At 41.4% G+C, this 124,046-nt stretch overlaps 3 protein-coding genes and 1 long non-coding RNA gene across 5 annotated transcripts; 3 read left to right on the top strand and 1 right to left on the bottom strand.

Moving 5' to 3' along the window:
* The first annotated feature begins 16,505 nt into the window (after nt 1-16,505).
* Nucleotides 16,506-52,059, top strand: LOC119891506 (protein mono-ADP-ribosyltransferase PARP14-like). 2 transcript variants are annotated; one of them, XM_038703209.1, is made up of 23 exons: nt 16,506-17,148; nt 19,355-19,437; nt 21,878-21,905; nt 23,341-23,406; nt 23,961-24,152; nt 24,387-24,512; nt 24,898-24,999; nt 27,183-29,361; nt 30,677-30,916; nt 32,094-32,169; nt 33,844-34,080; nt 36,257-36,478; nt 36,724-36,832; nt 37,889-38,038; nt 38,898-38,960; nt 41,293-41,478; nt 41,902-42,105; nt 42,772-42,893; nt 44,864-45,099; nt 45,187-45,458; nt 45,698-45,840; nt 48,761-48,935; nt 50,598-52,059. In XM_038703209.1, exons 1-23 carry the CDS (start codon nt 16,965-16,967, stop codon nt 50,882-50,884), a joined length of 5,682 nt encoding a protein of 1,893 aa, XP_038559137.1. In that variant the 5' UTR covers nt 16,506-16,964; the 3' UTR covers nt 50,885-52,059. The 2 variants fall into 2 exon arrangements, with proteins under 2 accessions (XP_038559137.1, XP_038559138.1); XM_038703210.1 differs by having other exon boundaries at nt 50,601-52,059.
* Nucleotides 52,060-54,577: 2,518 nt separating this feature from the next.
* LOC119891505 (protein mono-ADP-ribosyltransferase PARP14-like) lies at nt 54,578-91,008 on the top strand. The gene is made up of 24 exons (XM_038703208.1): nt 54,578-54,845; nt 56,539-56,621; nt 59,845-59,895; nt 63,031-63,058; nt 64,096-64,209; nt 64,706-64,897; nt 66,290-66,415; nt 66,977-67,078; nt 69,063-71,244; nt 71,924-72,112; nt 73,004-73,079; nt 74,174-74,410; nt 75,173-75,394; nt 75,640-75,748; nt 76,160-76,309; nt 77,167-77,229; nt 77,779-77,964; nt 78,755-78,958; nt 84,262-84,383; nt 84,833-85,068; nt 85,156-85,427; nt 85,668-85,810; nt 86,953-87,127; nt 89,710-91,008. Exons 1-24 carry the CDS (start codon nt 54,662-54,664, stop codon nt 89,994-89,996), a joined length of 5,733 nt encoding a protein of 1,910 aa, XP_038559136.1. The 5' UTR covers nt 54,578-54,661; the 3' UTR covers nt 89,997-91,008.
* Nucleotides 91,009-93,453: 2,445 nt separating this feature from the next.
* On the top strand, nt 93,454-118,858 carry LOC119891507 (protein mono-ADP-ribosyltransferase PARP14-like). The gene is made up of 23 exons (XM_038703211.1): nt 93,454-93,815; nt 95,026-95,108; nt 97,057-97,084; nt 98,098-98,157; nt 98,759-98,935; nt 99,169-99,294; nt 99,864-99,965; nt 101,557-103,732; nt 104,389-104,583; nt 104,930-105,005; nt 106,355-106,591; nt 107,012-107,233; nt 107,479-107,587; nt 108,063-108,212; nt 109,527-109,589; nt 110,404-110,589; nt 111,595-111,798; nt 111,979-112,103; nt 115,749-115,984; nt 116,072-116,343; nt 116,591-116,733; nt 117,426-117,600; nt 117,711-118,858. The coding sequence occupies exons 1-23, from the start codon at nt 93,632-93,634 to the stop codon at nt 117,995-117,997; spliced, it is 5,616 nt and encodes a 1,871-aa protein (XP_038559139.1). The 5' UTR covers nt 93,454-93,631; the 3' UTR covers nt 117,998-118,858.
* Nucleotides 115,522-116,713, bottom strand: LOC119891621. The gene is made up of 2 exons (XR_005442463.1): nt 116,575-116,713; nt 115,522-116,216 (listed from the first exon to the last, which is right to left on the bottom strand). It is a non-coding gene; the product is annotated as an uncharacterized LOC119891621 (long non-coding RNA).
* Nucleotides 118,859-124,046: the final 5,188 nt, after the last annotated feature.

The raw sequence follows: 124,046 nt of genomic DNA on the forward strand, positions 1-124,046 counted from the left end.
AATAGCACAACTTTTCATATCATGCCTTTAGAAGGCACAGCACAAATTTGAGGTGTCGTCGGACCTAAATCCCTAGGAGTTCGTTAAAGTACGAAGTTGTAATCATCCAAATTTGACGTAAAATTCAAAATGGCCGACTTCCTGTTGATTTTAGGGCATCGCTCCAAGAGGCTTTTTGTGCGTCTGGACAGATACACGTACCACAGAAAATTCGTGCACGTAGGTAAACGTGCGGCGGGGGCTGCTTCGTTAAAAGTCACTTCCTGTTGCCAGCAGTGGCGCTATGACTGTCTGGGAATGTCAGCATTACATGTGTTCAGGGCGGACTCTCATCCTACATGTACAGTTTGGTCCAGATGTGAGCATGTACACTGAAGTTACGACAACTTCCGTGTCTCGAAGAGCTGATCTTTGACGCCACGCCACGGACACGCCCATTGACGAAAACTTGCAAATAGCACAACTTTTCATCTTCAATGCCTTTAGAAGGCACAGCACAAATTTGAGGTCGGTCGGACTAAATCCCTAGGAGGAGTTCGTTAAAGTACGAAGTGTGTAAATCATCCAAAATTTGACGTAAAATTCAAAATGGCCGACTTCCTGTTGATTTTAGGCTATGGCTCCAAGAGGCTTTTTTGTGCGTCTGGACAAGATACACGTACCACAGAAATTCGTGCACGTAGGTGAAACGTGCGGCGGGGCTGCTTCGTTAAAGGTCACTTCTGTTGCCAGCAGGTGGCGCTATGACTGTGGGTGAATGTCGGCATGTACATGTGTTCAGGGCGGGACTCTCATCCTACATGTACAGTTTGGTCCAGATGTGAGCATGTACACTGAAGTTACAACCTTCCTGTTTCATTGCGAATCATCGACGCCACGGACACGCCCATTGACGAAAACTCGCGCAAATAGCACAACTTTTCATCGTCAATGCCTTTAGAAGGCACAGCAGAAATTTGACGTCGATCCGACTAAATCCCTAGGAGGAGTTCGTTAAAGTACGAAGTGTGTAAATCATCCAAAATGGCCATAAAATTCAAAATGGCCGACTTCCTGTTGACTTTAGGCTATGGGTTCTTGAGCTTTTTTGTGCGTCTTGATACGATACATGTCCCCAGAAAATTTCGTACATGTAGGTTGAACGTGAACGAGGGCTAATCATTTCCAATTTTCAGGTGGCGCTAGCGAGTCATTTTGCCACGCCCATGTGCGAAACTTGTAGAATACGAAATTTTTCACCGGTTCTGACATGTTTGCAAATTTTGGTGAGTTTTCGAGTATGTTTAGGCCATGTCATTGGGCCTACTTTGCAGAAAAAAAAAAAAAAAAAAAAAAAAAAATTAAAGCTGCAAGCAGCGTTGGGCGGGCCCTCGCACTTGTAAGCGCGTCCGCGCGTGAGCCCCGAGTTCACATTCTGGAGCTCTGCCGGTGCGGCTGTGAATTTCCTACGCGGTTCCGACGCCGCATGAATGTGCTATATGTCACTTCCTGTGTCCCCTATGTGGAGCTACATAGCACTTGCCGCTATGAATATAAATCGGTATTGACGTGTAGATGTCTGCGGGGTGGGAGTTATCAAGCACGTAAAGTTTGTTTCAGATGTGACATGTACACTGAACAATAATGTACCCAAACAATAAAATAAATTCCTTTTATATTTCCCTGCCTTGTTGTTTATGTGTACATACAGAGGAAGAATGTGAGAACAGCACACATTTCATCGTTACTGTGTGTTAGAGCATGGGAGAACAGTGGATACTTTTAATACAGCCCACACCCCTAATACTGTGTAACTATAACAAGTAGAGAACAGAAGAAAAAGATGTTCTTTCTTTACAACTGTCTGCATAGCTTATTCATATTGTGTAATGAATGAAAATAAATAGGCCTACTAGGCTCCTCTCTACTTTGACATTTAAGATTAGCTTGTTTGATCCACCTTCATACACATGTGACATTACTGTACAACTTGAGAAAGGTGAGTTGTTTTCTGCTCCAGCCTGCCTAAAAGAAAAGCGTTTTGGGATTAAATGGACTTTATTAGCTGCTGCAGTGCAGGATGAACTCAGAATAGACCCATTTCTCACCTTATTATTCTAAATCATGCAACGAAGAAGAAGAAATGCATAGAAATCCTGGGACAAAATCTGTCCACAAATACTGTACAGCATGTAGTCTGATGACAAGACTTGTGTTATAGCTGACTTGGGCAGTGAAATGTTTTTTTAATTCATGTGGTCATAGTTGTCCACAACTCAAATCAGAATATAAGAAGAAATGTTTTATACCACCTCAAGAAGGCTTCCTATCAGAAAGGTAGGAAGGTATTTCAAATGTACAACTGCAGTACTTAAATCTAAGTAAAGTAATTTCCCTGACATTTTTGTGTTACTTTACTTTTAATAGACCCATGTAAGAGGTTTTATACTTCCTGTGAGTATAATCCAATCAATCTTATTTTCATACTGTATATCCGTTGTGTAATTTGATAAATTGTGTTGTATGTCGTGCTCGCATCTCGAGAAGACTCTGACTGCAACATGCGTCTTTGTAAAGAGAGAAACGACAGAAAAAGTCTCTAACTCTGCCTGTCAGCTCGCTCTGCTCCGTTAAAACTGAATTTACCATACAGAATTGAATACGAGTGCACTCCAGATTTAGCTGCAGCCAGCTGACCGTGTGCTTCTCCCTATACCGCAGTTCTGTGTCCATGCATGCAGCAAACTGAAAGCACTGTCTGTCGGCGTCTACGTGAAAAGAGAAGGAAGACATTGCTGGTAGTATTGTCTTCAGAGTTGTTAAACACCTCAGCGCACTGAAGGAAGCCATCTGACTGTGTGAGGGGCAAGATCGTTGATGTCTGCAGGCAGAGTAGGAGCTCTCCTGTCTGACTGGTCCACCATAGCAGAGAAGATGACCCCTTGAGACACAGCCCCTCCTCATTTGCATAATGAGGCAGAAATGCATACAAAAATTTAAAAAGACAGGCAGAAATAAATACCATGGGTGAAAATAAATAAGGTAAATAAATACAAAGGAAGAATAAAACAGACAAAAATATTAAACACACACATAATAAATACATTAAAAAAATTAGTAATAAATAAGTTGAATAAACAAATAAGGTAATTATAACAAAGGTGAATAAGTAAAGGCACTAATTAAAATATATACATTTATGTCTCCTTGTATAATTTAATTACTACCTACATTTATTTATTTACTTTATTTTTTTGTGTATTTAATTGGATGCTTATTTATTTATTGAGCATTTATTTATTTCTGTATTTATTTCTGACTGTGTCAGGATCGGTCCTCCATAGCGGGGTGGGAGAGTTATCAAGCACGTAAAGTTTGGTTCAGATGTGAGCATGTACACTGAAGTTACAACAACTTCCTGTGTCATGGCGAAGACTTGATCTCTGACGCCACGCCACGGACACACCCATTGACGAAAACTCGCAAATAGCACAACTTTTCATCTTCAATGCCTTTAGAAGGCACAGCACAAATTTGAAGTCGGTCGGACTAAATCCCTAGGAGGAGTTCGTTAAAGTACGAAGTGTGTAAATCATCCAAAATTTGACGTAAAATTCAAAATGGCCGACTTCCTGTTGATTTTAGGGCATCGCTCCAAGAGGCTTTTTTGTGCGTCTGGACAAGATACACGTACCACAGAAAATTCGTGCACGTAGGTAAACGTGCGGCGGGGGCTGCTTCGTTAAAAGTCACTTCCTGTTGCCAGCAGGTGGCGCTATGACTGTCTGTGAATGTCAGCATGTACATGTGTTCAGGGCGGGACTCTCATCCTACATGTACAGTTTGGTCCAGATGTGAGCATGTACACTGAAGTTACGACAACTTCCGTGTCATGGCGAAGAGCTGATCTTTGACGCCACGCCACGGACCCCCATTGACGAAAACTTGCAAATAGCACAACTTTTCATCTTCAATGCCTTTAGAAGGCACAGCAAAATTTGAGGTCGGTCGGACTAAATCCCTAGGAGGAGTTCGTTAAAGTACGAAGTGTGTAAATCATCCAAAATTTGACGTAAAATTCAAAATGGCCGACTTCCTGTTGATTTTAGGCATCGCTCCAAGAGGCTTTTTTGTGCGTCTGGACAAGATACACGTACCACAGAAAATTCGTGCACGTAGGTAAACGTGCGGCGGGGCTGCTTCGTTAAAAGTCACTTCCTGTTGCCAGCAGGTGGCGCTATGACTGTCTGTGAATGTCAGCATGTACATGTGTTCAGGGCGGGACTCTCATCCTACATGTACAGTTTGGTCCAGATGTGAGCATGTACACTGAAGTTACGACAACTTCCGTGTCATGGCAAGAGCTGATCTTCTGACGCCACGCCACGGACACGCCCATTGACGAAAACTTGCAAATAGCACAACTTTTCATCTTCAATGCCTTTAGAAGGCACAGCACAAATTTGAGGTCGGTCGGACTAAATCCCTAGGAGGAGTTCGTTAAAGTACGAAGTGTGTAAATCATCCAAAATTTGACGTAAAATTCAAAATGGCCGACTTCCTGTTGGTTTAGGCTATGGCTCCAAGAGACTTTTTTGTGCGTCTGGACAGATACACGTACCACAGAAAATTCGTGCACGTAGGTGAAACGTGCGGCGGGGGCTGCTTCGTTAAAGGTCACTTTCTGTTGCCAGCAGGTGGCGCTATGACTGTGGGTGAATGTCGGCATGTACATGTGTTCAGGGCGGGACTCTCATCCTACATGTACAGTTTGGTCCAGATGTGAGCATGTACACTGAAGTTACAACAACTTCCTGTTTCATTGCGAATCGACGCCACGGACACGCCCATTGACGAAAACTCGCAAATAGCACAACTTTTCATCGTCAATGCCTTTAGAAGGCACAGCAGAAATTTGACGTCGATCCGACTAAATCCCTAGGAGTTCGTTAAAGTACGAAGTGTGTAAATCATCCAAAATGGCCAAAATTCAAAATGGCCGACTTCCTGTTGACTTTAGGCTATGGGTTCTTGAGGCTTTTTTGTGCGTCTTGATACGATACATGTCCCCAGAAAATTTCGTACATGTAGGTTGAACGTGAACGAGGGGCTAATTTTCCAATTTTCTAGGTGGCGCTAGCGAGTCATTTTGCCACGCCCATGTGCGAAACTTGTAGAATACGAAATTTTTCACCGGTTCTGACATGTTTGCAAATTTTGGTGAGTTTTCGAGTATGTTTAGGCCATGTCATTTGGCCTACTTTGCAGAAAAAAAAAAAAAAAAAAAAAAAAAAAAAAAAAAATATCGCAAATTCAATAGGGACACACGGTCGTGCTCGGGCCCTAATAAAAATAGGGACCTCGCACGTCGGCTCTAATAAAGCTGCAAGCAGCGTTGGGCGGGCCCTCGCACTTATAAGCGCGTCCGCGTGTGAGCCGGCCGAGTTGCATATTCTGGAGCTCTGCCGGTGCGGCTGTGAATTTGCTACGCGGTTATGACGCCGCATGAAGGTGTTATATGTCACTTCCTGTGTCCCCTATGTGGAGCTACATAGCACTTGCCGCTATGAATATAATCGGTGTTGGCGTGTAGATGTCTGCGGGTGGGAGAGTTATCAAGCACGTAAAGTTTGTTTCAGATGTGAGCATGTACACTGAACAATAATGTACCCAAACAATAAATAAATTCCTTTTATATTTCCCTGCCTTGTTGTTTATGTGTACATACAGAGGAAAGTGAGAACAGCACACATTTCATCGTTACTGTGTGCTGTACCGCAGTTCTGTGTCCATGCATGCAGCAAACTGAAAGCACCGTCTGTCGGAGCGTCTACGTGAAAAGAGAAGGAAGACATTGCTGGTAGTATTGTCTTCAGAGTTGTTAAACACCTCAGCGCACTGAAGGAAGCCATCTGACTGTGTGAGGGGCAAGATCGTTGATGTCTGCAGGCAGAGTAGGAGCTCTCCTGTCTGACTGGTCCACCAATAGCAGAGAAGATGACCCCTTGAGACACAGCCCCTCCTCATTTGCATAATGAGGCAGAAATGCATACAAAATTTAAAAAGACAGGCAGAAATAAATACCATGGGTGAAAATAAATAAGGTAATAAATACAAAGGAAAATAAAACAGACAAAAATATTAAAACACACACATTAAATACATTAAAAAATTTGTAATAAATAAAGTTGAATAAACAAATAAGGTAATTATAACAAAGGTGAATAGTAAAGGCACTAATTAAAATATATACATTTATGTCTCCTTGTATAATTTAATTACTACCTACATTTATTTATTTACTTTATTTTTTGTGTATTTAATTGGATGCTTATTTATTTATTGAGCATTTATTTATTTCTGTATTTATTTCTGACTGTGTCAGGATCGGTCCTCCATAACGGGTGGGAGAGTTATCAAGCACGTAAAGTTTGGTTCAGATGTGAGCATGTACACTGAAGTTACAACAACTTCCTGTGTCATGGCGAAGACTTGATCTCTGACGCCACGCCACGGACACACCCATTGACGAAAACTCGCAAATAGCACAACTTTTCATCTTCAATGCCTTTAGAAGGCACAGCACAAATTTGAAGTCGGTCGGACTAAATCCCTAGGAGGAGTTCGTTAAAGTACGAAGTGTGTAAATCATCCAAAATTTGACGTAAAATTCAAAATGGCCTACTTCCTGTTGATTTTAGGGCATCGCTCCAAGAGGCTTTTTTGTGCGTCTGGACAAGATACACGTACCACAGAAAATTCGTGCACGTAGGTAAACGTGCGGCGGGGGCTGCTTCGTTAAAAGTCACTTCCTGTTGCCAGCAGGTGGCGCTATGACTGTCTGTGAATGTCAGCATGTACATGTGTTCAGGGCGGGACTCTCATCCTACATGTACAGTTTGGTCCAGATGTGAGCATGTACACTGAAGTTACGACAACTTCCGTGTCATGGCGAAGAGTTGATCTTTGACGCCACGCCACGGACACGCCCATTGACGAAACTTGCAAATAGCACAACTTTTCATCTTCAATGCCTTTAGAAGGCACAGCACAAATTTGAGGTCGGTCGGACTAAATCCCTAGGAGGAGTTCGTTAAAGTACGAAGTGTGTAAATCATCCAAAATTTGACGTAAAATTCAAAATGGCCGACTTCCTGTTGGTTTTAGGCTATGGCTCCAAGAGACTTTTTTGTGCGTCTGGACAAGATACACGTACCACAGAAAATTCGTGCACGTAGGTAAAACGTGCGGCGGGGGCTGCTTCGTTAAAAGTCACTTCCTGTTGCCAGCAGTGGCGCTATGACTGTGGGTGAATGTCAGCATGTACATGTGTTCAGGGCGGGACTCTCATCCTACATGTACAGTTTGGTCCAGATGTGAGCATGTACACTGAAGTTACGACAACTTCCGTGTCATGGCGAAGAGCTGATCTTTGACGCCACGCCACGGACACGCCCATTGACGAAAACTTGCAAATAGCACAACTTTTCATCTTCAATGCCTTTAGAAGGCACAGCACAAATTTGAGGTCGGTCGGACTAAATCCCTAGGAGGAGTTCGTTAAAGTACGAAGTGTGTAAATCATCCAAAATTTGACGTAAAATTCAAAATGGCCGACTTCCTGTTGGGTTTAGGCTATGGCTCCAAGAGACTTTTTTGTGCGTCTGGACAAGATACACGTACCACAGAAAATTCGTGCACGTAGGTGAAACGTGCGGCGGGGGCTGCTTCGTTAAAGGTCACTTTCTGTTGCCAGCAGGTGGCGCTATGACTGTGGGTGAATGTCGGCATGTACATGTGTTCAGGGCGGGACTCTCATCCTACATGTACAGTTTGGTCCGATGTGAGCATGTACACTGAAGTTACAACAACTTCCTGTTTCATTGCGAATCATCGACGCCACGGACACGCCCATTGACGAAAACGCGCAAATAGCACAACTTTTCATCGTCAATGCCTTTAGAAGGCACAGCAAAATTTGACGTCGATCCGACTAAATCCCTAGGAGGAGTTCGTTAAAGTACGAAGTATGTAAATCATCCAAAAATGGCCATAAAATTCAAAATGGCCGACTTCCTGTTGACTTTAGGCTATGGGTTCTTGAGGCTTTTTTTGTGCGTCTTGATACGATACATGTCCCCAGAAAATTTCGTACATGTAGGTTGAACGTGAACGAGGGGCTAATCATTTCCAATTTTCTAGGTGGCGCTAGCGAGTCATTTTGCCACGCCCATGTGCGAAACTTGTAGAATACGAAATTTTTCACCGGTTCTGACATGTTTGCAAATTTTGGTGAGTTTTCGAGTATGTTTAGGCCATGTCATTTGGGCCTACTTTGCAGAAAAAAAAAAAAAAAAAAAAAAAAAAATAATAATATCCGAGCAATTCAATAGGGACCTCGCACGGTCGTGCTCGGGCCCTAAAATAATAAAGCTGCAAGCAGCGTTGGGCGGGCCCTCGCACTTGTAAGCGCGTCCGCGCGTGAGCCGGCCGAGTTGCACATTCTGGAGCTCTGCCGGTGCGGCTGTGAATTTCCTACGCGGTTCCGACGCCGCATGAAGGTGCTATATGTCACTTCCTGTGTCCCCTATGTGGAGCTACATAGCACTTGCCGCTATGAATATAAATCGGTATTGACGTGTAGATGTCTGCGGGGTGAGAGTTATCAAGCACGTAAAGTTTGTTTCAGATGTGACCATGTACACTGAACAATAATGTACCCAAACAATAAAATAAATTCCTTTATATTTCCCTGCCTTGTTGTTTATGTGTACATACAGAGGAAGAATGTGAGAACAGCACACATTTCATCGTTACTGTGTTTCTGCTCCAGCCTGCCTAAAAGAAAAGCGTTTTTGGGATTAAATGGACTTTTTAGCTGCTGCAGTGCAGGATGAACTCAGAATAGACCCATTTCTCACCTTATTATTCTAAACCATGCAACGAAGAAGAAGAAATGCATAATAAATCCTGGGACAAAATCTGTCCACAAATACTGTACAGCATGTAGTCTAATGAACAAGACTTGTGTTATAGCTGACTTGGGCAGTGAAATGTTTAATTTTTTAATTCATGTGGTCATAGTTGTCCACAACTCAAATCAGAATATAAGAAGAAATGTTTTATACCACCTCAAGAAGGCTTCCTATCAGAAAGGTAGGAAGGTATTTCAAATGTACAACTGCAGTACTTAAATCTAAGTAAAGTAATTTCCCTGACATTTTTGTGTTACTTTACTTTTAATAGACCCATGTAAGAGGTTTTATACTTCCTGTGAGTATAATCCAATCAATCTTATTTTCATACTGTATATCCGTTGTGTAATTTGATAAATTGTGTTGTATGTCGTGCTCGCATCTCAGAGAAGACTCTGACTGCAACATGCGTCTTTGTAAAGAGAGAAACAGACAGAAAAAGTCTCTAACTCTGCCTGTCAGCTCGCTCTGCTCCGTTAAAACTGAATTTACCATACAGAATTGAATACGAGTGCACTCCAGATTTAGCTGCAGCCAGCTGACCGTGTGCTTCTCCCTATACCGCAGTTCTGTGTCCATGCATGCAGCAAACTGAAAGCACTGTCTGTCGGAGCATCTACGTGAAAAGAGAAGGAAGACATTGCTGGTAGTATTGTCTTCAGAGTTGTTAAACACCTCAGCGCACTGAAGGAAGCCATCTGACTGTGTGAGGGGCAAGATCGTTGATGTCTGCAGGCAGAGTAGGAGCTCTCCTGTCTGACTGGTCCACCAATAGCAGAGAAGATGACCCCTTGAGATACAGCCCCTCCTCATTTGCATAATGAGGCAGAAATGCATACAAAAATTTAAGACAGGCAGAAATAAATACCATGGGTGAAAATAAATAAGGTAAATAAATACAAAGGAAGAATAAAACAGACAAAAATATTAAAACACACACATAAATAAATACATTAAAAAAATTAGTAATAAATAAAGTTGAATAAACAAATAAGGTAATTATAACAAAGGTGAATAAGTAAAGGCACTAATTAAAATATATACATTTATGTCTCCTTGTATAATTTAATTACTACCTACATTTATTTATTTACTTAATTTTTTTGTGTATTTAATTGGATGCTTATTTATTTATTGAGCATTTATTTATTTCTGTATTTATTTCTGACTGTGTCAGGATCGGTCCTCCATAGCGGGGTGGGAGAGTTATCAAGCACGTAAAGTTTGGTTCAGATGTGAGCATGTACACTGAAGTTACAACAACTTCCTGTGTCATGGCGAAGACTTGATCTCTGACGCCACGCCACGGACACACCCATTGACGAAAACTCGCAAATAGCACAACTTTTCATCTTCAATGCCTTTAGAAGGCACAGCACAAATTTGAAGTCGGTCGGACTAAATCCCTAGGAGGAGTTCGTTAAAGTACGAAGTGTGTAAATCATCCAAAATTTGACGTAAAATTCAAAATGGCCGACTTCCTGTTGATTTTAGGGCATCGCTCCAAGAGGCTTTTTTGTGCGTCTGGACAAGATACACGTACCACAGAAAATTCGTGCACGTAGGTAAAACGTGCGGCGGGGGCTGCTTCGTTAAAAGTCACTTCCTGTTGCCAGCAGGTGGCGCTATGACTGTCTGTGAATGTCAGCATGTACATGTGTTCAGGGCGGGACTCTCATCCTACATGTACAGTTTGGTCCAGATGTGAGCATGTACACTGAAGTTACGAAAACTTCCGTGTCATGGCGAAGAGCTGATCTTTGACGCCACGCCACGGACACGCCCATTGACGAAAACTTGCAAATAGCACAACTTTTCATCTTCAATGCCTTTAGAAGGCACAGCACAAATTTGAGGTCGGTCGGACTAAATCCCTAGGAGGAGTTCGTTAAAGTACGAAGTGTGTAAATCATCCAAAATTTGACGTAAAATTCAAAATGGCCGACTTCCTGTTGATTTTAGGGCATCGCTCCAAGAGGCTTTTTTGTGCGTCTGGACAAGATACACGTACCACAGAAAATTCGTGCACGTAGGTAAACGTGCGGCGGGGGCTGCTTCGTTAAAAGTCACTTCCTGTTGCCAGCAGGTGGCGCTATGACTGTCTGTGAATGTCAGCATGTACATGTGTTCAGGGCGGGACTCTCATCCTACATGTACAGTTTGGTCCAGATGTGAGCATGTACACTGAAGTTACGACAACTTCCGTGTCATGGCGAAGAGCTGATCTTTGACGCCACGCCACGGACACGCCCATTGACGAAAACTTGCAAATAGCACAACTTTTCATCTTCAATGCCTTTAGAAGGCACAGCACAAATTTGAGGTCGGTCGGACTAAATCCCTAGGAGGAGTTCGTTAAAGTACGAAGTGTGTAAATCATCCAAAATTTGACGTAAAATTCAAAATGGCCGACTTCCTGTTGATTTTAGGCTATGGCTCCAAGAGGCTTTTTTGTGCGTCTGGACAAGATACACGTACCACAGAAAATTCGTGCACATAGGTGAAACGTGCGGCGGGGGCTGCTTCGTTAAAGGTCACTTTCTGTTGCCAGCAGGTGGCGCTATGACTGTGGGTGAATGTCGGCATGTACATGTGTTCAGGGCGGGACTCTCATCCTACATGTACAGTTTGGTCCAGATGTGAGCATGTACACTGAAGTTACGACAACTTCCTGTTTCATAGCGAATCATCGACGCCACGGACACGCCCATTGACGAAAACTCGCAAATAGCACAACTTTTCATCGTCAATGCCTTTAGAAGGCACAGCAGAAATTTGACGTCGATCCGACTAAATCCCTAGGAGGAGTTCGTTAAAGTACGAAGTATGTAAATCATCCAAAAATGGCCATAAAATTCAAAATGGCCGACTTCCTGTTGACTTTAGGCTATGGGTTCTTGAGGCTTTTTTGTGCGTCTTGACATGATACATGTCCCCAGAAAATTTCGTAGATGTAGGTTGAACGTGAACGAGGGGCTAATTTTTTCCAATTTTCTAGGTGGCGCTAGCGAGTCATTTTGCAACGCCCATGTGCGAAATTGTAGAATACGAAATTTTTCACCGGTTCTGACATGTTTGCAAATTTTGGTGAGTTTTCGAGAATGTTTAGGCCATGTCAGTTGAGCCTACTTTGCAGAAAAAAGAAAAAAAAAAAAAAAAAAAAAAAAAAAAATAATAATCCGAGCAAATTCAATAGGGACCTCACACGGTCGTGCTCGGGCCCTAATAATCCGAGCAATTTCAATAGGGACCTCGCACGGTCGTGCTCGGGCCCTAACTAGCATCCTCTCTCATCCTGGTCAGAATCCATTTCTGCTGTTTACCAAACTTAATATTTCACAGTTTATACTGTTTGTAATGTACTTTTGACATCACCATTGATTCCTTTCTAATCTAATTCAGGCAAACACAACTGTCAACACACCAAGGAGAGGGCGGCCATCTTCAGCCAGTGGGAACCATCCTCAGGGAATGGGGGTCCACCAAACGGGGTCCCAGCCAAGAAGTCATGTGACCCAGCAGTGGAGACAAAGTTTTCATTCTGTTTTGTCAATAATATTTTATCCATTTGTTTAAATTTTAATAAATTCTGATTCATGGAAATATGACTATTGGGTGGTTATTAGTCATGATATTTACTGTTTTAGTGCAATGTAAGCAAACCACACTGCAAATAAGCCCTTAGTTGTTCTATATATTTGTTCAGTGTGAGTGCAAATGCTGAAGTTCTGCTCCCAACAAGGCCCAACGTTGCAATATTGTCCCTAAAAACTTCCTAAAACATAAAGAAATCTAAAATCCTTCATTATCTGCATCAGAGGCCTCCTACAGCAACATCTGGCAGCGGAAACAATTGTACGGGGTTCAGCTATTTAAGCCTCATCAGGGTGGAATGAGGTTGATTCAGGTTTCTTTTTATACAATCAGTTAATCAGTCACGTGACTTTACAAACGGTTATTTTAATTCAGTTAGTTTGGCTGTCCATAAATGTTGAGGTTTAAAGAGTTTCACTGAGGAATTCCTTGTTTGGAATATATGGAATACCCCCAACAGGAGGGGGTGAAAGGTTTTCTACATGAAACACTTCTCATTTCCTCTCTGAGCGCTGTTTGGGAAGTTTCAACCATGAAACCCACCATCTCAGGTGAAGCTGAGATAACGGACTCTACTAAATATTAACCTCGTCCAGAGACTAGCCTCACCCTGAACCAGGCCGTCAAGACCTCTGTGGACAGAGGCCATAAACTGAATCTGCAACACACACACAGCCACAGATCAAACGGGAAGGGTCCCCATTTGTTTACTCTTCACACATGAGCGTGGCCCCGCGACCCTGCAGGATAGGAAGTTGACAATGGACGGATGGACGGACATGAGTGTGGAAATGAGATGGCTACAGCTGCAGGTCATACTATGCTAGAGGACTTTGTGATTCTGAAGAGATACCCAATCCGTCCCTTTACAGGCACAATCTGTGCATCAAAGGGACGAATGTGAAAACAGAGAAATGATCTGGTACAGAAATATTATCCTGTGTTACACAATTCATTTTGTATCTGTGAAACTGACTGGTTAACTCTCTCTGTTGGTTTGTGGCTGGCTGGCTGGTTTATTTCTGATCTGCTGCTCTCTTCTGAAGCATCCGGACCCCTCAGGTGGTCTGGGATCAGGTTTAGTTGGGATCAAACTGAACCTGGAGAAGCAGCGTTGAGTTGTAACTGCAGCTCTGCTCCGACTCTCAGTTCTTTTAAATCAGGGCTGAAAACTTCCCTGTTTTCCTGCATTTTAATAAATTAAAATTGGAATTATTTATTTAATAATCTACTATTTTATCTATTGCATTTGATTTTAATCTTCCATTTTACTTTGTTTTAATATTTTAATCATCAGCTTTATTTGTCTCATACAATTATCCACAGCACAACTCATACTAAATTAGTTCTCTGCATTTAATCCATCCTAAACCAGACCAGTGCTCAGTTATTGTGCAGCACTTGGGGAACAGTTAGGGGTTCGGGGCCTTGCCAAGGGGCCCTTCGACCTTTGGTCCATGCTGGACTTCTCAACAAAGTCTCCACGTCCTATTTCTTTCTTTTTGTATCATCTTGTGTTTATTCTCCTAAAGCCTTTCTGTCTTAAAACACTTTGAATCACCTTGTCGTACAAATAAACTTTCTTCCTCTGTCCAAATTAAACTCTTTAAACTCAGCGCCCCCTGGTGGCAAAGTTCAGAACAATAATATTTATATTGTATTTGTTATTTACTTGTCCTGGATATAAAGATCCTGACTCTGGTCCCTGGTTCTGTTTCTCTGCAGGTAAAGAAAAACCAGCCGGTGAAGCCTGACGTTTTAAAAACTGTATTGTTCATCACTGTGGAACAGAACAGCATGAAGATGTTGTCCCGTCACACCTGTTTGTTCTTCACTGTCAAACAAACTTAGAAGCTTCAGCCGGGTTCAGAGAGGAGGCCCGAGTGTTTGGATTCATGTATCTGAATGTGTAAAAGATATTTGGGCTTATTTACTCAAGAAGGATTTTAAGTCTGTGAAATAAAAGTTTTCCTTCAATAACGTTTTGTGAAATAAACAGTTTATTACTCTGCATCTTCAGCAGCTGCTCTGAAGAGACTTCTACCAGATCACATGGTCTTCATCAGCAGACGGAGTTTGTTGTGTGGGAGATGAAGGATGTTCAAGTTTCTATATTTTTGTCTGAGCGTATTATGGACTTCTGATGAACGTTATACAAATTGTTTATTTTATTTTAATGCACATGTGAAGTAATAAATAATGATTCTGGTGTTTTGCAGTGAGCACCAACCTAAAGTTTAACGTTGATTTGTCGTTGAAACCTGATATCACCTCATGTACAAACGCTGCCTTATGCACAAAAAGATTACGTACGCTGGTTTTCACGCTTTCACGCACACGTGTGATCTATAACAATGAGCGTGATGTGAGCAAACTTTAGTCTGGCTCTGTCAGTAAACTCACAAAACTCACCAAATGTTTTAAAATAAAGTTTCTAATCCAGTTTTAAATTTGACTTTACATCACAGGTTATCGCTTTATCACTTAAACAGTCAGACCATCAGTTTTATTTGTGGCGCGACTTTAACTCTGCTCCCTGATGGAATTATCATCGTAACATAAAATAGTATATGCTCATTATATCACTGGCCTACTGTGAACCAATCAGATTGCTTGTTTTATAAGAAAGCGCCAGTTAGTTTAAACAGATCGGCCTTCTCACCTCGACTCACCGGACACAGCTTCACCACCTGCACACATGGACTGTACATCTACATTTATTCATTTAGCTGAGGCTTTAATCCAAAGCGATTTACAATTGCTATACCTGTCATGCTGGGATTGGCTCCAACCCCCCCGCGACCCTGTACACAGGAAAAGCGGTTGACGATGGATGGATTAATGTTTTCTATAAATTCAACAGTCTCTCCGATGGGTGGCGCTGTTGGTCTGTCCATCTGGGATCTTTAATACTTACTGTTTATGTTGAGCCTAAACTGCAAAAGACACCTTGAATTGAATAATTGATTAATTGATTAATCATTATTCCAATGCTTTGCATAGATCAGTAGTTTGTAAACACAGCAGTAAACTACAGGTTAACTTGTTTACTCCATTAGTCAGTTAAATTAATGAATCTGAAGGCATTTTAATAATTGATTCCTCTTCATTTCATTTTCCAGCTTCTCAAATGTTCATATCACAGTAAACTGAAAACCTTTGGGACATTTAAACTCATCACCTTGGTTTTTAGGAACCTGCCATGAGAATGTTTCACTATTTTCTGACTATTTATTGACTAAACCAAAAATCATCAAATTAATCAATAATGTAAGCATCTTCATTAATTGCAGTCTGACAGAAAACAGGCTCATAACTTTCAATTATGTAACATAAAATTGAGATTGTTCATGTAAAAGTGTTGTTGTTGCTGAAAAGGGTCTTTCTCTGCATGTTTTTAAGTTAAAAAGTAATTTAATCCATATTTATACAGTTAATATCCTCCATGAAAGTTAACATTTGATTATGAATCACCATTTAAAGATGAAGCAGTAGGCTAACACTCAGTCTTCTATCAAATAACTTAAACGTGTTAGTGAATTTACATAAGCCTACAGATATTTACATATGAAAGCTATATCGAAAGGGAGAGATAAAAACAATATAGCCTACTACAAGTAAAAGTTCTGTATTCAAGTAAGGTTAGGCTATTGTTAACAAATCACAATAGGCTAAAGCCTACACTACAAGTTTTATTGGGTAGTGCTATGCTCTTTAAAAACAACTTTATTGATGTGAATAAAACAGTGTTTTAATATTTAATTAATGGATGTTCGAGCTACTCCTTGTTTTGTAATTTAATTTAATAATTAAATGTTAATTTATTTTGTTGCTGTTTTGCCTTCAAAAGACGATGGATGGATGGAGTAGTAGCCTATAGGCTAATTTCGGGCTTTTGTTTTGAAGGCACTGGGCAGCTCGGGCAGTGAATCTTCATACAGAGGTAGTCACGTTTAGCACAGGTAGGCACCAGGAAGGATGTTTTTCTTTTTTACCAGGGCAAGAGAGGAAGCAGACGCCATTTTATTTGTTTACCTGCTTAAATGGAAATAATCCGCATAAACTCTACGCTTGCCTGGACATTGGACTTATTTTTCCCTGCGTAAGATTATTTCCGGAGGTGCCTCAGTGGCCATTTGATTTTTATTTTGTTTTATTTTTAGTTCTTTTTTGTTTGATTTAAATTGAGGACAAATCGTCAGTACAATAAATAATCAGGCTATTACGGTAACTTCTTGCAGGTAAAGTTCTTAAAGTATCTGAAGCCTCCTTATTCTTCAGTGAGTCAGCTCTGTTGATCTCGGTTCCATTTTCCCGTCATTCAGTGAAGAATCGAAAGTGAAAGCAGCCTGCAGTCTGCGGAGCTCCGCCGCTTCTTACTTCAGTCTGTCGGTGTGTTTTGTACCGGACGGCAGGATGGCTGACACCGGGTGTCCGCCGCTGATCGTGGAGGGGGACTGGAGTCCGGCTCAGAACAAAACCATGAAGAACAAACTGCAGCTGTACTTCCAGAGCAAGAAGAAGTCCGGCGGAGGAGACTGCCGCGTGGAGGCGGAGGACGGAGCTCCGAGGGCTGAAGTGTACTTCATATCAGAGGAGGGTGAGTCTCTGGATCAGGATCAGGCTGCAGAACAAGTTACTGCTCAGCTCTCTGAAGGGAACTCACATTATATTCGTTTATTTACTGGATTAAAGTTTCAAACTGAAACACAAAGTGAGTTTAAAAACGTTTCTGCGAGTCATTCTGATGAAGAACAGAAACAAACAGTTTCACTGCGACATGAACAACATGTAAACTGTAGAAACTCATTATAATATTATACAATAACATTTAGGAAACTTATTAACTAAAACGCTAAAAGAGTCGTTCCTCAGGCCTATCTGGTGTGAACACTAAGGATCCTGATCAGATAGAAAGCGTTTTGTTTGAGAGGTGAATCCTTTCCGGTTGAATTTGGAAAATGTTGCTAGGCAACCACAAAATCAGCTGTCCTGTCAGTCAGCGATCTGCAGGCTCGTCTTTGGTTTGCTGCTAAGTCGCCTAATAACTGTCTTATTAGCAGAAACTTGATCACTTCTCAACCTTTATCTTGTCAGAAGTTAGTTGGACATTCACCCAGGATCCGGTGACGGCTTCTTACTCAGATCTCCCAGTGTCGGAAGTATAAATGCGGTTCCCTTTTAACCACCGGGGGTCAGCTTAGGGACCGTCAATAAATTACTTTTGTTAAAATAGTGTTATGGGAAAATCATCATTTATTTCAATAGCTTCCATGTCATGTGATCCAAAGACATCAAACCAATGCCGAACTGTAGAGCTACACTGTGCAAATCAGACACACCTCTTCCTTTTAGATTTGAGTTCATATTTTATTTTATATGAATATTTATTAATATTTTATGGGAAAAAATTACCCTTTTTTTCCCAATAGCTTCCATTTCATGTGATTCATGGACTCCAAACCAATTTTCTCCAATAAAATATTTACAAATATTAATATAAAATAAAACAAATCTAAAATAAAGAGGTGTGTCTGATTTGCATAGTGTAGTAGGCCTACTACAATTCGGCATTGGTTTGGAGTCGATAGGTCACATGACATGGAAGCTATTGGAAAAAAAGCATTATTTTCCATAAATTATTAATAAATATTCATATACAATAAAACAAGGACTCAAATCTAAAAGGAAGAGGAGTGTCTCACTTGCCTAGTGAAGTACTACGGTTCGGCATTGGTTTGGAGTTGGTAGGTCACATGACGTGTAAAGGAGTCATTTCGCTCGGGTTGCGACGGTCAAATATATTGATTCATTGTGTTACAGCCGCCGTTGTGGCCGCTAGTAAAAGTTACTTCAAAGCGCGGGGTACTTCCGGTCGGCTCGGAGGCATTGCGAGGCTAACCAATCACAGAGCTTACGGTCCACATTGACTCTAGGTGTAGTTACATTTTTGAGGAGGTGCACGTCAGGCGGCCGAAACGCGAGGCACCCAGGGCGCACAAGCAGACCACAGAACGCTCACTGACAATAGAAAACAATTTTAAAAAGACGCCTCTCACTGCAGAAAACGCGTTCCGTCTGACTGGGGCCGAATGAATCCTGGTGAACTTTCCAGTTTTGTGATGACAGGCTATTTTGAAACTGATCTCAGCTCAGATTAAAGTTGGTAAATAAACTCTCTGAGCATGTCAGCTGATTTCCCAGCATACAATAAGATGCAGGTGTGGCAGCCACTGCAGCTGACACATCATCACCTGAAGGTAACACATCCGCCTGCCAGCTCCTCTAAAGCTCAGTTTGTTGTTTTATCTGATGCACTACTTCTTGGCTCTGAATGGCTGCCAAGCACAAACAGGGGCTCCATGAAATGACTGTTTGTGGGCCAACAAATGAAATAGTCCGGCACCTTGTTTCCCCCTGTTTCCAGTCTTTATGCTAAGCTAAGCTAACAGGCTGCTGGCTGGCAGCTTGCACAAATAAATGTTCACTAACTGAGGTTTATTTGCACAATAACATGTGATGCACTTTAAATATAGAAGAAACAAATGTGCATTGTCCAAAAAAATGCTGATTACTGCATTACATTCTGTTATATTTTTATATATGCCAGCTGAATGTTTTTGTATAAAGACATTTCCACCATGAATTGGAGCAGAAAATGTCTCCAGAATGCAGGAAGTTAAGTGTTTAATGCTCCAACTTTCAATAGTAAGAGTTAACTTAAGAGTTCCTGTTTTGAGAGAACTCTGCAGGATTGGTACTTGTTGGGAAACTGATGATGACTCGTGTGTGTCATGTGATTCCAGTGAGAGAGCAAGTCCTCGCCAGGACAAACCACGAGATCGTCCTGGAGAACCAAACTGTCAAGTTACGTCTGATCTCTGCGTCGGTAAGTACAGAAGATGTTCAGGCTGTCGACATGTTACAGTGACATTAAAGAACGTGACGTCCTCTGACTCCTTCCTGCCATATTTGTAGTTCTAGTGTTTTTTTTAAAGACTACATTTCCCCTCAACTGCATAAAATGTACTTATATTCTTGCTCCTCGGAGGAAAAAGCCTTGGTTACACCTTTACCTCACCTTCAGGACAAACTTAACATTGTTAGCTCCACAGTTGATAAAACTAAGAACAGATAAATCATCTGGACTTTTTAAATAGAACTTTTTAAGTAGAAAAAAAGCAGAACTTTATTCTTTAATTGTGTCGCAGCAGATAAAAGTAGCTGTGGGTTAATTGTTGACTATTTCTGTTTTCCAGGTTTAGTGTGAAGGTCATTCTTGACTTTGGGAACATTATTTTGATAACTTAATCTTAACTCAAGGTTCTCTTACTAGTTTCTTGACCTTTCAACCTCATGTCATAGTCTTCATCAGCGAGTTTTCTCACTTGAGTCAGTTGTTCAGTTCAACACTTGAGCCAAGACAATAAAACTTTTAGGACATATGGCCTTACGACTTTCAGACCTCTGTAGATCATCGTTAAATGTAGAGAATCCTTACATGTCTGCTTTGAATCATATTGAGTGATTTACATCCATCCATTGTCTTTAACCGCGGCTGGAGCCAATCCCAGCTGACACTGGGCAAGATGAACACCCTGGACAGGTTTATAGTGATTTAAAATATAATTTAATATAAAAGAAGAGGTCAACCAATCACTTCCCGTCTAACACACAGTGTGACCGCATTGGAGGGGCAAAAGTAACGTAAAGTGTTTGAATCGTCCTGTCAATGACTCCTGACTGTTAAACTTGACTCGCTTCTATTCGTTAAAAACAACATGGCAAACTCCAGGATTTGTGAAAGTATTAAATAATTGGTCACATGATCGTGACAATGAAGAACAGAGAGAACCCTGGTTGTCCCGGGCCTTTCTGTGTGGAGTTTGCATGTCATCATGGTTTTCCTGTCAGTGCCATTTGACCAGGGCACTGGCTTCGATCTGGGTCATTGTACAGTGGCTGCCCAGTCCCGATACTTTTCATATTCAGATCACCTGCAGTGGAAACATCCTGCCATAAGAAGATGATTAGGATGAGGGAGGGACGGGGAGGGAGAGCAGTTTATGTTGGAGGCTGTTCCTGCTTTCATGCCAGATTTAAACTTTTTTATTCATTCCGGGGAAGTCAATTTGTTTTTGTAAAGGGGAAAGTGTTAAAAAAAGAGTACGGCTGTATTTCTACTATTTTGTTGTGTTGCTTTCCTTCAGTCAGTATGACGGGTTTAAAGTCAGTCACCTGCTCCTTTTATAACATCATAGCTTTCTTCTTTTGTAAATAAATTCCTGGGTGTGACGGCAGCAAGATGTTTAACACTTCTGTTCTTCTGTTGTTGCTGTTCATGGGTGGTGGACTCTGACACTTTACAGGGTGTGTTTCATTATGACCTGACTGACTGACTCAGCAGCCGGCTGCTAATAGACTCAAGATGATCTAATGATGAAGAAATGTTTCAGTCTGTGTCTTTAAAAGACAATAAAAACACCAGAGAGGAAACGTGTTGAAGGAGCAGTTCTTCTTATTTAACGTTCCTACATGTTTTTCCCCTAAAATTTCCCCTTGGTTCCATTAAAGGAACAGTTAAAGTTCTACACTGTCTCATAATGTCACAAATGATGCAGTGTATGATCTTGTTTCACATCTTGATTGAAGCTTTACAGCAAGTAAAATAATCAAACTCTTGACTTCATGTATTTTACGGCTGCAGAATTCATTTGAATAAAAGTCGACGTCTTTTTTAAATCAGTGAAGAGCTGAAACATACTCCCCAGTCAAACAAACTGTGTCAGAGCTTAATAGATTTATAGAGCCAGATTAAACATTTACACACTGAGCAGCTGTAAAACCTCTTATATTTCAGACATGCTGACGTTTAAACATCAGATATCAGACAGTTATTCTTCTTGCAGATAAACAATAATGCAGAACCCATTTTATGTTTCTTTGCACATTTTCTTTGATTAATTTATTTGTACAAATGTGAATTCATTCTCAGCTTTGTTTAGCTTTTTTAGCCCATTAAAGAGCAAAAGTTTAGGGTTTCAGCTTGTGTAAATTATAAAGAGCGACATGAAATAAAACATGAAAGAAAAAGTGTAAATATATGTACAATAACTATTTACTGTAGATTTAGTTATTATAAATAAAGTTAACAAATAAGTTTGTTCACATGCATCTTGGAAGTATGTGAAGTTGTGCCAGAAAGCTCTGCTCTGCTTTAAATGACTCAAGCAGTTTACAGTCTGCTTGTAAAATATTTGTTAGATGTATGTTTTCTCCGTCGTTTCATTCTGTGTGATTAAAGTTTTGCTTCTGTTTTCACTCCTCAGAGCCTGAAGGACAGCGACGACGCCTCAGGTAAAACTGTCTGCTGTCTGATTTAAATCATCTGTTCTTTGATGTTTTTATTCTTATTGTCAAGATTCAAACCAGCAGCGTGTTACTCTGTTTATCAACGCTGTCTCACTTCCTGTCTGTGGCTCTCAGCTCTGAGCCCATTGGTTCCTACTGAAGACATAAATCAAACAAACATTTGTTGACTCTAGTGAGTATTTGGGGCAGCAGGACGGTGTATGTGGGACCGAGTCAGAATAAACTACAGTGTGTTCATGGTGATGAAGGAACATGTGACCCAGAGCAGCAGAGAGGCTCACTGATGGGTTCAATGGTTTCTATGGCTCAGAGGAAGAAGAGACTTCAGGCTGTGAGACACACAGGACTCATTAGGAGATACGTTCACCGCTGGTTCGAGTCTGAACATGAGATTTGATGATGAGAATTAAACAAAAAACACAGACCAAACTATGTAACACAGTTTTCCTTCCTGGGCGTGTGTTAAGTGTTATTTCCTAATTGCTTATGTCTCAAAAGTGTAATAAATTGCCACTGTTCCCCCACAGACTTTGCTTTTGTGACCAGGACAGGGGTATATTATAAATTACATATTTTCAGAAAACAGATTGTGTCATTTTATTCACATGAAGTCAGAAAAAAGCAACCTATGAATCTAAATGTAACTGTATAAATATAATGTATAAATATATAACTGTTAACACGTATTTATACATCTGCTTTGATCAATTTGGTCTTGACGGTACTTTAAGGCTGCCGACTGCTTCTCGCTCTGACAAATATTTTCATGAGGCCCAACTTGAAGTGCTGTGGTGGCTCCCACTTGACGTTGTCAAGAGAACGTGATCCGCTATGGCCTGTCCCGCCTGCCGTAGTGCGCCTTAGTGTCCCTGCTGCCCCAAAGGCAAAAATAGCAGGAGAACTTAGTTAAACCGCCTTGAAGACCCATCAGGAATGCCACTGTTTGGAAGTCTCCTTTGACCTCCCAGCCGTACTCATCAAAGTTCAAGGTGCCCAGCAAGGTCTTGGTGCTGTTGTAATCCTCTTTGAGGTGCACTGAGTGAGCCAGGGGGAAGAGACGGGTACTTGTTACCATTATGTAGCAGCACGGCTTTGAGGCAGGTGGACCTTTGAAAGTGGCCCTATGAAACAATTAGTCAGACCATTGAGGCATAAGCAATTAGGAAATACCACAGAACTACCCAGGAAGGGGAAAAAAATAAATTTGTTACAGGGTGCTGTCACCAGACTTCATTTAAGTTTTAAATGTTTTGTATTATGTATGTGAATATGTTGGACAAAAGGCTTTATGTTTTGTTACAAAGTGTCATGGGTCACTGAAGATTTATTTCTGCATCCTTAAACACTCTGGACTTTGGTTTACTGAGTTCCTGTGAGCATTAAATTAATCTGAACTGAACAAACCTGATTGTCTCGACAGATTCAAAGACAAAGACAAAGTCAGAAGTTAAGCCTGGAGGTGGAGCTTCAGCAGAGAGCAAAGAGGGTAAAAACAAGTTAAACTACAGGAGGCCTGTGTCTGTGAAATCAGCTGTCCTGGAGATAGTTCAGTCTTTAACCATTAATTCAACTAAACTTCAAGCACATTTTCTGGAAATTAGTTTGTAATTTCATTTAGTATTTTATCATTTAGTTATCAAATCTTTTGCTTATTTTCAATAATTACTGCATCTTTGCATTAAAGGACAAATAAAGTTATTATTAATATCATCAATATGGCTCTATTGTACATAAGACAGTTGGTTCTCAGCTATTGAGACTTTTAGTCAGTTTACAGCAGGTCGGCTGAAAATTCAAAAACGTGCAATGGAGAAGTTTTTCAGTAATTAATGAATCAAAATCTACTTTGGTTTAAATAAAACAGTATTTTTAAGGAAATTCTTTTAGAAATGAACAGCTGCTTTTAAACTCAATAAAACTGACTGAACTCTAATAACTGTTTCTGTCCTATGATTAGTGTCTTTCTTTAGATTCTTTTAGGAAATAACAGACCTGGGAAATAAACCTGTCCAATGTTTCTAACATTCAAAACAAATACAGATAAAGATACCAAGGTGGAGAAGGTAACGTCCGTTCAGAGCGTCGCTGTGGTGTTGGAAAACGTGGACAGCATGTCCAGAGATCTGCTGTCCATGCTGGTGGAGAACATCTCAGGTTTGGAGGACAGCGCCTACAGCCTGGAGATCATCTGGGAGACCAACAGAGCCGTGATCACCTTTAACAGCCCTGCAGGTAGGAAAGAACACAAGACGTCTTTCACCACGTCAAGACCAGGTCCCAGGTGGGTCAGTCTAAAGCAAACAGACTCATTTTTAAAAGCAGGATCACACAGACAAAAACATCTGTGCTGCCATATTGTTGGCATAGACCTCATTTATTCCTAACGACAGGTGTAACTGCCGTTTGTGTAGTAAAACTCTTCTAGCCTGTCTCAGTCTTTAAGGAGTAATCTGGAGTATTTTGCAGATGTGGAGAAGTTCCTCACTGTGAGTCAGTCCAGCCAGAAGCTGCAGAAATACGGACTGACCGCTCGGCCGCTGGAGGCTGCAAAGAGCGTCCGACTGGAGAGTCTTCCTCCGACTGTGACCAAAGGTACACAAACTGTTTAACACAAGCTGGTCTGGGTGTAGAGGAGGTTCTGTGGCTTCAACAGGGACATAAAGACCGGAGCTGCTCACATGATACTCAGATAAATGAGCTTCATGTCTTTCTTTTTATGTTTTGAGAGATTTGTTGCATGAAACCACACCTTTCTGTCACATTTTCTTCCACTGAAGTTGTTTCACCTCATTGTTGGTTTGCAGTGAATCCCAACAAGATGATGACATCTGTGCTTTTCATGACATTATACTGCACACCTCCATATAGTAATCCACATTTTGGAAAGAATTAAAAGTGTTCTTGAACTCTTCTTACTCTCTTTTAATGTTCTCTTTCTGCAAAATGTGTCCTTTATTTATTTCTGATTCCTTTCCAGATGTGTTTGAGCTGTATTCTGAGAAGAGCTGGTCTCTGCCGGACAATATTGTCATGATCCCGAGTGAACAGGCTGCCATTGTCACTTTCAGTGACCCTAAAGGTTTTTCATTTACACTTGTGATCTTTTACCAACTGTTATTTGTGTGTTCTTCTTTACAAACACCTGAAAGTCTGCACCTAGGTCTGAACCAAAGTTTATTTTTTGATACATGTTTATGTTTAGTTTTGGTTTGATTTCCCACTGCAATTCTGCTGAGCGCACTAAAGAACAGACAGTGCTTCCTTTCATCATCATCTGTTTGAGCTGCGTCGCCCTGTACTTGACACTGATTGGATTTGCAAAAGGTTTTGCGGGGAGCTTTAACTAGAATGAATGAAGAAATGCATATCGTTGCCACTATATTGTTATTGTAATGGAATTAGACTACTACCTCCTGCACCAACTTAACTCGAGACTAGTTCAAATTTCACCAAATGAACGTCCTCGTTGGGCGAACATTATATCCTTGCCAGCAGTAAAGGGGGAGACCAAAGAGGTCCTTTCATAGGGGACGTTTCAAAAGATGCGCTGAGATTTATAATTGTGTCCATTTTCAATGCATTTCATTTGATTGTTTCCAGTTTATATGGGAACCATGGGAGCTTCCTGTAAATAATCTGAAAGTGCGAACCATCCAAAAAAGGCTTTCTCACTAGAAATGAACCGAACCATGGTTCAGTTTGATCCAGACAGAGACTACCTCTTTTTGTCGGACCAAATATTGTCTGTTTGGTCGGGAACGTGGTCCAGGGATGTTTCACACCTTTAGTTTTGTTTGGGATCAAACTAAAAGTCTGAAAGCCTGGACCAAACGAGGTAGGTGTGAAAGCCCCCTAAAAGATGCTGGCAAGCTCAGAGACATTTTTAAGACCAAACAACAAGAAATACACTTGTTGGTCAAAAGTATGCAGGCACCTGAACATTTCACGCACGTTTCATTGTGTAACATGCAATTCCAAATCCATAGACTACTGCCCATAACAGCTTCCACTTCTGGTTGCAGACTTTCCACCTGCGTTAATTTTAGTGAGGTCAGTCATTAATGTTATGTTACAAGTGGCAATTCATAAGGAAATCTCATAGCATTTTTCATTTAGGGCAGGTACAGACTGTACCCTTTGAATTAATATTTACTGAGAACTTTCTATTTCTGTCATGAGCAAGCACTTCGCCACAGTGACAAGGAAAACGTCCTTTTAACAGGTCAAAACCTCAAGCTGAAACACCTGCAGAAAGTGACAAAAGCAGAAAGACAAGAAAGCACAAAACTATGGGAGAGGCAAGAAGCCCAGTTAGTAACATGCATTAATGAGATAAGAATGCATACAGATGAAGAGCGATAGGATGAGAGAAGAGCTCAGTGCATCATGGGAAGTCTCCCGGCAGTCTAAGGCTATAGCAGCATAACTGGTTCAGGACTCACCTGAGCCAGCCCTAACTATAAACTTTATCAAAGAGCAAAATCCTAAGCCTTCTCTTAAATGTGGAGATGGTGTCTGCCTCCTGAACCCAAACTGGAACCTGGTTCCACAGGAGAGGAGCTTGATAGCTGAACGCTCTGGCTCCCAGTCTACTTTTGGAGACTCTAGGAACCACAAGTAACCCTGCATTCTGGGAGCGCAATGATCTAGTAAGCTGGAGAGTCTTAAGGGACTTAGTCGAACAGCCTGATAATAAGGAATTGCAGTAATCCATCCTAGAAGTAAAAAATGCATGGACTAGTTTTTCTCCATGTCCTTGAAAGTACAATAACTTCAGCTTTTTTTTGTTAACATCTGAACATTGCAGGTCATAATTAATAGATAATTAGGTATCATCTGGATAACAATGAATGTTTATGAATCATTTCTTAATAATATTGCCTAAAGAAAGCATATATAGTCTGAATATGATTGGTCCAAGCACAGAACCTTTGTTTTGGTGATGTTCCAGTCCATCCCAATGGGGTTAAATGAAGCTGAGGTCAGGACTCAAGTTCAAGTCAAGTTCTTCCACACCAAACTTGGAAAACCAGTTCTTTATGGAGTTGCTTTATGTAGAGGGACAGAGACAAACACAAACTGTTGACACAAAGTTAGAAGAACGCTGTTCAGTAAAATATCATTGCAGCATTAAGATTCATTTTCATTGGAACTACTAGTGTATCTTATAACCTGGTAAGAAATTCAGTATTATTTATATGTAGCTACAAATAGAACAACCACTTACGAGAGCTTTCTGTTTTCTTCTCTTTGTTGCTGCAGTTGTGGAAAGCATTTGCACAAAAGACAACTATGTGATTTGCTCCACTACTGTCAAGGTGTATCCATACTACGAGTCCCTGGGCACCGCCTTGTACGGCAAAGAACGACCTACATGGAAGCTGCCAGAGCCCTTCACGGAGAGGGTTCATCCTGCTGTCTGGAAATTCCTCCAGATGAAGAAACAATTAAAAATCATCAACGATCAGATGAGTCTGCACTTCTGCAGTGTGGACTTGGATAACCCTGAGGTGAAACTCAGCCCTCTGCCGAGCTTTTTAAGGCAGAAAGGTCTGACTGCCAAACATTTAGATATGTGGATGAGTACCGCCCAAGAGGCCTTCCGTCAGCAAATGTCTCAGTACACTGCCTTTGAATGTCCAGTGGACACACCTGCATGGAAAGCTGCAGAGAAAGATGTCCGTTCGGTTATCAGGAAAGATGCCGTTCTGGTGATGGATGCATCCAGGGGGGTTTTGGTTGTGGCTGGCCGAGCTGATGATATAAAACAATTCAGGGCTCCTGTGGAGAACATTGTTCTCAATGCCATGAGTCAAATTAAACGGCAGACAGATGGTGTCTCTGAGAAAATGGATGTGTCCCCTGCAATGTTGTACATCCTACAGCAGGAAGGGTTGCAGAAAGCTGCACTGAACATTTCCCCTGACATGAACCTCTCCTATGATGGAGGAACCCAGAAGTTAACCATTACAGGACTTCCTGCAGAGGTTTTCCAGACTAAGGCGTGGATCTTGCAGAGGAACATGGGTATGTGTAAAAAACCAATGAATGTCCCTCCATGTCTTTTAGACTTTCTCAAGACTGTGGATCCCATGGAGATGTCGCAGGACTTGTTCACATCCCAAGGCATCAGTGCCATCTACAGCATTGAGGACAAAGGGGTTATGCTGTTAGGGAGTTCAGAGAATGCCCTTGCTGATGCAGAGAGTAAGATGAAGACGGTTTTTGCCGTGCAGACTCTGGATGTGGAAGACAAGAATGTTCTGAAACTTCACAACTGGGTGAGCCTGAATCAACAGCTGTTGGACACCTTCAACTCATTAAGGAAGAAAACAGTGACCATTCAGATCCATCCAGAGAGAAGAGACAAAATAACGGTGGCCGGCTTCCAGAATCCAGTGAAAGAGGTCAGCTGCACTCTGAAGGAATTCATTGTGAACTACTCACGAGTTCAAGAAATCTTTCAGGTAGAGTCCTGCGCTGTTGTTCAGTTTATTGACAAGAAAAAAACACAAGATTGGTGCAGTATTGCCAAAGCTAATGATGTGACAGTCCGTTTTGATGAAGAGAGGCCAAAAATCATCATCACTGGGGCTCGTCTTCACGTCCAGAAAGCCAGATTCTGCTTTCAGGAACTGACTGGCAGTCTCTTCAGCGACAGCCTTATCATTGACAAGCCTGGAGCCAAGAAGTACTTCCAGTCTCAAGGAAGTCTGTTTCTGTCTACAATAATAATGTCAGACTTCAACTGTGTGGTGGTGCTTCGCCCAGAGAATCAAGAGGAAGAGGAGGAAGAGAACTATGAAGAAGGAAATTGTTATTGCAAAGTTCAGACCAGCAGTGGAGTTCTGGTTTCGGTTAGCAAGGCAGACATCTGTATGTTCAGAGTTGATGCGGTGGTCAATGCAGCTAATGAAGACTTACAGCACATTGGCGGTCTGGCTTTGGCGTTGCTTAACGCTGCAGGACCTCAGCTGCAGAAAATCAGCAACGACTACATTTCCACAAATGGAAAACTACGTGCAGGTGACGCCATCGTTACAGGTGCGTGCAACCTGCCTTGCAAGTACGTCGTACATGCAGTCGGTCCCCGGTTCTCTGACTATGACATGAAGACATCAGTGTGGCGTCTGAAGCTTGCAGTTAAAGAAAGTCTGTCTCAAGCAGAGAAGGTCCACTGCTCCACCATTGCGCTACCTGCAATCAGCTCAGGTGTGTTTGGTTTTCCGGTTGACCTCTGTGCTGACACCATAGCTCAGGCAGTGCGAGAGTACTGCGAGAGTCCAGGAAGTCTGAGATCGTTGACTGAGATTCACCTGGTGGACAATAATGATAACACAGTGAGAGTCCTGGCTGCAGCAGTCAACAGAGAGTTCGGTGACCTTGGACCTACGATGACCGTTCCACAGTGGGCAGAAAGAAAAGGCACCGGAGCTTCAGGGTAAATTGAAGAGACGTTTTTATGATAATGAACTTGATTAGATGATTAGAACATACTACAAGGTAAGACGAGGAGATTGATACCAGTGGAATAATAAACGATAAATACACTGAACAAAATTATAGATGCAACACTTTTGTTTTTGTCCCCATTCATCATGAGCTGAACTCAAAGATCTAAGACTTTCTCTATGTACACAAAAGGCCTCAAGTATTGTTCAGAAATCTGTCAAAATCTGTGTCAGTGAACACTTCTCCTTTGCAGAGATAATCCATCCACCTCACAGGTGTGGCATATCAAGATGCTGATCAGACAAAGTGGGTATTTTTTTACAGGTGTGCTTTAGGCTGGCCACAATAAAAGGCCACTCAAAAATGATGTCGCAAGTTTTGAGGGAGCGTGCAGTTGGCATGCTGACATGCAGGAATGTCCACCAGAGCAGTTGCCCATGAATTGAATGTTCCTTTCTCTACCGTAAGCCATCTCCAAAGGCGTTTCAAAGAATTTGGCCCAATACAGTGAAACTGCATTTTCGAGTGGCCTTTTATTGTGGCCAGCCTAGGGCACACCTCATCAGCATCTTGATATGCCACACCTGTGAGGTGGATGGATTATCTCAGCAAAGGAGAAGTGCTCACTAACACAGATTTTGACAGATCTGTAAACAATATCTGAGAGAAATAGGCCTTTTGTGTACATGGAGAAAGTCTTAGATCTTTGAGTTCAGCTCATAATGAATGGGGGAAAAAACAAAAGTGTTGCATTTATAATTTTGTTCAGTATATGAATCTGCAGCCGGTTAGTTTAGCTTAGCTTAGCATATAGTCTGGAAACAGCTAGCCTGAATCTGTCCAAATGTAACAATATCCACCTACAAATAAAAACTATTTAAGTGTTAAATTAATTGTCTGTTTTTAGGTGAGTTTTATGCCATACTGTTCATTGGCTCTGAGTAGCTGCCAATCAATCAGCAGACACTCCATCAAATCATCCAATGGGACTATTTTACTCAGGACAGTGGTGTTTGACCGACCAGCCTTGCCATTGCTAGAGCCATATTAGCTGCTAGTCACCAATCATTCCAATTGCGTTTAGTTGTCAGTAGAGTTAGGAGAGGCTGTCAACATAACTACAGGTGACTAGAGATGCTGCCTTCAGTCAGAGCCCATAAATCCATCACAACATGCTGCTTAAACCACAATATCTCCATCTTACAATTCAGTTTCTACCTGTTAAATAAATAACATTCGTAAATCAGACAGACTTGGTGTTGGTGGTTTTTGTGTGTGTTTGAACTGTATTTTTCATTTCCCAGCAGATATCAGCGGGGTCGAGGTAGAGGTCAGAACCAGTCGCCCAGGGGCCAACAGTTTGGTGAAAGAGGACGAGGAAGAGGAGGAAGAGGAGGAAGAGGAGGAGGAAGAGGAGGAAGAGGAAGACGAGAAGGAGAGGCTGGGGGAACAGGAGCTGGATCTCGGGGAGGTTGGCAAAGTAAACGGGGAGGTCAGAGCTTCAGGGGACACACCAGGCCTGGAGGGCATGGATGGCATGGAGGGTAAGCTTCTTCCTCTTCTTTTTCTCATTGTTCTTTTCTGTTGTCTGTGTTTTCTTCTTCTGTCTTCTTAATTTCAGTTTTGCTCTTCAGTCAAGGTTTTAAGACATCATTGGAGTCTGAGATATTTATTATACCCGGTCCATCATAGGGTCAGAAACATTTCAAAACCGTTTCAAATTCTACAAAAGAAAAACACCAAAAGGAATAGAGAGAGCCGGAGACTACTATAGTGAGTGATTTCAGAAATCATGCAAAGGTGGGTAAAAGTACTGAAAGTAATTGTGTAGGGAATCAGTAGTGGAGGGAGGCTTCGGCAGGATGCAGCGTGTGGGAGACGTAAGACGGCGCTCCACGAGTAAACGGCAGGCGCTCTATGTATAGTAACCATGGCAACGTCTACACAGCTGTAGCCTATTTAACATAGTGTTAAAAATATAGGCCACATAACTTTACCTTATAGGCCTACATCTAGTTTTGTGGGGATGCTCTGCCATGTGAATTCCCTCCTGTTGATGTCCTATTTAGTTAAACAGTAATAGATTCTGGAAACTCAGAGACAGCGAGGTTCAGTCTGTCTTCCAATGATTTGTGCTGTGCATTGCGTACAAAAAGTTCAAGACAATTCAACTTTTTGCGTGAGGTGAGCACCCTCACGAACGCACGCACCCTTGTTGCTACACCTTGTGCTCGACCACTTCACCTCACTCTAACAGGGGACACTTGTTGTTACTGTCAGACTCTTTCTGCAGCTCCTTGATAAAAGAAAAATGTTTCTGCTGATACCTGATAAAACAAGAAAACTGGACTCTGATGGTAACTTGTTTTAACAAGCTAGATAAAAGGTAATTCCCAGATAGCTTTGGTTTAATATTTGATTTGACTACATTAATGTTAAGAGATTGGTGAGATTTACAAGAAATATTTTACTGCTGGTAAAAAACACCATATTTGTTTAAAGTGTTTGCAAACCACGTTATTGCAATTTTGTGTATATAGCAGTACATTTAAATTAAAAGTGCGCAATACACTACTTTAGAATTCATTATTCAGTTTTGCGTATATCAGTGCAATTAATCGCAAGAAAATCATGCGATTAATCGCGAAACAGAAATTTTAATCGTTGCCCAGCACTAGTATTCACTGTGATGACATCATCCTGTTCTTTGATTGGCTGTAGACCCGGGAGGATGGAGCAGACCACAGCTGGAGGCCTGAAGATTGCTCTCTGCAAGGGAAACATTCAGGACCAGACTGTGAGTACTGACCCTGTGATGCCTTTTAAAAGCATAATTTGAAGAACAGTTAAAACCACAGTATAGAATAGATGAACTGTTGATGCATGATTCTGACATGAAAGTGTGATGGTTTATATAAAAATTTCCACTAGATGGCATAATGGTGTATTATGCCTAACCCTGGTTTAAAGGATAGTTCCAGTGTTAAACTTGGATCTTATTTTTGTAGTTTTGTCTATTAATGCTATTAATTATGATAACATTATACTCATCAAAGTTTAAGATCTGTGAACACAGACATCACTAAAAAGAAGGCTGACGGGGGAAGAAACGAGCAGTCAGATGATCAGACACGAAACCAGACACCTGAAATGTCACTTATAAAAACTGTGTGACCAGAACTACGGTGAGTCCAGGAGGTCAGATGAGAAGCAGGAAGTCTGTTAACTGTGATGGTCAATTTGGGTTTAATCATTTAGTTGTTCACTTTCATTTTCAAATAAGTTTGTCTAACCATTTGGTTTGTTTCCTGTCCGATGGTCTGACTGCTGCTCTTCTTGACACTTCAGACTTTTTTTTTTAATATCTCAGTAATTGACTTTGTGAGTTCAACGTTATTACAGCTGGACATTCAAATAAGACCTAACCATAAGACCAGTTCAGGGGGGTCTTTCTTACAAGTAATTGGAAATATCACAATATATTTCCCATACTCATGCCTTGTATTTAAGAATCTTGAAATATGATTTCAGACACCCCTAAAATGGACCGTACCATTTCTCAACATTGACGTTAGTTGAACGTCTTGTCCGTCTGCAATCACTCGCTAATGGAGACGCTGCAGCTTAATGTCATTAGTTAGCCATCTAGCTGCTTTAATACACTTATCTTTCCTACCTTCAGAGTTTCATAATTAGCATTTCTTTTACTTAAAAAGAGCTATCAGATGTTAGCTGAGAGCCCGCTCTGTCATTTCCTTATCATTATGTAATTTCATATTTTATGTACACTGGTGCTTAGGCAGGAGCAGTGAAATTGGGGATTAGTTATTGTAGAGAAACATTTTTACATCAATATACAGTAGATTGGGAATTGAAGTCTTTTGTGAGTCCTTTCACATTAAACATGGCATTTGTTTTAACTCTGGAATTCCCAAAAATTCCCAGTTCCCCAACTGCTTTATTGGACGCAGATTACATCATTCACAGTCAACATGAGCAAGAGGAAAAGAGATATTTGCTAAAAAAGAGCAAGTTAAAACTTTGAATTTGATGAGAATTATAAGAATTTGGAATTGGAGATAATAATGCAGACTGTGTTTTATGATAGTGTCTTTGGTTCTGGTTCAGCATTGTATGGGTCTGTTTTGAGCGGTCATGAGGGTCTACCGTTGTGTGTCTGACTTGCTGCCAGTTTTTCTCTAGAAAACTTGGTGACCCCTAACTACAGAAGTTGTTGTGTGGTATGGGGCACCCATGAACTGTTGTAATGAATTTGATTTATTGTCATCTACTGACTGCAGACATTAGTTAAATAAGCAAGGATATTATAAGCATTGTAAGATTTTAGTTCACTGAAGCACGCGCCTGCGCTGTGCTGGTTTTCCTTTTTTGACCTGGAAAAAAGTTGCCCCCCCTGGTTGTTACTGTATAATTCGCACCCTTTGTACAGTGCTGCCATTTTGTTCCACAGACTTTCGTCATAGTCAACACCATATCCGAGAACATGGACCTGAACCGGGGAGCGGTTTCCAAAGCGATCCTGGAGGCGGCCGGATCCGGTCTGCAGTCAGCTGTTCGGTCTGAAGCCAGGGTGGCAACGCTGCAGCGTACTGACGTCGTCATCACAGACGGCTTCAACCTCAGGTGTCAGAAGGTCTTTCACGCTGTTTGCCCTTTTTGGGACAATGGAAGCGGCAAGGCAGAGGAGGTGATTAAAAACAAAGCTGTTCATGTTTTGTTCTGATGATTCACCAGGATATTTTCGTCTACTAGAGATTTGAAGAGAGAGAACTGCCATGGACTTCAGGAACCCTGAATGTCCCTGAAATAACTCCCTCTGCTTTACACCTCTGTTGGTAGAACAATGCCTCTTCAGTAACACCTAGTGGCAGCATTTGTAACTACACCCACATTAGCAAACGTGTGATCCTCCATGCGTGTGACGGAGGAAGTATTCTGATTCTTTACTTAAAGGTTCAGTGTGTGAGATTTAGTGGCATCTAGTGGTGAGGGTTGTGAATTGCAACCATCTATCTAGTCTACCACTGCCCCCTGACCTTTCAAAGAGCGCAGGACAGCAACGGTGGCTGACACAGTACAAAAGGTGTCTCTTCTGAGACAGCAGAGAGTGGCCAGTCAAGAAATGAGGTTTCTTTAGGTAGATTTATTAAGAAATGATATTTACTGAATTATTCAGTAAAACCATGTTATTGTGACTTTGCCACTGACAGACAACATGGAAAATGTGAGCCAAGAGTGTGAAACACTGTTTCTGCACCACAGTCCATTATAAACCACACATTAGATAAAGTTTATACAAACACTGACAAGGGAAACACATTAATTCTGTCTGTGATCATGGACCCTCGCCAAAACTGCCGCCAGCAATATGTGGCCCGCTGCCAGATTAGGAATAATTATAATTTATAACAAAATATAAATAAATACTTTGATAGCTTTGCTTAAAAATAGATCTTAGTCGGGACAGCAATAGTTGCTCACATAATCACTTCTTCTTTAGTGGTTTTGCCTACAAAATAAAAGCACGAGAAGCTTGATGTCTATGAAGATTCTCAGTCATCCAGGTCATAGTTATCCAATGAAGGTTAAAATCAAGGGCAACTGGACTTTTGAAGAAGGCCTTTGGATGAGGGACGAAACGTCTTCCAGTATCTTCAACCAAATCCAGTTGCCCTTGATTTTAACCTTCGTTGGATACACGAGAAGCTTGTTTGCTGTAATCTTCTATTTGAAGTTGAACTGAGCTTTTACTTTGAAAAACTCTGAACGACATTAAAAGACTCTGTAGCTGCTTAACACCCCTCTGAAAGAGCCGTTAGAAAACGTGATTTCCCTAAATGCCCTCTGCCTGGAGATACTGGGGAAATAAAAAAACGTCCGTAGCTTGATGGATGAGGATCAAACACCGAAACAAAAACACTGCAGCACATGCCGTGATCTCAGAAACATTCGCTGCAGAATCCATTTGTTGAAGAGAGAAAAAAAAGCCATCCCAAGGTGGGATCAAACCCTCAATGCTTGGGTTGCAAGTCCTGCACCTTACCAACTGAGCTAACCAAACAACATGTTGATGTAGGTCAATATTATTCCTTATATTCTCATCCACCATCTAACTTATTACTCAAAAACTTATTTGCAGACCCCTGCAGTAAATTATTACTACTTCTTCTTCTTCTAACGTACGTATTCAACATAGTGATGAGTATCGGCACTGGCTGAATTCTACCTGAAGAAGAACAAGAAGAACGCAGTGACGAAACGCGCTCTGTAGAAACATGACGATGCAACGTGGCAACGTTCATGGAAGGGGGTGCCCGCAGTTATGGAGATAGAAATGGCTCATTCTAAGGTAATAAAAACATAACAGTTTATTATGTAACGTCTTTACACACCACTGAAAACATGGGTATGGATCTTATATTGCATTTCTGTATATTACAAACTGAACCTTTGAGTAAAAGTTGCAGTACTGCAATTTAAAAATACTCCACTACAAGTAAAAGTCCTGCATTGAAAATATCACTATTTAAAAGCATTACTGGCACATTAATGTGTAAGTAGCATTTCAGTGTGTTTGTTAGTTGAGATGGAGCTAGTTTGAAATAATTTATATACTTGTGTGTTTAATCTGTCACAGTGCATCATATTTTTTTCACTCGTCCTTTTTTTTCGTTTTCTTTGGAAAATATAAATCTTGCAACTGTAACTGTAACTACAGCTGTCAGATACATGTAGTGAAGTATCTCCCTCTGATTGTAGTGGAGTAGAAGTTTTGACTTACTGTATTTCCCAGCCTGTACAGCAGCTGGTTTAAGCCCACAGTCTTTGTAGTCCAGCCTCACTCTGTCTTCTTTGTGTCTCAGGAGTTAATCACCACCGTCAGATATTGTCTGGATGCGGCTGAGAAGCGACAGATGACGTCACTGTCCTTCCCGGCCATCGGTACGGGAAACCTGGGCTTCCCCAGAGACTTGGTGTCCAGAGTCCTGCTGAGGGAGATCCACTCATTCAGCCAAAATAAAAATCCTCGCCATCTGAGAGAGGTGGTCATCGTCGTTCACCCGAGTGACAGCCAGACTGTGGATGTGAGTTTTCACTTTGTTGAAGACGGCGTGTTTGAGTGCTTATCATGTTCTGACAATGAATTCATCAGAGCTCTCTAAAAACACAGCTCTTATTTATCGGTCGAGACAATCAGAGCACAGTTTATGTATTAAAACCAAAGAAGAAGAAGTGCATACTGCACATATAAATACTGAGCGTTGATTCTGCCGCTTTCACTGCCGACATTTGAATTATTAAAATAATGAGCCAACATCTTGTTTGCCAGTGTTTCACCAGGGCGTTCAGAGGTCAGACTGACCAGAGAAACATGAGGGAAGCACAGGAATTTAACGAGGCACCAGTGGCATCTGTCAGCCAATCACAACAGCCCTCAGGTAAGGAGCCTTTCATTTAAACCTTTACCTTGTGTGTGGATTTCATGAACAACAAACTATTCAGAGAACACAAAACACATCAACAGAAGTAATCTGTGAATAGAGATTTACTCCGGATCTCCCGTCATGGATTGCTAAATATCTTCAGATTGGGAGTCAAACCAAAGACTTTAGCTCTTTGTTGTTGTTTTATAATTGATTACTCATGTTCACCTTTAACCAATCAGCTAACCAGTGAATTCAGCTGGTTCTGAAAACCTGCAGATTAGGGCTGCAGCTAACTTTTTAGTAATACACGCTTCTATAGATTATTTCAACAATTCATCGATGCGTCGTTTAAGAAGTACTTTTGCTTGGCAGCGGCCCTGCCCCCGGTAACAGGATCAGCTGTGTACGTTGATAGATATTTATTAGTCTTTTCTTTTCTTGCTGTCATACAGCAAACGTCAGACCAACAACAGACCAACAACCAGACAGCTGCTTTACCAACGCAAACAACACACAAAGTGCTACGAGTTATACTAAGGTGCTGCTCCCCGACACGCAGTTAACTCGTGACTGCAATGTTACAACACAAACTCACGGAGAACAACAAACGCACGTGTGCACATTTACAGCTGAGGATTGCAGCCGAGGCAACATAAGTTTCCTTTTACGGTGGACGGACTGCAACATTACAGATATGTTTTTTTCTTTTTGCTTTAAATAAACCCATACTTTGGACACTTTCTTCTTCGCCTCTTGCAATTTTCTCTCTCTTCCTCCACTTTGCAAACAGCGGCTTCATAATCACATTGAGTTCACAGCGTAAGCGCGATGTGCGACAGTAATAAATGTCTGTGAAAAACAGTATATAGTTATATGGATTAAACAAAGCCTCGATGCAATTTAGTAAACTATTTAATCGATGAATTGTTTCAGCCCTACTGCAGACTCTCGGCCTTTCATGGCAAACAGTTTGATATCTTTACTCTCAGTTTTGTCTGTTCAGTGTTACTGTAAGTGGTAACAGCTCATCTTTAATTGTGTGTGTGTGTGTGTGTGTGTGTGTGTTAGCCTCCTTCAGTCAGGTATCGTCGCCCTCCCTCGGTGTGCATCGGATGCAGATGGGTCAGCTCATCCTCGAGGTGTCGTCTGGAGACATCACCAAAGAGGCCAGTGATGTCATCATCAACTCCTCCAGTCCGGACTTTACCCTCAAAGCAGGTGAGCCTCCTTCCTGGCAGCGCTGCCATTGTCCTGGAGTGGATACCACAGTCAAGTAGTTTAGTGATGAACCTTGAGTAACAGTTCATTCAAATGACAAATTTTAACTGATGACCCTTTTTTACAGGCAGCCACTGGTTTCAGTTCATTTCAGTGAAAGTCGACTTGTAGAGACTTTTACTTGAAACAGCGTCATTTCTACTTTCATGTTACCTTTTCACTGTGTGCTGATGCAGTGAGGACTTTTAAATAAACCACAAGGTCTGCACACTTTAAAAATGTATTAATTGATATTATATTTTTAGATATGTGTAATTAACTGGCAATGAACATTAGACATACATTTTTGACATATCAATGAGAGGTCAAAGTGAAAGTCCCTATTTATATATATATATATAATATTAAATAGAAAAGCAATGAAATGTACCGTTGCTGAATTCAATGGACTCATGAGGTTTTACCGCTACAAGTGTACTCGTTCAGGTAGTCAGCAAACTCACTAATGTCAGTTAACTATGCAAACATTGGCCACTTTGTCCTGTCCCACTTTCAGCTGCTGCTTGGCAGAAGTCTTACTTTAAATCTGTAATCATTAAACATATCGTTACACTGACCACAAATAAAAAACAGAACATAGGATGTTTCCAGAAGTTCATTGAAACCAATGGATGATTAGGAGAATCATTCGGGAACCTGCAAACAAGAGCTTTTTTAATTTGTTTGTTTCTGTCTTTCCAAGGAGAACCACTCTTTTCTGCATCTGTCATTAGTATTCTTAAATTAATATGTTTATTTTGGTTCTTCTGACTAACAGCAGCCTCATTTGTTCTTCAATGTTCTTTCTATCATATATCAGGAGTGTCCAAGGCGATCTTAGACAGCGCTGGATTAAAAGTAGAGATGGAGTGCGCACAGATCGGTATGTAGCTGGAATTTAACCTTCATTTATCCACACACTGTTTGCTCTGGAGCAGCCGAGCGTTGCTCAAAGGTACATTTGCTTTGACATTCCCCGCACAGATTTTCACAGCTAGTCTAAGGATTTAATTTACTAAGGATCTGTGGCACATGTCCGAAATTATTTGTCCACAGTAACTACAGGGCCAGCCTGAAGATTTGTGATGCCAACGTGACAAAAAAGCAGGATTACTCGGGTTAATTCAAAGTGAAGGCTTTCACTTAGCTGTGTTGAAATGATTTTGTTGTGAGCCAGGTTCAGGTGTGAAGAACTTTCGGAGACTGATGAAGAAATAACATAGCATGGTTTATTGAGCCCGGTCGAGGAGATTCAGTGCCAGCATACAACATGTGAACACGTCAAATGCCAACACCAAATCTGAAGGAGAACATCTTGTGGTCCCTTTTGTGTTTCTGTCTTCCCCCTAGTGCCTGTAGGTTTCTCTATTTGGTCATCTTACACCTAGAACAACTAATCTATCTGATGTTTAGACTCCAATGCTTCGTCATATTGGAATCTCTCACAATCCATGAGTTGTACTCTAATCTGTGGAGTCAGTGAGTTCTTGCAAACATTTGTGTGGAACTCAACATTCTAAGATTCCCAGAGAACACTGATATCTGTTAGCCTGACTAACTAATCAGTCTATGGTTGTCTCCCTGACAAGGTCAAGTACATGTGAGAAATACCTTGAGCTAAATCGTCAGAAAACACTTATGGGGACAGCTAAATTACTCTATGCTAGACCTGTTACATCAATTAAGACAATTGAATCTGATTCTGGAGGCCACGGGGAGCCAGTGGAGGTCAAACAGTAATGGAGTGACAGTAATGGAGTCCTTTTGGCCTGATCAAAAACAAGACACACTGCTGCGTTCTGAACCATTTGTAGGGGTTTCACCGGACATGCTGGAAGACCTACTAGGAGGCCATTGCAATAGTCGAGAGAGATAACCATGGTCTGTACCAGAAGCTAGGTGGCGTACTGAGTGAGGGAGGGCCTGATTTTCCTTATGTTGTACAGAGCAAAGCGGCATGACTGAGAGTAGTTTGTAGTTTGACTTTGTAGTGGATAGATTGCTTGGCTGGAATGACCAAGAGGTCAGTCTTAGAGGTGGCAAGCCTGGAAGGATAGATAGAGTTGCGTATCGTCTGCATAGCAGTGGTAACAGAAGCCATGCCTGCGAATGATCGGCCCCAGTGAGGTAGTGTAAACTGAGAAGAGGAGGGGCCCTTGCACCGAGCCTTGGGGCATCCGTGTGGAGAGGCAGTGGGAGGAGGATAATTGTCCTTGCCACAAAACATTGTAGGAACGCCCCGAGAGGTAGGATTCGAACCACAGGAGTGCTTTGCCCGAGATGCCCATTGCTGAGAGAGCGGATAGCAGGATCATGTGGTTGACTGTGTCAAAGGCAGCTGAAAGGTCAAGCAGGATAAGAACCGAGGATTGGGCTGCAGCTTTAGCTGACCTTAGGGCTTCTGTTACAGACAGAAGAGCTGTTTCAGAAGAGTGGGCACTCTTAAAACCAGACTGATATGGATCTAGGAGGTCATTCTGTGAGAGGAATTCTCAGACCTGTTTGAATACTGCCTGTTCAATAGTTTTGGATAAAAATGCTAGGAGAGAAACTGGCCGATAGTTCTCAACTTGAGTTGGGTCGAAGGATGGCTTTTTGAGCTAGGGTTTAACCTGAGTGCTTTTGAAAGTTGTCGGGAAGGTTCCTGAAGCCAGAGAAGTATCAGTCACATGAGTGATTGTCAGGACCACGGTTGGAGATATGGCTTGTAGTTGGACGGGTCAGGAGTTCTGATACTTCGCTCTCCGTGAGAGGAGTAAACGAGTGAAATGCCATTGACCTGGGAGGACAGAGGAAAAGATGTAGTAGCTGTACTTGTGTTTAATGCTAATTAGCAAATGTTAGCGTGCTAAGGTGGTAAAACTATATAAATGCTAAACATCAGCATGTTGTCATTTGAGGATGTTAGCATTTAGCTCACAGCCCCTCTGTGTAGAAGTACAGCCTCAGAGTTGCCAGCATGGCTGCAGACGCTCAGTCTTGTTAATGTGTCTGACACAAGTCCACCAACATTTCTAGTGCAGCCCTTTCACTGCTTTTTCTGTAGTTTGTGATCGCATCTCTGAAATCTGACGTCATGGACACTTTGTATTTAAGTTAATACATTTATATTAAACGTCTTCAGTCGCACTGGATCTGTATTGTAAAATTAAACATATTAAATCAGTGGGTTTTGCCTGACTGTGTCATGAGCGTTGTTTGATTCCTCTCTGCAGTGAATTCTCCGGGTTACCAGCCTCAGCCGATGATCCTGACATCGGCCGGCCAGCTGCCCAGCAAAAACATCATCCACATTGTTGGTCGGAATGATCCTGCACAGATCAAGGACATGGTTAACTCAGTGCTGAAGGTCTGCGAGGAAAACAAGTTCAAGTCTGTCTCCTTCCCAGCCCTGGGAACAGGTCTGTGCAAACAAAAACAATATACTGTGTACATCTCTGTGCTAATTAGAATCTGACAAAGATTGTTTGATTTTTACTATGTTTTTTTAAGTGAAAAAATTTCCTTTTCTCTCTCACATGTTTCCTGTTTATTGATTCATGTCGTCATTCCTGTCATTTCACTGGTTTGCTGTTCAGCCATGTTTGGCTTTACAGTCAAACTTTGATTTCTTTAGTATTATTCACTCATTTCGCTGTATTAGAACAGACAGAAGATGCATTTAAAGTATATTTAGAAAGAAAAATATCTGAAAGTTTGTGTCACATCAATATTAAAATCCAACATCTTCAGGGGACAGAACTAAAACACACTGACTCATCACAAATATCCAATCCTCTTGTCTATCCTCTCATCATCATCACCGGCACTTGTCTGCCTGTTAGGTCAGGGAGGAGCCTCACCGTCGGCAGTGGCGGACGCCATGGTGGGAGCGGTGGTGGAGTTTGTGAGAAACAAACAGCCAAAGTTTGTTCGCAGCGTGAAGTTCCTGATCTTCCAGACGTTCATGGTGACGGAGTTTCAGAAGAGCATGATGAAGAGAGAGGAAGAGGGCGTGGAGGAGAAGAACGTCTTCACCAAGATCAAAGGTAATTCAACATTTCTTTGACTGTAAACTCCACCTGCTCTACATGTTGATGTCATTTCTTCTGGTTTATTTTGATCAAGATTACTCAGAAGTTATTTCTTAGTGATTAAGAGATAATGCTCCATGGCCATTGGTTCCTGCTGGAGACAAACAACTAACAAATAACAAATATATATCTTAATGTATCTTAAAAGGCTCAGTAATTTCCTAAAACAGCTGCTCACTGTAGTTTTTAATCAAACAAACAGGAGGATGTTGCATTTTTTATATTCAGCGGTGGATGAATCCACATGTGGCGCTCTAGTGAGTATTTGGGGCAGCAGGACGGTGTATGTGGGACCGAGTCAGAATAAACTACCATGTGTTCATGGTGATGAAGGAACATGTGACCCAGAGCAGCAGAGAGGCTCACTAATGGGTTTTAATGGTTTCTGGACAACAATGGAGTAAGAAGAGAAATCCGAGTGATACTACAAACAAGAACTGTCTGTTTGTCCAAATAACTGATGGACTCATTTAACATGAGACCAATGTACTGTAGAATCTCATAAATTTATCCGTTCAATGTCCTAATAAAGCTGCAGTCTTTGAGAATTTGTTACTTTTATTATCACTGCAAACATATCTTACTGTACTGTACTTAGTTCATTGTTTTATGTTCTTTCAGACCCGGTCCCTATATTTGTTAGTACTGTATCTGGTACGGAGCGGCGCAGCACTGGTGACTTGGTTCTGGAGAGGGAAGAGTTTGAGCCCACAGTGTTTCAGCTGTGTGCTGACAACAAAAAGGTGAACATGCATTTATTCTATACTTTGTGTTTTAGCTCTTTGTTCTGAAAGGATCTCAGCTTTCTGGACACAAGTCAGCACATTTTACATGAAGAAATGAACTAACAGAGAGAAACATAGTTGTATAGTTCATGCGACTAACAGGAAACACGTGGGACAGCAATACAGGTTTGTAAATTTTAAACCAATTAAAAACCAACAATAAAATCTCATGATGTGTTGAATGCATTATCTGCTTTGCCAGAAATATTTCACCATTTTGGGAAAAAACACTAAACTCTTTTCGTTTGCAAGACTGAGTAATTTGAAGATGGAAATCAGTCTCACGTCTAAGTGAGCTGGAGTCAGGACGTGGTTAGCCTAGCTTAGCATAAAGACTAGAAGTAGAGGGAAACAGCTAGCCTGTCCAACATTCAGAAATACACCTCTAAAAGACCTGGGCCGGTATTTATCAAGCTTCTCAAAGGGCCATTTTAGTCTTAAGTGCTGAGAATTCATGAAATTTACTCCTACTTTCAAACTTAAGAATAAAAGCAAGTTATCAAATGTCTTAAAGCTAAGAATGACTCTTACTCTCCCAGTTATTTAAGAAGCTCCAGAGGTCTCTCAGGTGGTTAGGAGCTGCCAGCAGTAGCTTGTGATGGCGCTGTGGAGACAGAGACATGCGCAAATATTTCAGGAGAGGAAGAATGTTTCTGAATTAGGCCTATTTGATGATGCGCAGTTAAGTAGACGGGGTCGGACAGCGCAGGCATGATCTTTGTCAGCGAGTTGGTGAGAGACGTCATCTCACAGTAATGAAGGTGGTGATGACGCTTTGTTTCTTTACCACAGGACAAACGCATTTGATGGCACTCATAAAGATCAACTTTTTTCATCTTTAATTTCCAATGTGTATATCATAAGGATTCTCTTGAAAATTCTTTATTGTTAAATGTGTGTTGAATATAAACTCCTGTTAGGAATTTCACCATTCAATGTGAATTTATCTGAGAATATTATTAAATAAGGAAATCAGTGATTGGTCCTTGGCTACATCGTCATCCAAAATCTTGTTTGTTGCACAGCAAAGTGTCGTGAATCAGCAGACTGACACTTAAGATTTAGTCCTACACTTCACTCAAATTAGGACTGAGATGCTTGATAACTAACTTTTTAAGTGCAGCTTTGAGCCAAGAATGTTTTTACTCTTAAGTCAGTTCTTAGCAGCGTTCTTATGAGTAATTCTGAGAAGCTTGATTAATACGGGCCCTGGTGTTCACATGATAGATCTTGCTTGTTTAATCTGAACAAAATGTAAAAAAACAGTTTTAGTTTAGGTATTAGTTACGTGCTCTGCTCTGATGAAACATAATTGGCAGCTGGATTAATATTTTCTGCTCTGCTGAATTGCTCCCAACTGTTATGTTCACATCTGCTGATTTACCTCTGGAGGACTGATTTTGTAAATAAAACTTTCCCACAATCTAAGCAGAACAGGAAGCTTTGTATAACAATTTGTGGGTCTTAATAAAATGTCACAGGCGCGCTGACCTCTTCATGAACACTTGGTATTAATCCATGAAGTATTTAGATCATTTACTGAAGTAAAAGTCCTGAACTGGTAAAAATTCAGACATCTGAAACATGACAAGGAGTCTAAATTAGGCCCTGACAAAAATGTTTTGCAGCCACTGGTTTAATCATTGTGTTGTATTTTATTAGCTTATCATTGGTTTCTATTTAACTAAAGCTGTCAGATAAATGCAGTAAAAAGTACAATAATTTACTCTGAGATATAGTGGAGTAGAAGTAGAAAGACAATATTAATACTCAAAGTACTTGAGACAATGTAGTAGGTTACCATTGTATTCATCCAGTTGAAACGAGCAAACCTCACAGAAAGATTAAGAGAGTGAGAATATGAAAGTGTTCTTTCATGATGCAGCAGTGCTTGTTTGTAACCTCCACAACCGTTACCGCCACTGCAGGCTGTGAGTCTGGCTAAGAAAAGGATTCAGGAGGTGATTGGGGCCGAGCAGGCGGAGCGCACCATCACAGATCAGTACATCAATCAGCTGTCGCAGGCTGACATGGACCAGCTGAAGGCCCTGCAGAGGGAACTGACGGTCAGCATCCGTCTGGACAAAGGGCAGGAGGACCAGGAGCCCAAAATCCACCTGGAGGGTCTGACCAGAGACGTCTTCACCGCCGAGGCTACGGTCAGGTCAGTTACGGTGGAGAGAAGAGAGCTTCGGTCCAGAGCGCCAAATGTTAGCGTATTCCTTTAAATGTGTTTTCTGGTGACCATCAGGGACATCATCCGGAAGGTGGAGAGGACGGAGACCTTGAGGAATAAGGCCTTGCTGGTGAGCGGGCTTGTAGAGTGGCAGTTTCAGCACGACAACAAGGCGACGGTGCCCTTCGACATTTACACCAACCTCAACCTGGAGGAGGCTCTGGAGAAAAAACAAAGTGTGAAGATCAAGATCGACAACGAAAATTACAACGCTGACGCAGTGCTCAGGAAAGCAGTTTCAGAGAAAGGCAATAAAATGGTGGAGCTGCTTAGAAAAGACCTGAAAGGTGAGTGGTTTTATTTCCACAGAGCTCATATTTAAAATAAAAACACGTTCATATTTACAGTGTTGTTGGAATCTCCGTTCATAAAACAGTTTGCCTCTGTTTATACAATATTTTAAATTTTAAATACAAAGATGTAACAACTGTAGTGCACACTCTAACACTGATGCAGAGTAATGGTCAAAACTATAAAAACAAGATCCAGGTTATAAAAACTGTACTTTACCTTATTCTCTTTGCAGGTACAGACGCCGCTCTGCCGCCACATTGGGATGACATGAAAGGCGACCTCCTCAAGCTGTTTCCTCTGACTACAGGATCCCAGGAATACAACGATGTGGAGACAGAAGTTAAAAAGACCGGCCTTGCTGCAAACATCATCAGTGTATGTTCAATCTCTGATAATCACAAATGGGTGTTAAAGCAACACAAAGTCTGTTTGTGTGGGCATGTTGTTTTAGGTACAGGAGAGATGATGAAATACAATCCAGGAAGTTCAGTTTGAGCACCACATCCAAGAGTTTGAAGGTTTGAGACACCAACAAAACTCTACAGAGGTTCATAAAACTGAGGGACTTGGATTTTATAACTCTGTAATGTTTTCACGGCGGCAGTAATTTTATCTTTCATTTCAACACATGCGAGGTAAACGGTAGAAATATGGTGTTTATGTTACAACGTTTTAATCAGAAATGTGGGCCTGCAAGTATTTGATTGGCCACCGCAGCGTCTTATTGGCCTATTTCAATTGAATGAGCGGATGCATTTTCTCACACAGAACTAAACGTGGCTCAAGTTTAACCTGATGGCCTCACACAGTCGAACTCAAACACATTTTGTTTGTTAGTCTTAGAATGACTTCATGACCTCAAAATCATTTATGTAAAGCATGTACACATTGAACAATAACATGAATTAATAAATATTATGTAGTTGCCAGTTGGACAATAAATCAATATAATATAGCCACGAGCGACAATGATCGGGATCCAAGCAAGTCGTGAATATTTGACATAATCAGAGGAGAAGAACCGACGCAGAAGACTTAAGAGATTAAAGTGATGAAAGAGTTTGGACTTTGAGATAATTGGGGAAAACGCAAACTTGATTATTATGGCATCACCTTGAGCTCAGAGAGTGTCGTATGTACCTGACTACTGGGTGAAATGTTCAACCCACCTGTGACATTTTGTCTTTCCAAGGTTTAAAGTTTAAGATGCACAAACACTTTTAAGCAGAGAAAAATAAGGAGAAAGTGCTCGGGATCCAAATAAAATGGAGCACTTTCACTATGATCTGAACAGTCTGATTTGGTCACCTCATTTGAACCCTGGATCTTCAGATCTCCAGAGTAGGTGACTTACTGACTGAACTACTGGTGAAACTACTGGTTTCCACACACCTTCTCACAAGTTAAGGCAGTGACATCACATGTGCAAGACTCGGATAGTTTTGTCAGTTTAAACTTAAAACGCTTACAACTGTCAAGATGTTGGTCAGGAAATTCTGAAAAAAATCATTCTGCTGGTTTTGGGTGCATTGTCAATTGTTTTGGTGGCACTTGATCGAACACTGAGGAAAACATAAAATGTTGTGCATACTGTACAAGTTACAGCAAGATACTAAATATCACTGCAGACTCATCGTTTGACCGATCTGAAAACCCTTTGAAACACTTGATATCGGCAATCCAGAGAATCTCTGTGTTGATTTTGGTAGTGTTTGAAGAAAGACTTGTGGAGATGATTGAATTAGCATATTCTGAAAAATATAGAGTGACTGACTTCTGAGGCAAACGTTAGTCACAAATCAGTGGATGTGCTGAAAAAATTTCAGCTCTCTAGGACGTACGGCTTATTTCTTGTAATAAGCCACGGCCATTTTGCGCTGTCATTACCAAATTTTATACATCAACGGAGTAGGGACCTGAGATCGTACAAAAATTCGTACAAATCCGTGCAGCGAATTACGAGGTATAAATGTTTTGCAAGTGTAGCGCTCCCTAATGGAAGAATATCACAGGACGAAGCTCAGCGAAGCTCAGACCGAGCATCTGAAGTTTGGTTACAATAGCTTAAGCCAGTTTTAATTTACAGGCATTTATGTAAAGTTGTACGTAATTACACAAAAGTAAAAATTTATGAAAAAAAAAACATTGAAATTCTTGGTTTTCTGGGACAATTTGGAAATTTATATATCCAGTCTGCTTGGAGTAGTACATTACAGTGTAAAACGTGTCATTTCCTGTTGCCAGCAGGTGGCGCTATGACTTTGAGTGAATATTCGCATATGGATGTGTTCAGAGCAGGACTATTGTTATACTGCAGATGTGATTATTTGTTCTGAAGTTCAACAACTTGAACAACTTCCTGTTTAATGGCGAATCACCAAATTTCAATGACACGCCACGGGCAAACTGGTCGACTGGTAATAACCGTTTGAATACCTTTTAATCGTCAATGGGTTTAGAGTGCACAGTGAAAATTTTAAGTTGATCGGACTAAATCCCTAAGAGGAGTTTGTTAAAGTACAAAATGTGTAAATCGCCAAAAATGACCATTAAATCCAAAATGGCCGACTTCCTGTTGGTGAATTTTTGAGTATGTGCAGGCCCCCAAAATTGAGGTTACTTTGCAGAAAAAAGAAAGAAAAAAAAAAGTTTCAATAGGGACCTCACACGTTTTGTGCTCGGGCCCTAATAATCAGAACAAAGCCAATGGGGCTCCAGCAGCTTCGCTGCTTGGATCCCTAAATATTGTAGCAGTTTTGAATGAACCACTGCTAAATAACAAGTGATGCTGGGCTGTTCAAGACACATCAAGTTTCCATTTCCTCCCTCCAGATGTTGTGGCACTAAATAGAAACAACCTAAAATACAAAAGTTGTAATAATCCTATACAAAATCTCAATGCAACCTTTTTAAGTTTAATGACTGTATTGAAATTACGAAATCACAAACTGTTGTCACCAACACGATGTTAGTTGTATGCAATACTGGACCATACTGGGATACCTTTTGTTGATTACTGAGTAATAGTAAAACCTTTGGACTGACAGAGCCAGATGCATCAACAAGCTCCCATGTTGGTCTTAGGTTGTGATCCGAACTTGGATGTTGCTCGGTGTCTGCTGGATGTAAATGCAGCACTACTTGATAAGCTAACAGGTTGTGTGGGGAGTCTTTCTGCATCCTAGTGATAATAGATGTAGTCGCACCTAAAATGCCACCACGGTGGTAAGACGGACGGTTGTTCCTGCTGAAAATAGTGTCTGGATTGAGTGATGTGTTGTATCTGTGTTGGCAGATTGACCGTGTTCAAAATACGACACTGTGGCAGAGCTACCAGCTCCTGAAGAAACAACTGGAGGTGAAGAACCAACACACAAACAACGAGAGGCGACTGTTCCACGGCACCGGAGCCAACTCCATCAATCTCATCAATACACAAGGATTCAACCGCAGCTACGCAGGAACACAAGGTAACCAAACCGATGACCACTCCTAAACAGTCCTAATGCACCATATGTACATTTAAAGGAGACCTATTATACTGCTTTTCCAGTCCTATATTGTAGCTCTGTGACTCGTGGATAGCAGCACTATTCAAAACAGTGTGTTCAGAACAGGAGAAGAAACGGAAAGGTTTTTGCTCACAGGGATTTCTTTTAAAGACTTTAACCTCATTATTTGAAGCCTTGTCCATGTTTAACATGAACGTCCAACATTGTAACATTGTAGATAAGTCATACAATGTGGAAAAGCATATTAGGTCTCCTTTAAAGGTTCAGTGTGTAATATTTCTGAGGATCTATCGACAGAAATGCAATATAATATCCATTATATCCACATGTTTTCAGTGGCGTATAAAGAGCATAATTAATAAACCATTATGTTTTCATTACGTTAGTATGAGCCATTTATATCTACAGAACCGCGGGTCCTCTTACATGGAAGTCTCATGTTGCGCCGCCATGTTTCTACAGTAGCCCAAACTGACAAACTGGTCCACAGAGCGCATTTTGTCACTGCGTTCTTCTTGTTCTCCTTGTAGAATTCTGGAAGTGTAGACGCTCACCACTACATTGAATATGTACGTTCGAAGAAGAAGTAGTAATAATATACAGCAGGGGTCAGCAAATAATAATAATAAAATGTTATCCATTAGATGGTCGGTGAGAACAAAAGACGAAGATAATATTAAAACCAAATGTTCTGGTGTTTGGTTAGCTCAGTCGGTAAAGTGCAAGACGCTCACCTAGAAGGTTGTGTGTTCAATCCCACAATGGGGATCAGCATCTCCAGGCAGAAGACATTTAGAGGACTCACGTTCTCTGGCGGCTCTTTCAGAGCTGTGTGTCAAGCAGGCTTCAGACTCTTTTAATGTCGTTCAGAATTTCAAAAAAAGTAAAAGCTCTCAATTCAACTCGAAATAAAACATTGCTGCAAAAACATTGTCTTGTTCTCTATTTCAGCTCCGCTATAAGTAATACTCTTGTTTATATTTATTTTTTGCCGTTATCAAAGCACCATAATCTGACGGCCAGTTTATAAAGGACTGTGGTGCAGAAACAGTGACAGTGTTTCACACTCTTGGCTTACATTTTCCATGTTGTCTGACTGTGGCTAAGTCGCAATAACATATGGTTTTACTGAATAATTAAGTAAATATAATTTATTAATATATCTATCTATAGAAACTTTCTTGACTGGCAATGGCGACATCTTTTGTCCTGTGTCAGCCACCTTAGCTATCCCACGCTCTTTGAAGGAGTAAAGAGTTTTGGGTTACTGTAATGTTTTCTCTTTCCATACTGAGTAATCTGCTGCAGTAATTTGTCTTACCACAGTCTGAGTAACAAGAATTATGTGGGTGTAGATTTATTGCCTTGCGACTATCGGGACGTGTCCTTTTGTTGAGGCTCAGCTAGGAAACACTGTCCAAGGAAACAAAAAGACGAAAGACCTTCACACTAACCCTATTTTATTGGTCAACGCGCTGAATTTCCGGGTGATGTAGCATTGTGTTGCAGCCATGTTCAAAGTTTTTTTGGCCTGACTGGAGTGCATGAGGCAGCATGTTTTACTGTGCTGTTGTCTGTTTGAATACGGCCTGACTGTTGGATTGTTGATTTTGTTTTCAGTAGGTGCGATGTACGGCAATGGCTCTTACTTTGCAGTGGACCCGGGATACTCGGCCAATGGCTACGCCACGCCCGACGCCAAGGGGCACAAGCGCATGTATCTGGCCAGGGTCCTGGTTGGAGACTTCACCGAGGGAAAAAGTGGCATGATCACCCCGCCCGCCAAAAGCTCTAGCAATTCTGCTGACCTGTATGACAGTGTTGTTGATCAAACTCCCAACCCAACCATGTTTGTCATCTTCAATGACATCCAGGCATACCCAGAATACCTGATCACATTTACATGAGCTGCTGGTAGTGCAACAGCTCTGGTAAAAAAAACAAACCTGTCATATGTGTTGTAGTTTAACTCAGTTTATAAAATAACTTATTTATAGTATTGTTTAATATCTGATATTGCTTAGTATTTCTCAAAGGTGGAGTTTCCGGTTTCTTGAAATTGGTTTCCAAACACTCATGAATAAATGTAAAAGAAAGTGTCACACTGTTTCTTAAGACAGCTAAAAACAGTTTCAATAAATTATCAAAAGCACTAAAATCTTGAGGATGAATTGTCATGGGTAAGGGTGCAGAGGCAAATAGGACCCAAATGCGGACAAAGGCGAGGAAGATACAGTTCAAACTGAAGATTTATTTGAGCACAAACTAAATGGAAACAGGCTTCCACAGAGCACAAGGCAAGAGTCCAAACAAAGGTAATCCAAAAGGAGGTAAATCTAACATAAAGGCAGAGTTATCCAAAACAAAGGAACAAACCAGAAATCCAGGGACCAGAGCACAATGCACAACACTCAGCATGAGCAACAAAGGATGTGACAAAAACTGAATAAAACTGAGGGCTTAAATACACAGGCAAACGAGCAGGGAGGGAAGCACAACTGAAACACATCAGGCAATCAACAACAGGAAACAAAGTACACGTGAGCACAGAATACAGTAAAACAGGAAGTACATGGGAACATACCAGGAGAGATCTACCAAAGTTAAACACAAAACATGGAAAGACCACAAAATCAGGGCAGGGAACAGAGACAGGACTACACTAAAACATGGAGACATAGGACTAAGGACTCCACCTGGTAAAAACATCAAAATAAACTAAGCTACAAAACCCTAAACAAGACAAAATCAAATAATGAACCACAGCCCAGGAATAACACTAACATGAACTAAGACACTGGAATAAGAACTGAGGCAAATAACTAAAACGCAGGACTAAGAACTAAGATAAGAGACAAGACAGATACTAAGTAAACTAAAACATGCAAATGAATAAAACAACAAGCAAGCCTAAACAGAGAAACACAGAACCAAAAACAGACTTAAACAGGAAAACATGAATACAAACCACATTCCTAACATGAATATTTTAAAACCTTCAACCTTTGTTTATGACGTTGTTTTGTTTTTGGAATATAATTTGAAATACTATATTAAAGGAACACTGTAACCATTTTGAAAATTCCTAGTTTTATTAAAAATCGGAGACGATTTTCAGTCTGCATCATTATATCTGGGACATTTCACTGCAACGTTGCTGGTTCTGTCTGGTATTTTTTATGCTAGCACCACGGCTGTGTGGACGGTTTTCCTTACAGGGTGATGTAGAGGATGAATCTGAGTGACCTTGGTGATCCCAGGACTTTTTATGGAGCCAACACGACGTTTGTTAGAGATATTTCTTAGGGGGCTCAATTGATGACGTAGCATTGGAGTCTAAACATCAGATAAATGGATAGATACTGTTTATTTTAAGTCTGTTAAATAAAAGTTTTCCTTCAATAACGTTTTGTGAAATAAACAGTTTATTACTCTGCATCTTCAGCAGCTGCTCTGAAGAGACTTCTACCAGATCACATGGTCTTCAGCAGCAGACAGAGTTTGTTGTGTGGGAGATGAAGGATGTTCAAGTTTCTATATTTTTGTCTGAGCATATTATGGACTTCTGATGAACGTTATACAAATTATTTATTTTTATTTTAATGCACATGTGAAGTAATAAATCATGATTCTGGTGTTTTGCAGTAACGCAATATTACAGATTGAGCCTGTTCATTTAGACATTTACAGTCTCCCTGCATGTGCCAGATGCAGGCGTGCTGCTGTCGTATTTCTGTAGTGCTACAGTTTAATCCTCGTCTGTAAAATATGACGCTCTGCTGCCAGTGGACTTGTTCATGTCTGTGATTGGTCTGCTGCTAACACCGCCTCTTCTATGTGAACGCGCTCCCGGCTGGATCGGGAAACCAGCTTCGTGGTGCCGCTTATCCAGACCGCGATTGTTAGGGTTAGTGAAGCAGGCCTATGGGCTGCGGCCTTTTTGGATTTTTTTTTAAGTAGGCCTTCCGTACATTGTTAACAATAGCCTACTTTTTAATAAGAGCAGGGCCTAAGCTTTTTGAATACAGGACTAATTTTACTTCTAATGGAGTAGGATACAGGATATCTATCTAATGTAAAAATATGTAGGCCTATTTAAATCCACTAACATGTTTAGTTGCTTTGATGGAGACCCCTATGACCAGGTGTTACTTATTTGTATGTAAATGTTGATCACAATCAAATATAAACTTTTATGGAGGCTATTAACTATAAAATTATGGATTTAATTAGCATACTTTTTAACTCAAAAACACAGAGAAAGACCCTTTTCAGCCCCAACAACAGTTTTACATGAAAAATTGCAATTTAATATTACATGATTGAATATTAGGAGCCTGTTTGTTGTCAGTTGCTCCGTATTTGTAAGTATTTGTCAGACTGCAGCTAGTGATGCTGCTGCTACATTTGATTAATTTGATCATTTTTTTGTTTAGTCAATAAAATGTCTGAAAATAGTGAAAAATTCCCACTTTCCTAAAAACCAAGTGATGTTTTCAGATGTCCCAAAGGTTTTCAGTTTCCTGTGATATAAAACATTTGATAAGCTGAAACTAGAAAATCAAATGAAGATGAATGGATGATGAAAATGCCTGCAGATTCATTAATTTAACTGACTAACAGAGTAAACTAGTTAACCTGTAGTTTACTGCTGTATTTACAAACTGACCAACGCAAAGTATTGGAATAGGCTAATGATTTATTAACTAATCAATTATTCAATTTAAGGTGTCTTTTGCACAACATAAACAATAAGTATTAAAGAACCCAGATGGACAGAACAGCGCCTCCCAGCGGAGAAACTGTTGAATTTATAGAAAACATTTTGTGTTCTCATTTTCAGTTGTTTATCGGAAGATCTCTAATGATCAGCAGGAGGACTTTGATGCCTTACCCCGGTTTTCTTTCCTTAATTTTCTGTCTATGTAGCCTATTTTAACTGGGGCGCTCTTTAACAACAGCTTTATTGATATGAATAAAAAATGTTTTCATATTTGTGAATAGGCTAATTAATGAGTAATCATTATGGTAACATCTTCCAGGTAAAGGTGTGGTGTCCGAACGATAATGCTGCGATGATGTGTTGAGAAGAAATCCGCTTGACACTGTTCTTGATTATAAAAGTTTATTACATCAAAGAATTCAGCATCAATTACAAGCTCTGCAGCAGCTTGGAGAGTGACCCAGCCCGATGGCCAGTCTGTCTCTCTGTACATCGAACACAGCTTATATAGGACATGTTTAGGTCTCTGCTAAATACCATATAAGGGCACAGTGCTGTAGAATAAGTGTAACCATCTGTTAGACACCACAGAAGGGTACAGTCCCTTCATTCACACTAATCTCTTCTTCCCCTAACACTGGGTCAGAGGTCAAATTCTATAGGAGGGTTCACTCTTTGTACACCCATCAATCATTACTTCACTGTCCCTCTCCCCAGCTGCAGAGCATTATGTTAAACTGTAATGGTCAAATGCACATATGTTATACACCACAAAGGTCCTCATGTATTGATCATAGTTTGAAGCCTCCTTATTCTTCAGTGAGTCAGCTCTGTTGATCTCGGTTCCATTTTCTCGTCATTCGGAAATTTCGAAGAATCGAAAGTGAAAGCAGCCTGCAGTCTGCGGAGCTCCGCCGCTTCTTACTTCAGTCTGTCGGTGTGTTTTGTACCGGACGGCAGGATGGCTGACACCGGGTGTCCGCCGCTGATCGTGGAGGGGGACTGGAGTCCGGCTCAGAACAAAACCATGAAGAACAAACTGCAGCTGTACTTCCAGAGCAAGAAGAAGTCCGGCGGAGGAGACTGCCGCGTGGAGGCGGAGGACGGAGCTCCGAGGGCTGAAGTGTACTTCATATCAGAGGAGGGTGAGTCTCTGGATCAGGATCAGGCTGCAGAACAAGTTACTGCTCAGCTCTCTGAAGGGAACTCACATTATATTCGTTTATTTACTGGATTAAAGTTTCAAACTGAAACAGGCCTACAATAACTTTTGGTTAATTATTAACTAAAACGCTCAAAGAGTCGTTTCCTTATCTGGTGTGAACACTAAGGATCCCGATCAGACTGAAAGTGTTTTGTTTGACATGAGAGGTGAAGCCTTTTCGGTTGAATTTGGAAAAGAGAAGTGCCCTGCGGTTCTTTATGTTGCTAGGCATCCACAAGTCAGTCTCATCAAAGATTACAGCGCCAGGATAGTACCACCAGCTGGTCAGGAGCTCTGTCTTAATGATGGTTATTTTAGGATGACTCAGGGACAGTTTGTTGCAGTCTCCGGACAATCCAACCAACTGGAAACTTCTGTCAGCACAGTTGAGGGCCCCTGGCTCCATTAATTTCATTGGACAATGGGGGAAAAACGCGAATGAGGTCGGGTGCTTTTCTGAGAGTTGAATTTATTTCAACTTCGTGCGTTCAGAAGAAAACAATTTTTAAAAGGCGCCTCTCACTGCAGAAAACGCATTCTGTTTGATTGGGGCCGAATGAATTTTGGTGAACTTTTCAGCTCTCTGATCAATTTTGAAACTGATGTCAGCTCAGATTAAAGTTGGTAAATAAACTCAGCTGTCTGTATGCTGATTTCCCAGCATACTGCCTCAGCAGCTGCATCTTATTGTGCAGATGAGTCCCAGCAGCTGATTTGTCCTCTAAGGTGGATGAGACGTGTTGACTGATGAAAAGTCCATCCATCGTCAACCGCTTATCCTGCCTACAGGGCTCCATGAAATGACTGTTTGTGGGCCAACAAATGAAATAGTCCGGCACCTTGTTTCCCCCTGTTTCCAGTCTTTATGCTAAGCTAAGCTAACATATTCATATTAAACTGACAGACAAAGACAGTGGCCTCAATCTGACCATCTAACGTCTGATCATTTACTAATATAGTGATAAAACACACTAGAATAATAACTTGTACATTTCCACACAGTGCAGCAGAGTTTCTATTGGCTGGATGAGAACATCCTCTCGGTCAAAGGTGAACTCTAACCTGTCAAACCACCGGAGCAGCTACAGGTTGCAGCGAAACAGGAAAAACACTTTTGACTTTGTCTATTGTTCGAGCTTTAGTAGAAGTGAATGAGAGACGGATGTTCGTAGGACAAAAGCATAGGTGTCATTTAATCTGGGACGCTGGACACATGTCACACTGAATTTGTCTCCATCACATCTTGAAAGCATTTGTTAAAATGTTCTGACAACAGCTTGCACAAATAAATGTTCACTAACTGAGGTTTATTTGCACAATAACGTGATGCAATTTAAATATAGAAGACACAAATGTGCATTGTCCAAAAAAACTAACATAATAACAAACAAGCTGCTGATTACTGCATTACATTCTGTTATATTTTTATATATGCCAGCTGAATGTTTTTGTATAAAGACATTTCCACCATGAATTGGAGCAGAAAATGTCTCCAGAATGCAGGAAGTTAAGTGTTTAATGCTCCAACTTTCAATAATAAGAGTTAACTTAAGAGTTCCTGTTTTGAGAGAACTCTGCAGGATTGGTACCTGTTGGGAAACTGATGATGACTCGTGTGTGTCATGTGATTCCAGTGAGAGAGCAAGTCCTCGCCAGGACAAACCACGAGATCGTCCTGGAGAACCAAACTGTCAAGTTACGTCTGATCTCTGCGTCGGTAAGTACAGAAGATGTTCAGGCTGTCGACATGTTACAGTGACATTAAAGAACGTGACGTCCTCTGACTCCTTCCTGCCATATTTGTAGTTCTAGTGTTTTTTTTAAAGACTACATTTCCCCTCAACTGCATAAAATGTACTTATATTCTTGCTCCTCGGAGGAAAAAGCCTTGGTTACACCTTTACCTCACCTTCAGGACAAACTTAACATTGTTAGCTCCACAGTTGATAAAACTAAGAACAGATAAATCATCTGGACTTTTTAAATAGAACTTTTTAAGTAGAAAAAAAGCAGAACTTTATTGTTTAATTGTGTCACAGCAGATAAAAGTAGCTGTGGGTTAATTGTTGACTATTTCTGTTTTCCAACAAGACTTTTTAAAGGTTTAGTGTGAAGTTCATTCTTGACTTTGGGAACATTATTTTGATAACTTAATCTTAACTCAAGGTTCTCTTACTAGTTTCTTGACCTTTCAACCTCATGTCATAGTCTTCATCAGCGAGTTTTCTCACTTGAGTCAGTTGTTCAGTTCAACACTTGAGCCAAGACAATAAAACTTTTAGAACATATGGCCTTACGACTTTCAGACCTCTGTAGATCATCGTTAAATGTAGAGAATCCTTACATGTCTGCTTTGAATCATATTGAGTGATTTCCATTGAGTCCGACTTAAGTCACACAGTGACTTCAGACTTGATTTGAGACTCGTCCTCAAAAGACTTGACTCGGACTCGAGGTGCAGGACTCGTGAACAATGTTTATTTTTAGGAAACATCTGATGAGCTTGCTGTTATTCCCTCCCTCCGTTACCTATAACCCGCCTATGTAACACGTAGTATCTGCTGCGTGCGGCCACACGTGAAAGAGGACAACACCAGCAGCTGCTCCCCCATTCATCGTAAACTTTGGCTTTAAACTTCATACAACAAGGCCCAAAGAAAGAAGCGCTGAACGCAAAATAGGTTAGTAACCTGAGTTTAGTAACATGTTTAGCTCAGCATTGGCCATCTAATGTTAGCTTGCTTCTTGCTTTAGCTACGATCTACGGTAGGTTAACTCCGACTGTCGTTCGTTATGAAAAGATGAATGAGCGTTTGTTTACTTGCCAAACTTGTGGTGGTCGATTAAAGTAATCATTTACGTCCCGCTGGCTGCCATCACGCTAATTATTAACGCTGGCTGCAAACAGGTTACCGGTTTATCGTTGATCATGTAATGTTACAGTTTTATTTAGTCAACTGGGTTTGAGAGCCTGCGGGGTGTGTTGACTTTCATTAAATAATAAGCTGTCATTAAAGATTCAGTGTGTAAGATTTAGTGGCATCTAGTGGTGAGGGTTGTGAATTGCAACCATCTATCCAGTCTACCACTGCCCCCAACCCTTACAAAGAGGGTAGGACAGCTACGGTGGCTGACACAGCACAAAAGGTGTCTCTTCTGAGACAGCAGAGAGTGGCCAGTCAAGAAATGAGGTTTCTTTAGGTAGATTTATTAAGAAATTATATTTACTTAATTATTCAGTAAAACCATGTTATTGTGACTTTGCCACTGACAGATAATTGTGAGCCAAGAATGTGAAACACTGTCACAGTCCATTTCTAAGGTAATAAAAACACAATGGTTTATTATGTGAGGTCTTTTTACACCAAAAAACATAGTTATGGATCCTATATTGCATTTCTGTCAGTAGATCCTGAGAAATATTACACACTGAACCTTTAATTGCATTGCACATACACGGCTGTGCACTGTAAGTGAAAAACAGGTTACAGTTACAGAATCCGTTATAGCTATGCAGTTTTATAAGCAGCCTGGATTGAAGGCAGCAGGTGATACAACATTCAAAATGACCATGAGAGACTTGAGACTTGACTTGGACTCAGAGACTTGTGAGCATCGGTCACTATGATCATGACAATGACACATGAAACAATAAACACAATGTCACAGCTTGAGTGAATTTACTTGATTGAACACAGCTTCTTCTGTATAACTTTGCAAAAGTGTGACGTATAACTTTGCAAAAGTGTGACGTATTCACCCAGTTTTGTTGCGTATTATGTTCTGTACGTGCTGAAATTGTTTGGCATATCAGACACTTGCTGTGTTACTTTTGCCCCGCGTTTTATTCGTCCAGGCTTTCCCCTACAGTAGGTCACATAAGCAAACACCATCTGCTCATGAAGACCATGAAATGCAGCTGAAAGGTCCAGGTAAAGCTAATAAGGGCTAGCCAATGTTAGCATACTTGCACAGTGACATGAGACTGTTTATTAGCAATCTGAAATAATAGCTCAATTTGTCTATATCATTGCTCAAAGAAAATTGGGGAGCACTAAAACCACGATGCTATCCAGCCCAGTGGCCCAGTGGATAGCACTGTGGCCTCACAGAAAGAACCCGGGCCTTTCTGTGTGGAGTTTGCATGTCATCATGGTTTTCCTGTCAGTGCCATTTGACCAGGGCACTGGCTTCGATCTGGGTCATTGTACAGTGGCTGCCCAGTCCCGATACTTTTCATATTCAGATCACCTGCAGTGGAAACATCCTGCCATAAGAAGATGATTTGGATGAGGGAGGGACGGGGAGGGAGAGCAGTTTATGTTGGAGGCTGTTCCTACTTTCATGCCAGATTTAAACTTTTTTTATTCATTCCGGGGTTGAAACTGAAGTCAATTTGTTTTTGTAATGGGAAAAGTGTTAAAAAAATTATAATAATGCAGTAAGGGCTCTTGCTTCCCGATAACTTTCCTTCAGTCAGTATGACGGGCTTAAAGTCATTCACCTGTTCCTTTTATAACATCATAGCTTTCTTTTTTCTGTAAATGAATTCCTGGGTGTGACGGCAGCAAGATGTTTAACACCTCTGTTCTTCTGTTGTTGCTCTTCATGGGTGGTGGACTCTGACACTTTACAGGGTGTGTTTCATTATGACCTGACTGACTGGCTCAGCAGCCGGCTGCTAATAGATTGAAGATGATCTAATGATGAAGAAATGTTTCAGTCTGTGTCTTTAAAAGACAATAAAAACAACCAGAGAGGAAACGTGTTGAAGGAGCAGTTCTTCTTATTTAACGTTCCTACATGTTTTTCCCCTAAAAGTTCCCCTTGGTTCCATTAAAGCAACAGTTAAAGTTCTACACTGTCTCATCATGTCACAAATGATGCAGTGTATGATTTTGTTTCTTTTTCTTTGATTATGTCACGGGTTTGAGGTGAAGGCAGGGTTGAGCAGGTTGGAGGACCCAAATGCAGGACGCAAGGCAAAGGAGGTACAGTTCAAGGGGTTTTAATAAACATACAAAGGCAAGCACACTTACAAACTGAGTGGCTGATGACAGAGTCCAAAACAAAGCAATCCAAACGAGAAAACCAGAATCCAAAATAAGCGGGGAAACAGCGAGACACGACGAGAGAGATCACTGGGGTAACAGACATGACAAGGGTTACCAAACACTAGACGAAAGACAAGACAGACCCCCAAAACCCAACAGACCAAAATAACGCTAACTAAAGACAAAAGTGCAAAACACCACATGGCAGACTCAAAAGGACGGCCCTTGACTTCCTAAAACGAATCATCATCATCAAACAAAAAACCAAACAGGTCAAGCCGGCCCAGGGTGGGCGGAGGGAGGCCAGAAAAACAAAAAGTCTCAAAGGGCCAACTACCGGCAGGGCAAGGCAGTTCAGGAGGCCAACCAAGGCGGCCAGAGGTGAACAAAAGTTCAGGGGGCAGACCTGGAGGTCGACACAGCAGACCAGGAGGGCAAAACAGTTCAGATGGACGTCCCGCGGGATGACCCATGAGGCCAGGCATACCAGAGTTCAGGAGGCCGTCCCGGAGGACGACCCAGCAGGCCAGGCAGAACAGGAAGGCAACAACATTCAGGAGGTCGCCTGGGAGGACGACCAAACTGGGCGGGAGGACCAGAGGGCCCACAGAGTTCAGGTGGCCATCCCGGTGTACGGCCCTGGAGGCCGGACTGTTCAGGGGGACGGTAGGAAGGCCAACAAAGAGCCTGGAAACCCACTGGAGGCCAAGCGGGGGACCGGCAAAGGTGGCGAATCCTCCCTGAAGGCCGGTGGCGAAGGCGAGATCGCTCCGGAGACTGAGCAGGAGGCCTGCGATGAAGGCGAGATCTCTCCAGAAGGTCTCAGCAGGGGTTGCAGATGACGGAAGGGACCCACCAGAGGCCGAAGAAGGCGAGGCTTCTCCAAAGGTCGGGCCGGGGACCGGCGTAGAGAGCCTGGGATCTCCGGTGGCAGAGCACAGCTGAGGACCACGGACTGAGCTGCTGGGCTGAGGACCACGGGCGAGACACGAGGAGCTGGAATCGGCTGGACCACCGACGAGGGACCAAGAGTCGATCGGGCCACCGGCGGAGCTGGTGCCGGTCGGACCACCGGCAATGCAGGTGCCGGTCGGACCAGCGACGGAGCACGAGGAATGGGAGTCGGCTGGTACCACGGGAACCCGAAAAGATGGCCAGGCGACTCCCTTCGAAGGAGGACTCCGGGGGAAGCCTAGCCTCCAGGCTATCAGGCCATAGGCTAGCTGCCCATGCTGTCTCTGACTCCCTTGCCTTCATGGTTATGTAGGCCAGGAGAGTCATCGTTTCAGAGTCCTTGGTAGGTGGGATAGGCAGGCAGACGGATAGGCTAGGCGGAGGACTAGCCGTGCTAGCCGAGCAGGAAACTGGCAGAGAGCTGGCAGCGCTAGCAGGACAGGGATCAGGCAGGCAGGGGTTAGCTGGCTGACAGCTAGCTGGTTGGCTGACTGTCCTTGGGCTCTCTGGCTCTAACACCAAGTCCATCAAAAAAGAGACCAGAGAGCTAGATGTCCAAGAGTCCCCAACCAGTCTGGATGCTGGAGCCAACACAGGAGGGAGATGACCAGGCGGGCGGCTAACAGCGCTAGCCGGCAGGGTGCTAGCAGGCCGGGAGAGGAAGAAGCCTCCCACCCTGCAGCTAGCAGGCCGGGAACAAGTCCTTTTGGGGTTAGCAGGCTGGGGAAAAGACGGCCTGGAGCTAGCAGCACTAGCCGACCTGAAGACTTGCGGATCAGGCTGACAGCTAGTAGCCCTAGCGGGCCGGGAAACAGACTGGACAGGCCGAGGGCTAGCAGCGCTAGCATTCACCCGCTGGGGTGACATTGACACGGTCTCTAAATCAAAAGTCTTTCTCCACCGGGAGGAGGCAACGAGCAGGGCCATTTCTGGGTCCGTTCTCCACATATTTGACAGTAGTTAAAAAAACTGGGATTCCTCCTCCACTAGCTCCTCTTTAGGCACCCCTAATGCCTCCCAAGTGCTGGGCAACTTAACTATGTCCGCTGGGTCCATGTTTGGTCGGGTCATTCTGTCACGGGTTTGAGGTGAAGGCAGGGTTGAGCAGGTTGGAGGACCCAAATGCAGGACGCAAGGCAAAGGAGGTACAGTCCAAAACAAAGTAATCCAAACGAGAAAACCAGAATCCAAAATCCAAAATAAGCAGGGAAACGGCGAGTAGGCTGGCGAGTAGGCTGGCGAGTAGGCTGGCGAGTAGGCTGGCGAGTAGGCTGGCGAGTAGGCTGGCGAGTAGGCTGGCGAGTAGGCTGGCGAGTAGGCTGGCGAGTAGGCTGGCGAGTAGGCTGGCGAGTAGGCTGGCGAGTAGGCTGGCGAGTAGGCAACACTGGGTGACAATAAACAATGACCCAACAAAGACAAGACAAAAACACCAGGTATATATACACAGGGACTAACGAGCAGGGCGGGAGCAACACAGGTGAAAGACATGAGGCTAATGAGGCACAGGCAGGGAGAGAGAGAGAGAGAGAGAGAGAGAGAGAGAGAGAGAGAGAGAGAGAGAGCAGGGGAAAACAGAGACAGACATGCAGAGGGATCACTGGGGTAACAGACATGACAAGGGTTACCAAACACTAGACGAAAGACAAGACAGACCCCCAAAACCCAACAGACCAGAATAACACTAACTAAACACAAAAGTGCAAAACACCACATGGCAGACAGGCAGAGTGTGACAGATTAATTTATTTGTACAAATGTGAATTCATTCTCAGCTTTGTTTAGCTTTTTTTAGCCCATTAAAGAGCAAAAGTTTAGGGTTTCAGCTTGTGTACAACAAATTATAAAGAGCGACATGAAATAAAACATTAAAGAAAAAGTTTAAATATATGTACAATAACTATTTACTGTAGATTTAGTTATTATAAATAAAGATTATTAGTATTATAAAGTTTGTTCACATGCATCTTGGAAGTATGTGAAGTTGTGCCAGAAAGCTCTGCTCTGCTTTAAATGACTCGAGCAGTTTACAGTCTGCTTGTAAAATATTTTTTAGATGTATGTTTTCTCCGTCGTTTCATTCTGTGTGATTAAAGTTTTGCTTCTGTTTTCACTCCTCAGAGCCTGAAGGACAGCGACGACGCCTCAGGTAAAACTGTCTGCTGTCTGATTTAAATCATCTGTTCTTTGATGTTTTTATTCTTATTGTCAAGACTCAAACCAGCAGCGTGTTACTGTGTTTATCAACGCTGTCTCACTTCCTGTCTGTGGCTCTCAGCTCTGAGCCCATTGGTTCCTACTGAAGACATAAATCAAACAAACATTTGTTGACTCTAGTGAGTATTTGGGGCAGCAGGACGGTGTATGTGGGACCGAGTCAGAATAAACTACAGTGTGTTCATGGTGATGAAGGAACATGTGACCCAGAGCAGCAGAGAGGCTCACTGATGGGTTCAATGGTTTCTATGGCTCAGAGGAAGAAGAGACTTCAGGCTGTGAGACACACAGGACTCATTAGGAGATACGTTCACCGCTGGTTCGAGTCTGAACATCCGCTGTGGCCTGTCCCGCCTGTCGTAGTGCGCCTTAGTGTCCCTGCTGCCCCAAAGGCAAAAATAGCAGGAGAACTTAGTTAAACCGCCTTGAAGACCCATCAGGAATGCCACTGTTTGGAAGTCTCCTTTGACCTCCCAGCCGTACTCATCAAACTTCAAGGTGCCCAGCAAGGTCTTGGTGCTGTTGTAATCCTCTTTGAGGTGCACTGAGTGAGCCAGGGGGAAGAGACGGGTACTTGTTACCATTATGGAGCAGCACGGCTTTGAGGCAGGTGGACCATCGGAAGGTGCGGGGGCCACCACTGCACGTGAAATTGTGCCTTATGAAACAATTTTTCATACTGTTGAGGCATAAGCAAAGAGGAAACACCACATAACTAACCAGGAAGGGAAAAAATAAATACATTTGTTACAGGGTGCTGCTTTAATATTATGGATGTGAATATGTTGGACTCATCAAAAGGCTTTATGTTGTTTTTTGAGTGTAAAGTGTCTTTGCTTTGGAATGAGATATTTTTACGAGCTCACTGAAGATTTATTTCTGCTTTCTTAAACACTCTGGACTTTGGTTTACTGAGTTTCTGTGAGCAGTAAATTAATCTGAACTGAACAAACCTGATTGTCTCGACAGATTCAAAGACAAAGACGAAGTCAGAAGTTAAGCCTGGAGGTGGAGCTTCAGCAGAGAGCAAAGAGGGTAAAAACAAGAACGAGGAGGTCTGTGTCTGTGAAATCAGCTGTCCTGGTAATAGTTCAGTCTTTTCAAGTGACTCAAATAAACTTTAAATTTTCTGCAAATTAGTTTGTAATTTCATTTAGTATTTTATCATTTAGTTATCAAATCTTTTGCTTATTTTCAATAATTACTGCATCTTTGCATTAAAGGACAAATAAAGTTATTATTATTATCATCAATATGGCTCTATTGTACATAAGACAGTTGGTTCTCAGCTATTGAGACTTTTAGTCAGTTTACAGCAGGTCAGCTGAAAATTCAAAAACGTGCAATGGAGAAGTTTTTCAGTAATTAATGAATCAAAATCTACTTTGGTTTAAATAAAACAGTATTTTTAAGGAAATTCTTTTAGAAATGAACAACTGCTTTTAAACTCAATAAAACTGACTGAACTCTAATAACTGTTTCTGTCCTATGATTAGTGTCTTTCTTTAGATTCTTTTAGGAAATAACAGACCTGGGAAATAAACCTGTCCAATGTTTCTAACATTCAAAACAAATACAGATAAAGATACCAAGGTGGAGAAGGTAACGTCCGTTCAGAGCGTTGCTGTGGTGTTGGAAAACGTGGACAGCATGTCCAGAGATCTGCTGTCCATGCTGGTGGAGAACATCTCAGGTTTGGAGGACAGCGCCTACAGCCTGGAGATCATCTGGGAGACCAACAGAGCCGTGATCACCTTTAACAGCCCTGCAGGTAGGAAAGAACGCAAGACGTCTTTCACCACGTCAAGACCAGGTCCCAGGTGGGTCAGTCTAAAGCAAACTGAGACATTTTTAAAAACAGCATCACATAGACAAAACATCTGGGCTCCTAGGGTTCCTACACACTATGGAATTATATTTTATCCTATAAGGTATTGGTTCTATACAGCGCAGATGTTACACCCATAGAGTGCAAGTTGACTCAAGGGTTGACATATTTTAGAAAAGATTTACGCTGAGAGAATAAATACAACACACGGTGGTTAGTTGGCTGGTCCTTGGTTGTTTTACTTTTTTCTTGTGGTAACAATACGAATGACAATATAAACAACAACAAACAATAACAATATAATACAAAAAGCACAATTTGATATTAAAATCTCATTAAATCAAAATACAGTAATAGCTATACATTTCCTAAATATTTCCATTTAAAAATAAGATAACAGACTGACAATAAACATAGCTGTTATACAAAAGGAAACTCTTAAAAGTGATACATTTTATACTGGATATTAAAAGTGCTCATTCTCTATCATTCTAGTATCTACAGTCTTAAAATTACAATTCTTATCATTACCAGTATAAAGCAATTATTTTATCTACTTATAGGCCTTCTTCAGTCACAAAACAATTAAATTAACGATCAATCTCTCTCATTCGTCCTCTTTGTTTACGTATGACGTAATATAACATGTGAGCTGCCTGGTTCCCTCGGCAACGGTAAACTACAGCGCTGCTAATCAACGGTTCAGGATCTGCCTCTAAAGGTCTACATTCTATTAGCTAAACGTTTGGATGTAATAATAATAAGAAAAAAGAAAATGTAAACTACAAAACACTGTTTTGACATGTGAAACTGGACAACCACTCATACCGGACCGGATACCTAGCTTGCGCAAATGTCACAAATAACTACAGACTACATATATTGCACTTTATAAAAGGTACACTAAACAGATCTCGATTATTGACAGACGACATGCTTATGTGACATTTAGCCACCTGAAAGAATAAATGACATACAAGGTGGTGAGTTGGCTGGTACTCAGTTTTACTTTTTCTTGTGGTAAGTGCCAACTGAAGAGCGCAGCCCAACCCACAGCTTATAATAGAACTGTTGAAAATTGAATGGGGGCCTTTATGCCACACAGAAATCTAAATCAGTGCCAGGTTTATTTGTGCTGTTTGAATAAGAATACAAAAAACAAAACAAGGAATTAGAAACAGCAGTGTTCAAATGAGGCCAAATCTGTGACCAATAAATGAGACATTCTGAGAGAGAGAGTAAAAAATAAATAAAATAATAGTAATAAAACTCTTCTCTCCTGCCACCTAATGAGCCTGTCTCAGTCTTTAAGGAGTAATCTGGAGTATTTTGCAGATGTGGAGAAGTTCCTCACTGTGAGTCAGTCCAGCCAGAAGCTGCAGAAATACGGACTGACCGCTCGGCCGCTGGAGGCTGCAAAGAGCGTCCGACTGGAGAGTCTTCCTCCGACTGTGACCAAAGGTACACAAACTGTTTAACACAAGCTGGTCTGGGTGTAGAGGAGGTTCTGTGGCTTCAACAGGGACATAAAGACCGGAGCTGCTCACATGATACTCAGATAAATGAGCTTCATGTCTTTGTGTGTTTTGAGAAATTTCAGGTAAATTCTTTAGTTCAAAGTTTTCTCTCTTCTGATCTTCTTGCGTCACCTTTAAAGGGTTTTGAGATATTTGATGTTTTTTTTCCTTGAAGTTTTCAGAGATTTTTCTTTTCTTTTCCATCATGGTGGTTGTTTTTACCTTCTTTCAGTTTTTACTTGCATGAAACCGCACGTTACTGTCACATTTTCTACCACTGAAGTTGTTTCACCTTGTTGTTGGTTTGCAGTGAAAATGCGACCTGATAAGATGATCACATCTGTGCTTTTCATGACATTATACTGCACACCTCCATATAGTAATCCACATTTTGGAAAGAATATAAAAGTGTTCCCATTCTTGAACTCTTTTCACACTCTTAAAATTGTCTGCAAAATGTGTTTTTTTAAATTATTATTATTGTTTATTTCTTATTCCTTTCCAGATGTGTTGGAGCTGTATTCTGAGAAGAGCTGGTCTTTGCCGGACAATATCGTCATGATCCCAAGTGAACAGGCTGCCATTGTCGCTTTCAATGACCCTAAAGGTTTTTCACTTACATTGACTTGCAATGTATTACCCACTGTTATTTGTGTGTTCTTCTTTACAACTAACATCTAGAAGTCTAATGAATCTGGACTAAGGGTCATTTCACTCCTGAATGTCCGAACCAAATTTCATGTTTTGATACATTCGGTTAGTTTTGGTTTGGTTTCCCAATTCTGCAATTCTGCTGAGCGCACAAAAGAACTTTACATGACAGACGTGCGTCCTGTCGTCATCATTTCTTTGGACTGGGCCCACTATACTTGACACTATTGGTCATTGGAACAGTTCCGCATGGAGCTTTGACAAGAATGAAAAAACAGATGCATATTGTTGCCACTATATTGTTATTGTTGCGGCATTAGCCTACTACCTGCAGCACCAACTTAACTCGAGGCTCGTTCACCAAATGAACGTCCCAGGTTGTGCAAACATCATCGCTGGCAGGAAAGGAGGAGACCAAACAGATACTTCCATAGTGGCTGTTTCAAAAGATGTGCTGTCAAAGGAACGGAAAGGAAATTGTGTCCTTATTTCAATGCATTTCTCTGTATATTTGTTTGTATGGGAGTTTCCTGTAAATAGTCTGAAAGTGCGAACCATCCAAAATATTATTTCACACTATAAATGAACCGAACCATGGTTCAGTTTGATCCAGACAGAGACTACCTCGGACCAAATATTGTCTGTTTGGTCGGGAACGTGGTCCAGGGAGGTTTCACCTATGTAGTTTTGTTTGGGATCAAACTGAAAGTCTGAAAGCCTGGACCAAACGAGGTAGGTGTGAAAGCCCCCTAAAAGATGCTGGCAAGCTCAGAGACATTTTTAAGACCAAACAACAAGAAATGCACTTGTTGGTCAAAAGTATGCAGGCACCTGAACATTTCACGTACGTTTAACATGCAATTCCAAATCCATAGACTACTTCCCATAACAGCTTCCACTTCTGGTTGCAGACTTTCCACCTGTGTTAATCTTAGTGAGGTCAGTAATTAAGTGGCAATTCATAACAGGTAATCTCATTGCATTTTTTATATAGGGCAGGTATAGACTGTGCTCTTTGAAATCTTTGAGACCTTACAGTTTCGGTCATGAGCAAGATCTTCGCCACAGTGGCAAGGAAAAACTCTCTTTTAACAGGTTGAAACCTCAAGCTGAAACACCTGCGGAAAGCGACGGGAGAGAGGAAAAAGTTGAGAAAATACAAAACTGCGGGAGAGGCAAGAAGTTGAGTTAGTAACATGGATTAATGGGATAAGAATGCATACAGGAGGAGAGAGGAGCTCAGTGCATCATGGGAAGTGCCTCAGCAGTCTAGGCAGCATAACTAAGGGATGGTTCAGGACTCACCTGAGCCAGCCCTAACTATAAGCTTTATCAAAGAGGAAAGTCTTAAGCCTACTCTTAAATGTGGAGATGGTGTCTGCCTCCTGAACCCAAACTGGAACCTGGTTCCACAGGAGAGGAGCTTGATAGCTGAACGCTCTGGCTCCTAGTCTACTTTTGGAGACTCTAGGAACCACAAGTAACTCTGCATTCTGGGAGCGCAGTGCTCTGGAGAGTCTTACGGGACTAAGGGGTGAACAGCCTGAAGGAACTGCAGTAATCCAGCCTAGAAGTAACAAATGGATGGACTAGTTTTTCTCCTTAATCGTTTAAAAAGTGGGAGTTAAAGGAGATTGTTTTGGTGTTCCAGTTCATCCCAATGGGGTTGGATGGGGCTGAGGTCAGGACTCTGTGCAGACCAGTCAAGTTCTTCCACACCAAACTTGAAAAACCAGGTCTTTATGCAAAGGGACAGAGACAAAGTTCGACGAACGCTTTTAAGTAAAATCTCACTGTATGCTGCAGCATTAAGATTTATTTTCATTGGAACTACTAGTGTATCTTATTACCTGGTAAGAAATTCTGTATTATTTAAATGTAGCTACAAATAGAACAACCACTTACCAGAGCTTTCTGTTTTCTTCTCTTTGTTGCTGCAGTTGTGGAAAGCATTTGCACAAAAGACAACTATGTGATTTGCTCCACTACTGTCAAGGTGTATCCATACTACGAGTCCCTGGGCACCGCCTTGTACGGCAAAGAACGACCTACATGGAAGATGCCAGAGCCCTTCACGGAGAGGGTTCACCCTGCTGTCTGGAAATTCCTCCAGATGAAGAAACAATTAAAAATCATCAACGATCAGATGAGTCCGCACTTCTGCAGTGTGGACTTGGATAACCCTGAGGTGAAACTCAGCCCTCTGCCGAGCTTTTTGAGGCAGAAAGGTCTGACTGCCAAACATTTAGATATGTGGATGAGTACCGCCCAAGAGGCCTTCCGTCAGCAAATGTCTCAGTACACTGCCTTTGAATGTCCAGTGGACACACCTGCATGGAACGCTGCAGAGAAAGATGTCCTTTCGGTTATCAGGGACGATGCCTTCCTGGTGATGGATGCATCCAGGGGGGTTTTGGTTGTGGCTGGCCGAGCTGATGATATAAAACAATTCAGGGCTCCTGTGGAGAACATTGTTCTCAAAGCCATGAGTCAAATTAAACGGCAGACAGATGGTGTCTCTGATGGAATGGATTTGTCCCCAGCAATGTTTTACATCCTGCAGCAGGAAGGGTTGCAGAAAGCTGCACTGAACATTTCCCCTGACATGAACCTCTCCTATGATGGAGGAACCCAGAAGTTAACCATTACAGGACTTCCTGCAGAGGTTTTCCAGACTAAGGCGTGGATCTTGCAGAGGAACATGGGTATGTGTAAAAAACCAATGAATGTCCCTCCATGTCTTTTAGACTTTCTCAAGACTGTGGATCCCACAGAGATGTCGCAGGACTTGTTCACATCCCAAGGCATCAGTGCCATCTACAGCATTGAGGACAAAGGGGTAATACTGTTAGGGAGTTCAGAGAATGCCCTTGCTGATGCAGAGAGTAAGATGAAGACGGTTTTTGCCCTGCAGACTCTGGATGTGGAAGACCAGAATGTTCTGAAACTTCACAACTGGGTGAGCCTGAATCAACAGCTGTTGGACACCTTCAACTCATTAAAGAAGAAAACAGTAGCCATTCAGATCCATCCAGAGAGAAGAGACAAAATAACGGTGGCCGGCTTCCAGAATCCAGTGAAAGAGGTCAGCTGCACTCTGAAGGAATTCATTGTGAACTACTCACGAGTTCAAGAAATCTTTCGGGTAGAGTCCTGCGCTGTTGTTCAGTTTATTGACAAGAAAAAATCTCAAGATTGGTGCAGTATTGCCAAAGCTAATGATGTGACAGTCCGTTTTGATGAAGAGAGGCCAAAAATCATCATCACTGGGGCTCGTCTTCACGTCCAGAAAGCCAGATTCTGCTTTCAGGAACTGACTAGTAGCCTCATAACTGACAACTTAATCTTAGAAAAGCCTGGAGCCAAGAAGTACTTCCAGTCTCAAGGGAGCCTGTTTCTGTCTACAATAATGTCAGACTTCAACTGTGTGGTGGTGCTTCGCCCAGAATCTCAAGAGGAAGAGGAGGAAGAGAACTATGAAGAAGGAAATGGCCTTTGTTATTGCAAAGTTCAGACCAGCAGTGGAGTTCTGGTTTCGGTTAGCAAGGCAGACATCTGTATGTTCAGAGTTGATGCGGTGGTCAATGCAGCTAATGAAGACTTACAGCACATTGGCGGTCTGGCTTTGGTGTTGCTTAACGCTGCAGGACCTCAGCTGCAGAAAATCAGCAACGACTACATTTCCACAAATGGAAAACTACGTGCAGGTGACGCCATCGTTACAGGTGCGTGCAACCTGCCTTGCAAGTACGTCGTACATGCAGTCGGTCCCCGGTTCTCTGACTATGACAAGAAGACGTCAGTGTCGCGTCTGAAGCTTGCAGTTAAAGAAAGTCTGTCTCAAGCAGAGAAGGTCCACTGCTCCACCATTGCGCTACCTGCAATCAGCTCAGGTGTGTTTGGTTTTCCTGTTGACCTCTGTGCTGACACGATAGCTCAGGCAGTGCGAGAATACTGCGACAGACCAGGAAGTCTGACATCGTTGACTGAGATTCACCTGGTGGACAATAATGATAACACAGTGAGAGTCCTGGCTGCAGCAGTCAACAGAGAGTTCGGTGACCTTGGACCTACGATGACCGTTCCACAGTGGGCAGAAAGAAAAGGCACCGGAGCTTCAGGGTAAATTGAAGAGACGTTTTTATTACTTTGAATTTGCTTAGATGATTAGAAGATACTTTTTGGAGATGGGTTTCATATTTCATGAAATACTTTAACATTCTGTGTAATGTGCTTGTTTGTTCTTCTTTGTTCCATGAGTAAGACGAGTAGATTGATACCAGTTTCATGTCTGAATGATAAATATGTATCTACAGCCAGCTGCCGGTTAGTTTAGCTTAGCATATAGTCTGGAAACAGCTAGCCTGAATCTGACCAAAGGTAACAATATCCACCTACAAGTAAAAAGAATTTAAGTGTAAATGCATTAATTGTCTGTTTTTAGACGAGTTTTATGCCAGACTGTTCATTGGCTCTGAGTAGCTGGCAGTCAATCATCAGACACTCCATCAAATCATCCAATAGGACTATTTTACTCAGGACAGAGGTGTTTTACAGACCAGCCTTGCCATTGCTAGAGCCATATTAATTCCTAGTTACCAATTATTCCAACTGCTTTTAGTTGTCAGTAGAGTTAGGAAAAAGCTGTCAACATAACTACAAAGACTGGACAAGAGATGCTGCCTTCAGTCAGAGCCCATAAAACCATCACTAAATGCTGTTAAATAAATAACATTTGTAAATCCAACAGACTTGTTGTTGGTGGTTTTTGTGTGTTTGAACTGTATTTTTCATTTCCTAGCAGATATCAATGGGGTCGAGGTAGAGGTCAGAACCAGTCGCCCAGGGGCCAACAGTTTGCTGAAAGAGGAAGAGGAGGAGGACTTGAAAGAGAGGCTGGGGGAACAGGAGCTGGATCTCGGGGAGATTGGCAAAGTAACAGTGGAGGTCAGAGCTCCAGGGGACACACCAGGCCTGGAGAGCATGGAGGGTAAGCTTCTTTGTCTTCTATTTCTCATTGTTCTTTTCTGTTGTCTTTTGTTCTTCTTCTGTCTTCTTAATTTAACTTGTTTTTGCAGACTTGAGACTACTTGGTTATGGTTAGGAAAACATCGTTGTTTGGGTGTAGTTACAGAATCTGATAGGTCACAGATTTTGGTGTTACTCCGGCTTGTTAAAGAGCCATGCAGGCTGCTTTCCAACAGGCCACCGGTTAATGAAGCCAAATGCAGATTACAGACTGATTAAGTTATGAAGGTATAAATGGAAAATGTAGCGAAATTAAAAGTAGATTACTGGCCCAAAGAAAATACTTAGTAAAGAGAAAAAGAGAAAAAGTTTTAAAAAGTCTGTAGCCTAATATTGAGCGGCTTTGCTGCAGCTGTCTCAAGCAAACTGTTTTTTTTTTTCTCCTGTAACTTTTCAGCACCATCTTTGCCTTCTGTCGAATGTTTTCTATAGGCCTACATGATTGTTGTTGGCGTTTCAACCGTTTATTTAGCCTATATCTGATGTGGAATGTGTGATTGATTGACTAGTCACTAGTAAACCAATGGGCCAACTCTGAAATCGCCGGAGAAAAGTGATCGGGACAAAACTTATATTTTGAAACAGTTCAAAACCAATGCAAATCCTACAGAAGAAAAAAAACTAAAAGGAATAGAGAGAGCCACATACTAGTATAGTGAGGGAGTTTGGAAGTCATGCAAAGGTATGCAAAGGTGTGTGAAAGTACTGGAAAAAATTGCATAGGCAGTCTCTATCCGTCGCTAAACTTTTCACATATTTTGTCTTTTTGAGTAACAAAAACATACTTTGTAATCAGTAATGGTGACTATGCTCACTGTGATGACATCTCGTCCTGTTCTTTGATTGGCTGTAGACCCGGGAGGATGGAGCAGACCACAGCTGAAGGCCTGAAGATTGCTCTCTGCAAGGGAAACATTCAGGACCAGAAAGTCAGTACTGACCCTGTGATGCCTTTTAAAAACGAGTAACAGTTAAAACCATAGTATTACTGTGGTTGGCCATCACTTTTTATTATGTCTTCATGTAAGTAACCCTGGCCTAAAGGAAACTTCCAGTGGTTAAACTTGGATCTTATTTTTGTAGTTTTGTTCATTGTTGCTATTGGTTATGATCACTAAAAAGAAGGCTGACGGGGGAAGAAACGCGCAGTCAGATGATCAGACACGAAGTTTATCCAGATTATCTAAACACTTGATTTGGAGGTCAAACTGAAAGTGAGCGCACCTGAAATGTCACTTATAAAAACTGTGTGAGCAGAACTACGGGGAGTCCAGGAGGTCAGATGTGAAGCAGGAAGTCTGTTAACTGTGATGGTCAGTTTGGGTTTAATCATTTAGTTGTTCATTTTCATTTTCAAAGAAGTTTGTCTAACCTGTTGGTTTGTTTCCTGTCCAATGGTCTGACTGCTGCTCTACTTGACCTGTCAGGCTTATTTTTCTTTAACGTCTCAGCAATTGACTTTGTGAGTTCAATGTTATCACAGATGGCAAGGAAAACTGAACATACAAATAATTTAATAATTCTTTAAAGCTTTATGGATGCAGAACAATCTTTTTTTATGAATATAATGGGATAAGGGTGTTCAGTACAAATATTACAGTAATCCTCCAACATTACCCAAGCAGGGAGGTCAAAGGTCAGCTTCAGGTCCAGATTCAGGGATAGCTGTTGTTTTTTCTGCTTAGTTGCTAATAATGCTTTAATTAAGAGGACAGAGTTCTGATGAATATTTGAGTTTGAAAATGACACAAATTCACACCAGTCAGGTGTTGGTGTACACTAGTACACTTCATCACAGATCACAGGTGTAAGCAGGAACCCTCTGCCTACGTTAGGAAAAGACAATGCTCAAGAATTTTATAATTTTTTGTGTTAATAGCAAATGACGCAACGTGACAAAAATTGTGACAAACAGTAAAATAAATAAGGATTACTTTATTGTCTTTATACAAGGTGACATGATGGAAATAAAGAGATTTAATTATATACATTCTTTTTACAGTGCTGCCATTTTTTTCCACAGACTTTCGCCATCGTCAACACCATATCCGAGAACATGGACCTGAACCAGGGAGCGGTTTCCAAAGCGATCCTGGAGGCGGCCGGATCCGCCCTGCAGTCAGCTGTTCGGTCTGAAGCCAGGGTGGCAACGCTGCAGCGTACTGACGTCGTCATCACAGACGGCTTCAAACTCAGGTGTAGGAAGGTCTTTCACGCTGTTTGCCCTTTTTGGGACAACGGAAGAGGCCAGGCAGAGGAGGTGATTAAACTGTCCACATGTCCACAAGAGACTTTAAGAGAAAAACTGTCATGGAGTTTTGCTTCAGGAACCCTGAATACCTGAAATAACTCCTCTGTTGGTGGAAGAATGCCTCTTTAGTAACACACAGTGGCAGCAGTAGTAACTACACCCACATTAGCAAACACGTTCACTTTCAGAGCATGATGGAGGAAGTATTCTGATTCTTTACTTAAGTTAAAGTTGCAATACTGTAATTTAAAAGTAATACATTACAAGTAAAAGTCCTGCATTAAAAATGTCACTATTTAACAACAAAGAAAATGTAGTCTACTTAATGTATCAGTTAAAGTATTCTTTATTCAGAAAAATGGCCCCTGAGTGAGATACTGTTAAATCTTACATTACTAGATTATTATTACAGGTGCATGAATTTGTAAGTAGCATTTTACTGTGTTTGTTAGTTGAGATGGAGCTAATTTGAACAAATTTTTATACTTGTGTGTTTAATCTGTCAGAGTGCATCTTATTTTCTTCACTCGTCCTTTTTGGTATTGTTCGTATATGAATCTTTAAAGCAAGTAAGTACAGTTGTAAGATACATGTAGTGGAGTACAAGTAGAAGTAAAAAGCATAAAATGCTTTATTGAATGAACCTAACAGGCTCCTGCCAGCTCCATGTATGACTTTATACTACTTACTGTATTTCCCAGCCTGTACAGCAGCTGGTTTAAGCCCACAGTCTTTGTAGTCCAGCCTCACTCTGTCTTCTTTGTGTCTCAGGAGTTAATCACCACCGTCAGATATTGTCTGGATGCGGCTGAGAAGCGTAAGATGACGTCACTGTCCTTCCCGGCCATCGGTACAGGAAACCTGGGCTTCCCCAGAGACTTGGTGTCCAGAGTCCTGCTGAGGGAGATCCACTCATTCAGCCGAAATAAAAATCCTCGCCATCTGAGAGAGGTGGTCATCGTCGTTCACCCGAGTGACAGCCAGACTGTGGATGTGAGTTTTCACTTTGTTGAAGACGGCGTGTTTGAGTGCTTATCATGTTCTGACAATGAATTCATCAGAGCTCTCTAAAAACACAGCTCTTATTTATCGGTCGAGACAATCAAAGCACAGTTTATGTATTAAAACCAAAGAAGAAGAAGTGCATACTGCACATATAAATACTGAGCGTTGATTCTGCCGCTTTCACTGCCGACATTTGAATTATTAAAATAATGAGCCAACCTCTTGTTTGCCAGTGTTTCACCAGGGCGTTCAGAGGTCAGACTGACCAGAGAAACATGAGGGAAGCACAGGAATTTAACGAGGCACCAGTGGCATCTGTCAGCCAATCACAACAGCCCTCAGGTAAGGAGCCTTTCATTTAAACCTTTACCTTGTGTGTGGATTTCACGACTTTAAAGACAGAACAGAGATATATAAAACCATGTGTCATCCATCCATCCATCCATCTTCATCCGCTTATCCGGGATCGGGTCGCGGGGACCATGGTCGCGGGGACCATGTGTCATGGATTGCTAAATATCTTCAGATTGGGAATCAAACCAAAGACCTTTGTTCTGAAAGGAGATAATTGAGCTAACCAATGAATTCAGCTGGTGTTTGGTGGTTCTGAAAACCTGCAGACTCTCGGCCCTTCATGGCAAACAGTTTGATATCTTAACTCTCAGTTTTGTCTGTTCAGTGTTACTGTAAGTGGTAGCAGGTCATCTTAATTGTGTGTGTGTGTGTGTGTGTGTGTGTGTGTGTGTGTGTTAGCCTCCTTCAGTCAGGTATCGTCGCCCTCCCTCGGTGTGCATCGGATGCAGATGGGTCAGCTCACCCTCGAGGTGTCGTCTGGAGACATCACCAAGGAGGCCAGTGATGTCATCATCAACTCCTCCAGTCCGGACTTTACCCTCAAAGCAGGTGAGCCTCCTTCCTGGCAGCGCTGCCATTGTCCTGGAGTGGATACCACAGTCAAGTAGTTTAGTGATGAACCTTGAGTAACAGTTCATTCAAATGACAAATTTTAACTGATGACCCTTTTTTACAGGCAGCCACTGGTTTCAGTTCATTTCAGTGAAAGTCGACTTGTAGAGACTTTTACTTGAAACAGCGTCATTTCTACCTTTTCACTGTGTGCTGATGCAGTGAGGACTTTTAAATAAACCACATGGTCTGCACATTTAAAAAATTTATTAATTGATATTATATTTTTAGATATTTGTAATTAACTGGCAATGAGCATTAGACATACATTTTTGACATATCAATCTGAGGTCAAAGTGAAAGTCTCTATATAAAAAAACAGTAAAATGTACCATTGCTGAATTCAATAGACACCTGAGGTTTTACCGCTACAATCAACTCATTAAAAAGTCAGCAAACTTTAGTGAATTTACTTTTCAGTTAACTATGCAAACATTAGCCACTTTTGCTTTATTCTACTTGTGCTCCTGTTACACTACATTTGAACATGTTTCTCATAAACATAATAATGTCTTTAATGCAACAAAGGCAAATTCAGTGTGATTATTGTCCTGTCCCACTCGCTGCATGGCAGAAGTCTTACTTTAAGTCTGTAGTCATCACACAGCGATATCGTTACACTGACCACAAATAAAAGAAACAGAATGTGTCATGTCAGAAGTTCATGGAAACCAATGGATGATTTCATTTGGGAACATCTGTCATTAGTATTCTTAAATTAATATGTTTATTTTGGTTCTTCTGACTAACAGCAGCCTCATTTGTTCTTCAATGTTCTTTCTATCATATATCAGGAGTGTCCAAGGCGATCTTAGACAGCGCTGGATTAAAAGTAGAGATGGAGTGCGCACAGATCGGTATGTAGCTGGAATTTAACCTTCATTTATCCACACACTGTTTGCTCTGGAGCAGCCGAGCGTTGCTCAAAGGTACATTTGCTGTAGTTATTGATGGAGTGGAGAGAACTCCACAGATTTTCACAGCCAGTCTAAGGTTTTCACTTACGAAGGATCTGTGGCACATGTCCGAAATTATTTGTCCACAATAACTACAGGGCCAGCCTGAAGATTCGTGCTGCCAACGTGACAAAAAAGCAGGATTACTCTAAGGTCAAATATCTCAACACCTACCTGATGGATTGGCAGAAAATGTTGTACACATTCATGTTTCCCAGAGGATGAACTCTACTAACCATCTGACTTTTCCAACATTTTTATCCCTCCAGTGTTTTGATTTATGATTAAATGCAAAATGGCATTCTGACGTCATGGACACTTTGTATTTAAGTTAATACATTTATATTAAACGTCTTCAGTCGCACTGGATCTGTATTGTAAAATTAAACATATTAAATCAGTGGGTTTTGCCTGACTGTGTCATGAGCGTTGTTTGATTCCTCTCTGCAGTGAATTCTCCGGGTTACCAGCCTCGTCCGATGATCCTGACGTCGGCCGGCCAGCTGCCCAGCAAAAACATCATCCACATTGTTGGTCGGAATGATCCTGCACAGATCAAGGACATGGTTTATTCAGTGCTGAAGGTCTGCGAGGAAAACAAGTTCAAGTCCGTCTCCTTCCCAGCCCTGGGAACAGGTCTGTGCAAACAAAAACAATATACTGTGTACATCTCTGTGCTAATTAGAATCGGACGAAGAGTGTTTGATTTTTACTTCTGTCAGAGCTGTAATGAGACTCGAAGTCTCTGGCTTCTCTCAAACATTTCCTTTTCTCTCTCGTATGCTGTTTATTGATTCATGTCGTCATTCCTGTCATTTCACTGGTTCGCTGTGGTGTCTTTGTTATTATTCACTCATTTCGCTGTTTTAGAACAGACAGAAGATGCATTTTAAGTATATTTAGAAAGTCAAAAATATCTGAAAGTTTTTGTTTCACGTCAATATTAAAATCCAACATCTTCAAAGGACAGAACTAAAACACACTGACTCATCACAAATATTTTGTAATTCTTCATTATTTATAAAACTACACAGAAAATCCTTCAGTTAGAACTAAAATGTGTCTTTTCTGCCATTCTGTTAACTTAACTTGGCCTCAAGACTGTACATGTATATTCTCAGACATCAGATCGCCATGAGGTACTGTGGGAAAAAAGTTCCTTCCTTACAATCAAACCATTTCAAATAGGTTGTCTTGTTTATTTGATCTCAGTGCTTATGGTTAACCCAATTTATTGTTATTTGTAGGCCATTACTCCTTTTTTTTTTCACAGCCACCTAATTATTAATACTGCATGTTCCCACCTTTAAAACCAACGAACACTGAATGAACAGCCTGCAGGGGGGACGCTAGGACTTTAGACTTTTAGTCTGCCTATCCTCTCATCCATCCTCACATTATGTTCATCATCATCATCACCTGTTAGGTCAGGGAGGAGCCAAACCGTCGGCAGTGGCGGACGCCATGGTGGGAGCGGTGGTGGAGTTTGTGAGAAAGAAACAGCCAAAGTTTGTTCGCAGCGTGAAGTTCCTGATCTTCCAGACGTTCATGGTGAAGGAGTTTCACAAGAGCATGATGAAGAGAGAGGGAGAGGGGGTGGAGGAGAAGGGCGTCTTCACCAAGATCAGAGGTAATTCAACATTTTTTTGGCTCCACCTTCTCTAGATGTGTAATTAATTTTTATCTTTTCATCTGTGTTATTTTGATCAAGATTACTCAGAAGAATGATTGTGTGATTGTTATTTCTTAGAGATTAAGAGAAAATGCTACAAGGCCATTGGTTCCTGCTGGAGACAGACATTTTATACAAACAACTATTTAGTAACAAATAACAAATACATAGTGTTATGTTTATAAAGGTTCAGTAATTTCCTAAAATAGTTGCTGTAGTTTTTATCAAGCAGACAGGAGGAAATAGTGCATTTATTGGGGACTATTTTCTGCAGCGGATGAATCCACATGTGGTGATGTAGTGAGTGTTTAGGGCAGCAGGACGGTGTACGTGGGACTGAGTCAGAATAGAAGGCCAGCTGTGGCTCGGGAAGTAGAGCGGGTCGCCCGTTAATCGGGAGGTCAATCAATGCCCCCGTTCAATCCGGGCTGTATGTCAAAGTGTCCTTGGGCAAAATACTGAACCCTGAATTGCCCCTGGCTGTCTGAATGTATGAATGTAGGCTCGGTGTATAAATGTGTGTGTTCATGGTGATGATGGGTTTAATAGTTTCTGGACAACAATCGAGCTCTGTGGCTCAGAGGAAGTAGAGACATTACTACAATCAAGAAGTGTCCAAATAACCGTTGGACTAATGTTTTCACTCAATATCCATTTACTGTAGAATTTCATGGATTTATCTGTTCAATGTCGTCATAAAGCTGCACTTTATTTAGCTGAATTAGTTACTTATACCAAAACTGCCTACAGGCCTGCCAACAGGGGGGGTCAAAGGGTACAGATGACCCCAGGCCAAAGCCCAGGTGGGGGCCATGCAAAGGTCTATGGTTGACCCTTAAATGGGATCAAGCAGAACACTTTACTTACTGTATTATATCACTAACGAAACTGTTATAGATGTATTTACATGATAAATAAATTATTGTTATCATTAAAGCATATTTCATACTTGTCATCTGAAAACCTGCCCCCCGCTGTTATTGTGAAAATGGTACGGTTGAAACATTTAGCCATTCAGATGTGCAGGAGCTGCTGATTTAAAATGAATGTAAATGCTCCGTACGCCTTTCTAGTCTTTTCGACCACTCAAAGCACTTTTACACTACATCTGCATTCACCAGTCATACACATTCATACACTGAGCCTAAGTGCTCAAACGGAAACTAACATTCACACACTGGCAGAACAGCTGCCAGGGGCAATTCGGGGTTCAGTATCTTGCCCAAGGACACTTTGACCTTCCGATTAACGGCCAACCCGCTCTACCTCCTGAGCCACAACCGCTTTAAGTGAACCCTGCACTTAAAGCGACTGGCAGGGTTCAGGGGCTCAGGAAAGCCAAAACACAAAGAGAAAAATACAATCATAGGGAGACAATGGCCAAGTTTAAGTGTAAATAAGCACCATGTATGTCTGACAGGTGAAGGTGAGGCGCTAACAGTTATGCAGACTAGCAAATAAAGCTTTAGCTTGCTTAACCTTTAAGTAATGTAACACCAGAGCTGCAACTCTCAGGCATCGAGCGTGAGACTCAAGCCATTGCCATTTTTCACACACTCTCACGCTACACATCAATTTTCTCCCGCAGTGAAAAACAAATGTATAACTGATAATATGGACTCGGGTGAGTGAACTCCACCCAGCTGATTCGACTTCGGCATCTGTTACTGTGACTTGACCTTTTGTGCTTTATAATCATATTATAGTAATTTAAAATGTATGTGAGCATGGCCTAGATGAGTCTACAACACTCAATTTGGAGATGTTTGTTGGGGACTCCTTCTGTGCCACTATAAGGCTGATGGCTAAGAGCTTCTTTGAAATTGTCAGCATTCTCTACTCTCATTTCTTTATCCTCTCCCATCATCACCAACATGTCTTTTGACCTGGCTCAGTTTTTGAGAGTGCCATTCTGAGATCATGCTGAGCATTTAGTCTGTTTCTGAATTGTTTTTTCAGGTAAGCTAGAGTCGGAAAGCCAGATTCACACAAGTATGTTGTGCCAAATTGAATCAACACATCTTCTTTGTCAAGAAAAAAAAAGTTTGGACTTTAACCGATACAGCGAATGTTTCGTTTGGAGACGCCTGTCCATTTTATTCATTTTAAAATGTCATTACTGAGAACCTGCCTACATATTACACATTGAATCATCTATAAAACTCATCCTTGTACTGGAGTTTAGACATCATAGGATCGACAGTGACAGAACAGACTACAGAAAGAAAAATTCTATATGAATGTGGACTGAAGATCAGGTTAGGCAGAAGAGAGAGAGAAAACTTCACACAGCATCTGAGCTGAACCATAGCCAACCAATCTGAAGGCCGGCTGAGCGAGCTCAAACAACTGGGTGTGTGTCCCACCCACTGAAACACACCTTTTGTCTTGGTAATCCGGAGGGCGATCTCAGCTGAGTGTAATCAATCTGAATGCACCTTTGTGCAATTAGACTCACAATACTTCACTGAAACCTATTACTGAAGCGTCGGCTCCATGTGTGAAGACCTTCTTGGGTAAAGACCAGCGAGTCTTCCTGTGCGAGTCCACTGAGCACGGCCACCTACAACAGTAGCTTTTTTCCTTTTCTTAAGCACTTCTTCTCACCTAAAGCTGCCGGCTACAACTACACACAGGCCATGTGCTACCATACTATTCCTCTTGTCTCCAGTGCACGCAAGAGGTATTGTGCTCTCTTCAAGCCTTTAAAACAGACGCCGCCCACATCTGTTTACTTCTCTGTTGGGTCATGGAACTGCCAGTCTGCAGTCAACAAAGCTGACTTTATCACTACTTATGCTTACGCATTATCTCTTGGGCTACTGGCGCTCACTGAGACCTGTCTCCAACTCACTTTGCCTCAGTGGTAGCTTACACTCTACCTTCCCTCAACACATTTTCCTCACTCTAGGTCAATGATGCCGCACAATCTCTGTGCTCTACACTAAGCTCGTGCCTGGATAGCCTGTGTCCTCTATCCACCAAGTCCGCCTGCCCGAACCAGTCCCACTCGTGGCTAACTGATACCATCCGTGGGCTCCGTACTGATCTCAGAGCTGCTGAAAGAATATGGCGAAAAACCAAAGACCCTGCCGACCTTAACGGCTACCAACTGTTCCTATCCTCCTTCTCAACAAGCATCAGTGCTGCCAAAACCGTGTTCTATTTTGACAGAATTTGCAGTACCACTGACTCAAGGAAATTATTTTCCACTTTTAAAACGCTACTAAATCCTCCTTCACCCCCACCTCCACCACCCACAAACCTGTTTGCCAATACCTTTGCTGCCTTCTTCACAGGCAAAGTGGCGGCTATAACTAGCCAATTCTCTAAATCAACCATTCTATTCCCGCTCCAGTCAGCTCCCACTGTGTGAACACGGCACAGGAAAACCTATCATGTAGCAGTCCTTACATATCTCCCTCCCTCTCCCTCGGGAAATGGCGCAAAAGGCTCAACACCAAGGCTAACATGTAGCAGTCCTACTACATCTGTTCCTCTGCCCTCTTAGGTCAATGCCACTTCTCCTCGTTTACTCCTCTCACGGAGAACAAAGTATCAGAACTCCTGACCCATAGCCATCCCACTACATGCCCACTGGACCCGATTCCTACGAATCTCCTCCAAGCCATATCTCCTACTGTGGTTCCGGTAATCACTCATGTGCTAAATACTTCTCTGACTTCAGGAACCTTCCCGACCATGTTCAAAAGGACTCGGGTTACACCCTTGCTTAAAAAGTCTTCAATCGGCCAGTTTCTCTTCTACCATTTTTATCCAAAACTATCGGGCAGTATTCAAACAGGTCTCAGAATTCCTCTCACGGAATGACCTCCTAGATCCATATCAGTCTGGTGTTAAGAGTGGCCACTCTACTGAAACGGCTCTTTTGTCTGTAACAGAAGCCTTAATGTCAGCTAAAGCTGCAGCCCAATCCTCGGTCGCTTGACCTATCAGCTGCCTTTGACACAGTCAATCACATGATCCTTCTATCTACACTCTCAGCAATGGGCATCTCGAGTAAAGCACTCATGTGGTTCGAATCCTACCTCTCGTGGCGTTCCTACAATGTTTTGTGGCAAGGACAATTAGCCTCCCCCCACGGCTCAGTGCTAGGGCCCCTTCTCTTCTCAATTTACACCACCTCACTGGGGCCGATCATTCGCTCTCACGGCTTCTCTTACCACTGCTACGCAGACGATACGCAACTCTACCTATCCTTCCCGCCAGACGACCCCAGCGTCTCGGCATGGATCACAGACTGCCTCTCGGTCATATCTGCATGGATGAGGTCTTGCCACCCTCAACTAAACCTCTCTAAGACAGAAATCTTCGTCCCTCCAGCCAAGCAATCTATCCACTATAACATCAAACTACAAATTGGCTCCTCAATCATCACTCCAACCAGGGTGGGGAGAAACTTGGGTATCATGATTGATGGCCAGCTGTCCTTTTCAGACCATGTTGCTACTCTCTCTCGGTCGTGCCGCTTTTCTCTATACAACATCCGAAAAATCAGGCCCTACCTCACTCAGTACGCCACCCATCTTCTGGAACAGGCCATGGTTACCTCTTGCTTTGACTACTGCAATGCCCTCCTAGCAGGTCTTCCAGAGAAGGGGCATCCCTCTCTAACTTCAAGAAGGTTTTAAAAACTCATCTCTTCTGAGAACACTTCCTCTTATAACACCTCTAACTCCTAACTTCTAATATGCACTTCCTGTGCTCTTCTTCTTCCCCTACAATTATCTTGTATTGATTGCAATTTTTCCCTAGATATTTACCCCATTAATGCTTGTATGTGCCATTAGTGCTTACTAGTATTTATTGCTGCTTTTATTAATGTGTATTGTCAGTTGTAGATCTCGTGCTGTATTTGATGCTCTGTTGATGATTGTACGTTGTTCCTCAAATGTCGCTTTGGATAAAAGCGTATGCCAAATGAGTACATGTAAATGTAACCAGACTAGTGGAGCAAAATGAATGCTCATTCAAATATTTACATTGTTAAGAATTGTACTCAACCCAATAAAAAAGGCCCTTGACCCATGTTGGGTCCCGACCCTAAGTTTGGGAAACATGGTATTAGAGGGTGGGTGGGTGGAGGTGGTGCTGGAGTGGGTGTCGATGAGGGGCCCAATTTGGGAAATGTTGTCCCCCTGTCCATACTTCCTAATGGCTGGCCTGACTGCCAAACAAACATGTCTTACTGTACTGTACTTACTGTAATACAACAAAGTTGTTGTTTTATGTTGTTTCAGACTCAGTCACCACATTTGTTAGTACTGTATTTGGTACGGAGCGGCGCAGCACTGATGACTTGGATCTAGAGAGGGAAGAGTTTGAGCCCACAGTGTTTCAGCTGTGTGCTGACAACGAAAAGGTGAACATTTATTGAAGCCTTTATTCTATACTGTGTTTTAGCTCGATGTTCTGAAAGAATATCAGCTCAGCACACTGTACATAAAAAAATGTTAATGCTTATGTAGAAAGTCATTTGAAGATGGATGTCAGACAGGAAGTAGAGGGAAACAGCTAGCCTTTCCATCATTCAGAAATACACCTCTAAAGATGTAGTGGAGTAGAAGTAGAAAGTAACAGACAATAGTAATACTCAAAGTACTTGAGACAATGTGGTAGGTTGCCATTGTATTCATCCAGTTGAAACGGGTGACTTACAAAAAGTTTGCAACCAAAAGGTTAATTTAATCTGACTTGGGACACTCATGATCAAATGTCACAGAAAAATTAAGAGAGTGAGAATATGAAAGTGTTCTTTCATGATGCAGCAGTGCTTGTTTGTAACCTCCACAACCGTTACCGCCACTGCAGGCTGTGAGTCTGGCTAAGAAAAGGATTCAGGAGGTGATTGTGGCCGAGCAGGCGGAGCGCACCATCACAGATCAGTACATCAATCAGCTGTCGCAGGCTGACATGGACCAGCTGAAGGCCCTGCAGAGGGAACTGACGGTCAGCATCCGTCTGGACAAAGGGCAGGAGGACCAGGAGCCCAAAATCCACCTGGAGGGTCTGACCAGAGACGTCTTCACCGCCGAGGCTACGGTCAGGTCAGTTACGGTGGAGAGAAGAGAGCTTCGGTCCAGAGCGCCAAATGTTAGCGTATTCCTTTAAATGTGTTTTCTGGTGACCATCAGGGACATCATCCGGAAGGTGGAGAGGACGGAGACCTTGAGGAATAAGGCCTTGCTGGTGAGCGGGCTTGTAGAGTGGCAGTTTCAGCACCACAACAAGGCGACGGTGCCCTTCGACATTCACACCAACCTCAACCTGGAGGAGGCTCTGGAGAAAAAACAAAGTGTGAAGATCAAGATCCTCAATGAAAATTACAACGCTGACGCAGTGCTCAGGAAAGCAGTTTCAGTGAAAGGCAATAAAATGGTGGAGCTGCTTAGAAAAGACCTGAAAGGTGAGTGGTTTTATTTCCATAGAGCTCATATTTAAAATAAAAACACGTTCATATTTACAGTGTTGTTGGAATCTCCGTTCATAAAACAGTTTGCCTCTGTTTATACAATATTTTAAATTTTAAATACAAAGTATGTAACAACTGTAGTGCACACTCTAACACTGATGCAGAGTAATGGTCAAAACTATAAAAACAAGATCCAGGTTATAAAAACTGTACTTTACCTTATTCTCTTTGCAGGTACAGACGCCGCGCTGCCGCCACATTGGGATGACATGAAAGGCGACCTCCTCAAGCTGTTTCCTCTGACTACAGGATCCCAGGAATACAACGATGTGGAGACAGAAGTTAAAAAGATCGGCCTTGCTGCAAACATCATCAGTGTATGTTCAATCTCTGATAATCACAAATGGGTGTTAAAGCAACACAAAGTCTGTTTGTGTGGGCATGTTGTTTTAGGTACAGGAGAGATGATGAAATACAATCCAGGAAGTTCAGTTTGAGCACCACATCCAAGAGTTTGAAGGTTTGAGACACCAAAAAACTCAACAGAGGTTCATAAAACTGAGGGACAGGATTTTATAACTCTGTAATGTTTTCATGGCGGCAGTAATTTTATTATACATTTCAACACATGCGAGGTAAACGGTAGAAATATGGTGTTTATGTTAGAAATGTGGGCCTGCAGGTATATGATTGGCCACCGCAGCGTCTTAATGGCCTCCTTCAATTGAATGAGCGGATGCATTTTCTCACACTAAACTACTGAACTAAACTACTGAACTAAACTAAGCTGAAGTTTAACCTGATGGCCTCACACATTCAAACTTAACCACAATTTGTTTGCAATCCTTAGAATGACTTCATGTCCTCAAAATAATTTATATGCACATAGCAAAATAACATGAATTGCCAATATATCAATATATATAGATATATATTTAATATATGATGACACTTGGATACTAACTTTGTTGCAAAATTTGTTGAGTGGTTGGTTTTACTAACACTCACAATGTAAATGTACTTCAGTTTATTAGTTTTAAATAAACCACTACTAAATAAAAAGTGATGCTGGGCTGTTCAAGACACATTTCTTCCCTCCAGATGTTGCACCACTAAATAGAAGCAACCAAAAGTACAAAAGTTCGAAATAATAATCTTGCGCAAAATCTCATTACATAACACAAGTTAAATGTCCGATGTCAGCTGGGATTGGCTACAGCAACCCTGTACGCAGGACAAGCGATTCACAATGGATACTTTGTTGATTACCGAGTAATTTGGACTGACAGAAGGAGCCAGATGCAACCATGTTGGGCCAACTATGTTAAAGATGAACAAGGATGTTGCTCGGTGTCTGCTGGATGTAAATGCAGCACTACTTGATAAACTAACGGGTTGCGTTGGGAATCTTTCTGCCTCCTAGTGATAATAGAAGCGGTAAGGACGATGGTCGTTCCTGCTGAAAATGGAGCTGTGCCAGTGGACTGAGTCATGTGTTGTTTTGTATCTGTGTTTGCAGATTGAACGGGTTCAAAATTCGACACTGTGGCAGAGCTACCAGCTCCTGAAGAAACAACTGGAGGTGAAGAACAAACACAAAAACAACGAGAGGCGACTGTTCCACGGCACCGGAGTCAAATCCATCAATCTCATCAACAATCAAGGATTCAACCGCAGCTACGCAGGAACACAAGGTAAGTAAACCAATGCACACTCTTAAACAGTGTTGGGTACGTTAGTCAGAAATTATAATATATTACTAGTTCATTATTACTCCTTAAAAAAATAATTAATTACTTTACTTATTACTGGGTGATAAAAGTAACTAGTTACGTTACTATATTACTTTCCAGTCTTTCCCAAAGAATGACAGGAGGAGGGTTGGGGGGAGTTTTGTAATGTCCAAATCATCCCCCCCCCCCCTTCACCCCCAAACAAAGCTGTGTCTCCCGACTTTTAAACTAACATCATATCCATAATAGCAGCAAGGAGTGTGGTTTTTACAAAGCATACAGGCCTAACGTTTCTTAACGCCACCGGCTGAAATAAAAACATAAAGCAAGTAAATCCCGACTTAAACAGTGTTTTTTCTGCACATGTAGCCTGTTTATAAGAGCAGTATTCAGTAGTTACAAAACGTTGCGTTAACGCCGCTCTCTCCTAACGAGTCCAAGCATCAGTGAAAGAAGCTGCCAGAGTTTCTTTCTGTAAGTTTCACGTTGATGTGCTGCTTCAGCAGATGCTTCAATAAATCAGATGTAGAAATGTTCGCAGTTGAAAGCTTTTTGCTGGTCGCACAGAGTTCACAATAGATGACAATTCTTTGCATCTTAGCCTGTGACACAATAATGGCAGCAGCTACTTCCAGCTGTGGAAAGAATGCCTCTGTTACTCGTTCTCCATTCTTCATTTAGTTTTTGGCTATCAGCGGACATGAACAACAAAGTCCGGTCCCGCTGAGCTGTTGCACAATCGTGGATTTACGTCAAGGATAGTATGTTCAGTAACGAGTAACGCAGCATTACTTGCCTTAGTAACTAGTAATAATATTTAGAAAAGTAATTAGTTACACTACTTAGTTACTGAGAAAAGTAATATTATTATTACATTATTATTACTGCCCAATACTGCTCCTAAAACAGTCCTAATAGAGCATATGTACATTTCAAGGTTCAGTTTGTAATATTTTTTAGGCTCTATTCAATGAAATGCAATATAAGATCCATAACTATGTTTTCAGTGGTGTGTAAAGACCTTTCATAATGAAGCGTTGTGTTTTTATTACCTTGGAATGAGCCATTTCTGTCTACATGGAGGTCACTATGTTTGTACAGTAGCCCAAAACTAAATTTGGTGTTGAAATGTGGTGGGGACATGAGGGCTCAGATTAGGGGCGTTTTGATGCATTTGGATCACAAGACGTGACAATGCACAAGAATAACACGAGAAGATTTGTAACACTATTTTGAAGATGTAGGTAATGCTGAAATATAAGAGTGGAGGGTCTGGGGGTCGAGTGGAGGGTCTGGGGGTCCTCCCCGAGAACAGTGGAGCAATAAACACTTAATTTCCTGCTTTCTGGAGACATTTCTGCTCCAATTTACAGTAGAAATGTCTGTATTTATACAAAGGGAAAGAAAAAATTCTGCTGGCAGGTGACAATTCATAAATATAAAAATATAATAATGTGCAGTAATCAGCCTCTTGTTTTGTTTTTTATTTAAGTTACTTTTCTTTGGATAATGCTCATTTGTTTCTTCTATATTTAAATTGCATTACATATTTTCTTATTGTGCAAATAAACCTTTGTTTCATTTGTTAATTAACATCTTTTGGTGCAAACTATTTTTTAGAATATATTTAACAGATGCTTTAAAAAAGTGATGGGGACAGCCAGCCATTTCAAAATGTGGTGGAGACATGTCCCCAGCGTCCCCAGCGTCCCCAGTTCATTGCCCAAAATCACTACGTTCTTCTTCTTCTTGTAGAATTCTGGCAGTGTAGACACGCATCGCCACATTAAATACGTAGATTTGAAGAAGAAGTAATAATATACAGCAGGTGTCAGCACATAAGTTTTGCATTGGAGAAATTTTTTTAATCATTAGATGGTGAGAACAAAAGACATAATATTAAAACCAAAAATTCTGGTGTTTGGTTGGCTCAGTCAGTAAAGCTAGTAGTATGTAGCTGCAGTACCGCAGGCTGCATTTTCCACCCCTTACCCTAACCATCACAAGGGTGTGTGCCTAAACCTAAGGCAGCGATGTGCATGTCGACCAGTTAACCCTACAGCTGCGCACATCAGCCCTTTCCAAGTGGTAAACTAGGCAGTTGGTTGCAATTTGCAACCTCACCACTAGATGCCACTCAATCTTACACACTGAACCTTTAAAGAGTTTTGGGTTACTGTAATGTTTTCTCTTTCCATACTGAGTAATCTGCTGCAGTAATTTGTCTTACCACAGTCTGAGTAACAAGAATTATGTGTGTGTAGATTTATTGTTTATACGCGACTATCAGGACGTGTCGTTTTGTTGAGGCTCGGCTTGGAAACACTGTCCAAGGAAACAAAAAGACTTTGCACTAACCGTACCTTTTGGAAAAGAACCACCAATTTTAACGGTCATCGCAATGTGTTTCTAGATGACGTAGCATTGTTGCAGCTCAAAGTTTTTTTTGGCCTGACTGGAGTGCATGATGTTGTATGTTTTCATAGTACTGTTGTCTGTCTGAACAAGGCCTGACTGTTGGGTTGTGTTGTTCTTGTTTTCAGTAGGTGCGATGTACGGCAATGGCTCTTACTTTGCAGTGGACCCGGGATACTCGGCCAATGGCTACGCCAAACCCGACGCCAAGGGGCACAAGCGCATGTATCTGGCCAGGGTCCTGGTTGGAGACTTCACCCAGGGAAAAGGTGGGATCATCACCCCGCCTGCCAAAAGCTCTAGCAATTCTACAGACCTGTATGACAGTGTTGTTGATCAAACTGCCAACCCAACCATGTTTGTCATCTTCAATGACATCCAGGCATACCCAGAATACCTGATCACATTTACATGAGCTGCTGGTAGTGCAACAACTCTGGTAAAAAACAAACCTGTCATATGTGTTACAGTTTAACTCAGTTTATAAAACAGTAAATATTTATAGTATTCTTTAATATATAATTATATTATTGCTTAATATTTTCACCCATTAATAAATGTAAAAGAAAGTGTCACACTGTTTGTTAAGTCAGCTAAAAAAAGTTCCAATAAATTAACAAAAGCACTAAAACTTTGAGAATGAATATGTTAAAACCTTCAACCTTTGTTTATGACATTGTTTTGTTTTGGGAATATAATTTGAAATACTATATTAAAGGAACATTAACCATTTTCTTAGTTGTTTTATTAAAAATTGGATAAGATTTTCAGTCTGCATCATTATATCTTATATCTATTAATTTCACTGCAACTAATGTTGCTGGTTCTGTCTGGTATTTTTTATGCTAGCACCACGGCTGTGTGGACGGTTTTCCTTACAGGGTGATGTTGAGGATGAATTTGAGTGACCTTGGTGATCCCAGGACTTTTTATGGAGCCAACACGACGTTTGTTAGAGATATTTCTTAGGGGGCTTGGAGTCATTAGCTGACCCCACAAGTGTTCACTGACCTTCCAGCTTAAGTTATTTCTCTCATGTAACTGTCCTTGTTAGGGAGGCAACAGACTGGTAAGGTAGAGACAGTAGCTCCAGTATCAGGCTAGCAGATATCAGGGTTCTCTGGGAATCTTACAAGGTTGAGACCTACAAGAATGTTTAGAAGAACTCGTTGGCTCCACAGATTAGAGAACTCATGGATAGTAATACTGTAGATTCAAACATGACGTAGCATTGGAGTCTAAACATTATATAGATTTGTTGTTGTAGATTAAGGCCAGCTAAAGATGACCTAATAGAGAAACCTACAGGCACCAGGGTGAGGACAGAATCCTTCAGATCTGGTGTTGGCATTTGACGTGTTCACATGTTGTATGATGGCACTGTATCTCCTCAGCCGGGCTCAATAAACCATGCTATGTTAAGTCTTCATCTGTTTCTGAAAGTTCTTCACAGCTGAACCTGACTCACAATATGTTTTCAACAACATTCAGATTTTAGTATTTTGGTGGAATTTGTCAACACGGAAAAGCTGATTTATCAAAAGCTTTTCCTCATGACACCTACAGCATTCTGTAAGGTGTATGGTATATTGTATAAATCTGTATAAGTCTACCCCTATTTAGCCCTATATAACCCTGCGTAATTTAACATTAATGAAAATGTGAAAGAGGAGCTCTTATTAGACATTTATTGTCAGCTAGATGTATGTAATGTGTGTTTTGCACTTTAGTGTCGTTCCTTCTGGTTTAATGTCTTGTTTAGTTCTGGGGCCTGGACCACGAAGCGACAACATAGCCAGGATATGTTTTTGTTATCTGGCTTAACTAACCCTAACAATCACGGTCGGGATAAGCAGTAGGCCCCTACCGTGATAGGGTTTCCCAATCCAGCCGTGAGCGCGTTCACAAAAAAGAGGCGATGTTAGCAGCAGATGACCAATCACAGACATGAACAAGCCCACTGGCAGCAGAGCATCATATTTTACAAACGAGCAAACCGTAACACTACAGAAATGCTACATAGGCTAGGCCTAGATTAAGTAATACGGCAGCAGCTGACACACACAGGTAGACAGAAATTCGCAGACAGTGTGAATGCCTAAATGAACAGGTGTAGTCTATAACAATGCGTTGATTTGATGTGTTCTTATGAGCTGTATGAAAACATCGCATTATTCTTTCAGCTCAGCTGTGTGTCGGCGTTTCCGCTTTAAAAAACTTGGACATTGAATAAGTCGTCATTCCACTTCACTTTAAAAAAACTTCTCGTCACGTCAATAATGACATTAATTCATTTAACACACTCAAAAGTGTTCCAAGCATTGTTCTAAATTAACTTCATAAAGTAATGAAACGAAACATCCATTCATGCCATAAAATATGCTCAGTGTTTAGCTGAGGATGTGGCCTTTTATTGTGGCCAGTCTAAGGCCTTTTATTGTGGCCAGCCTAAGGCCTTTTATTGTGGCCAGCCTAAGGCCTTTTATTGTGGCCAGCCTAAGGCCTTTTATTGTGGCCAGTCTAAGGCACACCTGTGCAATCCCCATGCTGTCTGATCAGCATCTTGATATGCCACACCTGTGAGGTGGATGGATTATGTCAGCAAAGGAGAAGTGTTCACTGACACAGATTTTGACAGATTTGTGAATACTATTTGAGAGAAATAGGCCTTTTGTGTCCATAGAGAAAGTCTTAGATCTTTGAGTTCAGCTCATGATGAATGGGGGCAAAAACAGAAGTGTTGCCTTTATAATTTTGTTCAGTGTATTTGAGCTTACTGAAGAAGAATTTTAAGTCAGTTAAATAAAAGTTTTCCTTCAATATTCATTTTGTGAAATAGTTTAAAACAGTTATTACTCTGCATCTTCAGCAGCTGCTCTGAAGAGACTCCTTCATCAGCAGATGGAGTTTCTTGTGTTGGAGTTAACAAATGTCCAAGTTTCTATATTTTTGTCTGAGTATATTATGGACTTCTAATAAACATAATAATTAATTTATTTTAATGCATATGCAATTTATCATCATTCTGGTGTTCTATAACAGGGGTTGAGCTGAAACAATTAGCCAATTATTTGATAGACAGAAAATTAATAAATCAAAAACAGAGAAAGGCATAAAATCCTCCTGGTGATGATTTGATCAACATGTTCCATTAAACTGGAAAGTCAAAAGAAGAGTTCAACAGTTTCTCCACAGGGTGGCGCTGTTGGTTCTTTAATATTCTTATTGTTTATGTTCTGCAAGAGAAACATTGGATTGAAGAAGTGTGGTTAGTTGGTTGTCATGGAAACTACAAATGCCTAAATTTCCATTTTATTCCGAGCACCTCGTGAACTTTTCATCCTTGTTAAATTAAGTAATTAGTCTAATCTGAAGGCATTTTGATAATCAATTCGTCCTCATTTCATTATTTATTACCAGCTTCTCAAATGTTGAAATGATATCACAGGAAACTGAAAACCTTTGGGACATTTGGACATTAGAGTCGTTTTTCTGACATTTTATTCACTAAAACAAAATTCATTAAATTAATCAATCATTGATTTTAATATGACGACAAACTCAGGCTCTTATTTTCAATTATTAAACAAAAATGGCGGTTTTTAGTCTAAAGAGAAAAGTGTCTGTCTGTTTCCAGGCTAATTAATATGGGGTCTCTCAAATAAACTGAACATTAATTTAAATAGGCCAACAGATATTTGCATTAGCCTAGAGGCTATACAGGCTACTAGAATTACATATATTGAAAGAGAGAGAGAAAAAACAATAAAGACCTTCTTTAAAAGTAAAAATTCTGTATTCAAAAAGCTTAGATATATTAATTTTACCATATTTCTGAATAATTAATGAGTCATCATTATGGTAACTTCTTGCAGGTAAAGTTCTTAAAGTATCTGAAGCCTCCTTATTCTTCAGTGAGTCAGCTCTGTTGATCTCGGTTCCATTTTCCCGTCATTCAGTGAAGAATCGAAAGTGAAAGCAGCCTGCAGTCTGCGGAGCTCCGCCGCTTCTTACTTCAGTCTGTCGGTGTGTTTTGTACCGGACGGCAGGATGGCTGACACCGGGTGTCCGCCGCTGATCGTGGAGGGGGACTGGAGTCCGGCTCAGAACAAAACCATGAAGAACAAACTGCAGCTGTACTTCCAGAGCAAGAAGAAGTCCGGCGGAGGAGACTGCCGCGTGGAGGCGGAGGACGGAGCTCCGAGGGCTGAAGTGTACTTCATATCAGAGGAGGGTGAGTCTCTGGATCAGGATCAGGATCAGGCTGCAGGACAAGTTACTGCTCAGCTCTCTGAAGGGAACTCACATTATATTCGTTTATTTACTGGATTAAAGTTTCAAACTGAAACACAAAGTGAGTTTAAAAACGTTTCTGCGAGTCATTCTGATGAAGAACAGAAACAAACAGTTTCACTGCGACATGAACAACATGTAAACTGTAGAAACTCATTATAATATTATACAATAACATTTAGGAAACTAAAACGCTGAGAGTCGTTTCCTTATCTGGTGAAAACACTAGCTCAGATTTAAGTTGGTAAATAAACTCCCTGAGCTTGTCAGCTGATTTCCCAGCATGCACTTCGCCTCTGCAGCTGCCACACTTGGGTCTTGTTCCCAGGGGCTGATTTGTCCTCTCAGGTGGGTCAGAGGTGTTGACAGAGGAAAAGTATTGTGGTGGAACAGAAAAACAAACTGGTCTGTAGTTTTAAACCTTCATGTTGAAACATCATCACCTGCCAGCTCCTCTAAAGTCAGGTTGCTGTTTTATCTGATGCACTGTTTCTTGGCTCTGAATCAGCAACCAGAGGCTCCAGGAATAGTCAGGAAATAGTTTCCAGTCTTTATGCTAAGCTAAGCTAACATATTCATATTAAACTGACAGTGGCCTCAATCTGACCATCTAACGTCTGATCATTTACTAATATAGTGATAAAACACACTAGAATAATAACTTGTACATTTCCACACAGTGCAGCAGAGTTTCTATTGGCTGGATGAGAACACACACAGTAAGGTAAACAAAGGTGAAGTCTCACCTTTCAGTCCACCGGCGCAGCTGGAGGCGTCAGTGAAACAGGAAACACTTAAAATCATCTGTTGTTCGACAGTACAGTGGATAAGACACATGGCCTTTGTGTGGGAGACCCGGGTTTGATTCCCACTGCGACATCCACCAATGTGTCCCTGAGCAAGACACTAAACCCCTCGTTGCTCCAGAGGCGTGAGACCTCTGACATAAATAATATAAAAACATCAGCTAAGTGAATAAATGAAATGTTCGTAGTGTGATGTGACCGGACGTTAACTCTTAGCCAGAGAGAGTTTAAATAAGCGTGTTTACTAAAAGGTCAAACTGTAAGAGTTCCTGTTTTGAGAGAACTCTGCAGGATTGGTACCTGTTGGGAAACTGATGATGACTCGTGTGTGTCATGTGATTCCAGTGAGAGAGCAAGTCCTCGCCAGGACAAACCACGAGATCGTCCTGGAGAACCAAACTGTCAAGTTACGTCTGATCTCTGCGTCGGTAAGTACAGAAGATGTTCAGGCTGTCGACATGTTACAGTGACATTAAAGAACGTGACGTCCTCTGACTCCTTCCTGCCAACCGCCTAATATTCAATCAAAGCACTTTCTACCTGATCTCACAGTAATTCCCTTTGCAAATGCTGCGAGATCAAACAAAAGGTGGTTCCAACCTGGTGCAGCTGAAGAAAAAAAGCAACTGCAGTCACTGGACTCAGTAAACTGCAGCCGCCTTGCTCCCACAAGGTGTTAATGTCATGTGACGTGGTGACGTTTTGCAGCGGACAGAATTTCTAACCAGCATGTCTTAAGTCAGCTCGTCAGGACAAACTTCATATTTTTAGTGTAAATTAATCTTCAGATCGTTGTTATTTATTTCTTTATTTCTTAGAAAAAGGCCGATCTTTAGTTTGTAATTGTGACTCTGCACACAAAAGTATCTGTCAGTAAATTGATAACAATTTCTGATTTCCAGAAAGACTCGAGGTCCTTACTAACTTGCACTGGACTTTTCTGGAGCACATGTCACAGGAGCGTTCTCTGCTGTCTGAACATGTTGGAAACTTATTGTACGTATTTTAAGTAGTTTGCAGATTTGACTTCAGTTCTGATGGAAATATATTGTTTATATTTTTAATGTTAAGGGAGGAACTCAGAAAAGAGAAGTTGTCCTGTCTGGTGGCTGTAATGAGCGAGCGTATTTTTTACTGTTTTCTTGTGTTTGCCGTAAAAATATTTGCGATATGAGGGGTATTGCAGTTTTTTCCAAGTCGGGGAGAATCCAAACAAATATTATATAATGCTGCAGAGGGTCTGCTTCTGCATCGTCAGTCTTAGTACTTCTAACTTTATGGCTTTCGTCTTCTGTAAATAACTTCCTGGATGTGTGACGGCAGCAGGAAGTTGGACTTTAACACTCTGTTCTTCTTCTTTTGTTGCTGTTCTTGTGTTTTTGGACTCTGACACTCTGACAGGGTGTGACCGGCTCAGCAGTAGCTGCTAGCAGATCAAAAATGACCTAATGACATAGATAATGTTTCATTCTGTACTGTGAGAGGTAACATGTTGAAGTACTTCTTATTTAAGCAACGTTCCTACATGTTCTGCCCCTAAAAGTTCCCCTTGGTTCCACTAAATGAACAGTTAAAGTTTCACTCTAATGTCACAAATAATGTAGTTTATCATCTACTTTTATCTATTGAAATAATCAAACCCATGTCTCCATGTCCTTGACTTCCCGACCGTAGAGCGGAAACATATTCCCCCGTGAAACTAACTGCAGCAGAGCTGCTAGTTTTATAGCACGAGGTTAAACATTTACACACTGAGCAGCTGTAAAACCGTCCTGTGTCGGGTTGGGCTCTTATATTTCCGACATGCTGACGTTTTCCTGAATGCAGATAAACATGCTGCAAATCCTGATGTGCATTTTGTTTCTTTGCGCATTTTCTTTAATTCATTTATTTTTTACAAAACTTCTCATTGTGAGTTCATTCTGAGCTTTTATCAAACAGCGACACGTTTTGGTTTTTTATGTGTGGACAACAGTCAATGGATGGAAAAGTAGAGTCTTTTATCTACAATAAATATTTATTGTTGATATATTTGTTATGTGTGGATAGCTCAGTGGCTGATATATGTGATTGGTTTTCCTGTAATTTTTTTATTTGTTGTTTCTAAATGGACATTTAGGATGAGAACCCTGATGAAACACGTTGATCTCACAGTAAATCTGTTTTTTATTGGAGTGTTGCATTTTTCCCTTTCTCCATAATAATAATAATAATAATAATGATAATAAAGTGTATTTATTTGCACCCGTGCACCTTGGAAGTTTGTGAAGTTGTGCCAGAAAGCTCTGCCCTGCTTTAAATGACTGAACTTGAGTAGATTTTTAGACGCATATTTTCTCCATCGTTTAAAGTTTTGCTTCTGTTTTCTCTCCTCAGAGCCTGAAGGACAGCGACGACGCCTCAGGTAAAACTGTCTGCTGTCTGATTTAAATCATCTGTTCTTTGATGTTTTTATTCTTATTGTCAAGATTCAAACCAGCAGCGTGTTAATCTGTTTATCAACGCTGTCTCACTTCCTGTCTGTGGCTCTCAGCTCTGAGCCCATTGGTTCCTACTGAAGACATAAATCAAACAAACATTTGTTGACTCTAGTGAGTATTTGGGGCAGCAGGACGGTGTATGTGGGACCGAGTCAGAATAAACTACAGTGTGTTCATGGTGATGAAGGAACATGTGACCCAGAGCAGCAGAGAGGCTCACTGATGGGTTCAATGGTTTCTATGGCTCAGAGGAAGAAGAGACTTCAGGCTGTGAGACACACAGGACTCATTAGGAGATACGTTCACCGCTGGTTCGAGTCTGAACATCCGCTGTGGCCTGTCCCGCCTGTCGTAGTGCGCCTTAGTGTCCCTGCTGCCCCAAAGGCAAAAATAGCAGGAGAACTTAGTTAAACCGCCTTGAAGACCCATCAGGAATGCCACTGTTTGGAAGTCTCCTTTGACCTCCCAGCCGTACTCATCAAACTTCAAGGTGCCCAGCAAGGTCTTGGTGCTGTTGTAATCCTCTTTGAGGTGCACTGAGTGAGCCAGGGGGAAGAGACGGGTACTTGTTACCATTATGGAGCAGCACGGCTTTGAGGCAGGTGGACCCTCGGAAGGTGCGGGGCCACCACTGCACGTCAAATTGTGCCTTATGAAACAATTTTTCATACTGTTGAGGCATAAGCAAAGAGGAAACACCACATAACTAAAATAAATACATTTGTTACAGGGTGCTGCTTTAATATTATGGATGTGAATATGTAGGACTCATCAAAAGGCTTTATGTTGTTTTACAAAGTGTAAAGTGTCTTTGCTTTGGAATGAGATATTTTACACTCACTTATTTCTGCTTCCTAAAACACTCTAGACTTTGGTTTACAGAGTTTCTGTGAGCAGTAAATTCATTTGATCTGAACAAACCTGATTGTCTCGACAGATTCAAAGACGAAGTCAGAAGTTGAACCTGGAGGTGGAGCTTCAGCAGAGAGCAAAGAGGGTAAAAACAAGAACGAGGAGGCCTGTGTCTGTGAAATCCTGATAGAAGTTCTTCTCATGAGTTCTGCAGATGCAGTTGTCAGCTGTCCTGGAGATAGTTCAGTCTTTATCAAGTGACTCAAATAAACTTCAAGCACAATTTCTGGAAATTTGTTCATAATTACATTTAGTATTTTATCATTTTGTTTGCTTTTGCTTATTTTCAATAATTACTGCATCTTTGCATGAAAAGTACCAATAAAGTTATTATCAATTTGGCACTATTGTACATAAGGCAGTTAGTACGTTCCCAATTTATTAATTCTAATTAATAACTAAATTAGTCTTTAGTTAGTTTACAGCAGGTCAGCTGAATTTTTTTTCAATAATAAATTAAAATTGAATAAAAATCTACTTTGGTTTCAATATAGCAATTTTTTAAGGAAATCAACTGCTTTTAAAGTTAATATAACGAACTAGACCCTAATAACTGTATCTGTCCTATGATTAGTCTCTTATCATGTGGTTGTGTCCAGGAATATGTCAAGAATGTTCTTTAGCAAATAACAGACCTGTGAAATGAACCTAAACCCAATTTTTTCTAACATTAAAAACAAATACAGAGAAAGATACCAAGTCCGTTCAGAGCGTCGCTGTGGTGTTGGAAAACGTGGACAGCATGTCCAGAGATCTGCTGTCCATGCTGGTGGAGAACATCTCAGGTTTGGAGGACAGCGCCTACAGCCTGGAGATCATCTGGGAGACCAACAGAGCCGTGATCACCTTTAACAGCCCTGCAGGTAGGAAAGAACACAAGACGTCTTTCACCACGTCAAGACCAGGTCCCAGGTGGGTCAGTCTAAAGCAAACTGAGACATTTATAAAAGCAGGATCAAACAGACAAAACATCTGTGCTGTCATATTGTTGGCATAGACCTCATTTATTCCTAACGACAGGTGTAACTGACGTTTGTGTAGTAAAACTCTTCTAGCCTGTCTCAGTCTTTAAGGAGTAATCTGGAGTATTTTGCAGATGTGGAGAAGTTCCTCACTGTGAGTCAGTCCAGCCAGAAGCTGCAGAAATACGGACTGACCGCTCGGCCGCTGGAGGCTGCAAAGAGCGTCCGACTGGAGAGTCTTCCTCCGACTGTGACCAAAGGTACACAAACTGTTTAACACAAGCTGGTCTGGGTGTAGAGGAGGTTCTGTGGCTTCAACAGGGACATAAAGACCGGAGCTGCTCACATGATACTCAGATAAACGAGCTTCATGTCTTTCTTTGTGTGTTTTGAGAGATTTGTTGGCTTTTAGTTAAATTCTTTAGTTCAAAGTTGTCTTTGTTTTGATCTTCAGATATATTGTTTCACATTAACATGGTTTTGAAATATTTGATAGGTTTCTTTTCCTTGAAGGTTTCAGAGATTTTCATTTTCTTTTAAATCATGGTGGTTGTTCTAACCCTCTTTCAGTGGTTGTTTGCATGAAACCACACCTTTCCGGTCACATGTTAGAACTGAAGTTTTTTTCACCTTATTGTTCTATTGAACTTCACCTTATAACTTCTTTTGCTTCAAGTGCTTTTCATGACATTATACTGCACACCACCTAATAGTAATCCAAATTTTGGAAACAATATAAAAGTGTTCCCATTCTTGAACTCTTTTTACTCTGTTTTAAAATCTTCTTTCTGCAAAATGTGTCCTTTATTTATTTCTGATTCCTTTCCAGATGTGTTGGAGCTGTATTCTGAGAAGAGCTGGTCTCTGCCAGTCAATATCATCATGATCCCGAGTGAACAGGCTGCCATTGTCGCTTTCAGTGACCCTAAAGGTTTTTCATTTACACTTGTGATCTTTTACCAACTGTTATTTGTGTGTTCTTCTTTACAACATATGTCTGGTAGTGGAATGAAACTGGACTAAGGGCCCTTTCAAACCTGAAAGTCTGCACCAAGATCAGAACTAAAGTTCATGTTTTGGTTAGTTTTGCTTTGGTTTCACACTGCAATTCTGCTGAGCGCACTAAAGAACTTTATATGACAGACAAGCATCCTTCATGATCTGTTTGGGCTGCATCGCCCTGTACTTGACACTGATTGGATTTGTAAAAGGTTTTGCGGGGAGCTTTGACAAGATTGAATGAACAAATGCATATTGTTACTATATTGTTATTGTTATGCATTAGCCTACTACCTGCAGCACCGACTTAGCTCGAGACTAGTTCAAATTTACCAAATGAACGTCCTCGTTGTGCGAACATTAAATTGTCGCTGGCAGGAAAGGAGGAGAAGAGTACAAGCGATCCTTCTGTACCTCCGTTTGAGGAGAGACCAAAGAGGTGCTTCCATAGTGGACATCTGTTTCAAAAGATGAGCTGTCACAGAAGATTTATATTTGTGTCTTTATTTCAGTGCATTTCTCCGCATACTTGTTTGTTTCTAGTTTACACAGGAACCACCAAATGTCCTGTAAATAATCTGAAAGTCCGAACCATCCAAAAAATGCTTTCACACTAGAAACAAACCGAACCATGGTTCAGTTTGATCTAGACAGAGACTACCTCTTTTTGTCAGACCAAATTTTGTCTTTTTTGTCCGGAACGTGGTCGGCGGAGATTTAACACCTGTAGTTTTGATTGGGATCAAACTAAGGGGGGTTTCACACCTACCTGGTTTGGTCTGGACTTTTGGACTTTTCAGTTTGGTCCAGCCTAGAAGCAACCTATAAACAGACTACTTTTTCTGCATCATTTTGAGACCAGATGTTTTGATGATTTTTTGCAATATTACTAGCCCTTATAGTTTTTATTATGTGGGAGTTAAAGGACATATCCTGATCAAAGATAACACTGAAATTCATCACGGTGGTGCTGGAGGCCAGGGCCAGGTTTCTACATCCTGAAGGTTTCATATGACTTGAAAAATAGATAAAATTGGTGATCATCTGCATACAATGAAAGTTTATAAAGTGTGTACTAATAATATTACCCAAAGGAAGCATATAGACTTCTGAACTGGATTGGTCCAAATCCAGAATCTTTGTTCTGTTGCTGTTAGAGTTCATCCCAATGGTGTTGGATAGGGTTGAGGCCAGGGCACTATACAGACCAATCAAGTTCTTTCACATCAAACTGGGAAAACCATTTTTTATAGAGCTACTTTATGCACAGGAACAGAGACAAACACAAACTGTTGACCCAAAGTTAGAAGAATCTCTTTGTATGCTACAGCAGCAAGGTTTATTTTCATTGGAATTACTCCTAGACCAAACCGAACACTAAGCAAACAAGTGTGTCCACATATATTGCTATCTAAATAGTGTATCTTATTACCTGGTAAGAAATTCAGTATTATTTATATGTAGCTACAAATAGAACAACTACTTACCAGAGCTTTCTGTTTTCTTCTCTTTATTTCCTGCAGTTGTACAAAGCATTTGCACAAAAGACAACTATGTGATTTGCTCCACTACTGTCAAGGTGTATCCATACTACGAGTCCCTGGGCACCGCCTTGTACGGCAAAGAACGACCTACATGGAAGATGCCAGAGCCCTTCACAGAGAGGGTTCATCCTGCTGTCTGGAAATTCCTCAAGATGAAGAAACAATTAAAAATCATCAACGATCAGATGAGTCTGCACTTCTGCAGTGTGGACTTGGATAACCCTGAGGTGAAACTCAGCCCTCTGCCGAGCTTTTTGAGGCAGAAAGGTCTGACTGCCAAACATGTAGATATGTGGATGAGTACCGCCCAAGAGGCCTTCCGTCAGCAAATGTCTCAGTACACTGCCTTTGAATGTCCAGTGGACACACCTGCATGGAAAGCTGCAGAGAAAGATGTCCGTTCGGTTATCAGGGATGATGCCTTCCTGGTGATGGATGCATCCAGGGGGGTTTTGGTTGTGGCTGGCCGAGCTGATGATATAAAACAATTCAGGGCTCCTGTGGAGAACATTGTTCTCACTGCCATGAGTCAAATTAAACGGCAGACAGATGGTGTCTCTGAGGAAATGGATGTGTCCTCTGCAATGTTTTACATCCTACAGCAGGAAGGGTTGCAGAAAGCTGCACTGAACATTTCCCCTGACATGAACCTCTCCTATGATGGAGGAACCCAGAAGTTAACCATTACAGGACTTCCTGCAGAGGTTTTCCAGACTAAGGCGTGGATCTTGGAGAGGAACATGTGTATGTGTAAAAAACCAATGAATGTCCATCAATGTCTTTTAGACTTTCTCAAGACTGTGGATCCCACAGAGATGTCGCAGGACTTGTTCACATCCCAAGGCATCAGTGCCATCTACAGCATTGAGGACAAAGGGGTTATGCTGTTAGGGAGTTCAGAGAATGCCCTTGCTGATGCAGAGAGTAAGATGAAGACGGTTTTTGCCCTGCAGACTCTGGATGTGGAAGACCAGAATGTTCTGAAACTTCACAACTGGGTGAGCCTGAATCAACAGCTGTTGGACACCTTCAACTCATTAAAGAAGAAAACAGTAGCCATTCAGATCCATCCAGAGAGAAGAGACAAAATAACGGTGGCCGGCTTCCAGAATCCAGTGAAAGAGGTCAGCTGCACTCTGAAGGAATTCATTGTGAACTATTCACAAGTTCAAGAAATCTTTCGGGTAGAGTCCTGCGCTGTTGTTCAGTTCATTGACAAGAAAAAATCTCAAGATTGGTGCAGTATTGCCAAAACTAATGATGTGACAGTCCGTTTTGATGAAGAGAGGCCAAAAATCATCATCGCTGGGGCTCGTCTTCACGTCCAGAAAGCCAAATTGGGCTTTCAGGAACTGACTAGTAGCCTCATAACTGACAACTTAATCTTAGAAAAGCCTGGAGCCAAGAAGTACTTCCAGTCTCAAGGGAGCCTGTTTCTGTCTACAATAATGTCAGACTTCAACTGTGTGGTGGTGCTTCGCCCAGAATATCAAGAGGAAGAGGAGGAAGAGAACTATGAAGAAGGAAATGGCCTTTGTTATTGCAAAGTTCAGACCAGCAGTGGAGTTCTGGTTTCAGTAAGCAAGGCAGACATCTGTATGTTCAGAGTTGATGCGGTGGTCAATGCAGCTAATGAAGACTTACAGCACATTGGCGGTCTGGCTTTGGCGTTGCTTAACGCTGCAGGACCTCAGCTGCAGAAAATCAGCAACGACTACATTTCCACAAATGGAAAACTACGTGCAGGTGATGCCATCGTTACAGGTGCGTGCAACCTGCCTTGCAAGTACGTCGTACATGCAGTCGGTCCCCGGTTCTCTGACAAGAAGACGTCAGTGTCGCGTCTGAAGCTTGCAGTTAAAGAAAGTCTGTCTAAAGCAGAGAAGGTCCACTGCTCCACCATTGCGCTACCTGCAATCAGCTCAGGTGTGTTTGGTTTTCCGGTTGACCTCTGTGCTGACACCATAGCTCAGGCAGTGCGAGAGTACTGCGACAGTCCAGGAAGTCTGACATCGTTGACTGAGATTCACCTGGTGGACAATAATGATAACACAGTGAGAGTCCTGGCTGCAGCAGTCAACAGAGAGTTCGGTGACCTTGGACCTACGATGACCGTTCCACAGTGGGCAGAAGGAAAAGGCACCGGAGCTACAGGGTAAATTGAAGAGACGTTTTTATGATAATGAACTTTATTAGATGATTAGAACATACAAAAAAGATTTGGAAATGGGTTCATATTTAATGAAATAATTCAAAATTCTGTGTAAAGATTGATACCAGTCTTTTGCCTGAATGATAAATATGTATCTACAGCCAGCAACCGGTTAGCTTAGCGTAGCTTATCATATAGTCTGGAAACAGCTAGCCTGGCTCTGTCCAAAGGTAACAAAATCCACCTACCAGAAGAAATAATTGTAAAGGAATTAATTATGTTAGTAGTAGTAGGTGAGTTTAGTGCCGGACTATTCCATCAAAGCATCCAATAGGACTATTTTACTCAGGACAGAGGTGTTTGATCGACAGCAATTGCCATTCCTTGAGCCGCATTAGCTACTAGTCACCAATCATTCCATCTACTTTAGTTGTCAGTAGAGGTAGGACAAAGCTGTCAACATAACTAGGACTGGATTTTAGAGATACTGCCTTCAGTCACTGAGCCCATAAATCCAACACTAACTGCTGTTTAAACCACAATGTCTTCTTACGTTTCTATTTCTACACCTGGTCAATAAACAACATTTGTGAATCAGAGAGACCTGTTGTGTTTTGGTATTTGTGTATGTTTGAACTGTATTGTTCACTTCCTGGCAGATATCAGCTGGGTCGAGGTAGAGGTCAGAGTCAGTCGTTGGAAGGAAGACGAGGAGGAAGAGGAGGAGAAAGAGGACGAGGAAGAGGACGAGAAAGAGAGGCTGGGGGAACAGGAGCTGAATCTCGGGGAGGTTGGCAAAGTAACAGTGGAGGTCAGGGCTCCAGGGGACACACCGGGTCTGGAGGGCAAGCAGGGTAAGCTTCTTCATCTTCTTTTTCTCATTGTTCTTTTCTGTTTTTCTTCTTCAGTTTTCCTCTTCACTAAAGATTTTAGGACCACATTACTGGAGTCTGAGATATTTATTATTCCCGGTCCGTCATAGGGTCAGAAACAATTCAAAACCAATGCAAATCCTACAGAAGAAAAAAACCTAAAAGGAATAGAGAGAGCCACATACTAGTAGTCACGCAAAGGTGTGTGAAAGTACTAAAAGAAATTGTGTAGGGACTAACAATTACTAACAAAAACATACTTTGTAATCAGTAATGGTCACTATACTCACTGTGATGACATCTCGTCCTGTTCTTTGATTGGCTGTAGACCCGGGAGGATGGAGCAGACCACAGCTGAAGGCCTGAAGATTGCTCTCTGCAAGGGAAACATTCAGGACCAGAAAGTCAGTACTGACCCTGTGATGCCTTTTAAAAGCATAATTTGAAGAACAGTTAAAACCACAGTATAGAATAGATGAACTGTTGATGCATGATTCTGACATGAAAGTGTGATGGTTTATATAAAAATTTCCACTGGATGGCATAATGGTGTTTTATGTCTTGTAATTATGTAACCCAGGCTTAAAGAGTTGGTATTGTGCTTTTTGGCTTTTCCCCTGTCCTTTATTGAGTTATATACTTTTTTGTGCATGTAATAGGTGTGCAAATTCCAGCCCAAAGAGAGTTCCCATCTCTCACAGAAAACACTGCTCTGAACTGAACAGAACAGAACAGAACAGCTTGTTTGTAGTCCAGCCGTTTCAAAGCATAATGTGCGTCGTATAACGCTCACCGGTTAAATTTGGATAATTTTTTTTTTGTTTTGTGCATTAATACGATTACTTATGAGACTTCACTAAAAAGAAGTCTGACGGGTGAAGAAACCAGCAGTCGAATGATCCGATACAGATTATCTAAACACTTGATTTGGAGGTCAAACTGAAAGTGAGTGTACCTGAAATGTCATAACAACAGTTTAAGCAGAACTACGGGGAGTCCAGGAGGAAGTGGGTCTGTTAACTGTGATGGTCAGTTTGGGTTTAATCATTTTGTTGTTAATTTTCATTTCCAAATAAGTTTGTCTAACCTGTTGGTTTGTTTCCGACCTGTCCGATGGTCTGACTGCTGCTTTTCTTGACCTGTCAGGCTTATTTTTCGTTAACGTCTCAGCAATTACCCAATTAGGGAGGTCAAAGGTCAGCTTCAGGTCCAGTTTCAGGGATAGCTGTTATTTTTTTCTGATGAACTGTTTGAGTTAAGAGGACAGAGTTTTGATGAATATTTGAGTTTGAAAATTACACAGATCCACACTAGTCAGGTTTTGGTGTACACTTAAGCTGATCCACCAAAACTGGTTCCATCACAAGGTGAAAGCAGGATCCCTCTGCCTATGACGGCATTCATTATGACAGGCAATGCTCAAAAGTTTTATCATTTTGTGTTAATAGTAAATGATGCAATATGACACTTTTTCTAAATACATATATTAAAAAACATTGACAAACAGTTAGTTAAAATAAAATAAAAGGGATACATTTTTTGTCTTCATACAAGGTGACATGATGGAAATAAAGGGATGTTATTTAAGCCTTAAGACTTATTAGCCAATTAGCCTGTGATCTTTTTGAAGTATCAGCATATAATATCATACATTTTAACTCTAGAAATTACTTAAAAGAATAATCATAGTCCTAAATACATTTTCTGTTGTAGTCCAGTTTTCTTTTTACACTGCTGCCATTTTCTTCCACAGACTTTCGTCATAGTCAACACCATATCCGAGGACATGGACCTGAACCAGGGAGCGGTTTCCAAAGCGATCCTGGAGGCGGCCGGATCCGGTCTGCAGTCAGCTGTTTGGTCTGAAGCCAGGGTGGCAACGCTGCAGCGTACTGACGTCGTTATCACAGACGGCTTCAACCTCAGGTGTAGGAAGGTCTTTCACGCTGTTTGCCCTTTTTGGGATAACGGAAGAGGCCAGGCAGAGGAGGTGATTAAAAACAAAGCTGTTCATGTTTTGAGAGTTTCATGTCCACAAGAGACTTGAAAAGAGAAAACTTTTGCTTCAGGAACCCTGAGTGCCTGAAATAACTCCTCTGTTGGTGGAAGAATGCCTCTTTAGTAACACACAGTGGCAGCAGTAGTAACTACACCGACATTAGCAAACACGTTCACTTTCAGAGCATGATGGAGGAAGTATTCTGAGTCTAAAAGTTGCAAGACTGCAATTTAAAAGTAATCCATAACAAATAAAAGTAATTGAAAATGTCACTATTTAAAGCATTGTTGTTGCAATGTACTTCAGAAAAATGGCCCCTGAGTGAGATACCATCAAATCTTATATTACTAGATTATTATTATTATTATTATTACTGGTGCATTAACTCACTCTGTCTTCTTTGTGTCTCAGGAGTTAATCACCACCGTCAGATATTGTCTGGATGCGGCTGAGAAGCGTCAGATGACGTCACTGTCCTTCCCGGCCATCGGTACAGGAAACCTGGGCTTCCCCAGAGACTTGGTGTCCAGAGTCCTGCTGAGGGAGATCCACTCATTCAGCCAAAATAAAAATCCTCGCCATCTGAGAGAGGTGGTCATCGTCGTTCACCCGAGTGACAGCCAGACTGTGGATGTGAGTTTTCACTTTGTTGAAGACGGCGTGTTTGAGTGCTTATCATGTTCTGACAATGAATTCATCAGAGCTCTCTAAAAACACAGCTCTTATTTATCGGTCGAGACAATCAGAGCACAGTTTATGTATTAAAATCAAAGAAGAAGAAGTGCATACTGCACATATAAATACTGAGCGTTGATTCTGCCGCTTTCACTGCCGACATTTGAATTATTAAAATAATGAGCCAACATCTTGTTTGCCAGTGTTTCACCAGGGCGTTCAGAGGTCAGACTGACCAGAGAAACATGAGGGAAGCACAGGAATTTAACGAGGCACCAGTGGCATCTGTCAGCCAATCACAACAGCCCTCAGGTAAGGAGCCTTTCATTTAAACCTTTACCTTGTGTGTGGATTTCATGAACAACAACGAAACACAAACAGAAGTAATCTGTGAATAGAGATTTAAGACAGAATCGGGTGAGTCTAATGGATGACTTAAAGACAGAACAGACACTTTGATATATAGAGCCTCCAGACCTCCTGCCTCAAATCATGCGCCATGGAGAGCTCAATATCTTAAGGTTTGGGGTCAAACCAAAGACAACAAGAGATAATTGATTACTCTTGTTCACCTTTAACCTATGAGCTGATGGTGGCGCATAGATAAGATGTTTGCTTTTGGTGTGGGAGACCTGGGTTCGATTCCCTGAGCAAGACACTTAACCGTCTGCTAAATGAATAAATTTAAATGCAGTGTAAATTCAGCTGATGTTTGGTGCTTCTGAAAACCTGCAGACTCTCAGTTTTACAGCCCATCTTTAATTGTGTGTGTGTGTGTGTGTGTTAGCCTCCTTCAGTCAGGTATCGTCGCCCTCCCTCGGTGTGCATCGGATGCAGATGGGTCAGCTCACCCTCGAGGTGTCGACTGGAGACATCACCAAGGAGGCCAGTGATGTCATCATCAACTCCTCCAGTCCGGACTTTACCCTCAAAGCAGGTGAGCCTCCTTCCTGGCAGCGCTGCCATTGTCCTGGAGTGGATACCACAGAAACTATATAGAAAAGCAATAACAATGCACCGTTGCTGAATTTAGTAGACACATGAGGTTTTACCGTTTAATCATAGTCGTTCAGGTAATCCAATAAGCTTTATTCTACTTTTGCTCCTGTTACACTACATTTTAAAATAATAAACTAGGGCTGTCCCCAACTAACGATTTACATAGTCTAATCAGAATCGTCAAGTCCTGCCGATTGCGGGGGGGGTTACACATGATAGCTCCGCTTTAATCTGGAGATGCAGTAATCTCTGTTCATTCAACTGACACTGAAAGTTTCCAGCTACACTGAAGCTTATTGTTGACCACTCTCTCTCTCTCTCTCTCTCTCTCGCCTGCCATTCACCATTCCTGTGCAGTATTTTGTGTGCACGCCATGCTGCTGACAATTGCTTGCATGTATTTCAAGTAGTGGCTGTTTAAAAACGATATAATAGTCTTTGTGTGGTTCATCAACAGTGATAATTTATCCAAAAGTCCCGCGAGGTGCGACTCGACATAACACCGGTGAAGCTGGGGCTTCATCTCTTCAGCAAGTGTTCCTCTTCGCCCACTACACACATACACGCTACGTCTACACAAGCACACTGACGACCCAGAGTTAGGGTGACAATTTTGGATTTATTTAAGCACTTAATATTTACTGAAAGCTTTATTCTCTTACATGTTTATTTACAGCATTAAATGTTGAAATGTATATTGTAACAGGCTGTATATCAACTTATTGGGAGAAAACTGGTAGTTCTATGTAAAATCAGACGTTGAACACCCCCATATCACCAAAATGGCATGACCCTAGTTTCACTGCAAAGCTTCGACTGTGAGATTGACAGTCGAATCAGGCTCCGCCCATCGAAGCATCAAATCTTCGACTATTCAGGGTCAGCCCTATAATAAATAGTATTTTTTTATGCAATAAAGTCAAATTCAACATGATTGTTGTCCTCTCCCACTTGCTGCTTGGCAGAAGTCTTACTTTAAGTCTGTAGTCATCACACAGCGATATCGGTACGCTCTCCACAGATAAAAAACAGAACACAGGTCTGAAGTTCATTGAAACCAATGGATGATTAGGAGAATCATTTGGGAACCTGCAAACAAGAGCTTTTTTAATTTGTTTGTTTCTGTCTTTCCAAGGAGAACCACTCTTTTCTGCATCTGTCATTAGTATTCTTAAATTAATATGTTTATTGTGGTTCTTCTGACTAACAGCAGCCTCATTTGTTCTTCAATGTTCTTTCTATCATATATCAGGAGTGTCCAAGGCGATCTTAGACAGCGCTGGATTAAAAGTAGAGATGGAGTGCGCACAGATCGGTATGTAGCTGGAATTTAACCTTCATTTATCCACACACTGTTTGCTCTGGAGCAGCCGAGCGTTGCTCAAAGGTACATTTGCTGTAGTTATTGATGGAGTGGAGAGAACTCCACAGATTTTCACAGCCAGTCTAAGGTTTTCACTTACGAAGGATCTGTGGCACATGTCCGAAATTATTTGTCCACAATAACTACAGGGCCAGCCTGAAGATTCGTGCTGACGTGACAAAAAAGCAGGATTACTCTAAGGTCAAATATCTCAACACCTACCTGATGGATTGGCAGAAAATGTTGTACACATTCATGTTTCCCAGAGGTTGAACTCTACTAACCATCTGACTTTTCCAACATTTTAATCCCTCCAGTGTTTTGATTTATGATTAAATGAAAAATGGCATTCGTGTCAGCCTCAGCTGTACTTTGTGTTTAGTACTAATAAGCTAATGATGGTAGAACTACAATATAAATGCTAAACATCAGCATGTTGTCATGTGAGGATGTTAGCATTTAGCTCACAGCCCCTCTGTGTAGAAGTACAGCCTGAGTTGCCAGCATGGCTGCAGACGCTCAGTCTTGTTAATGTGTCTGACACAAGTCCACCAACATTTCTAGTGCAGCCCTTTCACTGCTTTTTCTGTAGTTTGTGATCGCATCGCATCTCTGAAATCTGACGTCATGGACACTTTGTATTTAAGTTAATACATTTATATTAAACGTCTTCAGTCGCACTGGATCTGTATTGTAAAATTAAACATATTAAATCAGTGGGTTTTGCCAGACTGTGTCATGAGCGTTGTTTGATTCGTCTCTGCAGTGAATTCTCCGGGTTACCAGCCTCAGCCGATGATCCTGACGTCGGCCGGCCAGCTGCCCAGCAAAAACATCATCCACATTGTTGGCCAAAGGGATCCTGCAGAGATCAAGGACATGGTTTATTCAGTGCTGAAGGTCTGCGAGGAAAACAAGTTCAAGTCTGTCTCCTTCCCAGCCCTGGGAACAGGTCTGTGCAAACAAATATATCTGTCACTGCTGTGTTTGAGAGAAATCTTCTCCTGACGTGACTGATTGTGACTGCTTGTTTCCTGTGTATTTTTTCATTTCCTCATTTGTGTCATTTCACCGGTTCGCTGTGCAGCCATGTTGTTTGGATTTACAGTCAAACGTTGATGAGGTATTGTTCACTCTCTGCCTGTATTAGAACAGACAGAAGATGCATGCGATTTATCACACAGGTAAAGTAGATTCGGAAAGAATCAGAAAGAATCCGAAACCTGCATAAGTTTGTCAGGTCAATATTAAAACCCAACATCTCCAAAGGACAGAAGTATGACACACTGACTGATCACAATATTTTGTAATATTTCTTCATTATTAATGGAATTACATAGAAAGTCCTTCAGTTAAAACACATCTGTACATATATTTTCTCCCAAAAGACATCAGATTGCCACGGGGTACTGTGGAAATCCAATATGACATTGTCAGTATAATTCAGTAAAACCATGTTGAAAAACATTCCTTCTTTAAAATCAGACAGAAACCTTTTAAAATATAATGTAATGTTTATTTCATGTGAGTGCTTATGGATAACTTGATTTATTGTTATTTGAATTACTTCTTACAGCTGCTGGAATCAATTATTTAGTTAGCCACCTAATTATTAATACTGTTGATCCTACATACTTGTTATGTGGAAAATAGATTAAAAGCAACAAAACATCAGAGCTCGATTGGGCCATGTACAAGCTGCGGGATGTCCGTGTTATTGACCTAGTGTGTCAGACAGGAAGATGTCTCACCAGTAGGCACTTGACTGTGTTTAATGGGACAGACGCTAAGAAGAGCTAACAGCAAGTTGTTTGACCCGTTGCAACCTGTCGGGGGCGCTAAGACTTTAGACTTATAGTCTGTCATGTACAACATCAAGTTTCATGCACTATTCCGATCCTCTTGTCCAACCTCACATCATCTTCATCATCATCACCGGCCCTTGTCTGCCTGTTAGGTCAGGGAGGAGCCAACCCATCTGCAGTGGCGGACGCCATGGTGGGAGCGGTGGTGGAGTTTGTGAGAAAGAAACAGCCAAAGTTTGTTCGCAGCGTGAAGTTCCTGATCTTCCAGACGTTCATGGTGACGGAGTTTCACAAGAGCATGATGAAGAGAGAGGGAGAGGGGGTGGAGGAGAAGGGCGTCTTCACCAAGATCAGAGGTAATTCAACATTTCTTTGACTGTAAACTCCACCTGCTCTACATGTTGAATTATTTTGTGTCATTTCTTCTGGTTTATTTTGATGAAGACTGCTCAGAGGAATGATTTTGCAGGTTATTTCTTAGAGATTAAGAGATAGTGCTGCTGTCTGTCAAACTATATTGTTTTATGTTGTTTCAGACTCTTTGACTACATTCTTTACTTCTACTGTATTTGGCGGGGGGCGGTCCAGAATTGATGACTTGGTTCTGGAGAGGGAGGAGTTTGAGCCCACAGTGTTTCAGCTGTGTGCTGACAACGAAAAGGTGATCATGCATTTATTCCATACTTTATACATTTTAGCTCTTTGTTCTGAAAGGATCTGAACACAAGTCAGCACATTTTACATAAAGAAACCAACAGAGAGAAACATACAGTGGTTGTAATTATAGCTGATCACTAACAGGAAAGACGTGGGACAGGTTTGTAAAGTTAAATTTATAATTTGTTTTAAGCCAGGAGTCAAGACGTGGTTAGCCTAGCGTAGCATAAAGTTGGGAGCAACTGCTGTGCTGTGCAAAGTTCAGAAATCCACCTCTCAACGCCTCCAAAGAGCAGTAGTTAACACGATGCAGAAACACTCAAATGTTTTGGTTGTACTTTGGCATACTCTTTATTATGTCCAAAAGCGTTCAATACTGTTGATCATGAAGTTTTAAAACTTAGACTTATTAACTCGGGACTTTCAGAGCAAGCAGACGCTTGGTTCTCCCACTACCTTAGCAATAGCTGTCAGTGTATTAGATATGATGGTCTATGTTCCAATACTGTATCAGTCACATTCCAAGGGAAACGCTCCCTTGGAGGGCAAAAAAATTGCTATTTTCTGCTGCCCGCCAACCAGGAAGCAAGTGATACACTGTTACTTTGAGTTTGTTATTTTTGCTTTGCCAAAATGCCGGATGGTTGTTGTGCTTTCGGATGCACTAATTGAGGAGGAGACAAGCCTGAGCTGTGATAGGTAAGGCATTCCCTGCATGGTAAACATTACTGCAGTTGAGCGCTGGCAGGACCCTGGCAGTTTTTAACGACGAAAAAAAAGGTCAGCAGGTCCAGTATATGGATCGCAAGTGCCCCAACACTTGTAGTTTGCATCCATAGCTATTTTCTTCTTGAGTTGAGAGGTAATCCAAATAAAATTTAACGGCTTTTGTGGCATCTGTATGAGGGAATCCAGTGTGAGCCACTATCTTGGTCTGTTGTTTTGCCCTCCAGGTCACTGCACATGTCACATGACAGAAAACTATGAATAAGGGTGTGCCGCAGGGCTCTGTATTAGGTCCACTTTATTCACTATTGACATAAACAGTATTGGTCAAAATGCGTCAAATGCTAATTTTCATTTTTATACTGATGATACTGTTATATATTGCTGTGCGTCAACTCTTGTACAACTCACTGAATATTTGCAAAATGCATTTATTTAATTCCAAAATACCCATATGCAGCTGAAATTGGTTCTAAATGCAGTTAGGACTAAACTTATGTTGTTTATCAAACCCAGGAACAGGCCAAAAAATATCCCTCCGGTGGTCACTCGGGGTTGCTCCTATAAAACTCCTATAAATACCTCTGTGTTTTGATTGATAACTCCCTGACTTTTAAGTAGGGCTGAACAATTAATTGCATTTGCGAGATTATTGCGATGTAATAAAACAAGATTTTCTAATCGCAAAGGCTGCGATTACACTCTGGTCACCTGACACCCAAGAGGAAAGCAGTCTGCAGACAGAGCTGATGCTTTGTCTACACGTTACGCTGTACCTTGCCTTCTTGTTGTACAATGGCCTTAAGCTTGACAGAAGCTCACGCTACATAAATTTTAGTGTCACACAGGGAATGAAAGCAGCAACTTTGTGGTGGTGGTGGGTGAAATCGTCGGACAGGAAAAACGCACAACAGAAACACACATGTAGTAAGATAAGCGCATTGTGTCAATTTCCACCTGCGTCACACACACAGCCACCAGTCAGCTCAGGAAATATCTGTGAAATGGCATTTCAGACTAAACGCACAAGTCCGAAAGAGGCCCAGTCTGTCCTGAGTTACAGTCTGGTTACAGCCAGTGCTGCATCGCAGGCTGTGGGGGAACTCCGGTGTTGTAGGTAAGGTAAAGAGCTTTAAAATGAATTGCATATCAAATCGCAATATTGGTAAAAAAAAAAAAAGGCTATTAGATTATTTTCCAAAATCGTTCAGCCCTACTTTTAAGCCACGTGTGCTGTACCTGGGGAAAAAGCTGATGCTAAAACTTTTTATTTTCGAAATAAGTTGTTTTTCTTTTAATGTAAAAAGTGACTTGTGGCTACAACTTTTTTATCTGTTCTGGACTATAGTGATCTTTTAAATATGCATACCTCAGCACAGAGTATTCATATTGGATTGACACAGCTTGCCATGCTTCCTTGAGGTTCATTACAAATCGCAAAGCTATTCTCGGGTAGAATGGCCTCCTCTGGCCACCCATAGGCTCTGTCATTTTTACACCTTCATATATAAGGCATTTATGCTCTCTGTGCCAAATACCCGTACGGAAACTGGAAAGAAGGCATTTGTGTATTCTGCACCCTCAGCATGGAATATGTTGCAAAAGGCCCTGAACTCATTGATTTAATCTTGCTAAATGCTTTTAAATCCAAAATGAAACACTTTGAGGCAGATAGCAATCCGGATCCTCGTAACATGCGGCATAGAAAAAAATCGTTATGTGTACAACACAGACATTAAAGGCTTATGTTGTGATGACAGTAGGAAGAAAAGAACAGCGGCGTGCAAGGTCTGTGGCTCAGAAATCTGACACGACCACCGACACATCCAACTAAAGAAAGGTACGTTAGGTGACTGCGGCTTTTTAGCTGTCTGGTCGAACGCATAGAGAGCTAGCGTTAAGTTTAAGCTACACCCAGTTGTTTAGCTGCAGTTTGTAACTTTATGTGAAAACCTCTTAACATTCCTGGTGGTAACACGTCCTGATGACAGCTTTCGTTATTTGTCCACAACTGCTGTGTTAAGTTCATATAATACACCGTTTGAAAGCTAAAATCCTTGTGATTCGACCAATGCAAACCACTTCAAGGTATATTGGTATTCGTATAAAATTTAAAATTGGACTAGGTAAGACTTTATGCTGTAACCCCAAAGCTAATAAATCCCAGCTGTAGTTGTCTGCATCATGCATTTGTTAACAAACTCTTTTCAAGGGGAAACAAAAATATATTAAATATAGCCTAGTTTAAAATGAATTTTACAGGAATGGTAAGAGCTTACCGTTACTGACACGTTTCTATTACTCTACTATTTTTCTACCCCTTTTCGATAATCAGTGAAGCTTATAGTAGACTAAATAATAGAAACACCTTTGTGTTTAGTTCAATATCCTTAGAACAGAAACACACACTACATCTTCCAAAATGATCATTCACTTACACTGTTTTTTCAAAGAATTTCATATGACTTGACTTGCTTGACCCCAGCAATGACTGATTGATTTACATTTTAGTTATTTACTCCACTCTGATGAAACTTCATTGGCAGCTGAATTATTAATATTTTCTAATTGATTCGGGTACCACTGCTGACTCTGAATTTCTTATGTTCACATCTACTGATTTTGTGAATTTAAACCTTTCCACAAACTGAGCAGAACAGGAAGCTTTATATAACAATTTGTGGATGGAAATAAAATGTCACTGATGCTGACCTCTTTATTGAACCCATGGTATTCATCCAAGAAGTATGCGGTTAATTTACTGAAGTTAAAGTAGTTTTTGGGCCTCAAACAGGCATAGAAATGAAATCTGACTTGGGACACTCATATGATCAAACCTCACAGAAAGATTGAATATGAAAGTGTTCTTTCATGATGCAGCAGTGCTTGTTTGTAACCTCCACAACCGTTACCGCCACTGCAGGCTGTGAGTCTGGCTAAGAAAAGGATTCAGGAGGTGATTGTGGCCGAGCAGGCGGAGCGCACCATCACAGATCAGTACATCAGTCAGCTGTCGCAGGCTGACATGGACCAGCTGAAGGCCCTGCAGAGGGAACTGACGGTCAGCATCCGTCTGGACAAAGGGCAGGAGGACCAGGAGCCCAAAATCCACCTGGAGGGTCTGACCAGAGACGTCTTCACCGCCGAGGCTACGGTCAGGTCAGTTACGGTGGAGAGAAGAGAGCTTCGGTCCAGAGCGCCAAATGTTAGCGTATTCCTTTAAATGTGTTTTCTGGTGACCATCAGGGACATCATCCGGAAGGTGGAGAGGACGGAGACCTTGAGGAATAAGGCCTTGCTGGTGAGCGGGCTTGTAGAGTGGCAGTTTCAGCACCACAACAAGGCGACGGTGCCCTTCGACATTTACACCAACCTCAACCTGGAGGAGGCTCTGGAGAAAAAACAAAGTGTGAAGATCAAGATCGACAACGAAAATTACAACGCTGACGCAGTGCTCAGGAAAGCAGTTTCAGAGAAAGGCAATAAAATGGTGGAGCTGCTTAGAAAAGACCTGAAAGGTGAGTGGTTTTATTTCCACAGAGCTCATTTAGGACTAGCGTATGTACAGAGTGGAATCTGTTGGATCTGTTGTTGGAATCTCCGTTCATAAAACAGTTTGCCTCTGTTTGTACAATTGTTTAAATTTTAAATACAAAGATGGAACAACTGTAGTGCACACACTAACACTGATGCAGAGTAATGGTCAAAACTATTAAAACAAGATCCAGGTTATAAAAACTGTACTTTACCTTATTCTCTTTGCAGGTACAGACGCCGCTCTGCCGCCACATTGGGATGACATGAAAGGCGACCTCCTCAAGCTGTTTCCTCTGACTACAGGATCCCAGGAATACAACGATGTGGAGACAGAAGTTAAAAAGACCGGCCTTGCTGCAAACATCATCAGTGTATGTTCAATCTCTGATAATCACAAATGGGTGTTAAAGCAACACAAAGTCTGTTTGTGTGGGCATGTTGTTTTAGGTACAGGAGAGATGATGAAATACAATCCAGGAAGTTCAGTTTGAGCACCACATCCAAGAGTCTGAAGGTTTGAGACACCAAAAAACTCTACAGAGGTTCATAAAACTGAGGGATTTGGATTTTATAACTCTGTAATGTTTTCACGGCAGCAGTAATTTTATCTTTCATTTCAACACATGCGAGGTAAACGGTAGAAATATGGTGTTTATGTTACAAAGTTTTAATCAGAAATGTGGGCCTGCAGGTTTATGATTGGCCACCGCAGCGTCTTATTGGCCTATTTCAATTGAATGAGCGGATGCATTTTCTCACACAGAACTAAACGTGGCTGAAGTTTAACCTGATGGCCTCACACATTCAAACTTAACCACAATTTATGTGTAATCCTTAGAATGACTTCATGACCTCAAAATCATTTATGTAAAGCATGTACACGTGGAACAATAACGTGAATTAATAAATATTACGTAGTTTTCCACAATTTGACAATCTGCCTCCTAGTGATAGTAGATGTAGTCACATCTAAAATGCCACCATGGTGGTAAGAAGGACGGTCGTTTCTGCTGAAAATGGAGCTGAGCCGTTGGATTGACTTGTGTTGTATCTGTGTTTGCAGATTAAACGAGTTCAGAATACGACACTGTGGCAGAGCTACCAGCTCCTGAAGAAACATCTGGAGGTGAAAAACAATCACACAAATAACGAGAGGCGACTGTTCCACGGCACCGGAGCCAACTCCATCAATCTCATCAACAATCAAGGATTCAACCGCAGCTACGCAGGAACACAAGGTAACCAAACCTTTTTGGCCTGACTGGAGTGTGAGAGACTGCATGTTTTACTGTGCTGTTGTCTGTCTGAACACGGCCTGACTGTTGGTTTTTGTTGTTTTTGTATTCAGTTGGTGCGGCGTACGGCAATGGCTCTTACTTTGCAGTGGACCCGGGATACTCGGCCAATGGCTACGCCACGCCCGACGCCAAGGGGCACAAGCGCATGTATCTGGCCAGGGTCCTAGTCGGAGATTTCACCCAGGGAAGACGTGGCATGATCACCCCGCCCGCCAAAAGCTCTAGAACTTCTGCAGAACTGTATGACAGTGTTGTTGATCAAACTCCCAACCCAACCATGTTTGTCATCTTCAATGACATCCAGGCATACCCAGAATACCTGATCAAATTTAGATGAGCTGCTGGTAGTGCAACAGCTCTGGTAAAAACAAACCTCTTTCATATGTGCTCTAGTTTAACTTTACAAAACAATAATTATATAGAAGATTGTATAATATTGCTTAATATTTCTGAAACGGTGGAGTTGCCAATTTCTTGAATTAGTTTCAATCAGTTCCAATAAATTAACAAAAAGCGCTTAAAGTGAGTGAATATATTTATTTTTTATTGTTTATTAAAACATCGCATCCATTTTGAATCGAGTTAGGTTTTCAGTCTGCTTCATTGTATCCGGGACATTTCACTGCAACGTTAGCTGTCTGGTAGCTTTAGCCATGCTAGCACCACGGCTGTGTGGATGGTTTTCCTTTGGTGCCCCACTTTTGTCCAAACTTAAATATCTCAACAACTAGTACCTCAAATTTAATAGTTTGAGGTACTCTGTAGTAGATTTTATAATATCAATATCCAGCCTTAAACTACCCTGCTTAATTTAATAGTAGAGGAGCTTAGTTTATGGACTGTTTTATATCTATAGGTTTTTTAACTGCATAATTAAAATGTAAAATTTAATATGTATAATTAGTTTAAAGACATCATATAAATCACTATACACATACTCAGAAAATGATTATGGCAGTTATTTAAGTTCCAGCCATCTATCATGTGAATGTATTTCATTATTTCATAGCAAAGGTACCAAAGACAGTGACAGACACGACAAATACAACAAAAGTCACAGGATTAAAGTATTCACCACTGGGGACGACAACGTCTGTTGTCTCCGTGTCCTCATCCCGTGTTCTCTGCCTGCCTGTTCTCCCCTTTGTTCTGCACTAAATTCTGAATTATACCAATCAGCCATAACATTATGACCACCTGCCTATATTGTGTCGGCCCCTCTTTTGTCTCCAAAACAGTCCTGACCCGTTGAGGCCTGGACTCCTGTGGTATCTGGCCCCAAGATTTTAGCAGCAGATCCTTTAAGTCCTGTAAGTTGCAACCATTGTTGCTTTGTGGCAGAAAGCATTATCCTGCTGAAAGAGGCCGCTGCCATCAGGGAATACTGTTTCCATGAAAGGGTGAATGTGTTTAAGTATGTGGTACATGTCCAAACAACATCCACATGAATGGTTGGACCCAGCAGAACATTGGCCAAAGCATCACACTGCCTCCCCTTGCTGGCCTTCTTCCCATAGTGCATCCTGGTGCCATGTGTTCCCCAGGTAAGCGACGCACCCAGCCAATCCACCTGATGTGAAAGAAAACCTGGTTCATCAGACCAGATCGCCTTCTTCCATTGTCAAATCAAGACTGAAGACTTTTCTATGTACTACTGCCTTTAATTAAATCAAGGCTGTAGATCAATATTGTACACGGCATTGTAACTTTTACTGTTTTATCTTATTTACTATTTCAAACTTATTAAAATATTTTATTGTGTTTTTTTCACTTTATTTATAATGCTTTTATGTTTCTGCGTCATTGTAAGCTCTGCATACAATGAAATTATGAATGTCAGTCTCATGGACAAAACATACTGCTAAATAAGCACTAAAAACAATAAAATAATGCTATAATAATTTGATTATTACTTTGTAATGTTAATAAAGAGTAAGAGAGAGAGTCTAACAGTGATGTTTGTGTTTAAAGTGCAAATTGCAATTGAGGGTGCAACGAATATGGTCCCAAACACATTCTCACACACGCATAAAAAAACGTGAAATCATGGACAATCATGGACAAACATTTTACGCACAAATCAGCATGTGAATTCATGCTGTGAGAGTTGCACTTGTTGAACACATTAAAATAGGACGTTTGGGTAATTGGGTGAAAAACATGGGGTGGAAACTTGTTAAATGTAATTATACTCATAAATACATTTGGAACAGTCGAGAGAAGAAAATGTCTTGATATTTAGTTTGAAGTCAAGACTTTACACTTCAAGTAGTAATATTCATGACAGATGAAACAGCAAAACGTCACAGCAGCAAATAAAGAAAAACGTTATGATTGAACTGGTTAAAGTATTTAGCGTCCATATCCTGAATTTGAATGTGTGTGACCATATTAACTAGAAGGATAAAGCAACTGAGAAAATATAGTAATATCAGCAGCAGTAAAACTATTTTCTCACACTCTTTCTAAGCAGCAGTGCAACTGAGAGAAAAGCAAAAATTATGAGGGAAACTTGCAATGGCATCTGGGAAAACACAACAATCAGGAGCAGGGCAAAGTACAGGAAACCTTCAGGCAGCTACAGCCAGCCGGACAAAGTGCTGATCAGTTCATGTTCATTCCAGTTTTACATACAAATATTATCCAAATACTATTGTAGCCTTGGACCTTTTGTCTTGTAAGGAGAACATTAGATATGAAAACCTCACGTCAAACATTTCTCTGATAAATATGTAAACGGTTCAACAGTTTTTTGTACAAATAAATGATAAAAGCCAGTTTGTCAGTCAAATACAGAGAGATTACTGTACAGAGAGAGTTTGGTTAATAAATTAAACAAAAGTATGAACATAACAGAAAAGTCCAAGTAAAGCGGTGGGCCAGTGGATCAGAAACTGGATTTCACCCAGGAGATGAGCGTTTGTTTGTGAAACAAAATGTCAATTTTTTTTGTTTTTTACTGAAAAGTTTTAACCCAATCCATGATTTTTTTCTAAAGCCTACCAAGTACATCACACTGTGTGTGACCCCTGTGGCCACGTGCCTGATGTGAGTTATTGGGTAGCTCTGTAAGTAATATTACAAAAAGTACAGATCAGACCTGCTTTATTTGTAAAGTACAATGAGATAACTTGAGAACTGGAGCTATAAAATTAAATTTTACGGTCTTTAATGACCCAGGTGTAAATACACAGGCACCAGACGACCTTATCACATTTACATATACTGCTAGGATCTCTTTGTGCAACAGCTGTTATGAAAACAAACCTGTCAAAAGTGCAAACTCACATTTTAAAAAAATATTTCATATAATTATATATAATATTGCCTATTATGTTTCTAAGGGGGAGATACTATTGTCTTGAATTGGTTTCCTAATTGTTGGCGCACATTTAAGTTGTTTTGCACACGTGTCTCAGGCGTGCTGTTTCCTTTTGGCTTAAAATAATTAAATTAAATAATAAACTTTCAAAAGTCTGAACTTAACGTCAGATATGCCAATCCATTTATTAACATAACAAAAAATAAAACATTTATTCAATAATAACTTAACTCAAGTCAGTCTCCATAATTACACGCCGTGCCTCACGGTTAAAAACCATGAACCCCGCAGTGCGCCACACCTGCACTAATTACCCAGTGTCTTAAGTAGACTTGTGGCTGCACACAGCGCCAACCCATGGCTATACACAGAATGGCTCCAACACAACCAGCCCCTAATTGTTCATGGCAATACAAGACATAACAATTATAAACATATACACGTATGGAGACATAAATGCAACAAAAACATCTTACAATAAAAACAACAAACAAATAAACGAACAAATAAACCCCTATTTGGTGTGTTTGTTCACTTTTACATTGACTGTTCTACCAATAGGCCTAATTTTGTCACTGGTCTCTCAATTATGTTTGTTCATGAACATTTTTAAGAATTAACATGGAGATGTACTGATCTTTACACAGGATGACTGGGTGTTTGCTCTCTTCGGGCATTGTAGTCCTGGACAATCTTCCACCTACTCTTAACAGTCCATCCTCTAGAACAGGATTCAGCTTGTAGATAGGGCTACACTTTGTTACAGGTTTTCCTGTCCTTAGTGCACAAATCTCTTTGTCAAATCTTTCCCTTTGACAGAACTGAAGGATAGCATTTTCTGCCGCTAATAGATCCTCAGTTGATATACTGTCTCATCCTGATGACTTTCTGGCTTCCAACATTTTCTTGTCCACATAACAAAGATCAGCCATTTCAACCATCACAAGTTGCTTTCTTCTTTGACTCAACTCCAATAGAGTCTTCTTAACCTTGAGTAACCATGCAACTGCAACCTTCAACCTTTTCCAGTCAGAGAAATATGTGATGAGTTGATTGGTTGCATTATCCTCTTGAATAGTTATTGTGTTGGTAGAGATCTCCAGTTTTACCTCTGGATCATCCTCTTCTACTGTGGATTCTACTTCATAATGTATCCACGTTTCTCTTGCTTTCCACAGGAATTCTGGACCTGATAACCACGTTTTGCTGTTCAGAAGCTTGTGGACTGTCCGTCCTCTAGATGCGTCATCTGCAGGATTTTGTTTTGTGTGAACATATCGCCACTGTGCTGTGTCTGAAGCTTCCCCAAGAAAGCTTGCGTATTCTTGGTGGAACTTCTCATTTCTTTCCATTTTCCTTCTTAATCCAGTGAGGCGCTGTTGAGCAATACAACGATTGTTTGGCAGTGTCACTTTCTGAGCTTTGAATGGCAATTTTAAACTGTAATGTCCGTCTTTTAACTTTACAGATTGGTCCATTATTTCAATGAATCTTGCCTCCTGTCTTGACATTTCTTCTCTGTCGTCGGCGATTTTTTCATTGAAGTCACTTTGGTACTGCTTCTCCAATAGCAGCTGAAGTGATTCCACAGATAATTGGTTAACAGTAACACTATGACCACCATTGTCATTCATGTCTTTGCAATCCTTTCCGAAGCCATTGACCACCCACCCCAATAGAGTTTTAACAGCAAAAGGACCCTCACCTTGACTATTCACAATTTCCCATGGTTCCAGCAACTTTGAAGCATTAGTCCCTATTAATAACTCCACATTAGCATCAATTTCAGGGATTTCAATGTGCTCAAGGTAAGGCCACTGTGTAAGGTCCTCTTGTTTGATGATGTTTGCTGTATTCACTGGCATCGATTTCTGTGTGTAAACATTTGGAAGACTGTAGTACCTTGTACCATTAAGGCTAGCTATTTCAAGTCCATTCACAATGTATGTTGACACTGATGTCTTTGGGCTCATCGTTAAACATATTTTTGACTTTGTCCCAGTGAGATTAAGCCTACGCATAAGAGCTTCAGAGCAGAATGTGGATGTTGAGCCATTGTCCAGAAGAGCATAGGTCTGAATCACCTTGTTGCCTTTTTGTGCTTTTACCTGAACTGGCAGGATGGAGAGCATTCCATTGCAACCGGCCCCGGTCTGGCTCCCAAATGTCTGAGCTGACACAAGCGTATGGTTTACAGCTGGTTTAGTTTCACTGGGGTTCATTGATTTGTCCAATTGTTTGACGTGAATGTGTAAAGATGTTGGATGGCTCTGTTTGCACTTTGCACAGATTTTGCGCTTATCACAATTTTTGCTCAAATGCCCAGTGTTGAGACAACCAAAGCACACTCCTTTTTCCTTTAAGAAGTTGATCTTTTCATGATGTTTGTTATTGGCAAATCGTTGACATTCATCCAGACTGTGATTTTGTAAACAGAATAAACAATTGATGCTGATGTTGCTGTCCCTATGCTTACCTTCCTGTGTGTCTTTGTGTTGTACTTTGCGAACAGCGTAGACGTTTGTAGCAAAGTTGTCTCGCTTCAACTTAGACTTTGCTGTATACTCATCCCTTTTAACATGTACTCTTTCAGTACTTTGAATATCACCAAAAATAGGATCAGACAAGATTTTGACTTGATATTCCACAAAGTGTACAACGTCATTAAAGTTTGGTCTGCGGTTGTGTCTCTCTTGAATATCACATGCAGAATTTCTAAATTTTTCCCTCAATTTAAAAGGAAGTTTCGAAACAACAATTTTGAGGTTAGCAGACATGTCCAATTCTCACATATCCCTTAAATCTGACATTGCATTATTGCAGCCACGTAAAAATAATGCATAGTCCTGTAGCAACGAAACACTTTCAGCCTTCACCACAGGCCAGTTGAGAACCTTTTCCATATAAGCTGCTGTGATCTTGGTTTCATTACCAAAATGTTCCTGTAGGAGGGCTTTAGCGGTTTCAAATCCTCTCTCCGCACTCATATGTAAACAGCTTTGTAAAAGGTCATGTGGGCGCCCTCTGGTGTACCTTTCCAAGAAATACATGCAATCACCTTTAG

This window comes from Micropterus salmoides, unplaced genomic scaffold, assembly GCF_014851395.1.
Source record: "Micropterus salmoides isolate LMB-PRFRI ecotype aquatic unplaced genomic scaffold, ASM1485139v1 Ms_hic_scaffold_7, whole genome shotgun sequence".
NCBI classification, from domain to species: domain Eukaryota; kingdom Metazoa; phylum Chordata; class Actinopteri; order Centrarchiformes; family Centrarchidae; genus Micropterus; species Micropterus salmoides.

What these genes read in the sequence shown, in the direction of transcription:
- LOC119891505 (XM_038703208.1), top strand. Translation starts at nt 54,662, where the DNA reads ATGGCTGACACCGGGTGTCCGCCGCTGATCGTGGAGGGGGACTGGAGT. An exon ending in GCTTAGAAAAGACCTGAAAG is followed by an intron (nt 85,428 to 85,667) that starts GTGAGTGGTTTT and finishes TTCTCTTTGCAG; the next exon opens with GTACAGACGCCGCGCTGCCG. An exon ending in TTGCTGCAAACATCATCAGT is followed by an intron (nt 85,811 to 86,952) that starts GTATGTTCAATC and finishes CTGTGTTTGCAG; the next exon opens with ATTGAACGGGTTCAAAATTC.
- LOC119891506 (XM_038703209.1), top strand. Translation starts at nt 16,965, where the DNA reads ATGGCTGACACCGGGTGTCCGCCGCTGATCGTGGAGGGGGACTGGAGT. An exon ending in CACTTTCAGTGACCCTAAAG is followed by an intron (nt 25,000 to 27,182) that starts GTTTTTCATTTA and finishes TTGTTGCTGCAG; the next exon opens with TTGTGGAAAGCATTTGCACA. An exon ending in CAGCTACGCAGGAACACAAG is followed by an intron (nt 48,936 to 50,597) that starts GTAACCAAACCG and finishes TTTTGTTTTCAG; the next exon opens with TAGGTGCGATGTACGGCAAT.
- LOC119891507 (XM_038703211.1), top strand. Translation starts at nt 93,632, where the DNA reads ATGGCTGACACCGGGTGTCCGCCGCTGATCGTGGAGGGGGACTGGAGT. An exon ending in GTACTTCATATCAGAGGAGG is followed by an intron (nt 93,816 to 95,025) that starts GTGAGTCTCTGG and finishes ATGTGATTCCAG; the next exon opens with TGAGAGAGCAAGTCCTCGCC. An exon ending in GATGGAGTGCGCACAGATCG is followed by an intron (nt 109,590 to 110,403) that starts GTATGTAGCTGG and finishes TCGTCTCTGCAG; the next exon opens with TGAATTCTCCGGGTTACCAG.